Source organism: Trachemys scripta, chromosome 1, assembly GCF_013100865.1.
Source record: "Trachemys scripta elegans isolate TJP31775 chromosome 1, CAS_Tse_1.0, whole genome shotgun sequence".
NCBI lineage: Eukaryota > Metazoa > Chordata > Testudines > Emydidae > Trachemys > Trachemys scripta.
The window spans coordinates 149,642,802-149,756,433 of record NC_048298.1 but is presented as its reverse complement, the minus strand read 5'-3'; the positions used below and the strand labels follow the sequence as shown (position 1 = coordinate 149,756,433).

The following is a 113,632-nucleotide window of genomic DNA, read 5'->3' as shown; positions in this document are numbered from 1 at the left end:
AAGAACAGGAGTACTTGTGGCACCTTAGAGACTAACAAATTTATTAGAGCATTCACGAAAGCTTATGCTCTAATAAATTTGTTAGTCTCTAAGGTGCCACAAGTACTCCTGTTCTTTTTGTGGATACAGACTAACACGGCTGCTACTCTGAAACCTGTCAAAAGAATACATAATGTTGTTTTAGTTAAATAAAACAATTTAAATGTCTGTCTGGCAAGAAAATCCTCCAAATATTAATGATAGTTCACCTCCTAATGACTTCAAAATATCTGCTTCATTTACTTTTGGTAAATGAAATAACCAACCAACCAATCATTCATTTTCTGATATAGCTGTAAAACTAACCTGAAATTTTTTCAAAATAAATCATTTAAATGTATACTGTGTACCTTCTAAAAATGAAACCTACATCTATCTCTGAGTGATGAAGAATATGTATTAAGGTTATAATAACCAACAAGAATGCACTTTTATGTAGAAATCGATGATTAAATTGAGTCTTCTTGACTAGTGATTTAAATCAAATCCACCCTGCTTCAGTCTTCACTAAAAATGTTAATAGTGACCAGGGACTTGACACAATAAATTTAACATGAAGGGGGAAGGAATGCAAGCCAAAACAGGGAAAGAATGGGTTAAAGAATATTTAAATAAGGTAGATGTATTCAAACCATCGAAACCTGATATTCACCCTACAGTGCTTCAGCTTGTTCCTTAAATCTTAGTTGCTAGCAGTTATATCTTGGAGAAATCATGGAGGACGGGTGAGGTCCCAGAGGACTGGAGGAGGGCAAACATAGTATCTATCTTTAAAAAGGGGAACAAAGAGGACCTGGGGAATTATGGAACAGTTGGCCTAACTTCAATACTGGACCATGTTATTAAACAGTCCATTTGTAAGCATCTAGAGGATAATAGGTTTATAAGGGAATAGCCAGCATGGATTTGTCAAGCGCAAATCATGCCAAACCAGCCTAGTTTCCTTTTTTGACAGTATTATTTGCCTAGTGGATTGGGGTGGGGGAGGAGCAGTAGATGTGATGTGTCTTGCTTTTTAGTAAGACTTTTGACACCATTCCACATGATGTTCTCATAAGGAAAAGTGGTCTAGATGAAATTACTAAAGGCGGGTGCACAACTGGTTGAAAGACTGTATTCAAAGGCTAGTTTTCAATAGATTGCAGTTAAACTGGGAGGGCATATCTAGTGGGGTCCCACAGGGGACTAGTCAATATTTTCATTAATGATTTGGACAATGGAGTGCAGAGTGTGTTTAGAAAATTTGCAGATACCAAGTTGGAGGGGTTGCAAGCACTTTTGAGGACAGGATTAGAATTCAAAACTACCTTGACAAATTGGAGAATTGAGCTGAAATCGCAAGATGAAATTCAGTGAAGACAAGTGCAAAGTACTACACCTGCAGAAGAAAAATCAAATGTAGAGCTACACAATGAAGAATAACTGGGTAGGTTGTAGTACTACTGAAAAGGATCTGGAAGTTCTAGTGAATCACAAACTGAATGAGTCGTCAATGTGATGCAGCTGCAAAAAAGCCTAATATCATTCTGAGGTGTATGGGGGGGAGGGATAGTTCAGTGGTTTGAGCATTGGCCTGCTAAACCCAGGGTTATGAGTTCAATCCTTGAGGGGGCCACTTAGGGATCTGGGGCAAAAATCAGTACTTGGTCCTGCTAGTAAAGGCAGGGGTCTGGACTCAATGACCTTTCAAGGTCCCTTCCAGTTCTATGAGATAGGTATATCTCCATATATTAACAGGAGTATCATATGTAAGACAGGAGACAATTGTCCCATTCTACCCTGCACTGGTGAAGCCTCAGCTGGAGTACTGTGTCCAAGACTGAGCACCACACATTAGAAAAAATTTGGACAAATTGGAGAGAATCTGGAGAAGACCAACAAAAGGTTTAGAAAACATGACCTGTGAAGTAAAGTTAAACCTGGGCATGTTTCTTCTTGAGAAAAGAAGACTGAGGGAAACCTGAGAAAAGTCTTCAAATATGTTAAGGGCTGTTTATAGAGAATGATCAACTTTTCTCTACGTCCACTGCTGATAGGACAATAAATGGGCTTACTCTGCAGCAAGGAAAAACTTGCTAACTATAAGAGTAGTTAAACTCTGGAATACGCTTCCAAGGTAGGTTAGGGAATCCCTATCATTTTTTATTTTTTAAGTAAAGATTTGACAAACACCTGTCAAGGATGATCTAGGTTTACTTGGTCCTGCCTTAGCACAGGGGCCTTGACTAAATGACCTCCCAAGGTCTCCTCCAGGCCTATATTTCTATGAGTCTAGTGCTGTGAAGACAACTATTAAGTCAAAATCCAAGGAGTGGGGACTACCCACCTGCATTGTCCACACCAGAGACTGCTGTGAAACCAGACAGCTCAGCCCCAGGAGAGGCAGAGATGGAGACGAAGGAAGGGCCTTGTATTTCTCAACAGCAATGCCTCAAACAGATTAAGAGGCGCCTTTTTTGAGCTTCAAAGGGAGTCCCAGCCAGTAGTAGGTGGCTGACACTGCAATTGTTTGCTCCTGCTTCTGTGGCTGGTGTACAAGGATCAGGCAGGCGAAGGGCCAGGCACAGCGCTAACGTGAGCATTGGAAATCATGGGAGAGTCACAGTGAGGAAACAAGTGTTCCAGGGGAGAGGGTCAGAGATCTCCTAGAGAAGATACTCACCCTGTAGCTCTACAGGAATGTCAGGGGCTGCCTGTGAGGGCCATGGGGCTGACTGGAGCAGCTTTTGCTTCACCTAGATCTAGGCCAAGCAAGCAGAGCACTATGAAACCCAAGCTCCCTCAGTCACGTGAGAGATCTCTGGGATCACTCCGACTCTCCAAATAGGTCTGGGACGGGTACCAGAAATTGACCACAACTTGGGGAGGAGCAAAGAAGTAAGAGGAGGAGATGCTGGACCTGCTGCAACTCCATTTATTTAGCTGGGGATTATAGTAGGGATGAATGTGCCCTTGCATCACACAGGTGTTGCAGAACTATAATATAATCATGTTGTGACAGCTGGGCATTGCTAGCACATCTTCACAAGAATCCCCGATGGCCTGAGCATTTGGTTCCCCTCACTGTCACATAGTAGGCATCCTCCAGCAATGACATTGGGAATAATTACTATGTCAAAAGTGTGCTGCAATTCGCTGTGCTGGTATTATGCCTTTGTTTTCAGTGTGCTGTACTGTGCCATTAAATCTCTAAGGATTCTGCCATGTGCAGATCTTTTGTGTTTGTGACAGTGCAGACATAGGGGAAATGCACAAACCTGTCATGCTCTCTTGCTAAGAGACTTTACCTTTCTTCCCTTTGACTTGTTCTCAATCTACAATAAAGGTCACCCTGATGGGAAATACTTTGCTCTTTGTGAATGGAAAAACATGAAAGGTTGTCACCAATCCCCATGGGTTTTGATGCCTCCAGCACCTGGGCAGTGTATTTATTTAAATATGTCCAAGAATAACTAGGTGTATGTAAGAAAAGAGATACTTCGCTGCCTTTCATCTCCAGAATGCTTTAGAGACATGAGCTAACCAGTCTGTAAATACACACTGTCTACAATGGGTTCAACCTTCTGCCTTCACTGTGAAACCAATGGACTGTCCAGTGAAGCTGACAAAAACCCCATATCTTGTAGAACAGGTCCTTTCTGCCGACTTCTGGCTTCTCCCCAGTTCTTTTCTCTGCTTCAAATGTGTGGTGTCTCTGTCTGTCTCTGCTTCCCTCCCTTGCTGGCCAAGATCAGATTTCACTAAATGAATCACAGTCTAGTGGAAACTCCCTATAAACTTTGCCAAGAATTGCAAAGTTGATGAAAGAGCGATGTTCAGCCAAGGGGAGCTTTGCATGGTTCTTACTGGTTGGGACCAGCAGAGATTCCCGTCAGAGCTGGTGCCTATGGGCCATGAGGGTCATGGTTGGCATCTCAGCTGAGATTTGTGCCCACGTACACACAGTGAGTCTAACCATGGTTTAGAGGGCACAAGTAGTGGTTGTCTAACACAACTGGTGCTATAATATTGTTACTGGAAGCCTCTCCCCATAGCTGCCATCCCTGACAGCCACAGATTATTTCTTTAGGTCTCTCTACCAGGCTTCTCCTGCTTGCAATTGATGGAATTTTAATTCAGACTGTTTCCCATCCCTCCAGATTAGTTAAATAAACAGTTACGTTTATTCTTCACACCACTTTCGAATTTGCATTTAGCCTAAATCTGGCTTTAAACCGTGCTTCCCATGGCAATGACTCTATGGCTGTGTGGACTTCACAGGTGATGGTGCAACAGATGTGGTCCAATAGATAAGGCACCAGACTGGGAGCCCTCCTGAGGCCTATTCCTGGCTGTACCATTCACTCACTGTGTGATCCATGGGCAAGTCACTTCACTGGTCTGTGCTTCCATTTCTTAATGGGGATTATAGTACTGGCCTGTCTTTTGTAAAGTGCTGTGAGATCTACAGATGAGAAACACTTTCCATATGTGCTTATTCTTGTTTATACTTGAACACAAGGCATATTTCACTGCTGGGGAGCATTGCCACCACTTTTAGACCTTACATCTCCACAAGGCCTCTGGCCACCACAGGGGAAGATGGTCATGTAACATCTGGACTAATATCACAGGGATTGGTACAAATTTTCCCCCAACCCCAAGGTTTGGATGCTGAAGCAGAGGATTTATGGAATGTGGTGCTAGAAGTCTTTGGTCTCCTGTACAAGGATGCAGGCTGTTGTTGCTGATCACTTGTAACAATTACTGAGGGGGGAAAGCTCTAGTGACAGTCTTATAAAGGCTATGGAACAGGGTCAATAGGGAGGCACTAGTAGATTGGACATCTGACTCCTTTCACCTGAGGCCCAAGACATCATTCTTGTTCCTGGCCTGAAATGCACCTTTCCCTGTGTTGAGGTTGGGAACTTCCCAGTGTCCTTGCAGTTGTCATCCAGCTGCCTGATAATTGGCCTGTGTCTCAGGTACAGATTGTCATGGTCAGTGCGTGACTCCTGCATTTGGGGATGCTGGGCCTGAGTGCCAGAAGCTCCCTAGAAGTGTTGGGTGGGGGGCACTGGCACTCCCTGCTCCCCCCAACGCCCTGCTCCCCCCAATGCCCGGCCCCATTCAGCCCCCTCCCCAAGGAGCCCCCTGCCCACACATCTCTGCCTCTGAGCGGGTGGAGAAGCACGAGAGGCAGCTGGGGGCGGGGAGGGAGTAGGGTTACCAACTTTCTAATTCCAGAAAACCAAATACCCGTGCCCTACGTGCTGCGCCACTCCTTCCCTGAGGCCCATCCCCGTTCACTCCATTTCCGCTCTCCTCCCACCCTTGCTCACATGCTCATTTTCACTGCAAGGCCCAAACAGTCGTATTTATTGTTTTGACAGATGTATTATGCTAAGTTCAGGTTTTATTTGTTACAGGACACTAGAGCTGGCAGCAAAATAGTCAAAAAGGGTAATTTAAAAAAAAATGAAATTTCACAAAGGTTTTCATGATTTTTTCCCTCCCCTCTTCCCATCTTTCATAACCAGCTCCATGTTTTCTGTTCACCAAATTATTGTAATTTTATGTGTGGAATTAGGACCACACCTTATCACAGCTGCAATGAGTCCATCAAAGGCCCACTCCAAAAGCCCAAATACAAATTCATAGAGCACAACCACAGAAATGCACACCTGTCCAGATACCTATATAATTAAATCTGTAGAAACTACTCCCACACCTACATGCAGATACACACATGTATTCATGTGTACACATGCAGGGCCGGCGCAACCCATTAGGCGACCTAGGCAGTCGCCTAGGGCGCTACAATTTGGGGGGCGGTGACTGCGGCAGTATTTCGGCGGTAGGACCTTCTACCGCCCCTGTGGGGGGCAGCATTTCTGGGCGGGACCTTCCGCCGCCTCGGGCAGCGGAAAAGCTGATGGTGCTCCTGTACACATCTATGCACTAACACATATACTTCCACATTATTTATTATTACACTTGTTTAGTGCTTAGAGACTCCAACTAAGATCAGGGCTCCTTGGTGGTGCTGGATATACACATAAAAAGAGAGAGTCTGCAACTCAGAGTTTATAATGTAGCTAGACAAAGGTGGGGAGAAATGTATGACATATTGGCTCTTCTGCAATTACTAGTCAACATTCACTTTTTAAGGAATAATACATTTCTTTTAGAGTTCCCGTCTTTTTTAAAAACTTGTTATGAAATGAATACACACATTTTATGTCATCAATTTTTTGTGTGCGCAAGCCAGCAAAAGGAATAAAAGTCAAAGAGTTAGGCTGCTAATTATATTCACACAGGTATACATACTAATACATGCACCTCCGTACACAAAGACACACAGTCTCTTACACATATACAATGCATGCATGCATGCACACACTTGCCTACACAGAGACACTTTTTCATACACGTTTCCAGGGGCTGCCTAAATCACCCAGCCAGGAAGGGAGGAAGAGGATGGGCTGGAGGGGAAAAGATTTTGCGGGGGGATGTGGGGTAGGGTAGAGGAGAGAGGATGGGGAGGGAAAGAGGCCAAGGATGAGAGTAGGTTGGGAGTGAGAGGGGGTAATGAAGGAGAGAGGAGGGGGTATGTGGGATGGATGGGGATGCATGGGGAGGCAGAAGGCTACAGGTGCATGAGGATGTGGGGGGCACAGGGGTATATAGGAACATAATGGGAGTGCAGCACTGTATGGAGGTGAATGGGGCACAGGGGTGTGGGGGGTGAGGGACATGGGGGTGGCGACTCCAGGCGGTGGAAAGGATGGATGGGAGAGCGCTGTAAGGGGTACAGGGCTGGGATGGGTAGGTGTGGGAGGCAGGATGGGATGGGATGGGACGGGGAAGGGATGCAGTGAGGGGGATGGGATTGGGAGGGATGCAGGGACAGGGGATTGGGACTGGGAGGGATATAGTGAGAGGGGTGGGGGGGAGGTTGGGATGGGGAGGGATGCAGGGATGGGGAGGGAAGCAGTGATGGGGATGCAGCCCCATTCCCAGCACTCGGAGACGGGGATACACATACCTCCAACTCCTGCGTGCCGGTGATGGGGCAACAGACCGTGGTTCTCCACAGGACACACGCCGCAGCTTGAGCCCAGCCACACGAGGAGAAAAGGGCCGGGCAACAGCAGGAGCGGTGCACGCCATGCAACCCCTCAGCAGCCGCCTGCTGAGCGCTTGAGTGGCGCTAGTTCCTCCCCTGCCCTGACTCAGCCAATGGGAGCTGTGCTGGGGCAGCACATGGACACCGCCCCCTGGTGGCCCCTAAGGCTAGGAGCTACACATGCCAGCTGCTACCCAACCCAGGAGCCACACAGTCCATGGCATGGTGGCTAGCAGGGAGCCTGCCAACCCCACTGTGGCGCTGGGCGAATCGGATGTTCAACGGCTCGGTCAGCGGTGATGACCAGAGCCACGCCACGATCCCTTTTGGACCGAGTGTCCTGGTCCAAAACTGGACACCTGGTCACCCTACAGGGGAAGCAGCAGAGAAGCACGAGAGATGGCTGGGGGTGGGGGGCACCACGCGGGGAGAAGCGGTAGACCGGGGATGGGAAGAGGAGCAGCGTGGGCAGGACCACCAGGCAAGAATGGGATGCGGGAGTGGAGGCTCGGGGCGCAGCATGGGCCGCACTCCAAAGATGGCAGGCCAGCAGCATCCTGTTTGGGGAGGCTTAGCCTACCCTGGCCTATTATACCCGCCAGCCATGTTGACTGGCAAACCTCTATAACATTGGGAGAAGTCCCCACAGGTTTGGAAGTTCTTCTCCTTGGGAGTCCCTGGAGGAGTCTCAGCCCTCCTGGCTCTGGCCTAGTCGGTAGAGTTGTGTGAGGATCTCCCTCATGCCATCTTGCTGGTGCTCTTTGTAGATGAAACTGGGCAGTTCAGAGACAGGGAAAACTAAAGCCCAGTCAAACCAGTAACAGAACCTCTCCAAACAGGGAAAGGTGTGTAAGTCAGCTAGGATGGGACCCAAATGGGCTGTCCTCAAACTACTCTATCAGGTTCCTTCCTACCACCACTCGTTCTTGTGTTTACCTCCTAGTCCTACTCCCCTTTTTCCCCTCTGTGCCTTCGGGCCTCCTCGCCCCATTCCAGTACCTCTCATTATGTTTCTCACTTCTCAGACCCTCTTTCTCTTCCTTCTCCTTCCTGCATCTCCCTCCCTCCCTCTTCACTCCTCACTCCCTCCTTCCTATTTTCTTTCCCTCCGCACCGTTCCCCCACTTCCCTATAGGGTTGCCAACATTCTAATCACACAAAACTGAACCCCCTTGCCCCGCCCATTCTCCAAGGCCCCAACCCTGCTCACTCCATCCCCCCTCCCTCTGTTGCTCGCTCTCCCCCAGCCTCACTCACTCATTTTCACTGGGCTGGGGCAGGAGGTGAGGTACAGGAGGAGGGAGGGCTCTGGCTGGAGGGGTGGGCTCTGGGGTGGGGGCCAGAAATGAAGGATTTGGGGTACAGGAGGGGGCTCTGGCCTTGGGCCGGTGAGTAAGAGTGTGGGAGGGATTCAGGGTGCAGGCTCTGGGCAGTGCTTACCTCGGGGGGGGGGGGCTCCCCAGAAGGGGCAACATGTCCCTTGGCTCCTAGGTGTAGGGGCATCCGGGTGGCTCTATGCAGTGCGCTCTGCCTCCACCCGCAGGTGTCTCCCCCGCAGCTCCCATTGGCCATGGTACCTGGCCAATGGGAGCTGTGGGAGTGGCGCCTGCAGGCAGAGTCAACATGCAGAGCCCCCCTGGCCTCGCCTACACCTAGTTGCCAGACTTCCAGGACCCTGTCAGCCCCATGCCAACTAGTCTTTGAATGGCCCAGTCAGTGGTGCTGAGTGGAGTTGCCAGAGTCCCTTTTCGACTGCGTGTTCCCCAGTCAAAAACAGACACCTGGCAACCCTACTTCCCCATCCCTCCTATTTTCTCTACCCTTCTTCTCTCCCTCCCCTCACCACCACCAGGATTCAGATTTCCCATTGGCCTGTCTGGTTCCTCTTCTCCCGCAGGGTGTTCCTAAAGCATGATGAATGCATCCGATTGATTGGGAAGAAGCGGCTTGGACCGGGGTTCCCAGCTTTCCTCAGCCAGGCCTCTTCAAGCTCCGCTCCAGGAAAACTGGCTCCAGTAGCTCAAGCCAGCAGAGGCCCTGCATGGGAGGAAAGCTCATAAAACCTAGGTGTGTTATAGCTCTGCATTGCTGTCAGCCTTAGAACATAAGCCTCCCTCAGAGCTGTGTGCTCCCTGCCAAGTGATTGGAAAGAAAGTGAAGGGCCAGCCAGGGCAGGTGTCAGGTTTCTGCTCAGAGAAAGGAATGAGGCTGTGCTGTCTGAAATCCCACACATACAATTTCACTGGGGAGTACCACAAGCCTTATCAGGATTCAGGCACTGGCTGCTCAGAAGAGTGATAGTTTTCCATTCTTGGTCTCTCTGCGCTCTCTCTCTCTAACACTCTGCTCTTTCTTTCTCTCATCTGTTTCCATTGACGCTGGTCCCAGGCCCATTGCCAAGTCTCTGATCCATTAGTGAGGTGCCTTGCTGACTGAAGCACAAATCATGATGGATCCGGGTGCAATTAGCAGCTCCTAGCACCTCATCTGGAAGACATTAGCTTGGCTGGGGGGAGGCAGAATTGGGAGGGGAAGAGAGAAATGTGAAGGAATTGATGTAGATGCCAAACAGAATAAATAGCCTACTTCTATAACTTTAAGGAACCACAATCCAGCAGCAGATAGTGATGTGCAAACAGGAGAGACAGGGTGTGTAGTTACCATATCCTAGTCAACATGGCCCCCAGAACTATAACACATTCTGGGGGTGCAGGGTGGTTACTGAGCCCTAGGAGGTACTAAGATATGACCAGACTTGCAGTTACCATGTCCCATACAAAATGCCCCTTGGTTTTCTCACACAGGCCCAGACTGATGATTATGGTGTTCCACAGAGTGTGTCCCTTGGGGTACCATAACATCACCAGATGGGAGGCTACGGTTCTCTGTGCCTCTCAGGTACTAGGACCTCCCAGCGTGTGCTGCTATGGCCTACAGTACCACTCCCAGAGCCATGCCAGGGGTGGGGTTATGATGTCCTGTACGGTATCGTGGAGCACTAAGGTGTCCTAGATTGTATGGCTATAAACAAGCCAGGACTCAGCCTCCTGATTCTCTGTCCCTTGTCATCTTCAGCAGCCCTGTTTGTTTTTTTTTCTTTGAAGGAAATCTTAATAGTCATCTAAACAGACACACAGTGAAACCCTCATGCTCACCAAAGGGACCTGATGCTTCCTGGCCATGACAGCTGTTCACGTATGTTTGGGAGCAGCTCTCTTGGGGACTGAAACTTCACCAGCTATTACGGCAAGTGACTGGAGCAAGTTTCACAGTGTTCTGTATTTCAGTGGGGATTCTGGCAGCACCAAGGAATTGATCCCAGAGATAATGTGTTTAGAAGAATAAGCAAAAGCAAAGTCTCCTCATTCTTCTGCCCAGAAGATTCTTCCCTACAGGGAGACCATGATTACTGTTTCCTTCCCCCCGAACATTCCTCACTCCACACATTGTTTCATACACATGCCAGACCCCTACAGCCGGCTGCCTCCTGCAGCTATAAAGGGCCCAGCTGCAGGAAAGTTGATCCATTGTTTCAGTCCGTTTCTCACCCTCACACAGCACTCTCACTGATGGGCTCTGATGGAAGGAGGGGTGGGAGTGGGGGCTAAAAGGCTGGCAGAGGGTGGGGAAGGGAGGAGAAACTAAAGGCAAATGTATGCATCAGTTTCTCTGTTCAGAATAAGAAGACTAAGTATCTTGATAACCAGGCCAGCACTGCCACAGCATTCACTGGACGTTCTCCTTTGTAGGCACACCTGCTATGGACAGAGTGACTGAGGAAGCTAGGAATTTCTCTCTGGCCAGTGCTCTTCCACTAGTCCTCCAGACAACTGCTGGAGGTGGCTGGAAACTTCTCTAACAATGGCCCTACAATGCCTCCTGTTGGGAGATGCAGGTACAGGAGGAGCTGTGAATTTGAGCATGGCCCATGCTCCTACACCATTTCCTAGTTTAACTCCATCTGGGAGAGGCTGGGTCTGGCGTACCACAAGTAGAAACCAATTTTTGCTAGGTTAGAGTGGGCCAGATTAGCATAGCACTGAAGTAAACTAGAAGATCTCTACAGCTAGTACATGCTCCTATACCGTTGCCTATTGCACCTTCTAATAGGAGAGGCCTGAAATGGAATAAATTGGAAATGCCCCGTAGCTATTCCACTCCTGGAGTACCTCTTCCTGGGAAAAGCTGGCACTATAGTAGCTATGAACTCCCCACACCTGTGTTTCTGCACTATTCGTGCCTTTGGGGAAAAACAATGGAGCTTCACAATCTCAGTACTCTTGCTGGGCACAAGGGGAACTGTCCACACTTTATACACTTTCCCAGGAGCACACTTCTCTGTATGCTGTTGCTCATGTTTCCAAGCATTGGAACGGGGGGATGGGTGTCTACAGTGGTCATCTTGATACTCAGTGGCCATTCTGACACATTCTTCTCCAGTCATTGTGAGCCTCCTCTGAGTCCAAATGAGATTAGACTTGCAGGGGTAGATGGGTTTGGAGGGGGACTGCCATGAGTTGTCATAGTGCAGTGTTAGCAGATGTGTTCTCCATGGACCAAAGGCAGATCAGGAAGCTCTATAAGAGAGCTTGTGGTGGACCTTGTCATCTATACAGAATAGCAGCCTCTGGAGCAAGCATGGGGTTCCATCTGATTCTGAGCAGGTTGGCCTACATATTTCTACACATACATACATACAGATTTCCCATTGGAATGCACGCACATGCTCTGTGAGTGGCTGTTCCCTTGTTTTCCAGGCAGGGAGGATGAAGGAGAAAGGCCTGGTTCTGGTTAAGCCCTGGGTCACATGAGGATGCCTTTCCTATTACTTTTTTGTTTTTCCTTCTAAGTAGCACTTTCAATTAACTCTCCCAACTTGCTCACATATTGTACTCGGCCCTGCATGAGGGGTGGGCTCATGTCAGTTTCAAGTAAGGAATAATGTGGGCTTGTTCAAATCAGGGACTTTTAGTCATGGTCACCACCTGCCCCTTGCCCCCGACCCGACAAAGAGAATTTGGGAACCACATGATACCGAAGGATGACCGTACTGAGGAGAGCTTTAAGAGCATGATCAAAGGCATGTGGATATCATGTGATGTGTGGTAGAAGTGCCAGAGAGTTCGTCATGACATTATCAGGATTAAATTTGGGCCCAAATTTAGGAACTGGGGGGAAGCAGAAGACAAAAAACCCAAGCTTTTACAAAACCAAAGACCACAAGATAATTCAAATGCAAACTTTTTTTTAGCTCTAAAAACATTCCTCTGCAGCATTTGCAACCCAAACATTGCATCATTGTGCTAGGGCATAAGGACCTGCTAATGAAACTGACTGCAAAACAACCACCTATTTTCCATGTCCAAGCTGTGAGAAGTGCAAAAAGTAAACAGGACAAATAGTGCCCTGGGGATAGTGTGACAAATATTTATTTTGAGTAACCTAGAGTAGGATTTCCAAAACTCTCAGTGAGTTAAGTCCCCAAATCTCACTGAATTTCAATTGGCACCTAACTCACTTAGGGTCTTTTGAAAATCATAGCCCTAACATGTGATGGGAAAGGATTTTTGTAAAGAACCTAATAGCATATTTTTAAGATTGTAAGACAACTTCTGTTAAAAGGCTTTTTTTTTAAATTAACCCCTTCTAATTTTCTAAAAAACAATAATTTGGATCTGAAATATCTCATGTATTCCCAGGCCACAGGAGTGGTTTGTGTGGGATTTTGTGTGTGTGTCTGTGGGGGGGGGAGGGCAGGGGGGAATGGGTTGGATAGAGGTGCGTGTGTCGGAGGGAGAAAATTTTCCAAGTCGTTCTGTATCTTACACTTGTAATGTACCTCCTCCATGGGGACTCCGCCCACTTTCCAATAGGCAAGAGACTTTTGAGGAGTGTGGGGCCCAGTCCTCTGGCTTCAAGCAGAAGACATGAATTTATAGGAACCTTGTGGGGCTCTCCAGGAGGCTAAATCTGCTACCCAATTAAAGAACAGGAGGCACCTGAGCCTAGGGTAACAATCTTTGCACCATGAGAGCAGGCTTTGGTACACACTCTGATATAGGGGAATTCATGGCTACCAGGGCCGGCTCTGGCTTTTTTGCCGCCCCAGGTCGGCAGGGGAGGGCGGCCGGAGCCCCGGCGGGAGGTCAGCGAGCCCCGGCCGGGGCTCCGTTCTCCCCGGTGGCCAGAGTGCCGGGGGGAGGGCGGCGAGCCCCGGCCGTGGCCCCGCTCTCCCCGGCGGCCGGAGCCGGAGCACCGTGCCGCCCCCCTCCTGGTGCCACCCCAAGCACAAGCTTGGTGGGCTGGTGCCTGGAGCCGGCCCTGATGGCTACTCCTGTCCCACGCTGTCCCAGCAGGAGGCAATGTAGGCAGCAGTGCAGGAACCCTGGCTGTGGGAGAATTCATAGTTACTCCAACCCCAGCAGGAGACACTATAGAAACAGCCATGAAAAACTACTTAGCAGTAGTTCAATTTCTTGGGGGGGATAAGCTGCCGCTCTTCTGTTGAGATGGAGAAGGGGCAAATGTATTGATCAAGACTGAACTCGATCTGTAAATAGTAATCTCGCTGGTGGGTAGGTCATTTAAACAGACAGAAGCAGCTACTGCTAACTTCATCCTTCATCCAAGAGTCCTTCTCATGACACAGACCTGTGTGCTGCCCGCTAGTCTTTGAGCTCAGTGCCTCTGGCCAGGCTGTTTGCAGCCCTATAAGGTAACTGAATCTTCACAGTTCATTTGATCTCTCTAGAGTCACTAAAACCTTGTTGGTGCATGTTTGGGTCTTGGAAAAATGACTAAGGAGCTGCAGAAGGAATTAATTTATGCAGGGAAACTAAAAGAACTAAAGGCCCCATTCACCTCTCACTTTACACTAGAATTTACATTGGCGGGAATTAAGTGGGGTTTACATGAGGGTAACTGAGAGGAGAACTAGGCCTGAAATAAGCATTGCTTGCTAATTAACAGTTAAGATGAGATCAAAGAAATACCAAAGAGGGCAAGAGTTTGTTTTGGATGGTCCAACCTAGTAAAATCAGAAGTACTAGGATGAAATAAAGCAGAGGAAAATTTAGGCTGAATATCAGGAATCGATGAATCAGGATTTCCATCTTGTATCTGCCAACTGCAGGGTTCTGAAGCATCTAGCCACTGTCAGAGGCCAGATGCTGGATGAAATGGATTTTGGGACTGAGCTAGTGGCTATTCCTATGTTCCTATAAGAAGTGCCTCAGGACTAGCTCCAGGTCAGGGGTAACTTTTTGTTTTGAAAGTTTCCAGGAATTAGGGTGGCTGTTAGATGCTTTGAAATCCTGGTCTGAAGGATGCTGTAGAAATGTGTGTCCAGCCCAATGCAAGGTAAATCTAGGCATGTGTGCACACAGGTACAGCTCTTAGCACGACTCTTTTTTCCTGTTGCACAGTTCAGAGTGGGGATCCCCAGGTTCCAACATTGTGGTGGCCTTTAAAGGGACAAAGTGTTGTTTTGAATGAGTAACTGTGAAAAAAGAGATACTGTAACTAGAGAAGAGGGTATGTGTGTCAAACTACAGCTAAAGAGGAGGGGCTTAATTTTGTAAGTCAGTATTTGCAGGTCTTAATACCAGAAATGGTGAGGAATTGTTTAGGATGATCCTAATAACTGGAAGTAATGGGCTGAAAAGGACAACTTAAAGTGAATAACATAATGTTATGCTGGAAGGTGGTAGTGGCTGCCACTAAGCGGGTCTTTGATCTATAAACAATCACAGACCTGCTTAAAATGGAAGGTGCAATTAAACCCTTCATGTAGTGAGCTTGCTGGCAACAGAAGCCACTGTCCAAGGCAACAGGCTGCGTAGCAAGGCCCAATCAGAAGCTAAGTCATATGGGCTGAGGGGTTCCCTGATTGCAAATGCAGGGGCTAAGGGACTGTTTGGCAAGCTGGGTGTTAGAGGGAGAGCATCAGCAGATAGGAAGAGAAACAGTTGTCAGCGTGGCCCTGAGGGAGCAGAGACACGACTCCTTGGTGTGCAGAACTGACTGGAGAGGCAGACTTGGAAATAGTGACCAAGGAAACTGCCTGTTGTGTGTTCCCACTGGGTTCAGGAGAGCAGGGTTTAGTGGGCACTCATTGTAAATAAACAGGATTGCACCAGACAACATACGTGCCTCCATCATCAATTTCTCCTAATGGAAACAGTCCCGCAATGGCTAACCACTCAGGCCAAAGGGACAACAGTAAGTTTGCTAACGCTGAGAACTAAGGCTGTGGAATTATGTGTGGAAACCCCATCACTTGGGACATTTCAAATTGAATGGGACAAAGTGCTGGAAAATGTACTGTGGGGAAGAACCCTATGTCAGTCAGATGGCTGAGGGGCCTGGCAGGGTTGCCCCATCTCTGATTGCTAGAAGTCAGTAACTATCCGAATCTTTCTCAGGCTCCATCAGCAGAGAGGGCCAGGGGGCTAATCTTATTGTAATACCAGGGGTGAACTTGGCCCAGCAAGTTTGAAGCTGACCACGCAGCCCCTGGAAAGCAGCAGCCACCAGGCAAAGCAGAAGGCAATGGGGATTGTGGTGAAGGCTCTTTTCTGGACTGAGGCAGGAACAGGGCCAGGTCAGCACTGTGGGCTTTTCTCCTAGGTGCCTCCCTGTCTTGGGACCCCAGGTGCTGGAGCTGAGATAGGGATTAGCAGATTTTTTCCATGGTGTTTCTCCAGGGTCCCTGACAGAGCCCATCAGGACAACCTTTTATCATCATTACACGCTTTAGTGAGTCTGTCATGACTCATGCACAATGTGCTCCACGCTGGATTAATCCAGCCTTTACGCTTGGGATGTGGCGAGGGAGAGAAATGGATGCATGGACTAATGGGGGCTGGAGAGATCAGAAACCCAGTCCCTTCACTTGTTGAAGATGGGATGTCAATTTTAGGGTGATCTGAAGGGGCCAAGAAAGAACAAACCTAGGTCAATGGGGATGTGTGCTAAAAGAACAAGTGGGGAGGAGAATACAGCTGTAGATAATTAAGCTTGGAAGGATTAGATTGTTATTGGTAAATGTTGATTTTCACCACATACACAGAGAGAGAGAGAGAGAGAAATTTTTCCATTGATGATGATGGAGATTTACAGATAGGCTGCTTGAGAATTTACTTTGCTTTAAGGCTAAAATGTTGACATATGATATCGACAGTTTGTGTTAACAGTTATAAAACTTTACCTTTTTGAACTACGGGATCTACTCTCATGAAGTGATTAGTGGCTGACACCCTGCTCTGTAACTTCCCACAACTTTGAACATTTAAGTTGAAAAAAAATGCTTTAAAATAAATATTTTGAAGGATATTATCAATTATTTTTAAAAATTGATTTCTGCCATGCCTATAGATACAGTCCTGTTCTTTCAGTCTTATCAGAGAAGAAGTGTGATCCACATGGTGATTAGTGTTAGATTAAATATGCCCTGAACCCTCAAAGACTGGACCGCAAGTTCAGGATCACTTGAATCAGCAAAATTAGCCCAGAAACCCCTTAAACAGCCTTCTAGCATTATTGCTGCTTTCCATGCACTAAGCACCAACTCAGTCTTTGCCTAGATTACTTTTATTTCAGATTAAGAGACTCCACAAAGAAAAAAACTCCTAGGGGTGTAAAGATGCAGTGCCCAGAATACCAAATCATAACAGGACTGGATACAACTCAACCATCTCATCCCATCAGCTTTGATTCCTAGCCAGAATGAGGATGTATAAATAAATACAAGCCACAGGGACCCCTAAATGAAGCCTCTGGAAAAATGAAGTGTTCCGAAAAATCAGAACACAGAATAATCATCACGGATAGTAACCAAGGATCGCAGACAATAGCAAAAGACTATTGCATTGCATTATGGATTCATTTATTTATTTAGACCTTTAAGGGCAAATTTTAGCAAGACAGATCCAAATGGAAAAAAAAAAAAAGAGTGCCATCGTGTTCAGTGTTTATTCACCTTAGAATCTAGTGCTCTGAAGAGTGGTGCTTCGGCTAAACTCTTTCCCCCGCCTCCAGCCGGAGCACCACTTGCAGAGCCCTGCCCTGACTATTGTATATCCAAGTGCAACTATTCTGTGGTGGGCTCATAACATGTATATTTTAAGGATCTGTGCTAAGGATCTTGGAGATCTTATGCACTGCAGATTAGATGAGAACAACATACGTTGCTCTTACGTACTTGAATGTCACCACCGGAGCAGAAGAGGGGCAAGGGAACTGCACAGAGGCAGCAGTTATGTCTGCCTGCCCATGTCTAACGACTGCAGACAAGGCACTGAAGGCTGCAGGTTTCCTAAGGCCAAGATCAGAGCAGATTCCGGGCACCAGGGAGTGTGAGTGGAGGTTAATGAGAAGTAGGAGCCAAATAGACCATCAAGTCTGGGGGAAGCAGAGGGGATCCCTCTGGGCATTGCTTTAGAGCTTCTAAAATCTCTGGTCCCAATCCATCACTACCATGTGGCCCCTTTATGGCAACCAGGGGATGCCCCTGATGTCGGAGGCTTCCCCAGCTATTACAGAACAGGCATAGCCAGTCCGACACTACTCCCTACAGGAGTAGCTGTCTCAGGGGGCATATCTGGGAGTGAAGAGGCTCTGACTATTGGGTTCTGACTATTCCTGGGTGCTATAATTCTCTTGGGGCCGTGCATGGGCAGTTGGGCACAAGTTAGAGTAGTGCTCAGACTGCTCTAACCTGTGCCAGGGGCCTGAGCATCCCCCAGAATGTCCCAAACAACAAAGGCACAAAGCTGGCATAAAATTTTCCCTGAGCGGAGTGAGAGTTTGGGGTGTGCGAAGAATGGAAGATTAAGACCAGAGTTTGCAACTCAAAGTGAAATTGTAACTCCTCAATTTTCTGTGTTCCTGGTGAATGAAATGCAGGACGTCAATCATTAGCAGCAGTGGAGAAAGAAATTTTTCCTGTGCTTAAATTAATAATTTAAGGTGTCATAAAGAGGACAAGTGAGAGGACTTGTCTTCAGAAATTAGAAATGGTAAAATCAGCCCTGGATCTAAGCTTCCCTTAAGCTTGGGTGAATTTAGATCCCAGGAGCCATTTGGGGGCCATCCATTTAAATATGATTCATTATTTTAAAAAAATCTTGTGTTTTAAAATGTGGTCTCACTATTTATGCTGTTTTTACAATTTTTGTATTTTGCTCAGCCTGGACAATTAATTTAGGGCATTTTCACGTAGATTAATTAGTAATAATTATGAATTATAGTTGAATACAGGCACTTGTAACAGGGAGACTTTAGGAGTCACTTATTTCCACTTTCTCACTGAGGTAGAAGCTTTGGTATTTGGTGAATTCATTCATTATGGGCCACTGAGTACAGGAAAAATCCCAAATGCTCCACCTTTCTGTCAGAGGCACGAAAAAGTCATCATTCTAACCATTCATGAAAGTTTTTATATTTTTCCATGAAGTTAATATAATATAGTCTATCCCTGAATATTTTTAAGACAGTGGACCAAATTTAGAGGTGAGTCTACGCAACTGTAACTCACAGCCTAAGGGGCCTATTGACTATTGCCCTGCATTTTGTACAATCCTTTATACCCACCAACTGCTTGTCTACACACGCAAATTGTACCTCATTAGCTATACCAGTGTGTAGCTAAAGCAGCAAAACCATCTGAGGGTGGATGCAGCTCTATAGTATCAAGCACCTTGCTACCAAGCATACCTGTACAGAAAGGGAACGAAGCTATAGCAGCATAAGGCACTGTTACACTGGTATAGCTGTGTCCATACTAGGGGTTGTACAGGTATAACTAGACCAGTAAAAAAAAAAAGTCACACCCTAGCTGAGATACTTATGCTGGTATAAAACCTGCATAGCCTAGGCCAAGGCAAGTTGGGTATAAAATCTATGGCTACACAAGAGGGCCCAGAAAAAAAGGAGTATAGTAAGAAAAACAATCAACAGGAGGAGGGTGTAAGAACTTGGCTCCCACCCTGCTTATACCTTGTTACAGTGTCTTCTGGTTGCTCAGTATGGGAGCCTTCACCATCTTAGATCCCTCTACACAATAATAAGGGGGCTAAATGGCCTCTTGAGTGTAAAAGGTTATGTCTACACTATAACCGCTACAGTGATATAGCTATGGCACTAGAGCTGTGCTGCTGTAGCCGTAGCGTAGACACTTCCTGCAGCGAGGGAAGGTTTTTTCTGTTGATGTAGTTAATCCATCTTTCAGATGTCGTAGGTAGGTTGACGGAAGAATTCTTCCGTCGACCTACCCGTATCTACACTGGGGGTTAGGTTGACCTAACTACATCGCACAGGACACACAATTTTTCACAGCCCTAAGTGATGGATATAGGTCAATCTAATTTCCAAGTGTCGACCAGGACTAAAATAAACTAGTTTAAATGTGACTTAAAACCATTTGAAGTGTGTCTATGTTAAGGGATCGTATTGGTATACAAAATCGACATCAAAGCAATTTAGTTTACACTAATGCCAATTTCCTAAACGAGATAAGCCTAGTTCTTGCATTACCTCTGAAATGTAGTGCACTGTGATTTGCTGATTGGAGCCCTTCCCTCTTTGTTTTCTCTGATTTGTCTAATCTGTTGTTAAAAGATGCTTAGTTTCTGAATCCTGCTCTGACACTTTCTTCTCTAATCTTTTCTCCAGCCAAACAAGGTTTTATTTGTTTGTTTAATTTGACATGCCAAGAGAGAAACGATCCCATTTCCTATGGATTATCGAAGTCACAAACAGCTTTACAACAGAGTAAACAAAGTAAAACTCATGTCTCAAGTCTTTGAACTAGGGGCTTCCTAATCACTTCACTTCTTAATGTGATTCCTTTCCCTCTCTCCCCTGCTGCTGTCAAGATGACTTTCTGGCCACTTCTAATAGAGGCTGCTCCCCTCAGCCCAGCCCTGTCCTCTGGATGGAAATAATCACAGCCTCTTTGTTCTTCCCTTCACCAATATAACCAGCAATCCCTCTTGACAGCTTTGTACCCCTGCAAAAGAGTTTTTCCCCCCTCTGTCTTGTTTTTGGCTCTGTAGCCCAATCCCCTCCCAGCAAACTCCCATTTTCACTAAGATCAAGAACTGAAAGCACTTCCTTACTGAGTTTCTTTCCGTTGACTTTACTGGGAGTTTTGCCTGAATAAGGAATTGGTGTTAGGGCTGAAATACACTCCAATTGTGCAGCCACGGGTGTATATTTTAATGCTGATTCAAGATGGGCCTGAGTCACAGAGTTTATAATCAGGATTCAAATTTCCACAGAAGTCTGAGGCGTTTGGAATTCCTGGTTTTGGATGGGTTCAGTGCAGAGATAGTTGTTAGCCACAAAATTCAGATTACAAACTTCTCCAAAGTTTTGTGGGTGCCTGGATCTGGAATTTTGAGCTCCCCCTCCCCCTGTTCTGTTTATTACTTCTACAGTAATTGGATGGCATGTGTGGATGAATTCAGCCTAGCAGGATGTATGAGAAAACTCGCTTTCTTCACTGGCTGAATGAGCAAATTTAACTGAGCCTGTTACCCACTGAATGTCTTATCGAAACTCCACTGTCCAGTTTCCTTTGAGTTCTCTCTTTCATCTGGAGTCCTCTTATGCTCCCCCGTCTTCCTCAGCACAATATCAAACAGCTGGAGTTTCTGCAGCTCTGAGGAGGTGGGGTTTTAATTTAACTGGGGCAGCAGTGAAACCAGAAAAGGCTGGGCTTTATTCAGACTAGCTGGTAGCCTAGGACAACAAAGACACTGTGGCACATACTGCTGATGAAATGTTGCTAGCTGGGGCTCGAGCCTCATAAATAGTTCATGTTAAGAAGTTTCCTTTGAGGGACTGGATGACTTAGGGGATTGGGCTAAAGAGGCTTTTTCAGCTTTGTTGCTGGTTCAAATCTGGTCCAGGTCAACAGTAACCAAAAGTCATTGCCATCTAATGGCTGTTTGATGGCCAGTGTGACAGAAGTTGGTGCCAGTTGAGTGCCCAGGCGGGCAGATCTCCCTGTTACAAAAACACCACCACTAGTAGCACTCTGGCATTCTCAGGAGAAGTGCCCAGGTCTGAAGGGCCAAAGAAACTGAAAAGCCCTCTTCTATACTAGGAGTAAAGAGGATAAATTACAGGTGGCTGTGGCTGCTACATTCTAGGATGTAAATTCTCATGGTCACTCTCTACTTCCTCAGTTTAGAGGTGGTTGCCCTGGGTTTAGGGATGAGGCACAAAGGAGGACAATGCATGTGGAAAACTTGCACTGCAGCCACATGTACTCTTCCCTGCCTGGGAATAAACAGAGAACTAAAAACTCCAGAGCTGTCCTTCTGGTGCCTTGTATTAACACTAATCTCTCTTTACAAACACTGGGCCAGATGTTGGGGGTAAGGTAGGGTAACTCTAAGGCACCTTTCTCTCTTCTTTCTTCCTTCCCATCCCCAATTCTAAAACTGCTCAAGAGCCACTTCAGCTCCTGTTTACTAATGTAGAGCATCTTCAAATTGCATTAAATGATGCAAGCACTAATGGCCAGACAAGTTATTTCACTTCAGTGGAAACTGCTGGGTGATCAGCACTTTTAAAAACCAGGCCATTTATTTAGATGCCTACATGTGGATTTAGGATCTGAGCATAAGAAAATGAGCAGAAAATCTTTTTTTTTTTTTTTGGTTCATTAAACATGAAAGTTAACTTTCTAGAAGATTCAGTAAACCTGCCCAATATACGTGTAAGATCCAATGATACACACTCTTCAAGATCTCTAGTATATCCTCCAGCACAGACCAGATTTGACATTCCTGGTATGTCTAAATATAATAAAATAGCAGAATTAAAAAAAAAAAAAACTTCCAGGTTGACTTTATACATCATAAAGAAGCACACAACTCCCTGCCCCAAATCATCACCCACATGAATCAATCTGATTCCTCTTAATGGTGATGCTAACTCTGAAACCTAATGACAACGTAAATGTCAACATTAATTGCTGATCACCTCAGCAGAAATGTTCTCTTCCACTGTTGTTGTGGCTGGATGTAGTGGCAGCTATTGGATCAGGGAGTCATGGGAGCAGCTGGTTTGCTGAGATGAAGAGCAAGGATGAATCAGAACTCCATCCTCCAATATTTAAACGTACCCTAATCCAAAAGAGGGAGGGAAGGCGGAGATGAATTCCTTCTTCAATATTAAAAGCCTCAGTTGTCTTCTCATTACCAGAAACCTAAACTGCTTCCCACGTGTGGTTACCGAAAGCTCCAACTGCCCCTTTCTCAGATATCAGAACTTTGAGTGTCCCTGCCGACAACTTCTACAGTGCAGTTAGACATTGCAATTCATAAACAGTGGCACACTACACATTTGGGAGCAAAGTAATACCAATGGAATTGAATATCAAATTATATAAATAATGCATGAAGGTGTACTGATTGGCAGGGCCGGCTCCAGGCACCAGCGCACCAAGCAGGTGCTTGGGGTGGCCAAGGGAAAGGGGCGGCACATCGGCTCTTCGGCGGCAATTCGGCGGCAGGTCCCTCAGTCCCTCTTGGAGGGAAGGACCCGCCGCTGAATTGCCGAAGAATAAAGCGGCGGCAGTTGAGCTGCCGCCAAGTGCTTGGGGCGGCAAAAACGCTGGAGCCGGCCCTGCTGATTGGCCTGGATGTGGGGGCAGTGAGGTGAAGAAGGCATGTGGGAGGAACACATTGCTTCATAATTCTGGAGTCCATCTTGCATAACTTTGGTCTGATGTGCTGCAAAGGCCATGTGCTCTTGCATAAGAGCGCTTGGATGCCTAAGTTAGTGCAGAATGTGGCTGGCTGATTGTTAAGCAGTGCTAACTGTAGAAAGCACATTGCACAGACATTGAGCTCTGCACTGAATGCTGATTTCCAGATGTAGTTTAAAATGGTTTTGACCTCAGTGGCTTTGGGGGGACTATCCTACCTGAGAAGACTGCCCCTCTTCTCTCCCCTGAGGTACTCATGCAGTCCTGGCCTGCAGAAGGGCTCAAGCTAACAAGCCCTGTTGCAAAACAGAGGGATATTCAAAAGTGTGCTCAAGCCTTTTATTTGATCCAACAGAGCCCAAATCTGTTGGACTGTGGGGCACCATGCATGGCTCGATTCTTCTCCTGCACCTCTGCTGAGTGGGGCGATTGAAGGACTTCATAGAGATTTTTAAAGTCCACCATTAGATCATCTAGTCTGACTTCCTGCATAACGCAGGCTGTAGAATTTCACCCTGTCATTCCCCTATCTCAGTGGTTCTCACCCTTTTTTTCATTTGAAGACCCCTACAAATTTCAAATGAAGGTGCAGACCCCTTTGGGAATCTTAGACATAGTTTATGGACCCCCAGGGATCTGCGGACCACAGATTGAAAACCACTGATCTATGGTAACGACAACCTTTTATTGACCCCTTAGACATAGTCGGCGGACCCCCAAGGTTTGCGGAACACGGGTTGAAAACCACTGCCCTATATCAAGCCTGGAAGGAGTCTTCTGGGTATGCTACAGCATATATTTCAGAAATACATCCAGTCTTGATTTAAAGACTTCAAGTGATGGAATCTATCACAACACTAGGTGAGTTGTTCCAATGGTTTTAATTCCCACTGGGTGACTGGATATGTGAATTATTGTATATATACTGCTGTATTTGGGGGGTGAGTATTAATTTCAGCTTGCAGGGGCTGTTTTTTGACTATTTTATTTGGCTGGGTGACTTATGATATTGGGCTAGAGATAAACATCATTTGTCCTGAAAAGTCATGCTGTTTTGATAAACGTCTGCGGTCCCCTTACCCTGCCAAGTCAGGCAAGGTGGGTCTTGGTGAAGACTAGACAACAGCAATGCACCATGGTGGATCTAGAGAAGATCACAATCCCAGGGCTAAGGGGATTCCTTCTGGTCTCCAGTGATGACATCATTTGATGAGGGAGATCTGTCTGCTGCCTCTATCATCAGGGTTTTCTGCCTGTTGAGTGGCAGGGGAAATCTGATTATTTATATCCCAAAGCTTCTTCAGGGGCAAATTCCTCCAAATCCCTGGCCAGCTCCTTGAAGAGGGATCTGCTGGGGGTAGGAAGGCTCAGAAGAAAGGGGGGTGGTTGGAGGTGTAACCCCAGACTCCAATAAAAGGGACTGAACATAGGAATGGAGCCTTGCTGGACCCTGCTGCTGAGGGAAAGAGACTTGGCTAACTGATGGCATTGCCAGCATTCCCCTGCTCCAGCCCCTCGTTCCCTGGCCATGCCATACATTCTGTTCTCTCTGCACAGAGGTCTGCGGTCTTTTCTCTCTTGCCTTGTATTTGCTTGGGCTGCTCTTATTTTCCCTGAATTTTTCACAAGGTTTCATTTCTTTCCCCGTCACTCCTCTTTCTCATTCTTCTTTCTTTTGCTCCCCTTCATCCCATTCCCCTTTTAGTGTACATTTTCTCCTGCCCTCTCTCCTTTGGGATACTTCAATGCATCCGAGGGTAAATCCTCTGTCCACTGCCCAGCCTCATTAATGGTGCTACATCGGTGGAAAGGGGGACCTTCACTTAGAGGAACCACTACCTGGGTAATGCTGGCCAGACAGAATGCTTCAAAGCTCCTTACAGACATTAATTACCCGTGTCAGACAGATAAGGCATCTGCCTCACAGTGGTATTCTTGTTTTACAGCTGGGGAAACTGAGGCACGCAGAGAGGAAGGGAGTGAGCCACATCAGAGCCAGTGAGTGGGATCTAATTTTCCTGAGGGCCCTGAAGGACAGCAGCTAAATGTGCTAATGTTACGTGTAGAAGTGTATTTAATATAAAGGTTTGGCCTGGCTCTTTACTGGTGCAATTTATAGACGGAATAGTGGGAAAGAAGTCACACTAAGATATTGAAGCTGCAGAAAAGGGTGGGCCATGATGTTTTGGATATATTACATATTCCCTTATGGGACAGTCCTATAGATTTTAATAGAAAATGTCAATTTTCCTCTAGAACCTTTGAACCACCCAGAGAGTTTCATAGAGATTTATGTCCCTGCTAGAGGTCCCTTAGCATGGTTAAAAAAACACCTATAGAGAAAAGCAACAGAGGGTCCTGTGGCACCTTTAAGACTAACAGAAGTATTGGGAGCATACGCTTTCGTGGGTAAGAACCTCACTTCTTCACTTGCATCTGAAGAAGTGAGGTTCTTACCCACGAAAGCTTATGCTCCCAATACTTCTGTTAGTCTTAAAGGTGCCACAGGACCCTCTGTTGCTTTTTAAGATTCAGACTAACATGGCTACCTCTCTGATACCTATAGAAAAGACATCCTCTCTATTTAATTCTATAGAAAAAGTAATTTCTACAGACCCCATATAGGTTTCATCCCTATTAAAATCTACTGGATTTTTCCATAAGGATTCTATTCATGTTTATTAGTAGCTCATTTTGTTATTATTTCTCTCTCTCTCCAAGGTCCAGTCATGATAATCACTGGAGTCTGGTTTTATAGGCTGAGGGATATGAAAAATAATCCCAGTAAAATGTTTTAAAAGCTCTCTAAAGTGACTTTTCTGCTAAATCTGTAGCACATGCAGAATTCATGAAGCAGTGATGTAGTATCAAGGTTTTGTCAGCACTTGCTTGCGATGTCCCACGTTCTGTTCTGGCCACGTTGCTCTCAGGGAACGATGGCTCTCTCTGAGCCCAGTAGGTGCTAAGCACCCACAACTCTCCCTGAAATCAATGGGATTTGTGGGTGCTCAGCTCCAAAGGAGACTGCCTTGCTCATTGTACCACCAAGCACTTGGCAGCTACATATCTCTTTCATTATGATGCATTTGGGGGCTGATCCTGCACCTTTCTAAGCAAGGCCGGCTCTAGGCACCAGCAAAACAAGCTGGTGCTTGGGACGGCACATTTTTAGGGGCGGCATGGCTGGCACCAGAATGCCACCCCTAAAAACGTGCCCCGCCGCCCTAGCTCACCTCCGCTGCTGCCGCTCGCGTGCCACGGCGCACGAAACAGCTGATTCGCGCGCCGTTGCTCCCCCTCCCTCCCAGGCTCTCAAACCTGGGAGGGAGGGGGAGATCCCGAGCCACTGCGGTGCGCAAAACAGCTGATTCGCGCGCCGCTGCTCACCCTCCCTCCCAGGTTTGAGAGCCTGGGAGGGAGGGGGAGACTCTGAGTGGCCGCGGCGCATGCGCCGCTTCTCCCCCTCCCTCCTAGGCTTGAGAGCTTGGGGGGAGGAGGCAGGGCTGGGGATTTGGGGAAGGGGCGGAGCTGAGGCAGGGCCGTGTGTGAGGTAAGAAAAAAACGGGGGGAGGAGGGGAGGCGGCCAAAATTGTTTCTGCTTGGGGCGGCAAAAATCCTAGAGCCGGCCCTGTTTCTAAGGGCATGTCTACACTACCATCCAGATCGACTAATCCAGCAGGAGTCGATTTGTCGTGTCTAGTCCAGCGTCGACTCCAGTACTCCATCTCAACCAGACGCACAAGGGGAATTGATGGGAGATGCTTTTCCGTCAACACAGTGCAGTCGCCACCACGATAAGTAGTTCTAAGCACATCGACTTCAGCTACATTATTCACGTCGCTGAAGTTGCGTAACTTAGATCAGTCTCCTCCCGCAATGTAGACCAGCCCTAAGGCAATGGGAATTGTAACGTCAGTGGGAGCAGGATTGGGCCCATGGTGAAAAGAACACCCAGAGGCCTCAATGACAGCAGGAGATCTGTTGTGCTGGCTGCCTGCCCAAACATGGGGGAGATACGGTCAGGTCCAAAGATCTGACAATTTAAAGATTTAAAGCCCAAGCTTGCGAACACTGAAGCACGTGTGTGACAGTCTACACTACCGTGGTAAATCGATCTTACTTACGCAGCTTCAGTTACGTGAATAACATAACTGAAGTAGACATAGTTAGATCCCTTACTGTGGTGGCAACACTGCGTTGAGTTGACGGGAAAGTGTCTCCCATCAATTCCCCTTGCGCTTCTCGTTGAGGTGGGGTACCAGAGTCGACACTAGAGAGATCGGTGGTCGATTTATTGTGTCTATACTAGACATGATAAATCGACCCCCGCTGGCTCGATCGCTGCCCATCGGCCAGTAATGTAGACAAGCCCGGAGGTGGAGTACACAAATCAATGGGCAAGTGCTCTCCCATCGATTTAGCGTGTCTTCACCAGACTTGCTAAATGGACATTCGCTGTATTGATTGCAACAGTAAGTGTAGTTAAACCCTTTTCACCAGCAGTCCTCTGGACTTAGACGGGACTGTACACATGAGTAAAGTTATGCACATGCTTAAGTGTCTGCAAGTGAGGGGCTTACAAAAGTGAGCAAAATCCAAAAGGCTGGGACAGGGGAAGACAATTAAACATCTATCCTTTACAGCTGATAGATCTTAGTTTTGTAATGAGACATACTTTCCCCAACTTCCCTTCAGCCTAGCCATCATACAGTATATGATACAATACTATTGCATGTGCAGTATGGAGCAGTGAATAATAAAGAAAAAATAGGGCCCCTGGCTGGTTACACACACACACAATTTTTCTATCAGCAAGGCTGTAAGTTCCAAGAGAGACCTACTTTCCTGCCTAAAGGTTCAGTGTTGTGTGTAAAGAAAAAGTCACATTGCTGCAGCAGCTCCAGCCTCTAACTGCCCCCCCCATGATGAATAGGGGGTCACTAAGGACCGCCACATACCAAGTCCACAAGACAAGGGGTGGTGGAGGGACCCTCCTTCTTTTGCCAAACTTTTCAGCTCAACTTTCCCAGCTTCCGCTTCTCTGTGGACAGAGGGGGGAGGAGAGCACCAGGACTGCTGCTTTGTGTGTGTGATTCTTTAAACTCACCCCAATTGCTGGGAGATGGGACAGAGAGAATCCATCTGATGCCCATTATTAGTATTTGGGGAGACTATTGTTTGTTACCTTCCTTTGGGGAGTTATTTCCCCCCCCTCACGTCTTGCTCCTCCTCCTTTCCCTCCTCCTACTAAGGGGGAGGGGGGAATGGGAGGCTCCAGAAGCGCCGCAGGACTGGTAGCAAAAGAAGGGAATTGTTTGGGAGTTCAGTCATCCAAAAAACCTTCTTCCATGTGGCTGCCCTGATTCCAATGTCTCTTTCTTCCTCTTGCAACAGCTTCCTTCTCCTCCTCCTCCCCTGAGCCCTGCAGAATCCCTCCGCCCCTAAAATTATCCCTAAAATCAACCAGCACGAAAAGAAAGTAAGTCACAAAATCAAAACCCCCTGACTCTTTTGCTGAGTTCCAGATCCGGCCTGGAACTTCCCAGCCCCTGGACATTAGCCTCTTTGTTGCTTCTCATTTTGTGTATCTTTGTGTTTCTCCTTCCTGCTCCATCAGAGATCTCCGGTGAGTGAAACAGCTGGGGGTGGGGTGGGGAGGTTAAAAAAAGTTTGCTTTGGAGCGAGCGAGTGAGAGAGAGACGTTCTGGTGGGTTGTGGTTTTTTCTTTCCTTAAGCTCCTACGTGTAAGAGCCGCAAATCTTTGTGTTGGAGTTTGGGAAGGTTGTTTGCTGGATGTTTTTAGGGGAAATCTCTGTGGTTTGTGTTTTTTAATGCAATAAAAATAGCAAGAGAAGAACCGTTTCCCCAGCGATTCCCTCGCCCCCCTTCCATGGTAAGTTTTGTTTTTGACCGGGCAGGTGGGATTTGGGGGCTTGTTTATTTCACTCTGTCTGTTTCTCGGCATTAATGGAGGGCCCTGCACGCACTGTGTGGGTACTGCAGCTCCAATGCCCAAAACTTCCCCAAAGATCAACTCGGCTCCCTTCCCCAACCAACAAGATACGGGGGTGGGGTGGGGTGGAAAGACGATTTAAGAAACCGATTTCTTTACTCTCTCCTCCCCATCTTTCGTAAAGAATAGTGGATTTATTTAAAAAAAATGATGGGAGTTTGCAGAAAAGACAAGTAATGCAAAGGCATCTTGGCTTGTGATTATGTGGAGGGGTTCCTGTTGCAGAGAGAAGCGTGGGTGGGTTTTCTGTGAGTAAAATGTTTGTTCACTGCCTGCATTTTCTTGTGCAATTGTATATTTTAGTCCTTATGCGAAGGTGATCTATGAAATAGATTGGGGGGGGGATGTTAAAGGAGAGTTGGGGGAAATAGCTTTCTGCTATGATGTGGGACTTGAGAGGATGTTATGCGTGTGTAGCTTAGTGTTTGTACTGTAACTTTGGCAGGTCCTTGTAACATCGTCTTTAAATAGAAAATGCATCGATTATTTAGGGAAGGGAAGGGTTCAGGATTTACAGCTGCATTCAAATTACTCTTTTAATAAGAGTTTTGAAGAATTTGCTAATAATAAAAAATAATAATAATAGACTAAGCAAGCGCCTTTCTTGTTACCCCCAAAGGGCAAACTGATTTAACACAAATATTTTATTTTTGACTAAAACTTATGCCTGTAGAGGGGCCACAGTTCCCCAAGTATATTTCAGTGAAGTTGTAGAAGAGATATTTCAGGATCTAGTCAAGTTGGTGTTGTTTTGTTTTGTTTTTTAATAAAACTCTATTGCCTCCATGCATATTCTGGTTTATGTGAACAGGAGAGTGTGATTCTATATATACAGACTGGTCTGTGTTCACATACAATTTCTTGCATGTCTTAAATTGTTTGATTTACTTGGTGACCAATTCTCTTAATTTCTGCAAGCTACCAAGCAGCACTGGGCAATGTCGTTTTGATGTGTCCATCTGCAGCCTAACTGTCAAGCTTCATTTCCCATGGTTTAAAAAAACTTCCTTGTGGAAAATGATTAAAGGAATATGAGGGGGTTTTGTGTTGGTGGTGGGTTTTTTTGTTTTTCATTTGTTTGCAAGTAGGGTTTTATTTTGGTTTTCCTATCCTTTTGGGAGTGTGCTTTCTCAGTCTGCCTGCATTTGGAAGAGAGAAAAGTGTTGGCTTTGCACATGCACGCACACACACATATGAACACGCAAGACACCTTTTTGGTGGGTTGGATATTGAGGCTTACGGCTCTGGGAAAGGTTTCAGAAGAAACACTGTGAGGGTTGCAAATGATGGGTGTTTTGTTTTTTAAATGACCTAAATAACTGAATGTAAATAGCTCCCCTTGCTAATAGGAAGCACCATGGACTCTGTTGGGGAAGATATAATTTAGGGAGAGTTATGATTTTCCCATAGAATGGATGGATTTATCTATGGCAAGAAATCAGTGGAGTTTTGCTTCCCTCACAATCAAAAGGTCTAATCCTCCAGGTCTAAAGCAGGCTAAATTCCCAGTGGGTGTTTTCTGTTAGGGCTGAGATCAGACCTAGTGCTCCCCTCCTTGCTGATGAGTTCTACATAGGAAAAATAGGGCATGTTCACATGAAGGAAGCGCAAAAGGCTGATGTACAAAATTGAGGACCAAATTCATTTCACCCTTTCAAAAATAACTCCTCTTTTGAGAGAGATCTCAGTGAAAACTGTAAAGGTGGCAGCATCCACACCTTGCCCTCTCTTCTGCACTAGGGGTAAAGAGGATACATTACAGGTGGCTGTGGCTGCTACATTCTAGGATGTGAATTCTCATGATCACTCTCTACTTCCTTAGGGATTGGAAAGCACCGCTTTTCCTCATCTGTTTGTTACTGTGATGCACTGGGTCATCCATCTGACACAGTACAGCACGTGGACTGTTTGGTTTCACCTTGCTAAATGGGACACTTAAGTATTCACGAGGTCTTTCTAGCCCCTTGGGTGTCAGTCCTTTTCCTTTTGGGGTTTGTTTGGCCAAAGAACAGCTGAATAATTGCCCAACTCCCCTTGCCTCCTGAAATTCCTTGCACACACCCCCCCCCCGCAACCCCTGCAAGCTTCACTATATTGACCATGGAGCTCAGATCCAGGGGTGCAACTCCCATTCACCTGGGTTACTGAGAGTGGCAGAATTCAGCCTTAAGGATCTAACTTAAGTCCCCCAAAACAAGGAAAGCTGCAGCTAAGGTTGTAAACCCATGAAATCCTCTGAGCCCACTGCAGAGAACGGTGCAAAGAAAAAAAGCTCTTTCCCAGCCTAAGAGGGTGTGAGGTCAGTGTGACAGCAGTCAGAAAAACTCCTTGTACTGGATCAAATGTGCTTGGTTTCCAAGTCAACAGATGACTTTACTTTTCTAACTGTCAGTGCCACCTGGGTTCTTTCTGCATCTCACACCCTGAGGAGTGAGGAAGGCTGACAGTTGGATTATGTGCTCACAGAAGAGATTCCCGCTCAGACTGGTGTGGCTGTCTTAGGGCGGAATAGAAACAGGGGCTGAAGGATAATCTTCAGGTTAAAGCGCAGGGCTGGGAGTCAGGAGACTTGGGTTCTATTCCTGGCTGACACAGACTTCCGGTGTGATTTTTGAGGTAAGATCCTTCCTCCCTCTTTGCCTCAATTTCCCCATTATTAAAATTTGGTCTAATACTGACCTAACTCACGAATGGAAAGCACTATAGAATTGCAAATATGATTAATAATATTGACACATCAGGGCCAACAAATATAAACCCTTGTTTCTCTTGGTAAAGCGAGGCTAGACGTTGGATGCATATGGTGATATCCTCACCCCAGTTCTGCCCCCTATATGGTGGGTAAAAGAGCTGAAGCAGCATAAAGGGGATCTAAAAGGATTCCCTTGTCACAGGATCTGAGGAAGACAGCCACAGAGTGCTTTCTGAGGTCCCCTGGCAAGCCTTAAGGTGCATGTGTACCGGGGAACCAAGGCATGTTTTGGGACGGCCATAGGCAGCAAGGATAGGGTGCTGTAACTTAGGCCTTCAGGTTTGTCCAGATTACAGTGGGGGCCGAGGAATGGGAGGTAGCCACCTTAGCCTCCTCTCCACAATGAATGCTGCGCTGCACCGCTAAGAGGTATAGTGCAAAATCTCACCCCAGAGGAGGAGTTGTGTTGAAAAGGGTGAGCTAGTTTCCTGACTACAACCATAAGCAAGGCACATGAATCTCTAGGGTGACTTCAAGGTGACTAATAACAAAACATTCAATTTAACCCTGGGGCCAAAGGAAAAAGGCAAAGCAGCTAAAGCATATGTTTAAAGCCACCCTCCCGTCATTGCACGCTGATGGCCAGATTGTAATGCATAGCTGAGCAGCTGAAGGCAGAGCAATGTCTCTGGATTTAGGCTGGTGTAACAGATAGCCCCAAGACATTGGAACTACCGCAGACAATAAGGGTTCATGGTTGGCCTTGCTCTGCTCTAGGGTGACCAGATGTCCCGATTTTATAGGGACAGTCCCGATTTTTGGGTCTTTTTCTTATATAGGCTCCTATTACCTCCCCCACCCCCGTCCCGATTTTTCACATTTGCTGTCTGGTCACCCTACGCTGCTCCCATGAGAGTCAGTGGGAATTTTGATTTGAGTGAGAGAAGAGTTAGGCAAACTCTGAGTGGTTTTGAAAATATCACCTCAGACATCTAGGGGAGGTTTGCAAGGTAGACTTTGTTGAGGTCATTTGTCAGATCCATGATGTTAAATGCCTGATTTTGCTGGCTTGTAGTTGGTGCGTTATGGTCAGGGGATTGCTGATCTTTTGGCTCAGGTGAACCACCTCCTGGGTGGAGCCTGTTCAGCTTTAAAGCTCCTTCAGAAACATTAGTTGGAAATCCTATTGCATGTGCGTGTTGCAGTAACCAGCCATTGTGCTTTGATGATTATAGTGCTGAGTCAGCCCATTGCTTGTGGAATCGCAGTTCTGAAGATGCAGCAGTTTGGTATGGTAGTAAATAGGCTCAGAAGGATCAGATTTTTATCTGTGAATGTCGATTTCCCCATGCATGCCAAAACTGCCGAAAACACTCTGACGAGGACGATGATTGAAATTTACAGATCAGCAAAGTAACAAAAATGCGGCTTGAGAACTTGTTCGAATTTGATTTAAGGATATTGACTTTGTATTTTGACATGGGGTGTTTTAACAAGTTTAAAGCTTTAACTATGAATCTCAACGTCCGCTATTGTTAAATAATTATCTGACTCTTCCCTCCCCTCCCCCCCCAATTCCCACAACTGAGAACTTTTAAACAGATAAAAATAGAAAAAAATGCATAAAAATAAACATCAATGTCATCTGTCAAAATTGTAAAGAAATAAAATTCAGCTTCTGCCAAGTTTAGTTCTAATGAAGCTCGACTTAAAGGCAACTGTTTCTCTTAGTCAGAACAAACCCCTAAAGACTTTGCAGGTGCTTAACACCTGTTTATTCCTGTCCTAAGGTTTCCAGTTGGGATGTCCTCTTCAGTTACCCTGGTGAGTCTTGTGGCCACAATGATGCAGCAAATGCGTTGCTAGTATTCATCAGAGTGACAGTGCAGCACAGGGGTCAGTGAGGGTTCCCAGCAGCATATGACTGGCAATGCAGGTGTGGAGTTCTGGTGGACACTGGGAAGATGCCAAGCAGAGCTGTCCCTTGGACTGCTCCAGGCCCCATGCTTTGGGGGCCCCCGTGGACCGATGCGATTGGCCAGCGTTGTCGGTCCCGTAAAAGACGAATCCGTCACTTCCACCCCGGGCGCCGCACCTCTAGGGATGGCCCAGGTGCCAAGGCTCATTAGGATGGGGTGAAGCATTCTCCTAATCTCTTTGCCTCTCAACATCCTTAGGCGGGAAGATGATGGTCAGAGCCATGCTGATCACCTGCAAATACCCCCCACACCAATGCTTCTTGACATTGTGAAACTGTTTGATTAGGAATGGTGAGGTGGAGCTGTGTTGAGCACACACAGCTCTTCTGTACTCACAGTGCCTACTGCCACCTCCACAGAGGCAGAGTTTAAGGTGGGTAGGAGTGCAGTGTGGAAGACATTAACTTACCCTTGCATTTCCTAGTTCTCAAGAGATTGACGGTTAGTCGCCCACCATGTTCCGGAAGCAAATGAAATGGCAGTAGGCAGCCTTCATTCTGCATTCACTATGGGGTTTTGGCAGGATACAATGGCAGATGGATATAAAATGACCCAATCCCGGTCCCAGTGAAGTCGATGGCAAGATCGCTGTTGACTTCACTAGGCTCATATAAGGTTTGGATAAACATTCTGAGATTTCGGTGGCTGTTCAGGCCTTCTGGATCTGTAAGAATGGGCTGGGGGACTTTCACTGAGCTATATATAGCAGGATCCATGCAGCGAGTTACTGTGTGGGAATCTGGGGTGCTGTGATATTGTGTGGCAAGCCAGGGTGTGAAACTCGCCATGTAGACAAGCCCAAAGATGAATATTTGTGTTTAAAGGCTTTTCAGTTCTTGCCTACTTCTATAAATGCCACGGGTGTGCAGGGCCCTACAGATAACTAAGAAATGACACACCCCTCTTCAGAGGGTCTTAGATACTAACTCAGGAAGCAAAGAAGTACAAAAATGTAAACCATTTTAACAATGACAAAGGTAGCCAAGTTTATTTTTAAACACCACCCCTCAAAATAAAGTGAGTGTCAGATGGCGTTTTGGAGAACGGGTTGGATCATGTTTGGTTGATTTCTTAATTTTATTTTTATTCAGATCATTGACAGTGCAAATAGTTATTTTTCCCGTAAAAGAGGTGGTGTCCATATGCAGTTTAAAGGTTCAGTTGTGCTTGACAATCACATTTGTAAGCTCTTTGGGGGACGAACTGTCTGTCCTGAGTTTGTACCACACCTAGAACAGTGGGGTCCTGGCTTGTGTCTGGCGCTCCTAGGTACTACTATAATAGCCTATAAGAGTCCTGAGTAAGAGGTGGTGCAGAGCTGCTTGCCCACAGCGGGAACTAAGGGATCTTGTTTCAGATTGTGGGAGCTACATAAATACTGCACCCCGTTATTACGCAGAGTGCCAGTGCCAAGAAGGAGCCAGACCTGGACCCTGCTCTCTCCTCAACTGGTTCAGAGCAGCTTTCAGCTGGTGGGATGTGGGGGGAGAGCAGTCCCTGAGCTCCTCTCAGACGTGAGGATTGTGATTGTGCCTGGTCGTTGTGTAGCGACCACAGGCTTCTTGGGCCTAATCCAAACCTCACAGAAGTCAGGCACTAGGAGGATACAGCGGAGTCAAGGCAATATGGGCTGCAGTGGGTATACGCAGACTGTTGTAAAAGTTCAGTCAGGGATTGAAAGTAAATCAATTTCATCCCACTTAGTCCGTCCCCCCTCCAGGAGTTCAGCTATTTGCCTATAACAGCCAGTAAGTCTGTCAACCAAACCTCACTGGTGGAAATTCCATTTTGGCAACCAAAGGTCCCATCCAGCAAAGGGATCAGTAGAGTCAGGGTCTTGGTGTGTGTGTGTATCCTTTTGCCGGGCACTGAAATATATTTATTGGATTCTAAACTGATTTTAGGCACGGGCCTGTGTGTCAGGACAGTCCCCTGTCGCTATAATGATACAAATGTTGGGGAGTGAGAGGGCTATTCCTTTAAGAACTCTAGCATTAACTTTCTAACATCAGACCAGAAGCCTTTAGGTTATTTTTATTTTCTCCAAACCACTTCAAATTGCCTGAAATTAGAGGCTTTCCGCAATGGAGGGTTGGTGCCATCTGAAAGCTGGCAGGCCAAGCTGGCAGGTTAGATAGAGCCCTCTGAGCCATTGCGTAATGGTAAACAAGGCCCCGTCTACATTAAGTAAATTTATGCAGGTGTAACTCCAGCAATGTAGTCACACTGGTATGACCCCCTGACCTAGATGCGTTGCACTGGCCCGAAGCGGGGCTTACCCCGATACAGCTTAATCCAGTGAGGCACTAAAATAAACTGCACCAGCATAGCCCCTGCTTTTCGCTGCTCCAGTGTGTCTAATTATGGGTCCACACTGATGTAGCTACCTTGATGCTTATTTCCTTAATGGAGACAGGGTCTAAAGCTGATTCAAAACAACATAGATACTGCCCACCTGCCCTGCACTGAGGAGCGCTGAGATGAAGGATGGCCCGGGGGAGACCCACGTTTAATCCCCTGTTCTACCAGACATTCGGTGTGCCTTGGGCAAGTCAGTTAGCCTCTCTGTGCCTCAGTTCCCCATCTGTAAGAATGCACTTGCTCACCTCACAGGGGCATGGTGAGGATAAATTCAGTAAAGATTGTGAGGTGCTGTGATTCTGGAGGCAATAGATAGGAACCGGGATTGGTTTAGGATGGAAATGTAGCATGCCTCTTCAAGCATGGCAGTGTGGTGAAAGGCTTGTACTGGATGGATGGGAAGCTTTCTGGGGGCTCTGTGCAGTGCTTTGAGATTTGGAGAACAAGCTGGTGACCTGCTATAGAAGACCTGTTAGCTGAGTGTGACCATCAGTAGCAGCACTGCGACAGATTTATGGCTCCAGCCAGTGGTGGTGCAGAGAGACCACTGCCATCTTATGTTCCAGGCAGCGTGCATCTCCACAAGCAAAATGACTCACGCCTTTTCCCACCTCTCCATTCTCCATCCCTCCACTTCTTGTTTTATGAAGACCCGCCCTGCCCCAAATTGAAAATTTGGCCTTATCTTCAAAGAAACCCTTTGATGCCACACTTTGAAAGTGGAGAAAGAGGAGGCAAGAGAGAGATCATCACATCCACTAGGAGTCCAGTTGCCAGAGAAAATGTCTGAGAACAGTCTGAGCTGTTCCTGTTTAAAATCTAAAGCCTAGATTAAGTCCATTTAGAGGCCTTCTCCCCAGAGAGCACACTGGCAATACTCCATGCAGCAAGGGTTTTCTCTCGCAAACAAATGGACAGTTATTTGGAAGCCAGTAGTATTTTGAATGATGACTAATATTTTTACATTAATCTGGGGCCTTTCATCCCGGAGAGCTCCAAACTATAGATAATGCATAGAGGTTTCTCTTCACTCCACCCCTTCCAATCAAAGGCACTCAGCTCTGGGGTGGGAGGATGGCACTCAATCAGTGCATGGCATGGCTGCATGGCTGTGGGTGGTATGGGCACATTTTGGCCTGCCGTCGCCAGCAAGCACTTCCTTTGGGCCCCAGGGCCCCAGACAACTGGCTCAGGAGTTAAAGGAAAGCTGTTAGGTCAACAAGTCTGAGCTGTGTCAGGCCAAGAGGGTGGGACTGAGATCCAAAGCTGAAGCATTCTCTTGGAAATTGCTCTGGGTGGGATTTTCCGAAGCACCGAAGTGATTTAAGGCAAGGCCTGTTGAAAGTCAGTGGGCCATGTGCTCCTAAGTCACTAAGGTGCTTTTCAAAATCCAACCAACTCCCCTTCCTTTTAAAATCAGGATCTTGTTTTCTTGAGTGCCCTCACTGATCCTGTGTGGTGGCGTCACCCGGGGAGCAGGGTGGTCTCTCTGGTAGCTGGGTTTCCACCCTGTTAAGGTTCTAACCGTCTAGCTCCAAACCACCACCTTAAGCCCTACTTGGAAATGGACTATGAACCATCAATGTGATGTGATCTCTGTTCGAGGCCTGGCTTACTGGTTTGCCAATCTGCGTGATCCCATGGTGTCGTTCCAAGTAGAGAGTGTCGCATTAGTCTAATCTCGAGAGGGCAAAGGCCTGGATTTCTGTGGTAAAGACCTCTGAGAAGAAAGGTTGCACCCTTCTCAACAAGCCCAGATGAAAGAAAGCAATCTTGGCCATCTGTGTGTACTTATGTAGCCCACATCACCCTAATAACTAAGTTCCTCACAAACATTGAGCTATGATGTCTTGCATTTCTAAGGATCTCTCCATCTAAGGATCATACTGTGCTTTACTAACTAATGAATTTAGCCTCACAACATCCCTTTTCCCTTTCTACCTTATCTTGTAGTACTGGGGACTACTCATGTCCATGCCAAACAGAGGCCAGAAGACCTCTATAGACAATAAATTGCACTTAAACAACATACTACAGATTGTGTTGGCTCTGACTTCCACTTAAATTAATGTCAAAATTCCCAGTTATTTCATTAGGAGCAGGTACAAGCCTTAAGTATACAACAGAGAGTAGTAATGAAAACGTGCTGGCCTCACCTAAATTGGCAGTTGAGCTGCATTTAAGGAAGGCTATGCTGCTTGCTGGAAGGGTAGGGGATGGCTGGAGAGGAAACAGAATGGCATTTATACACATACCATATTTGAGATTGCAGAACCAAGTGGTAAGTCATATTTATTATGCACCTTTGGCCACCTCACCTGCACTCTGCCCACCAATTCATTTAGGCTGGGACTGCTTTCAATATCCCAAACCCCAGAGCTATTTCAGAGAGCCACTGTTTAAAAAATACTAACCAAACAAGCACATCCACATTTTACCAGACCAAAAAAATGTGAGCATAACCTGTTGGCTAGTAGAAGGGTTAAGGTAAGAGGAGGTTTGTTAATGTGACTCTCCAGGTGAGAGCCTGAGAAGAGCCTCTTGCTCCCCTTTTACTTTAAATCCCAAATTATTATTTGTATTACTGTAGCACCTAGAGGAATCAGCCACGTTCTGGGCCCCATTGTGCTAGGTGCTGTACATACACATAGTGAGAGAAAGTCCTGCTTCAAAGAGCTTGCATTCTAAATGAAGAAGACAGGCAAAGGATGAGAGGGAAAACCAAGTGAAGTGACTGGTTCAAAGTCACCCAGCAGGTCAGTGTCAAAATGCAGAGTAGAACCCACATCTCCTGACTCTCAGCCCAATGCTCTAGCCATTGGCCCACACTAACTTTCTGAGGTGGATGTCGCAGCTGAACACTTGGCTTTTATTTTAGCTAGCGAGGTAAAGAGGAAAAAGGGGTGTTGTGAGGCTAAATTCAGAAGGTGCAGGCATACCTACACTAGCTTGGACTGAGCTAGCTCACTAAACATGGCAGTGTAGCCATGGTGGGATAGACTAACTACCGCGTATGTATCTTTGGAGCCAGACGGGATTCTACTTGGGCAGCCCACAGCTACACTGCTATTTTTAGCCAGCTAGTTTGATTGAAGCTAGCTTGGGTACGTCTATATGAGCTGCACCCGCACCGCCTGATTGCTATGTAGACGCTTCTGTAAAGTTGTCTATGGGGCCTACCACTGCAGTGTCAAAGTGCCTGTCAGCCTGAAGAAAGTTGAAGGGAGCTCAGCTGTGATCCTGGGGAAAGGGCAGGTGAAAGGAAAAGTGCAAGTCCGGCCTAGTGGAAGGGAAAGAACCAGTTCCATATACAGGAACCAGCTAACAGGAGAGAATATCTGAGGTATGGTGACTTGCAAGCTGGAGAGTAGTTGCCAGAGAGTAAGGGAACTAGTGTGACTAATTTGTGTGCTGCGGATAAGGCACAGTTGTTATATAAATATCACTCCCATTCTCTCTTGGGGTAGGGGGGCTGGGACTAGGCTTCTGATCCTTCTGCTCCAAAACCACAAGCCTCTACTACATGAGCCAAAGGCAAACGGTTATCGCTGCTGCCAGTCGTGGGCCCCTTAGCTATGCTGTGGACTCAGTCAGTAGAGGGCAGCATCACTTGCATGTATCCATATAGTCAGTACAGGAATATTCTGTGTTGCAGGGAAGTGAGGGAGGGGTCAGGAAGATGGTGGTTTGAGGTGCATCATGGGAGGAGTGGAGTGATAAAGGGCTACTCATCATTCTAAGTGCTCTAAGGGATAATTAGACCTATGGTGGGAGGGAAAGAGTTATGAAGGGACCTCACAAAACTGAGTGAGTGGGCAACAGAATGGCAGATGAAATTCAATGTTGATAAATGCAAAGTAATGCACACTGAAAAACATAATCCCAACTATATATATAAAATGATGGGGTCTAAATTAGCGGTTACTGCTCAAGCAAAGGATCTTGGAGTCATTGTGGATAGTTCTCTGAAAACATCCACTCAATGTGCAGCGGCAGTCAAAAAAGCGAACAGACTGTTAGGAACCATTAAGAAAGGGATAGATAATAAGACAGAAAATATTATAAAGCTGCCATATAAATCCATGATAAGTCTATACCTTGAATACTGCATGCAGTTCTGGTTGCTCTATTGCCAAAAAAAGATATATTAGAGTTGGAAAAAGTACAGAGAAGGGCAACAAAAATTATGAGGGTTATGGAACAGCTTCCATATGAGGAGAGATTTTAAAAAGACTGCAACTGATCAGCTTAGAAAAGAGACAACTAAGGGGAGATATGAAAGACATCAATAAAATCATGAATGGTCAAGAGAAAGTGAATAGGGAGGTGTTCTTTACCTCTTCACATAACACAAGAACCAGGGGTCACCCAATGAAATTAATAGGCAGTAGGTTTAAAACAAACGTAAGTAAGTAAGTGCTTCTTCACCCAAAGCAGTCAGCCTATGGACTTGTTGCCAGGGAATGCTGTGAAGGCCAAAAGTATAACTGGGATAAAAAAAGAAGTAGATAAGTTCAAGGAGGATAGGCCCATCAATGGCTATTAGCGAGGAGGGCCAGGGATGCAACCTCATGATCTGTAAAAAGCAACAGAGGGTCCTGTGGCACCTTTGAGACTAACAGAAGTACTGGGAGCATAAGCTTTCGTGGGTAAGAACCTCACTTCTTCAGATGCAAGTAATGGAAATCTCCAGAGGCAGGTATATATCAGTGTGGAGATAACGAGGTTAGTTCAATCAGGGAGGGTGAGGTGCTCTGCTAGCAGTTGAGGTGTGAACACCAAGGGAGGAGAAACTGTTTCTGTAGTTGGATAGCCATTCACAGTCTTTGTTTAATCCTGATCTGATGGTGTCAAATTTGCAAATGAACTGGAGCTCAGCAGTTTCTCTTTGGAGTCTGGTCCTGAAGTTTTTTTTGCTTTAAGATGGCTACCTTTACATCTGCTATTGTGTGGCCAGGGAGGTTGAAGTGTTCTACAGGTTTTTGTATATTGCCATTCCTGATATCTGACTTGTGTCCATTTATCCTCTTGCGTAGTGACTGTCCAGTTTGGCCAATGTACATAGCAGAGGGGCATTGCTGGCCTATGATGGCATATATAACATTGGTGGACGTGCAGGTGAATGAGCCGGTGATGTTGTAGCTGATCTGGTTAGGTCCAGTGATGGTGTTGCTGGTGTAGATATGTGGGCAGAGTTGGCATCGAGGTTTGTTGCATGGGTTGGTTCCTGAGTTACAGGACCCTCTGTTGCTTTTTACAGATTCAGACTAACACGGCTACCCCTCTGATACTTAACCTCATGATCTGGTTGTCCCTAATCCTCTGACTGCCAGAAACTGGGACTGGATGATGGGATGGATCACTTGATGATTGTCTGTTCTGTTCATGCCCTCTGAAGCATCTGGCAACAGCCATTGTTAGAGACAGGATACTGGGGTAGATGGGCCATTGGTCTGACCCAGTATGGCCATTCTTAGTTACCTTAACACCATTCTGTATGCCCTTCTACTTTTCCACTTTCCAAACCCAGGTTGCATTCAGTGTACCAAACAGATTGCTGAAACACCAACCTAGCTGGACCAAAACAAAGTGGAAATGTTGACTCAGTTGCTGGGGTGGGATGTAAGGCGAGGTCATATAAGGAGATGTTTGGAAAATTGGGTCCCCCTTATGCATCGAGAAAATAACTTACCTCTCTCCCAACACAGGTGTGTGCGCATGCGTGCACACACGGATTCCCCTACTCCTCTCAATTTACCAGTAAAACTTGTCTCAGGATCTGTGATGAAAAAGATTGTGGAGCGGGGAGAACTGGATTAGAGACAGATCACGGTTAAGATGTTATACTCAAGGAGTGTGTGTGTGCTTTCTCTCCGAGGGCTGAGGGATTGTGATCAGAAACCGTTGGGTTTTCTCACTGCCCAATTTTTTTATCTGAACTCCCCATGTTAGGGCTCCATGCCCTAATTACTGTCGCCAGAGCTGAGAGAGACTCATTGTGGCTCGTTCCTTCTGCTCCTGTTAACAGTGCTCGTGAATAGTCTGAAGGAGTCAGTCAAGAACAACCCAAGGTGTTTCCTGCCAGGTCTAAACATGCTCCCTCAACAGTGCTCCCAGTCATGCTTGACCTGGGGACAAGAGACCAATCCCGACGTGCAAAGGCTAGTTCCATTGTACAGTAGATGATGGGGGATTGCCTTTATTCCCTGGAATTGAAAGCAGAGGGTAATTCTGGTGAATGGTTATTCTTAGGAGATTTTGGCCCCATCCAGACATGAAGATAAGACCCTTCCAGATTTGATTCAAAGGTGTGTGGAGGGGGTGTCAATTTGAATCTTGGGATTTGAATCCAAGCCTTTGGTTATGGTTTTTGACCCATCTCTAAAATTAAACATAAGCAGGGAAATGACTCACCAGCAGGGCCGGCTCCAGGCACCAGCTTGCCAAGCAGGTGCTTGGGGTGGCCCCTCCGGAGAGGGGCGGCACGTCCAGCTATTTGGCGGCAATTCGGCGGACGGTCCCTCACTCCGCCTCGGAGCAAAGGACCTCCTGCCGAATTGCCGCCGCAGATAGCGATTGCGGCTGCTTTTTTTCTTTTTTCTTTTTTTTTTTTTTGCACCGCTTGGAGCGGCAAAAACCCTGGAGCCGACCCTGCTCACCAGGAGGCAAATTCACATGTGGCATAAGCAAATGCAGCTCCGCTGAAGTCAGTGTGTGCTCATGGTCTGGGTTTGGCCCAAGGAGTTTATCTGTCAGTCTGATCAGTTGTCTGCTACATGTCGATGCTGCCATTGCTTTACTGAAGAAGTTGGTGTAATCGCACCGGAAGGGGCGAGGGGATCCTAGGTAACATGACAAGGACTGTATCAGTCAGAGATGGGAAAAGGGACTGTGGCCACAGCATGGTAAGTCTACTGAAACTCTTGGATCAGCCGTCTAGCTTTTGGAGGCTCCCATGAAAAATAAGTGATAGTGAGAAGCAGGGAAGGGAAGATGACTAAGTATGTGTGGAAGCATTATGCTCTGGACACTATAGAAAAAAGAGACAGACTTCACCTGGGCAGGAGGCGGGGAGGGAGGGAAATTATTACGGTTTCATTATTGGATTTGTTGCAGAAATGTTGTAAGCTGTGTTTTGCACCTCTGTCATGCCTTATATTTGTATAGCTTGTCTTTTTCATTATTGGGCACTAAAGCACTTCAAAAATCATAACATATAGGAAGAGTTCACTGCAGCTGTTTAACTATCCAGAGCAATACCATAATGCCATTTCCTCCCATTTTAATATTGCATTTACTTACCCTGTAAGCTCTTTCGGGCAGGGACTGTCAGTTTGTTCTGGCATAATGGGGTCTTGGTCCATGACTGGGGCTCCTAGGTGCTATGGTAATACAAATAATGCATAATAATTTTGTTGCAAAGATCTCTAGCACTTTAGAAACTATTAGATAGGCGAGAGCTTCTCCATAGTTAAGAGTGAGACTGGATTTGCTTCCCTTCCTGCTTAAAATCCTCAAAATACTCCTTTCCTTTCTGCTTCAAATTTTGCAGGGATAGTCTGTGATAAGTGGACACTGTCTGGTGACCTGAAACCTGACTGGAAGGGGGTCTGAGATAGTGGCAGCCACTGAGTAGGTGGAGTGGGGGCAAGTTTTGGGTTAGCTGGCATAGAAATAAGAGGGTAGAACTGGATGGGAGTTTGCATAGATAGTTTCTTCTTCTAGTGGTAATTGGGGCTACTGAATATGTGACAGATGTCCCTCCCCCAAGAAGTTATTGACATCCTCTATAAGTATTTAAATTGTAAGCTCCTTGGAGCAGAGACTCTTTTATTGTATGTTGGTCCAGCACCTAACGCTATGAGGCCTTGGCCCTCGTTGGGGTCTCTGTACTACTCTAGTAGTAGTAGTAGTAATATAATAGGAGTACCAGATGCTCTTGACCCTCCTCCATTATCCAGATAGAGTAAGAAGAGCTCTGTGTAAGCTTGAAAGCTTGTCTCTTTTACTGACAGAAGTTGGTACAATAAAAGATATTGCCTCACTTACCTTGTACCTCAGAGAGTGTAAGGATCAGTCAGATAGGTGGGGATTTCCTGTAGTGTTCCTCATATGTGAGTGAGATAATATCTGAGGGATCCTATTTTCTCAGGCCTCTGCTTGGCAAGTGGTTCTAGAGGTACCATCCTGGATGGGGATGCACTTATCCATCAAGTAGGCCTGATGGTATCATGCAGTATGAGGTGCTCTGTGGCATCACAGGAAAGCATTCTATGTTGAGAAAAGAATGCATGACCCTAAAGGGTTCACGCTTCTTCTATGGTGTGGGATAAGTAGAATCTCTGTGCATATTCTATGGCCAGGGCATAGGCTTGTAAGAATTTCTTGTGTCAGAGAATATGTGTCTCTTCCTAGCTAGACACTGGTATTTTATTCTTTCCTGCTTCACTGTTGCAGATCATCCAAGAACCAGTGGTCAATGATTGATAGTATGCCACTAAGGGCTTGTCTTCACATACAGCGCTACAATGGTGCAGCTTAAATGAAGATGCTACTACACCAATAGGAGAGCTTCTCCTGTCAGCATAGATAATCCACCTCCCCAAGAGGCGGTAGCTATGTCGATGGGAGAAGCTCTCCCACTGACATAGTGTTATCTACACGTGGGGATAAGTCAGTATAAATACGTCACTCGGGATGTGGATTTTTCACACCCCTGAGTAACATAGTTATACTGATCTAGGTCTGTAGTAAAGACCTCGTCTGAGTCTTCTGTTCCTTGGCCTCTTGGTTGGGGAGAGTTTTCTTTAAGGATTTCTTACTATTTAATTGTTCAATGACTTTCCACCCAGGCACTAGAGCTGGACATTTCTTGTATTTGCATTTGTCCAAAATGGCAAAACAATCACCTCCCAGTATCCTGAAAACGAACTCCTGTGAATGAATTTACATGACAATGGGGGCATGCTTCCTGAGAATTGGGGGCCAGCTGATGAATTTGGGGATAGGTGAGATTACTCTTATCTGAAGTAACTTTGTCATGAGTTTTGTTCCCTATTTGGTTAATTTGTGAAGGATGGATGAGCATGAGGGAGAGGGAAGCCCAAAGTTATTAGTGATGGCCTCTTAAGGGTGAGTGAGGTAAAAAGGGGCCCCATCCTGGTAAAATGAGAAGGCCTTACGGAAGCAGGCACTGACTGTTGCTCTATGGTTTTGCAGTGGGGCCCTGTTCTCAACAGACCCTGAGGCATTACTGTAATATAAGTTATAAAAAAGCTAGGTAGCAGCACCTTGCTGAATGGATTTCCTTCTTATCCACCACTGGGCAAAAAGCAGGCCAGATGAGCTGTGAAACCGCCTTCCATATTAGACCCTGACATGAGGCAGATGGTGTCCTTGCAGCATCGACATCTGAAATATTACATTAAAAAAAGTGGAGGGTGTGGTTGATGGGAGGCAGTGAGTTGTAAACCCTTTCCTGCTACCCTGGAAACTAGTCATTAAAATCTATAGGGGACCTTGTGGTGGGTGAGGGGCTGCCTATGGGGAGAAGGGGAAGATCATGGGATGAGGAAGGGGAGAGGTGTTTTAGAGATGGGATAGGTTTTGGGGTAGGGAAGGAAGGCCTGGGTCAGCTTTGGATCATGGAGGAAGGTATAGTCTGTATTGGAGAGGGAGAAGGGAAGGTCTTTGGATGGAGACCAGGATGGCTCTGGAACTGTCATAAGGATCTGGGGACAGACGGAGCTGTTGACCATGTCTGAGGCTGCCCAAGCAGCACTGGCTCTAGATTCTCTTCCTTGTTCAGCTGGCCCCATTCTTCTGGAAGAAAGAGAATTCGGTGCCTATATACTGGAGAGATGTGATGGGTGTCTTTATACATACCTCAGATAGAGAGAGTGACAGAATGCGGGATGGTCTTCCCTCTCTCCAAGTACACCAGAGTGAGGGGAATGCTGGTGTATGAGGAGAAAAATCAAGTTCCTGTCATGGAGGGAACAAAAGAACACCATTCCTGCTCCCCTGCTCAGATTTCTCTGGATTCAGCATTGACAGGCATTCTTAATTAGACTGTTTTTATTCTTTGAGAGTTTTCTGTGTCTCCTCTGGGAGATAGAAGAGCCAGTCTGTATACTGACTGGCACGTGCAGCTTCTCCACAAGCTGTGTATATTCCTCCTGTCTCAGGGTGTATCTGCACCGGAACTCTTTGCACCATTGCTCTAGCACTGGTGCAGTTCCTCCATTGGTAGCAATGGCAGAAGCACTAGTGTAGGCAGGGCACTTTGTGTTTTTATCAGTATGTCATCCAAGCCTGTTTAGACAAGGACTTGGAGAGCAGCCATTGGTTTGGTGCCACAGCAGTGAGAGGGACTGTAGTATCCCAGGATATTGAGCTTGTGGCATCCTAGGACACTGGGATTAAATGAGAGGATCTGGCATAAGGGCTAAACTGAGGGGAGGGAGGTCCATCATTAGGACACACACAGATGGGGGCTGCACACCTCCATATCACAGATTCCTAAAGCCTTATAAGACGATGAGACAGACTCCAAATTGAGTGTGGTAGAAAGGAATCTGGAAAATGGTTGCTCCAGCTGGCTGGCCAAGAGTTAGCCATGCTGTGAACTGCATGCTTTGCCAGTGCATCACTGCAATGCCACAAATTGTTTTTGCTAGTGGTAACAGAAAGGGCTAGGGGAGGGAAGCACAGGGAGAGTTGGCTTCTTCTGAATACTCTTGACTCGTCCTTGGTCTGTGTGGAAACTAAACCATCTTATTTTCAGCCTCAGGAATGATAAGCAGAGACAGTGGTCTGTGTTCCTAGGAATGGGGGCAGGGGGAAGTCAGCACAGCGAGGGTGCTGATGTGGTCATCCTCCTGCACTTATAGAATCTAGAAATGTCATGTAAACACAGAGAGAGATGGAACTCAAAGCAATAAGATGTCGCTGTTGTTGGTGGGGTGACCCAGCACGGACCTGGGAGTGAAAGCAGCTGGGTTCCGGCTGTGGGAAGAGGAGGATCGTCTGGATAATGTACAGTCTCTTGTGGCCCATTTGATCCAGGCTTCAAGATAACATGAGATACTCAGAAAATCTCCTCTCCCCACCATTTCCTCCCACGGCTAGTAGGTAATCAAGACACAGTTTTAATACCCTTCTTCTCTCCCTGCCCCACACATACATGTTCTTTTTGTGTGTATTGTCTTGACAGGAGTTAAAAAACACAAGAGGCGTTTGGACCAAGATGAAACCAGTGGAGGAATATGTTGGGCAGCAAGAGGCTTTGTTCTAAGCCCTGAAAAGAATGCGGGAGGGTGCATGTCACTTCCCTGATGGGGACCTTGCCAAAGTTGTTCTTGGTTGGAAAGGCAATGTATAGTTTTGAGGTTGTCTCGGAGTTAACACTTGGTCATCCAAAGTAAGAGTCACTTCCTTTGGGACTGGGAGACTCAAAGCATGGCCCTCAGAGTCCTAAATGTGGCTGCCTTGTGTGTCATGCTATATTGGTACAGAAATGTGGCCAACGTATTGGTACAGGTCAGAGGCAAAGCCGGCTATTCCCCTTGGATAACAACTGTGCAATGTTTTAGAGTCTTCCTTAACCAACAAACATTCTAGGTTTGCCTGTCAATGAAGATACAAGTATGATGATTGCCATTAAAAAGTCAACATTTACCTAGTGGGAGTCAGGACTTCTGGGTTCCATTCCCAACTCTGCCACAAACTACTTGTCTCATCAAGTCACTTCACCTCTATGTGCCTCAGCTTCTCCATCTCTACAAATGGCAATAATGCTACTTCCCTACAGTTTTATAAAATGCCTGTTTAAAAAAAAAAACCCTTCTATACCCCCTGTCATCCAAGCATCTCAAAATAATAATATTTAGAATAACTAGACAGAGCCACTGCACAGTCCCCAGCTGATTAGGACAGCAGTTCCCATACTGTGGTCAGCAGAGCACTTCCTGGTGGCTGGGGAGAGCTGGCTGGTCACATGGTGCTGACGACTCCTCCCTATTTTCAGCTGCTGCTATGAGCACCCAAGCTCTTCATTGCAACCTTCTGTCAAAACAAAGGCAAAACGCTTAGGGAAGTTTGGATATATTGTTAACTGTCTCAAGTCAGATGTACCACCTGCCACATAAGTCACTGCTGTAGCTGCCACAGGGATGTTGCACAATCACAGGCTTTAGGGGGGAGTGGTCCATGAGGCGCTCTCTCTATTAAGATGTGTTCCACGCCATGAAGAGTTGGAGTATCCTCCCTGCATTAGGAAGTCATAGCAGCTCATTCACTTCCTAATTAAAAAAGAGTGAGTGAGCTCTGGTGTTGGGCTATTTGTTTATATGGGGAACCCCCTCCTTGATCTGGATGGGATTCTTCCTAGGAAAACCACCCCATCTCCCTTAGATCTTTGGGGGATCCATGTTGCATAAATGAAACGCGTTAAAGTCCTTTTGTGTTAACTCAGGCAGAGTCTCCATTCACTGTGACAAACTTGGGAACCCCCCTTACACAGACCAGCAGCTTCTCAGACTGCAGAGCCTGCCAGCTCTCAAAACTCCCACAATCCCTTTGTTCCCTTACAGGGAAAACAGCTTTCTTAATCCCCCTTACGGACATCCAGAACATAAACACAACCCCCAGCCCCAAAGAAGGTGTCACTGACCTCAAGCTGGAGACTGTAAACTCCTTCCCCTCCCCTCTGATTTCTATTGCAGCGTGTGAAATTTAACCTCTTGTGCTGAAGGAAACCTGCCTCACACAAGTCAAGGCAATGAGCTGTGGCTGCTGCAGCGTGATGGACATATGGATTGGCCAGTGACTAATATAGGAATATCTCCATGAACACTGGCATTGACATGCACCTTGTGTTTTGAATGCTTCTTTCTAATCAGCTGGAGGTAGGATGTACTAAACTTGGGTCCAGGTGGATCAAAAATGCAGTGCTCCAAAACTCATTCTTTGGGGAAGGTAGATGCATGTTCCAGTGGGCAAGGCACTGAAGTGGGAGTCAGATCTGGGCTTCTTCTCCTGCCTCTGCCGCTCGCCTGCTGTGTGACCTTGGGCAAATCACTTCATCTGTTAGTTTCTGATTCCTCTCCTGTCCTTTGCTGCTTACTTAGATTGAAAGCTCATTGGAGCAGGGACTGTCTCTCACTGTGTTTGTATAATGCTAGTACAATGGGGCCCTGATCTCATTTGGGGCCTTTGGGCACTACTGGACTACAACTAATTAATAGCTAACACCCACAGTTAAAGGCGGTGTGTTGCAAAAGCTATTTATTGTGGAGGAGTCCCAGCGGAGCATTTCAAGCATGAAGCCTAGATCGGATTATTCATTCCACCTCCCTAGGGAGGTCGTTTTAGAGCACACTGGCTGTGGGAAATTCCCACTGCACCCACAGGTGGACGGAGACCCCCTTTCCTGTCTGAGCTGTTTATATGTTTGGTTGTAGAGATTCTATACTTGCTGAAAAGACCTTACAGGCACAGGCACTGGGCAGCTAGTTATGGTTGGGTCACCCATTCCTCAGTATGTAAGCACAGATGTGATATGACTGGATGGGGGAGCTGATCACGTGACATTTGCAAGAGGTACCATGTTGCCGTTTACAGCTCCACTGTTTGCTTCACTCTTGGCAGCTGGATGTCTCTCTGTTTGTTTGACAAACACTTTCTCTGGAGTCTGTGATTACAAGCGGTTTAGTCTGACAAACCCTTGTTAAATTGTCTCGTCCTTTGTTGTCTATAATTCTCCCCCCCCCCCCGTCTGTCTCCGTTAACCAAAATATTTTGTGTGCTCTGAAAAATGATTTCTCTCCATTGTAATCAGCCTGCCCCTCCTCGCTTGATTCATTCAGTGGGGCTGCAACCCCAGAATGCTGACAGTTGGGATTCTTCAGATTTACTAATCCTGAGGCTTCAGGGAAGCAGTAAATACAATAAGGCTGAGAATCTCAAAGCGCTTGACTGATGTTCAGTCTCGCAGAACCCATTAGGTTGTTCTGTATTATTGTCCCCATTTTACAGAAGTGGAAGCTGAGGCAGAGGGAGGAAAAGTAACTTGCATAAAATCACACAAGAAATCTGAGAGAACCAGGAATAAAATCTAGCCATCCTGACTCCCAGTCCCCTGCTCTGACCACTAAGAAACTTTCCCTCCATGTCTTGAGAGAGAAAGAAAATACCTTAGAAAGAAGGGGTGCCAGATGCAGTTCTTAAAATGCCACCTCATTAGTAATTTTAATGGCATTTTGGCAATACTGTAAACTCAGTCCTGAAAACTGGGGTTGTGGCATTACTCCAAGGTCGCTGCATTCCCCAGTCATGATCCAGTGTTCATAACATGATTCACAGGAAAGATGATCGTTAAGTGACCTCTTGTTTTCAGCCCCGCAGTATTTTGGAGCAGTGCTGCAGGAGAAGAGCCCGAGAGGAAAAAGCACATGGGTATTAACTAGCAAGGAACAAAATTCTCTCCTGGGGCCCGGATAGACTCTGGCATTCTACTCCCCCTCTACGAGGGTGGTGGGAACATTTTGTACCAAGACCAAATAGAACATCTCTGGCTTTGCTACCATCCCCAAACACAGCTGAGAACCTTTTGAGGTATCTTGGGGCCGAGTTATGGTTTGGGGTGGAAACCACATGGAATTTAGCCATTTCACGTGGTTTCTACTCCAAACTAGGCAAACTACAAGGGTTTCAGTTCAGTTTCACTGCAAGATTATTTGCGGGGAGAGGGGGAGATATAGAAGAGAGACCATGCAAATCCTTTGTGGAGCCAAAGCTGATGCAAAGTGACTTGAAACTGCCACAGCTCTGCTCTCTGAACATGCTCACAGTTCCTTAATGCAGATGGGCACATGTAGGGACACCAGAATATCAGAGCTGAAATCCACAGTGAGCTTAGGTTGCTACTATCTACAGTTCAGGATACAAGGAGCGAGAGGTCCTGCAGCTGTTACAAACGGGACAGTAAAAAAGTGGGGGTTGGGCGAGGACATGTCCCCCAGCATCTCCCCTCCACCGGTGGTTCTCCCTACAACAGTGGGGATCTGCAAGAGGGGAATTTTGTCTTACAGCTGGGGCATGAACCACAAAGTTGAGGATTACTCTGAACTGGGAGTGTGGAGGGGAGCATAGGCTAGAACAGGGGTTCTCAAATTTCCTTGCATCTTGACCCTCTTCTGACAACAAAAATTACTACACGACCCCAGGAGAGGGGACCGAAGCCTAAGCCCCCCTGAGCCCCGCCACCCGTGTGTGTGTGGGGGGGGGGGGAGAGAAGCCAAAGCCCGAGCCCCACCACCCCAGGCGGGGGGAAGGGGCGGGGCCAAAGCCCCAGGGCTTCAGCCCCAGGTGGGGTCCTGTAACCTGAGTCCCGCCACCCAGGCCTGAAGCCATCAGGTTTTGGCCCCGGGTGGTGGAGCTTGGGCTTTGGCCCTGCACCCCAGCCAGGCATGGGGACCCACAGTGTGAGAACCGCTAGGCTAAGATTACCACCTTTGAAATGCAAAAAAACCGGCAGCCAACCCCCAACCACAAAGCAACTCCGCAACCCACTCCTCCTTGAACAGCCACTAGAGAGAGAGCACACATAGATAACGTTGATAACATCACATATCTCCTCACTCTGCGTGCCTCAAACCGTCTCTCACACAGATGCATGGTGCGCTTGAGTGTTGGTGGACAGACAGCTGCAGCATTTTCAAGAGTTTTGATCTGCTATCATTTAAACTGAGGAAGTGGGAACACTGCAGCGTCTTTAGCGGGACATGGAAACTTTTAACATTGGATGTCCATGTGTATTGTGATGATAATGCAAATCTTTAGACCCACGTAAAAAACCCCTGGCAGATTAAATTATTTTTCTGTCAACTGGCAAATCCATAAAAAAACCAGCCAGGTTGGTCAAATATAGGGTTGCCAGGCGTCTGGTTTTTGACTGGAACGCCCGGTCGAAAAGGGACCCTGGCGGCTCCGGTCAGCACTGCTGACCAGTCTGTTAAAAGTCCAATCAGTGGCGCAGCAGGGCTAAGGCTAGGTTCAGACTAGGTGGCGCCTAGATTCAGGTGCGATCAGGGAGGCTCCGTGCTCTGGCTCCGCAGCTCCCCTTGGCTGGGAACCCTGGCCAATGGGAGCTGCAGGGATGACGCCTGCAGGCGCAGGCAGTGTGCACCACGGAGAGCCACCTCGCCGCCTCTGCGCCTAGGAGGCGGAAATGCTGGCTGCTTCCAGGAGCCAGGGTAGGCAGGGAGCTTGCCTTAGCCCTGCTATGCCGCCAACTGGGAGCTGCCTGAGGTAAGCACTACCCATCTGGAGCCTGAATCCCCACCCCGGCCCCAGGTCGGAACCCCCTCCCGCACCCTAACTGCCTCCCAGAGCCCACACCCCAACCCCCTACCCCAGCCCTGAGCCCCCTTCTGCACCCAAACTCTCTCCTGGAGCCTGCAGCCCGACCCCGTTCCCGAGCCCTGAGCCCGCTCCCACACTCCAAACCCCTCATCCCCAGCCCAGAGCCCGCACCTCCAGATACAGCCTGTCCCCCCTCCTGCACCCCAAGCCCCTTCCCGCACCCTGAACCCCTCATTTCTGGCTCCACCCCAGAGCCTACACTCCTAGCTGGAGCCCTCACCCTTCCCACATCCCAACCCCCTAGCCCAGTGAAAATGAGTGAGGGTGGGGAAGAGCGAGCAATGGAAGGAGGGAGGATGGAGTGAGTGGGAGACGGGGCCTCGGGGAAGGGGCGGGGCAAGTGTGTTCGGTTTTGTGCAATTAGAAAGTTGGCAGCCCCTAGTCAAATACTGGCCAAATTGTAACCCTAGCATAAGCCCATCTCTGCTGGAGGCATAGATCTAGCCATTTGTGTCCATATGTACATGTCCCTGCGTGCGCTGGGGATCTAGAATGCAGTAAAATCCTTCCAAGCCCCCCCCTTTCTCTTCTCCTCTCCCGCTTGCTTCGTTCCTTTTGTAAATAGCTCTGCCAAGCCACGTGTTTGTTTTCTGTGCACGTGCTGTTCTTGCCAGCTCCATTGCACTGGGGAGGGGGAGAAATTGAGAGCAGGCTGCTGCTTTCCAAACTCTTATTTGTTTAAAGCTTAAGATTGTTTGAGAGAGCTTTTGGAGCGAGGGGGAAGTGGCAGGGGCGGCAGGGAATGAAGAAAGTAAACTGGCTGTCAAGGAAAGCAAACTTTCCAGCTGGAACTGTTGCCTGATGCTTATTGTGTGAAGAGCAGGGGGGCAAAGCAGCGCATTTACAGTCTCGCTCCTTGGGTCTGTCCAGACAGCACACAAGCGTAAAGAGAGAGGAGGGGGAAAGCCAGGAGCCAGGGACTGAGTCATGTGGGACATCCTGTTACAGTCAGTCTCTGCAAGCTGTTTGAAGCAGGATCTCTCTGGGTGGGTGGGGCTGGCTGGCCCTTGGCATCCTGATGCTGGTCCGAAACCCTGGATGCTACAATAATGGTGAATATTAAAGAATAGTATTGTCCAGGGGTGCTTTTTATGACCAATAATGTTTAGTAGCTGTGCTTGCTAAGACAAGGGTAAATCTCACGTTCTGGGGTTCACACAGCAAGTCAATGGCAGAACAGGGAGTAGGTTTCCTGACTTCTATTTTGGTGTCCCAATCCTGGCCCGGACCATCTCCCAGAAGTTATGAAGGTATTTGTCACGTGGGTGCAGCACTACAGAATTGGTTAGCATTATTTGTGGGAGGGAATATTTAACTTCAGCTATCGTAATATTTACTGGAGGAATCAGCAACTGGCAACGAAACACTGAACTTGGTTTGAATGTATATGGCAGGAAAGGATGTTGGATTTGACTGTCTGTAAGATACTTACATGGCCCCCATAACCTTAGTACCTCCCAGTCTTTAATGTGTCTATCCTCACAACACCACTGGGATGAAGGCAATGTTGCTATTTCCATTTTACAGATCAGGAACTGAGACACAGAGAGACTAAGTGGCTTGGACAAGGTCACACAGGGAGTTTATGGCAGAGCAGGGAATTGAATCCAGGTCTCTGGAGCTCCAGGCTAGCACTCTAACGACTGGATCATACTTCTTCTCAGATGAGCGGTTGGATCCAGTATGTCAAATCCTACAGTATGTTTCTCAAAGTTACCATCCCTTCAGGCCTATATCTGAACAGGTAAAGATGGAAAGGCCTGCGAACTATAGCTATTTACAGATGTCCCCTTGACTGAATCAGTAAAGGCAAACTGTGTCAGGAGAAGACATGTGGGTGTGGCCCACATTGGACTCCAGAACTCCATAAAGCAGCCCAGGGGTCATCAATAGAAGGAAGCGTCACAGGTTGTGCCATGGGTACTGCAGGTTGCCATAAAATGTGTGGTCACCTGTTTCTTTTCTCCCTGACATGGCTGTGGGTCAGTGGAAACAGTTGGCAGGAGATTGGGCTAAGGTAAGCACAAGCAAAGAGGACGGTGTGGCCAGCCGCATCACCATCTTCTGCAGTTGGAAGATGCCACCACTTGCTATCGTCCACCCTCCCTCACAGAAGAGGAGGTTGCTGCTTGTGGCCCAATGGCACACACACACACACCCAGCAGCTTCAGACCCAAGTCTTGTGGAAGGATACAGCCCAAAGTCAGGGAGCAGCCTTGCTAGTGTTTGTGAACATTGATGTGGTGTTTGTGAGCAGATGTGGTGACAATGCTCCCCATGAAACTGGACAGCTGCTCTCCTAGTCAGTCTGTTGACCTGCCCTTCCAGTGTGACCATCACTAAGGTTCTCACCCTGCCCTTGTTTCAGCTGCTATCCTGAGTGGGTGATTGTTTTCAGGGGAGCCTGAGCTGAGCTATGAATGGCTCTGCGACTAAGGAAAAGGCTGCCTGCATTTGTGTCGTGAAAGAATCAAGAGTCAGTCTCCACCTGATCGTTGGTGAGAGGGAAATCTATCACCCTTGTGTCAGGTTGGATCACAGAAACCCCCTTGGGAGCTGCCACCCAATGTACCAAGACTACCTCTGTTCCTGTTTTCCCTGCCGGCTTAGGACTCCAGCACCCTGTCTTGCTGAGCCAGACACTCCCGTCTGCTCCAACACAGCCCCAGGGTCTGAATCACTTGCCCAAAGCTGCAAGTTTACCTGAAAACAGCTCACAGAAGTTTGCTTGTCTTTAGCACTCAGATGCCCAACTCCCAATGGGGTCTAAACCCAAATAAATCCGTTTTACCCTGCATAAAGCTTATGCAGGGCAAACTCATAAATTGTTCGCCCTCTATAACATTGATCGAGAGAGATGCACAGTTGTTTGCTCCCCCAGGTATTAATACATACTCTGAGTAAATTACTAAATAAAAAGTGATTTTATTAAATACAGAAAGTAGGATTTAAGTGGTTCCAAGTAGTAACAGACAAAACAAAGTAAGTCACCAAGCAAAATAAAATAAAATGCGCAAATCTATGTCTAATCAAACTGAATACAGATAATCTCACCCTCTGAGATGCTTCAGTAAGTTTTTTTTCTCAGGCTGGACACCTTCCAGGCCTGGGCACAATTCTTTCCCCTGGTACGGCTCTTGTTCCAGCTCCGGTGATAGCTAGGGGATTCTTCATGATGGCTCCTCTCCCTCTCTGTTCTCTTCCACCCCTTTATATATCTTTTGCATAAGGCGGGAACCCTTTGTCCCTCTGGGTTTCCACCCCCACTCACTGGAAAAGCACCCAGGTTAAAGATGGATTCCAGGTCAGGTGACATGATCACATGTCACTGCAAGACTTCATTACCCACTTGCCAGCACACACATATACAGGAAGACTCACAGGTAAACACAGCCATCTGCAGACAATGGTCCTGGTTAATGGGAGTCATCAAGACTCCAAACCACTATTAATGGCCCACACTTTGCATAATTACAAAAGGCCCTCAGTTATATTTCATATTTCTAGTTTCAGATACAAGAGTGATACATTTATACAAATAGGATGATCACACTCAATAGATTATAAGCTTTGTAATGATACCTTACAAGAGACCTTTTGCATGAAGCATATTCCAGTTACATAATATTCACTTATATTTTTATAAAACTATTCCAGTTACATTATATTCACTTATTATGTTTTTATAAAACCATATAGACTGCACAACGTCACAACCCTCTTCTGAGAACTCGCTGTCACCTCCAGCCCCTGGAGCTTCACCACAGAGCCCTTGAGGAGCAGGATGCCATGGCAGGCCATGAAGTCATAGATTTTTAAGGCCAGAAGTGTCTATTATACCACCAGGAGTGACCTCCTGCATAAGACAGGCTATAGAACTTTCTCCAGTTACTCCCGTATTAAGCCTAGTAGTCTATGGATTAGCTTGGTCCGAGCCCATTCAGGAGTTAGAGCACAGGGATAGCACCCTGTAGGTAAGCCAGAATTGGATCAGGAGCCAGCAAAGAGGCCAAAGCACTGTCCTCAGGCAATAATTTTTCTCTTCTCGATTGGTCTCTGGCACTGACAGAGCTACATCCCATAGGGCTCTTTCCTTTAAATGTTACTGACGTACCATTTCAGTGGGAAACTGAGCATAGAGAGTCAGACGAGCTCAGTTTCTGCCCACAATTTTTTCAGGTTTTCTCAATTTAAAAAAAAAAAAAGATTTCGTGCTGGTCAAAAGCATTTGCCTGACAGCCTTTGGAGACCGAAATCCTCTATTTATTCCCAAACAAAAACCATCACTAAAAGTGATCTGCAAAGGAAAACATTTCTGGGTTATGCTCTTTTTTGCTTCTTTATGATATATACAGAAGGGTTCATTTTTCTCCCCACGAAAAGTTGTGCTTCATATTCAAAATTCTTGCCTTACCTTAGTTTTTCCCTGGAAGACCCAATACACGAGTAGGTTTATGATGAGAGCTGTGTGATGAATCAATTTTTTTTTCAGTTTGGTGGCTAAACCAAAAAACTAAAATATTTCAGTTTGGCTCAGCCGAAAATTAAACATGTTCATTTTTTGGTGGGGGGCAAAATGAAATGGTGAAAATATTTCATTTCAATTTCAAAGGTTTTTTAAAAAATGTTTTTAAATAAAATTAGTCAAATTCCAAAACAAAAAAACCTTTTGAAAACAAAAAATCAAAATGTTTAGATATTTCCAAATGTTTTTCTAACAGAAACAGTTTGCCAAAATTGACCTGAATTTGCAAATTGCAGATTTGTGTAGACCAAAACATTTTTTGGTGAAAAAGGTTTTGCACAGGTCTGTTTATGACATCACAAATACTAAGAAAATGAAAGCTAAGCAACTAAACAGGGAGGGATTTTTAGTCAGAATGTTCATATTTTGACAATATCTAACTAACTCAAATGCCTGATAAACTGCTGTGAGGAAAAATCTCATTGTTAAAGATTCAATATTGTTGCACCTTCCAGTAAGGGCAGAGAAAGCTCCCAGTCCACATCTCTGGTCCCCCAGGAGAAAACAGGGAAGACTAGAAATATCAAAAATTTCAAATCTCATATTTTTTAAAAAACAAAACAAACAAAAACCCATCACCCAAACCAAACTGCATGTGTGTCTCTGTAAGAGCATGTACATGCATGCTTGCATGCGCACACAGAGTTTATTTGGAACAAACCTTCCAGGTTTCCTCTAATACATCATAAAGAAGCAAAAAAGACACTTTTTTCCCCTTTGCCTTTCACCTTTAAAACTCGGCAGCAGACCACTGTTGGGACTGACCTCACACTGCACTGGTTAAATAAAATAGCATCTGAGCTACATGTCAATTTTGAAGAGAGTGCAAACTCACTGGCAGTTTTCCCTGTACAGTGTGTGATGGGGGATGCCTCCAAAGCCAGTCAGCTGGAAATTAAACTTTGAATTGATTGTACTAGCAAGTCATTTGTCCTGTCTGCCCTGTACACCCTTTTGGATTTGATGTTAACTGGGTTAAACTAGCCTCAGACTCGTTGACTGGAATTCTGGGCCTGCTTCCACTGAAGGCAAGGCAAAGGTCATTTTGACTTCAGTGGCAGCAGGATCAAACCCTTTTTATGATCTAGAAATGTTACTGCAGGAAAACTCTGGTGGGCCATTGGATTACAAAAGTTTGGTCAATTCTCTCTAGAGCAAATGACTAACCCTAGAAGGGATTCCTATGCTGACTGTGTGACATACTTGGCAAGCATGTGTATATTTTTTAAAAAGCTGAATGTTTAAAAACATGTGTCCAAGTTTTCTTTCTGCTTTGTGGGACAACCCATTTCCTCACTGAGACAAGAAAGACACTGGTTTATCACTTGCAAATTCTTTGTGTTTTGCCTGAAGCTATTTACTGGTGTGACCTTTGTTTTCATTATATTCTTGCTGCCAAATCTATGCTGTCTCAGAACTACAATTAAAAATATTACCACCAAGACTGTCAAAAATAGGACCCTAAAGTTAGGCTCCTTAATCCATATTTTGGCATCTGAATAAGTTGCCTGATTTTCAAAAGTATGAATAACTGTCATCTCTGAATCTGAGCGCACTGCGCAATAAACTATTTGGAGAACAAGTTCTGTAATCAGAGTCAGTGATGGTAGTTATTGACAGCTGTCCAGTACCCCGAGCTCCATGTTTGACATTTCTAAAGTATTTCTGTGTGTTTATTAACTGGCTATATTAGTTCGTGGCAGTGGAGTTTTTGGTTTTGTGGTTAATAAGTTTTATTTGCATCTATATTTTTGTGTGTTTTTCAAAGAGAGAAAAATGTATCAGTAGCTATTGGAGTGAGTGGATACTGTGAAATATATTGTCAATGGTACTGTAACCCTGACCCATATCATGTGACTGAGACGTGGAAGAAAAGATCAATCTCTTCCCAGCTTTTCTTTGTCATATCCTTATTACACTATGCAGTCCTCCTCCTTTGGAAGACTATAAAGCAGTCAGCAGCCCATTCCATGACTATTCAATCCAGACCAGGTTTTAGTGAAGCCTGGTGCAGTGACACTAGATATCTGTCAGTCTGGGACAGCTTCAAAAAAGAATTACCTTTTCAGTCAGCACAATGGGGTCCTGCCTCTTTATTGCCTCACACCCTAGTGACTGGTGTGAGCAGGGCTGGCGCAACCCATTAGGCGACCTAGGCGGTCGCCTAGGGCACTACAATTTGGGGGGTGGCGACCGCGGCGGTATTTCGGCAGTGGGACCTTCCGCCGCCTCTGTGGGGGGCAGCATTTCGGGGCAGGACCTTCCCCTGCGTAGGGCGGCAGAAAAGCTGGCGGCGCTCCTGGGTGTGAGGCCTTGCTGGGCAGGAGGGTTTTCTTGGGGCTCTTTTGGAGATATGCATCAGTTGGGGAAGGCAATGAGAAAACAGGACTGTCTGATTATTGCTGATTTAATCTCTCTAGCAGTCAGGGCAAAACACAGCATAGTGGGACCTGCCAAACACCAGCTCCAACATTCAGCCATCTCCCTTTCCCTCCTCAAACCCCTCTTCTCTATTTTTCTCCCTTTCTGCCTCCCTTGCTCCCACCGCCTCTGACACCCTTGGTCTTTTGCCCAGCATTGTTTCCTTCGCATCTGCCTAGCCTGTCTCCTTTCAGACCTTCCTCCTGCCCAACAGGCAATTACAGCCCCTGCCCCAGACTTCAAGTGTTGTTTTGTTGGGAAAGGATGAGAATGAAAAACAAACTCAGCGCCCGGAGTAACGTATCCAAGCCACAGGCACATCTGTATCTCTGGGACAGCGACTCCCGGCAGAGGAGTATCAGTTCTCCCTCTGCTCCTCTCTCTGGCTGATACTCTGTCCGTTGTATTTGGCTCAGTAAGGAAACCCTGGGGTTCAGGGCTGGGTTAAACCTAATTGGGGCCTAGACTCAAACAGGCCAAAGCTCCTTCCACCCCCTCCTTCTGACCAATCGTGGAACTGTTGGCTCCTAGCTTGCCAACGCTACGGACTCTTTCCCAGTCCTCCTGATGAATTCCAACATGCTGCCAGTACCCCTCTGTGCCGTGTATCTTTGATTCAACTTGTGTGGATCCATAGGTCCCCCTTCCAGGCCAGGGCCCAGATCCTGCCATATTCCACACTGCTTGTCTGGGATACAATTCTTTTTGCCTTCTTTTTTTAAACCAGTTGAGGGTTGTTGCTTTTTTGTGTATGGTTTGGTTACTTGTTGGGGTTTTTTTTTTTTTTTTTTTTTTTTTTTAGTTCTTCCTACTACAGTAGAAGGCTGTGATTGTGTGCTACTGCTCCAGGAAATGCCATACACCCAGCCACAGCCCAGGGGGATAGGGGACAAAAGTGGCTTTAAAATTACCTTTGCCCTCTTCTGATTCTGGGCTGGTTGGGGACCAAAATGGCCACTGGCATAACTTTGATAGCCCAGGAAGCTTCTCTGAATTACAGCAGCCCTGCTTACGCTGTTTGTGGGTAGCTGTGCCACCCAGTCTCTGTGCTACAGGTTCTGGGCCTGCCCCGGTATATCCCCTCCCTCAGCATGCTTGAGGCGGTGAGCAGCCTGTGCAGGCCGGCCTTGGACTGACCATGCGGTGCCTACACTGAGGAAGTCCTCCTTTAGCTGACTAGGAGGCCAGAGCAGGAGGAAAAATCCCTCCTGAAATTGTTTACCACTGTTGCAGTCTGTCACTCTCCTTTGCAACCCCTCTCTCCAAGTGTGTCTGCCTCACCTGCCCATGCTCCCCCTCCCATCCCTCTCTCTCTCTCTCCCTTTGACTACCATATCCCTCTGTGAAGACAGAGCAGGAGAACTGAATAGTTGAGAGAGAATGAGAGACGTGGAATATAGTGAATTGAGGGGGTTTAAGTTAAATAAAAACAAAGACACATGTCACTGATTAGTTGTGGCCTGTCATCTAGGAGTCGGGTGCCACTTGTTTGCCTGCAGGTCAAAATACTGCAGCTGGATTTGAAAGGAGGAGGTGGATGGGTAACTTCATGAGTCCAATAATGTAACACATCCTAAAGTGAGAATAATCCCTGTAAATTACACTATAAACACTTTGGGGGCAGGGATCGTCTTTTACTATGTGTTTGTACAGCACCTGGCACAACCGGGCCTCGAGCCTGACTGTGGCCTCTGAGTAATACTATAATGCAAATAGCAGATAACTAGTATTCTGGGGTGGCAGAAGATAGGATGCTGGACTAGATGGGCAAATGGTCTGATCTAATACAGTAAATCCCTTGCTTCTAAAATCAATGTGGTATTAACCCATGGTATTCTGACATTGTGTTTTTTGCAACTCCACATCACACTGTTGTCTATGTGCGACCCTGTCCCCTGCATTTCTCACATCTCAATACTCTGTGCAGATGCAATGTTTTGTTGCAGAGCCCAAAATAAGTTGAACCATGTAACTGTTCAGTGAGCTGAGGTTGCAGCATCCATGGGACAAACTCAAAAAAACAGAGGCTGAGGGGAAGAGGATATCCGGTGGTCTGCCAGATAGGTACTGCAAACCTCCATGAGGAGAGCAGTGACATTGCTGTTGGTTTTACAGGCTGATCCTTCCCTGTTCTCCAAAAGCTTGTTTAGGGTGCAGGGCAGGTTGAGTTGCAAAGCTGTGGACTGCTGCTTGGAATCTCACAGGATGATACTACACCTCAACCCCGATATAACGTGACCCGATATAACATGAATTTGGATATAACATGGTAAAGCAGTGCTCCGGGGGGGAGGGGCTGCTCTCTCCGTCGGATCAAAGCAAGTTCGATATAACGCGGTTTCACCTATAACGCGGCAAGATTTTTTGGCTCCTGAGGACAGCGTTATATCTGGGTAGAGGTGTATTAAGAGGAATGAAAGGTTCATTGACTCATTGAGATTTTCCCTTATGCAAATCCTGGAGATGTCCTGTCTCTCTGGGGACTGTCAGATATTAAAGTGACACTAGAGGGGCTGTTAGCCAAAAGGCTGGAATTTCTGCAGCTAGATCAAGGAGGAAAGGGGTAGAGAAGATGGTAAGAGAAGTCATCTAAAGCCTGTTGGCAGCTTTCCCCGGTGGGAGTTGAATTTAGGGGGGTTGTTTGGTTAGGTGTTTCCACCCCTGCCTATGTTGCTCAGAGAAGGAGTAGGAAGAGGGCAGCAGGTCTGAGCTTGACCATGGCACAGCTTCTGCTTTCTTGGAGCATTTTATTTCTGAAGAGGTTTCATAGCACAGTCTGCCTGGGCCTTTTCAGCAATCAGGGCTGCGCTCAACAGACAAGGGCCAAGCCACCTGGGGAAAGATGACTCCACCAGAAGGACCCAAAGCCACCTCCATGTCAACTTGGGCTGGACGTTTGCCCGAAGAGCAGGCTTGGGAATATCTTGACAGCTGGCCCACTGCATGCTTATTCGTTGCTTCCTTCTCCTTCGTCTTCAACTATCTCTCTTCTCCCCCGCCCCAACCCAGAACTCCAGCCCTTCTCCGAGCCCCCAGCCTCTCCAGATTAGAGCTCTCCAGGGACTTCGGCCTTTTGAAAGGAAGAAAGAAAGAAAAAAGGGAGGGGGGGAGGAAGAAAGAGGGGGAACAGAAGAATGAAAACCGACCCAAGGGGCAATAGTCCCTCGAGCCATCTCACTGCATTACAATGAATGTGGACTCTATTAAGCTCCGTTCTGCCTGTTAGTGTTTCCCAGGGCAACACAGCTCCCATATGGCAAGCATGCAGCAGATTAGGGTAGGCCTCTAGGCCTCATTGAAGGCCTGAGGCTTGACTGGCAGTTGAACCCCCTCCTCGCTTCTCCTCACACTTGACACTGCCTGTGTTTATCTAAAGCAAAAGGGGTGGTGGGGGTAGTGGGGGGGGGGGAGGGGCATTTGGAAGGTTATTGTCCTGGGCAATGAGAGATAGGAGAGGAGAAGGGCTGAGGCAGGCAGGGATGGAGAAAGGGATGTGGGGGTGGGGAGGAAGGAGTTGAGGTGCAGTAGAAGGGGGTTAGGAAAGCGAGAAGGTGAGGGGGGGAGAAGGAAGGCCTCATAAATATTCAGGAGGGGTGTTGAATGGGGAGAGGAGAAATAAAGCAGATGGAATTCGTGTTAAAGAACAGCCACAATCGCCCTCCAAAAACAAGAAAAGAAAAGCGCACGGCCTTAAAGGAGCGTAGGGAGCGGCGTTTATCCAATTAGCAGGGTTGTCAAATTGAATTTATACAGAATGGAAGGGGGAGTTGGGGGGGAAATTAAGTGTGTGGGATGTGGGGAGGGGGGCGAGATATCGAAGAAAAGATACGAGTTTTCTTTTTTCTTTACACTTTAGCAAGGAGGTTTTATCCTTTAAAGAGCTGAAGCCATTGTCTGGGTGGGCAGAGGGTAGAGAAACTTGGATGATTACTGTTTGGTGCAAGACTCCTTTTTGGGGAAGGGCGATAGAATAAGGAAGGTTACAGAACGAGGCACAAGTCTGGGATGTGACAGGAAAATGCGGACATCCCTTTTGCTGGCCTTGTATATTTGTAATGAATTTAGGACTGGTTAAAGGTGTTGGGTTTTGGCAGCACAGGGAACTGAAGTCCTCTATGCACAGGCCAGGTACACCACAGGGCAAGCTTCCCTCACATAGTGCCCCCTATCCATCCATCCCAACTCAGAAGGACCACTTCTCAGTTGAGATGGGAGTCCAGATTCCATAGCCAATTCAGCCTTTGCTGTGCTGCTGAAACTGCCTAGGAGGGGGCTAACTGGCATTGCTGACAGCTGCTCACTAGAAAATGATACTCATTTCACATAGGCCACCAAAGAGCTGTCAGATACGACTGATATTCTCTCACTAATGACCTGAGCCAAACTAGCAATGGAATGCTCTCTATCCCATTCCTATTCTTGAACCATCCAATCTCTCTATAGTGGTACCATGCGCTCTAGTAGAATAGAGTTTTGAGGAGCAATAGCCTCATATTAGAGGAAGATGAAATGGCTTATAACAGTGGTTATGTATTTGGTTTGGTTCTGTTTGCATGAACAGTTCTGCTCCAAGTGTGTGGGTTATTTTCCATTGTGGGCCTACTTAATTCTTTCTGGTGGGTACTTCTGCCTCTATACTCAAAGCCATTTTAAGCAAATTTCTGATCGCTCCCTGCAAAGTCCTCTGATACACCCCCTCCCAAGTATGATCCACAACTTACAAGGCAAACTTGCTGCTTTGCAAAACAGTGATGCTGTGCTCACCCCAAGTTATGTTCAGGATGCTTTAACCATCTCAACACTGAGGATGAGTTTAGTCTGATATTTCTGACAGGTTTCAGAGTAGCAGCGTGTTAGTCTGTATCTGCAAAAAGAACAGGAGTACTTGTGGCACCTTAGAGACTAACAAATTTATTTGAGCATAAGCTTTTGTGGGCTACAGCCCACTTCATCAGATGCATAGAATGGAACATATAGTAAGAAATATATATACATACAGAGAACATGAAAAGGTGGAAGTAGCCATACCAACTGTAAGAGGCTAATTAATTAAGATGAGGTATTATCAGCAGGAGAAAAAAAACGTTTGTAGTGATAATCATGATGGCCCATTTTAGACAGTTGACAAGAAGGTGCGAGGATAGTTAACCTGGGGAAATAGATTCAATATGTGTAATGCCACTCCCAGTCTCTATTCAAACCCAAGTTAATGGTATCTAGTTTGCATATTAATTCAAGCTCAGCAGTTTCTCGTTGGAGTCTGTTTTTGAAGCTTTTCTGTTGCAAAATTGCCACCTTTAAATCTGTTACTGAATGGCCAGAGAGGTTGAAGTGTTCTCCTACTGGTTTTTGAATGTTATGATTCCTGATGTCAGATTTGTGTCCATTTATTCTTTTGCGTGGAGACTGTTCGGTTTGGCCAATGTACATGGCAGAGGGGCATTGCTGCTGGGCCAGAGTCTGATCTCAGGAACAGCCAGCAAGAACCATAACGTTTGAGAGGCTGAGTGTCTCTCTTTTCATTTTTTCCTTCCTGTCCTCCCTCCAAAAAAATCATTTAACATTTTTGAGGAGAAAGAAAAAACAAAACAAAACTTGGATATTCAGTACAAAAAATGGCATTAATTGAAAGTCACGGAGTTAAGCATTCCAAAGTCAAAAAATGTGCTTTCGTCTTAACTTTGGCAATCTTAATTCTTTCTCTATATGCATATGCATTATGATTCCGTATTTGAGAATTAGTAAGGACTGTAATACAAATATCACAAATATTTGCCTACAACTTTAGATACACCAGTCAGTTTTCCCTCCTGACCCAAGTTCTCCCTAAATAGAGTCCACGGAGTGTGCAGCTACTGTTAAATCTTTTCTCACCGCTACAGCTATCCCACGCTTTAAACTGCTCCAGAAGAGTGAATATAACTAACGTGACTTCCCCAACAATGTCAAGCTCTAAAATTAACCCTGTTTAGACTCTCTGCTGTGGGGGCGAGTGGTAACTTACCTCCTAATGCTACTTAATATTTCAGTTTCAAACTAGCATGGCCTAGTATAGAGTGGTTTGAGATCTACAGAAGAAAAGTACTATATAAGTGCTACATGTTTGTTTATTACATGTGTAATAGTAGTGACTAGTGGGTCCCAACTGTGCTAGGCACAGTACAACGTAAGAGACAATCCCTGCCCGATAGAGCTTACATTCTAAATAGACAAAACAGACAAAAGATGAGAGAGAAAATATTATCCCTATTTTATAGATGGGGAACAGAGGCAGAGAGAGATTCAGTGACTTGCCCGAGGCCCAGAAGGTTTCTGTGGGAGTGCCTGGAATTGAACCAGATCTCTGGAGGTGCCCAGTTCAGTGCCTTAACCACAAAACAATCCTTCTCTTCCAGATATACTTCTCCCCCCCCCCACCCCCCGCATCCAAGAAGGAACCCCCTGTCTAGCAGCCTGGAACAACCAAAAATTTAGTCCTTAGCACAGCAGCTGTGCCGCTGTCGCATTTTAAGTGTAGGCAAGCCCTAAGCTTGTATCTGGATCTAGAGCCAAAAGTCCCCGCTGTTTGAAGCCTGGGTATTTGATAGGGATGGTCTCTCAGAAATCCAGTGTGCACAGACTGGTGCATCTGACCTGATGCTGACAATGCAAACTGGCCTCCTGCCTCAACTTCCTTGTAAATGTCACCAAATAACAGAAGAAATGGATGGTTTACTCTCTCGGACTGTGAGTGTCGTTAACTCCTCTGGCTTTTCTCAGCCAGTGGTGGTCCCTACTATCTGGGACAAGAGCACATGGCTAATTTATGGGTGCGTCCCTACTAAAGTGTGGTTTGGGGCACAGCTGTTCTGAGGTGGTGGATACGAGGATACTGAGGCAGGAGTCCTGGTTTTCATATTCAGCTTCAGCTCTGATGTGCTGGGCAGTCAGTGCAGCTAGGATTTTTAAAGGCAGCTCGGCTCAGCAGCTTGTCACCAAGGGGAGACAACTGGGACCTTCAAAACACACACACACACACACACACACACACATACTAATTTTATTTTATTTTTATTTTTTTAGATGATTCAATCTGACTACCAATCACAGTGGGACATCCATGTTTTCTTATTTGACAGCTGCCCTGAGATCCAGATTGTCCTTAGAGAAGGCCCCTTACTACTCTTTCCTTGGCCTGCCCATACCTCCCTCAGCTTTAGTATATCTGGTGCCCATACTACTGTAGGCCAGTGGGAGATGGCTTAGCATTGTGCTAGCCTTGTTCTCAGCTCAGGTTGTGCTGGGGGATATAGGGAGAGCAGGAAATAATTAAAAAAAATAACAGTAATACTTGGCACTGCTGTTGCGCCTTTTCTCAGAACTAAAAGCACTTTAAGAAGGTGGTGGTATCCCTATTTTACAGATGTGGAAACTGAGGCACAGACAGGCACAGTCCCTTGACTAAGGTCACCGAATGAGGCAATGGCAGGGGAACAGAACCAAAGCATCTTCACTCAGAGTCCTATGCTCTAGTCACTGAATCACAAGGCCAGCCCATGCTAATCCAGTCCGTAGCCCAAGAGATGTGGGGGAAAGAGGGTTGTCCAGAGACAGGGTACACTCTCCTGGGCTTCAGCATTCTTTCTCATGGTCTGTTCTGGCTTTTCATTTTTCCTTCCTCACAGGCCATTCCCACTCTCCTGGAGCTGTAAAGGGCATGTTGATGCCCAAGGGTAGAAAGGGGCTGTTTTCCATTTGGGACCCTCATAAATTACAGGCAGTGTGGTAGTAACAGGAATTGTTTGGCTGGCCCTCATTAAGCAGGAGGGGGCCTAGGTCTGTGGGCAGCATTTCCTCAGTAAAACCTTCAGCTTCTAATCAGCCAACACTTCTGTTGCTGCCTGTGTTTAATGCAAAGCGTGCTTGCTCTCGCTCCATCTCCTCCTCACATCTCTCTTCTGTCTCCTACTCTCTTCCCTCCCCTCCCGACCTCATTCTCTCTTGCCCCCCTGCCCCCATCCACTCCACCCCCTAGTGCAGTGTGTGTGGCAGGGAACTAGGCTGACAGCTTTTTCACCCCACACATCTGATGCAGCCCTTGTTAATCTCACTATGCTAATGGCCCAGTTCTTTGATTTACTGGGCTGTCTGAAAGGGACTTGGTACCTTCACTGCACTGACAGGAAATTGTTATTTTAACCTGACAGGAAATAATTAAAAAAAGAAAGAAAATGGTCTCTCTCTCTTTTTTTTTTTTTTTTTGGCTGTCAAAGCCCCCCCCCCCCCCAACCATGACTTTAACCCTTTCTTTCCCAGAACCGTGGTGAGTGTGAGGTTTTGATAGTGTAGGGCTCACATCTTGATGCAAGGAAAAGGGGTGTTTCTCAGTGTAGCTCCCTTCAGGAGAGGAGAAGAGGAAGTTAGCGACATTTTGAGTAAGGTCTCACTACACATTTGGGTAGAAAGATGGAAATCGTTCCCGTGGGACTGCAGTCCTACCAGCGCCTAATGCCAGGGGAAGCACGTACTGGGCATGCAATCGGAATCTAGCTGGGAGACGGGGACATTTCACAAATCGGGGATTGAGCCAGGTTGGTTACAGGAACACTATTGAGATAGAAATCAGTCTACTTACTTGCCTGTGTTACTGCCACCACGTTAGGACCAGAATTTTCATTTGATATGTTGGGAGCTGAGCGCTTTCGACAATCTGGTTCTGATTGTGCGTGCGACTGAGCATATGAAAATCAGTTTCTGGATATTAACTGTTCTTTCCATTTTAATTATTTCTTTCATTTTTCCCCATTTATGCTAGCTGTTTACTTTTTGCACTTGGCTCCTAGCTATGAAAGGAAAGGTCATTATTTAATGCCGGGACTCCGGCTGGGGGCTTGGGGAAGAACCACACCCTTACTGTGTTAAATGTCCTGTTCTTCTCATTCCACCTACAGCACCATTTAATTGATCAAGTGCCAAATGAATGGATCAGTCTCCATTTTCTGCCACCTGTTGCCCTTCACCTTTCTGCCAGTGTTGGCAATCAGTTTTGTAATTTGTGTGCGCATGGATGGTCCTAGCTGGGAAGGGTGCATTGCACGTATGTGCTTGTTGCCTCAGTGCAAAGCCTTTGGCAAGGGGTTTATGGAGGCCTGCAGGGAGGTCCTTCCCCCAAGCACATACTCCAAGAAGCACCCCTTTTTTCCTTCCAGTATTCATTCCTCTCTCTGCCAAAGCTGTCCACATGGACAGTGAACTGAGCTAGTCTGTTTCACTCGCTGTAGGCTTCCAGCACTGCAGGGGGAAACTTAAATCCGACCCCCCAAAATTGTATTGATTGTTTTGTTTTAATTTCCTGAAAACATTTCTGTTCTTGTTAGATCTTATAAAACAACAACCCGCATTTTAGGCCTAAGCTACCTGACGATCTTGTCTATACTAGTATAATTAGTACCTGTACTTTAGCAACTGCCAGCAATAGCACAGCTGCATCATTGGTGACAGAGGCATAAGCACTTGCCTAGAAGGGGCTCAGGCATTTTTATTGCCGTGCTCTGAGCAGGGTTGGAGATAGCACCTCCTTAGTCCTGTCTACACTAGGGGTTTGGCGTCAGTACAGCAGCAATGTTGTTTGCATTTATTGACATAAGGATATTAATTTTGCTAGTGTAGACACACCTTAAGGCACTAATTACAGGTTTACAGTGCAACAGTTGCGTGGGTGAGTAGGTGATACTCTTGGCAGGAGGAGTCACTGGACAAGTTGTTACTCCTTGGCTGTGGGGGCATGGGAGGATAAGGAGGATGGGAAATAGTCAATATCATTTTCTAACTAGTATCCTATGGAGCTTCCCATGTGTAATGGTATTAGGTCTTATATCCTCTGTCTGATGCAGTCACTAAAGAGTGACTTTACCTCATCTCTCTGTGGTATCTGCAAAGCACCCATCACTGCGGTATCATATTGTACATATCAATTTATTATGCAGGTCTTAATTAGATTCTTTCGGTGTCTCTCCCCAATCTGAGGCTGGCATTTGCTTTTTCCCTACCTTCTCTCATTCCTCTTCCCTCTTGCCATTTTCATGTGCCTCAATGACTTATTCTGTGTAGGTTCTTATATGGCCCTCACTGCTGTAGTAGCTGAACATCTCCACAGTCTGTATTGCGTTTATCTTCACAACCTCCCTCTGAGGTAGGGAGAGCCATTACCTCCATTGTATAGATGGTGAAATGGGGCTGAGAAAAACTAGGTGACTTGCCAAGGAAATCTGTGACAGAACAGGGAATTGAACCTGTGAGCTACTAGCTACTGGATGCCCTTGCTACTGTATCATCCTTCCTTTCTCAGCTTCATTGTATGCTGATGATCATGGTATAGAAATGGGATTTACATCTTGGTGTAAATTCTGGCCAGCTTGTCTCTGTCTGCACTCCTCTAGGAGGGGGCTGCACAGCTGGCATGGAGAATCCATAGGCCATAGAGAATCCCAACACTGCTAGGGACTGAACCTGGCCTCTTCTGCTGCATTATCACGTGGAGCTGAGAGTCTTTGAGAGTCACAGCTATAGTGAGGTAGTCCCTGAGGCAGGCCTTAGCTCATGTATGTCTTGGTAGATTAGGACCAAGGCTTTCAGTTCAACCTGGAAGTGAAGAGAGTGCCAGCAGAGCGAGTGGAGCGCTGAAGTGAAGTGCTCACAATGACCGTGCTAAATGGGTGGTAGCTTCTGTGTGACGCTCATGCTCACACCCGGGTAAAGAAAGATGTAATTGTCTTTCCTGGAGGTAACAAAGGCCTGGATCACAGCGGTATGGTCCTTGTTGGACAGAGAAGGGCACAATCTCCTGACCAGCCTGGCATATCCTTCCCACCACTGCAATCTGCGGGTGATCACACGTGTTCAATAGATCTCAGAACTGTAGCTGGCAATTTCCTGAGGTTTCAGATAATGAAGTCCTTTGATAAAATAAAAGTGAGTGGGAATTTGTGTAATAGTTGAAGAGCTTAAATCTGCCATGAGCAACTTGAGGGCAATGTGAACACACCCACTTGGGCTGGTCTGGCAGTGTGTCCTGTGTAGACCAGAGCTTCTCAACCTTTTTGATACCAGGGACTGGTTTGCTGCCTTCCTAAAGTGTGTCCGAGAGATCTGAGGGACTGGCGCTGGACCACAGACAGGTCGTTGAGAAACACTGCTGTAGAGGACATTGTGGGACAGACAAAGTGAGCATGTTATTATATAGATACTGATAAGTAAGGGGGCTGATTCTAATTTATGCTAAGCCTTCTTCACACAAATCTGGTAGTGTAAACAAGCCTGAAAGTGGGTGTAAATTATTTGCAATAGAAATGTATTATAGTTACATCTACTTTGAGGACTCTTTATATTGCGGGAGTGACAAAAAGGCAAAATGAGAATCTGGCCTGATATATTTATACACCAAATTAATTAAGAGTGATCCCATAGCACGCTACACTCTATCACTACACCCACTTCGGAAAAGCAGCCACTCTGAGGTGGAATGTGGCAGCTGTTTAACAACACACCTCAACACTGCACAATAGTTTAAGATAGGAATTGAAAAAGAATGTCATCTACCCATGGAACTCATCCAGTTGGAAGGCATCCATATATTCCATTTGCTATGTATTTATTTATGATGTGTGAACTGGAGGGAGGAAGCTTGGATTGGCTTGTAGAGGTTGAATTCATCAATGGCAAGATCTGCAGAAAAGCCCTTTCTTTTGAATTGCCTGAAGGATACCTTCTATCTCAGCCCTTACCCACTTCGCAACCCCATCCCACCAAGCATGGCATACACAAATACACACCCGGCATTTCTTGGCCTGTAAGCACCCTGGAGCGTGACATCTCCAGTCCTAGCTCAGGAACCCCCTCTGTTAGAGATCTGATGTTGCCAGGCCTCATGCCTGAAGCATTCATGGTATAATTTTCTTTTCTTTTCCCTTTAATTGAAATGGACATGCCGCATGTGTGTGCTAAGCTCAGCATAGGCTGCGGGAGTGATGACTGTGGTGTAAAAGCCTAGGGAGATAGCACTGCTTTGCAGAATCCAGACACCAGGAGGATGCCAGTAGCAATTCGACAGCTGATAATGCGGCTCTTCCGATGGCAAAAAAAATTTAGATTTCTTTTAGTACTAATAGTCTCCCTTGTTGGCCTCCATGGTCTAGTCTGTCTTTGGCTTCTCCTCTGACACTACAAACAAGGGGACCAGCCAGCCAGCTGGTGCCAGTAATTAACACTTCTAAGCAGCACGGTCCAGCTGGCGATTTCCTGTGCTAAGAAGTGCTACAATTAGTACTCAAACCCCTTGCACATATCCCCACATCATACAGGAGGAATGTCTCCTTTCTTTAAATCCTTTGCCTTTGATTGCAGGTGATCTTGGTTTGACATGCAAGGTTTCCCTGAGCAGAGCTGGGTGGAATGCTGTTGGCAACAAAACCCTGGAGCCACCCTACACTGCTTATTTATTGGGGGTTCATTCCAAATTCAGATTAGGTTCATCACAAGGGTGTCTGAAATTTGTGACTCTTGCAAGCAGTGCTGTGATGTTCTGAATCCAAATCGCGTGAAGTTTGCTGGGATGCAAACCTAGCCAGCACTCCGAGCTGTTTGGCCCAACTTTTCTCCTTTCAGTGTTGGATTCCTTCAAACCTGAAATGTGCATCAAATGGGGAAATCTCTATGAATTGGAACTGGAGACATAGATCCAGGGATGACATAACAATTTCTCCATGTGATAAATGTCGTTTCCAAAGAGCATGTGTGGGCCCCTTCGCTGCTTTTCCCAGCATGTAAACCAAAATGCTGTCTTATATCCACAGCCATGGAGGGAGGCAACAGCATTTGGCAAACTAACTTCTTAAGCGGCACTTAGCTGGCAATGTTTGCTTTGCTCCTGAAAGAGGTATCTTGTACACTGATAGCCTAGCACAGTGTTCAGTGGGTGTAATTTGACCTGGGGTGTGTGTAGACTTCTACAGGGAGCTGAGGATGTGTCCTCCCTTGGGAGATTTTGTATATACCTGAGACTTGATGCAATGGCTGACCAGCTGTGTGACTTTGGACCGGTCACTTAGGGCCAGGCTTACGGAAGTGCTGAACATACACTATTGCAGTTGAAGTCGATGGGAGCTGCTGATCAGTATACCCCTGAAAATTATATCCTTAAACTCCCTGTGCCAGAGTTTCTCTCTCTCTCTCTAGGAAACGAGGGTGATAATACCCAGGGCTTTTGTGAAGCTTCATTAAAGTTTGTATAGCGCTTTGAGTGACTCTTCTGGTGGAAAGTGCTAGAGAAGTGTGGTTATTCGTATGACCCTTATGCTACTACTGCTCCCCTAAGGAGGTTAGGTGGTACTGGAGCAGCGCAGGGCATTGGCTTGCATCCTTCGTCCTGTAAAGAGTCCCTGTAGGGAGGCAATGAAACCAGAGGTGCCTACGGTATCCTCCACTTCCCAGGGTGGGGAGTTGGAGAAGGAGGCACTACACATATACCTACCTCTGTCCACCCTCTCGGGCCTTCAGTCTCAGCCATCACTGGGGCTTGTGGGCTCCTCTCTATAGAGACTGGGGAGGGCTGGTTGAGGAAAAAGCATCTGAGAATCATGTTTGATCATCTCCCTCCTGTCATCCGCAGGAAGCCACAGGCCCTGAGGCGGCTTATGGGAGCCCCGCCTAGGTCCTTCTGCCCCAGGCTGCGCTGCATGGGATGACAATGACCCCGGGAAGGAAGAGACCAATGGCTGCCGTCGCCTGCCTGATCCTAGCAGCTGCTGGCTGCTTTGCTAATTTGGGTGAGTTTTACTCCTTACCCATTTTTATACTCTGCCTTGAAATAACCGCAGGCCCTTAAGGTCTCCAAGGAATGGACCCTGCTTCCATCTCAAAGGGATCAGCCCCACCCCGTCCTAATGGGACGTTCTCCCCCCGTCCCACCCCACACACAGGCTGCAGGAGGCGTTATTGACCCCACTGCTTCATTAACCTAACGGACAGTGCCCACCGCTGAAGGGGATCCCCCTTCTGCTCACCTGGTCGAACAATCCATTCCCATTTTGGGATGATTATAGTATCCACAGTCCAGATAGCCACTCCCATACAACCTGCTCCTTCTTGCCATTCCTTGATGATCGGTGGCAGTGGAGAAACATGTCACAGGGGCTGGGGAGGGTCTCCAGCACTCAAGAAGTTGTGTGACAAGTGAGAGCTCCAGGCTGCCTTTCCTTCTGGAAACCTGCCCCAGTGCAGGGGAGGGTTCAGAAAGGGCCCTTGAGATCAGTGGGCTCCAGTTCTGCACTTGCCGAATGCGCAGTACACAGCAGATTCCTGCTGCCTGACCACTTATGGCCAGCATAGGATCCAGCAAAAAGGAGATAAACCATGCGGTTCAGTGTACTGCCCACAGCTCAAACCACATCAAAATGAGCCCAGGAGAGGAGGGATCAGGAGTTGCATGTCTGTAGCTCAGCCAGGGTGAGTGGCTGTCCACAGGGGACAGCATGTTTCGTGAGCAGGCAAAATTTTGGTGGCTCTGGCCCCAGTGTAGTCTTTAATCTACCTTTGCTCCAATGCCTGGACAAGCCTAGCCTGCCTCCTGCACGCTTTGAATACCCAGTTCCTCTGTGTCCTTCTCCTGGAAGCTAAGCAGCTCTCTAGGAGCTCAGGTTTTTCAAGTAGTCTGTTTTCCCTAAGCAGAAGAGCTTCTCCGTCTCATTCTTAGCCACTGCAGCAGCCTCAGTAGAGATGGGGGTCTGAACCAGAACTCTGAATTACCCAGAGGCTTTGAGAGCAGAATTATGGCCCCAGCTTTATGATGGACCAAACCAAATCCCTGGATCCAAACACACACTTAAGCTTTGGGGTGTTCAAAATCCAGAGCTGGACTTTCCAGCTTGGACCTCTCTCTACTTGAGACCTAGTCATTGTACAGTTCCAAGACTTGCTCTGCATGAGGAGAGTGGCACAGGGTGTGTAGTGTGACAGTGGAGGAGATCTCCCTCTGCTCTTCTCTGTGCTGATGCTCATGTGGATATCTTGTCCTCGCCCCCACCATGCAGGTGAATCTCTTCAGGTCACCGTCCAACCTGCTTCCACCGTCCAAAAGTATGGTGGCTTGGTGAGCCTGGGGTGTGTGGTAGAGCCCCCGAAAGTCAACGTTACCTGGAGGCTGAATGGGAAGGAGCTGGTGGGGTCGGATGAGGCGCTGGGGATCCACATTGAGCTGGGGAAGCTCATCATCATGGCTCTCAACAACCACACTGTGGGCCGGTACCAGTGCATCGCCCGCATGCCGGAGGGAGTTGTTGCCAGCGTCCCAGCCACAGTGACTTTAGCCAGTGAGTAGTTTTTTTTTTTTTGTCTTCTCCTATCCCCTACTCTGCATTTGATCCTTCTCATTGGTTGGACCTCCATTTGAGGGATTGGCAGCCTCTGAGACACAGTGGGACAGGCTGATCCCATGGTGCCACCAGGCACCCCTGCTCATGCTGGGATCCCCAGTGTGATCCGAAGCTTCTGGAGTAGTTCCTTGGCCTGGGGTGTTTTGTAGCATCTTTGACACACAGGCCTGCCGTGTTCTACCTTGGCAATAGGCAAAGCGATCCTTGTACATGATAGACTGCAAGCTCATATCATGATACCTTCTAAGGGTAACTACATAAACCAACGAATAACGTAATATTTACCTGTACCTATGTCTGCACTTGAGATAGATTAAGTGATTTATATTTCTCCATCTGCCTGGTTCTCTTCCTGTGTCTCACGGTATCACTCTTAGGCTTTTCTAAGGCACCTAGGTATCCTCATGGCATCTGACTTCTTGGTTGAGACTATATCAACAAAAAAACTCCTGGAATCTCTCTCTCCACCCTGCAGTCGCAGGGTGAGTATAGCTGTGGGCTATGTTATAGGACACTGCAAGCCACATCACCTCTTGGACTGTGTAACTTACTGATCTGTGTGTGTTACCTGTCACCACCTGTACCCGATCCACAGAGGAGGAGTCTGTTAAAGTTCTCACCTAAGGAGCTGTGCTCTTAGCTCAAGTTACGGTAGCCCTGCATTTTCAACAGGAGGTCCCCGGTTCAATTCCTAGCGTGTTGGCCGTCACAGCTGCACCATGGATCAGTGCTTTGGTTGGTCACATGGAAGGTTTCTCTTAAGCCCCACTATTATGAAGCTCTCAAAAGCTGTCCCTTCTGGTGTCCTATGGAAGAGTTAAGATCACCCACAGAAGGAGGGGTAAAGGAGGAGAGAAAGGAAGGGGTGAGGTAAATAACCAATACAACCCCAACAAATGCTCAGGAGAACGGAAGAGAGGCCTTGGGATTGTCTCCTTCAGATTAAAAGGAAACTCTGCTATTCCAGGCCGGAGAGAGGAAGGGCTCAGAGGGGTGCTATTGTATTGTTTGAGAGGCGGTGCTTGCGTACAGCCAACAGGGGTGGGGGTCCGGGCTCTTCTTTGAGCTCCTCTCATGTTGTGGGAGAAGTAGATTCATTTATTGGGGGCGTGGGGGGCATGATCATACTCGGATGCATTTTGTATCAAGGCTTGTCTCTCTAAGGGAGGCTTCGAGGTGCCCTTGTTCACACCCGAGTGTCTAATATTATGTTGGGGTGTGCTTTCCTTTCCAAGGGGCATTTCTGACTCACGTTGCTGCGTTGTTTGTATTGAGGGTCGGGTCTTGTATCGGGGCTGGTTGGGTTGGGGAGACCTGAGATCACGGAGCCACGTTAATTTTGGTCCATGTGTCACGCTGTGGGGCTGTGCTAGTACCTCAGGGTATATCTCCTCTCCGGGGGCTACCCTCATATTTGAGTTTGTCTTGTAGGAAAAAGATTCACAGACTCCAAGGCCAGAAAGGACCATTGTGACCATTTAGTCCGACCTCCTGCATAACACAGGCCAGAGAACTTCTCCCACATAATTCCCACAGCGGATCTTTTAAAATAACTTTGAAGCTTGATTTAAAAATTGGTCAGCGATGGAAATGCCCCAAAACGAACCCTGGTAAATGTGATGGGGGACACATCTCCGACGGGCGTTCTTGTTTCAGGCTGGGATCTACGCTCAGGTCAAAGAGTGTGTTGAGTTAGGGGTGCGTCTCGACTGGGGCAGCACACTCAGTTTGGGGTACACCCTGCGCAGGGGAGGCACTCATGTTGGTATCTTGAAGCCACCCCATCCCCGAATGCACCTTGTATTGAGGTTAGGGTTGCCAGGTGTCCGGTTTTCCACCGGAACGCCCAGTCAAAAAGGGACCCTGGTGGTTCTGGTCAGCACCGCCGACCGGGCCGTTAAAAGTCCAGTTGGTGGCACTGCAGGGCTAAGGCAGGCTAGTTCCTACCTGTCCTGGCACCGCGCTGTGCCCTGGAAGCAGCCAGCAGGTTCGGCTCCTAGGCGGGGAGGCCATGTGGCTCAGTGTGCTGCCCCTGCCCCGAGTACCAGCTCTGCAGTCCTATTGGCTGGGAACTGCAGCCAATGGGAGATGGGGGGGCCGTGGCTGTGGGCAAGAGAGGCACATGGAGCCCCCTGCCCTCCCCCCCCCCAACATAAGAGCCGGACCTGCTGGCTGTTTCCAGGGCTCAGCGCGGTGCCAGGACAGGTAGGGAGCCTGTCTTAGCCCCCGCTGCGCTGCTGACCGGGAGCTGCCCAAGGTAAGCCTGTGCCCCCAACCTGGAGCCCCCTCCTGCATCTTAAACCCCTCATCCACGGCCCCAGCCCAGAGCCCGCACCCCCAGCCCAGAGCCCGTACCCCCTCCTGAACCCCAACCACTTGCCTCAACCCGCAGCCCCTTCTTGCACGCCGAATCCCTCAGCCCCAGCCTGGAGCCCCCTCCTGCATCCAAACCCTTCATCCCCTCCTCCAGAGCCCGAACCCCCAGCCCAGAGCCCGTACCCCATCTTGAACCCCAACTCTGTGCCTCAACCCGCAGCCCCCTCCCACACTGCAAATTCCTCAGCTCCATCCCCCAGTTTGGAGCCCTTTTCTGTACCCCAACCCTCTCATCCCTGGCCCCACCCCAGAGCCCTCACCCGCTCCCACACCGCAACCCCCTGCCTCAACCTGCAGCCTCCTCCCACACTCTAAATCCCTCGACCCCACCCCCTAGCCTGGAGCCTCCTCCTGCACCCCAATCCCCTGCCCCAGCCCAGTGAAAGTGAGTGAGGATGGGGAGAGCAAGCCACTGAGGGAGGAGGAATGTAGTGAGTGGGGGGCGGGGCCTTGTGGAAGGGGCGGGGCTAGGGTGTTCAGTTTTGTGCAATTAGAAAGTTGGTAACCCTAACTGAGGCGGGGACATGGTCTTCTTGAGATGCTGACGCTGGGGGGAGGGGCGTTCAGAGGTAACACTTGTGACAGAGCGTGTCTATGAGGAGATTGCCATTATCCGTAATACCCAATGGACAGAGCTCCTTCGTAAACTCCCTCAGTTGGTCCTGAGAGGAGGCAGGGAGGTTGCTGGGGAAGGGGATATGTCTAAGAAATTGAAGGAGAGAAGATGTTTGTGCAAAACGGGGGCCGGCTTTGTGTTAAAGCCAAGAACTATTGGCTTGTCATCAAGACATTAATCAGAAGTGAAATGTTTAGGCCGGGCTGGGTAGGAGGAGAAGGAGCGGGAGAGTGGAGTGGAACAGCAGTTCTTGCTCTTGGAGGCTGGGTGGGAGGGGGCCATCATTGGGTTGAAGCCATCGGGGGATTTGGCCTGGGCTTTGCACTTAGATGAAGTTTTGGAGAACACATTCCAGAGCAGAATGGGGGCTGTGTTTTGCCGGTGGACTGGCCCAGGAGGGGAGCGGAGAGGTGGATGGAATTACCGAGGGCATGGTTTGTATTTAGGAGAACAGTGCACGCACGCTCCTTAGTACGGTTGTTTGCTTTCAGGCCTCTCTTAAATGTCGTTGCTTGGACAAAGCCATCGTCGTTCAGTTTACCTGGGTGCTGCCTTCCCCCTCCGGCTCTGGTGACTGAGGGGGAGACAGGCATCCTTTGCCGAGGCTGTGATCGAGCTGCTAATGTGCAGGAAGTCCCCACCATCCTCCCTGGAACAGACTCCAGCTATAACCACGTCCAGTGCTGTAGTGGGCCCCAGAAGTTGGCCTGGTGTTGATTCAGGCCCAGGTATACTCCATCCCTGCCCTCACCCCCACCAAGCCAGAGAGAACTTGGGGTGAATTGTTATGCCTGGGGCTTCCAGTTAGCACAGGCCTGCCAGTGTGACTGAATATTAATAACAGCAGTTACCAGGCCTGACACGAGGTGTAGAGATCAGGTAGATAAATGGTACTTGGCCTGAGCCACTGAGCTGGAATCAGGGAAGGGGGAGGATGAGTGAGACCTCCCCATCGCCACAAGTATCTTGCCACTGAGCGGAGCTAGGAGGATCAGATGAGTTGCAGAAGGAGGGTGAGGGCTTAGTGGGCTTTGTTCCCACCAATAGGGGGATGGTTATTAATGCCATTGAAGGGTCTTGTGAACTGATGGAGAAGGTGGGTTAAATAAGTGAGAGACAGTAACCCATTGTGGAGCCCTCTGTGCTTCATGGCTTGTCCCCTGAGAACTCATGTCTTCTTCCCACACCATCGAGTTTCAGCGCCGTGCAGGGAAGCTGCTGGGCCTGCTGGATCACTCTCTGGGGCACCTGGCATTGGCCACTGTCGGAAGACAGGATACTGGGCTACATGAACCTTTGGTCTGGCCCAGTATGGCCATTCTTATGGTCTTATCATCTTGGCACATGGCTAAGTGGGCAGCTCCCACCATGATCCCTGCTGTCTTTGGGCAGAGGAAGCCATGAGAATGGACAGAGTGAAACCCACTGGGGGGCAGAGAAGTGGGGAGCCCTGGAACAGACCCACCTTGGGAAGAGCCCCGGATGGAAGGGGGAGAAGATGGAACTGAGGGTGGGACATGAAAGAGACAAGCAAGGAGCAGCACTTTTCGGGGTACATGGCTGATTGGCACACCTGAGCTGATCTCTGATCAGGCTAACTCAGAGGACTGATTGAGACTAGCAGTTAATTCCAGCAGTAGAGGTAAAGCTGGCTATAGTTTTATAGCCCCCAGGAAGGGAGAGATTTGTGAAGGGGATGGAGGTGGAGTTCTTAAAGCAACAGAACAAGGATCACTTCGCCAGTGTTCAGTTCAAGTCTTCAGACACGGTGCAGATGCTTTCTGGGTGTATGCGGCTGGGGTACTAGAAGGATAACTTATTGGAACTGGAGTGACGCCTCCTTCTCTTCCTCCCTACCCCCCCGGAAACACCAGCTCAGTGCATAGAACAGATGGTAATGACCTTGATCACTACCAGCCTAAGCTGCATTGGAATAGGACATCTAGAGAGGCTCCATATCCGATTCCCAGTCCCTTGGGCTGTTCCAGGTCCTAGCCCTTATGTTGAGAGTGATTGGAATCCAGGGCATTCTAAAAGGGGCGGTGCATGGCCACAGGGGCTGAAGGATGGAATGAGACTCTGTAAAGGCTGCCTGACTTTAAAATATATAGCACAGCGCTGGGTGTAGGAATATAGTCTGTTTCTTCTCTTTGCCATCACACCCAGCCCCCCTTCCAAGCCCCTTTTTCTTGTAGTCTCCTAAGAATGAAGTGCACTCTGCACTAAGTGGGTGTGACTCCCATGGAATGCTTTGGGAGGGACGACAACAGTGGTAAAAGTTACATGTTGCTGAAGATTAGTCATCAACAGAAGACTTTAAGCACATGTTGAACTTTAAGCATGCAAGTAGCCCTGTGGAAGCCAATGGGATTGCTTGCACGCTTGAACTGAAACGTGCTTTGCTGGATGAGAGTGAGTGGATGGAAATGGCAAAGCAATGGACCGTGCACTATTCAGCAGGCACACAAAATGAGCGTAACTTACACAAAAAGACTGATGAGCGGGATGTAGCAGGAAAAGCCACTAACACAAAGGTCAAAGACAGTACTGGTGTAAGCTGGAGCAGCTCGTGGGGACTTCAACTGGAGTTGCACCTATTCATGCCAGGGCTGAATTTGATCCTACTGAATACCAAATGGAGGCAAGTGGCAATTACATGCCTGTTGAATGCCCAATCAGTGCATGCTGAGCTACTTTGCTACTTACATCCCTTTTCTTATCATCTTAGGAACTCTTGCCCCCCCTCCCCGCCCTCTTCAGATAAGCACTTGTGGGAGGCGAGGAATATACTAAACTGGGTTTTCTCTTTGTCAAATCACCTGGTTGCAATGGAAGAGGAGACAGAGGAGTGCTTTTTTTGGGGCAGGGAGGCGGCTGGACATACATATTGGAAACATTCTAGGACCAGAGAGGGTCATTCCTTCATGCCCTTTCAGCTTCTAGAAACGAAAGTAGCAGAGCAGCCCTCAGCGTTGGCTAAGCACATGGGAGCAAGCCTGGTGTTGTTGCAAAGTGCCAGTGGGCTGTGACCCCTGTTCTGGGGCATGTTTGGAGTCCCTTAGGAATTTGCAGCTGTCTTCTAAAGAAAAACCAATACATTTTCCTTCTGGCTGGACCTCTCAGCTGATGACTCCCCTGACGCAATGGAGGGGGAACTTCATCTCCATCTTGAAAAAGCATTTGCTCACTTGCCTTGCCTCTGGCTACAAGGCCTGGGGTGGCGTGAGGGGGGGGGGAATGAAAACACAGGTGGCGCTTCCTGAGTCAGTCACCAGCAGGGAGGGGCGTCTGCCACGGAGACATGGCACGTTGGTTGTGATGTAGCACGGAACCAAGCTTGGAATGTGGTCTGGGGGTTTGGGGGGGTGGGGGGGACGTGATGGGATGCTAGCATACAATGAGGGGTGTGCACGTGAGGAGCTGTTTGAAGGGGATCTGACCACTGCTGCTGGGGGCAGGGGGTGACTCTGAGAGGACAGGAATGCATGAAGGAGGTGGGGAGAATGGGATTGTGCACGTCTCGCCGTGGCACTCGGAGAGGGCTGCGTCCGTTACTCCTCACAGGGAGGAGGCCGACAACTGGAACATGGCTTAGTGCAGGAGGAGAGCTCTAACCCCATGGGGCTCTGGCAGCCAAAATGGGGATTAGTGAGGAATAACTAACCCCCCTCCCCACTTTGTACTGGAGGAGCCTCAGTCCTTGCCATTTCCTGTTCTCAGAGGCCCTACTTCCCTCAGTGACCCTTCTCCACTTCTGGCGTGAAGGCAGTAGGGAAGGCTCAAGCCCTTGGGGCCTGTACTTTTTAGTTCCACATGGATCTCCCACTTGTGTCTGATCCGATTTGATCTGTCTAGTCCATGTACTTACCTGCCCCCCTTGCTGTAGTACCCAAGGGCCTTAGTTCCTCCAAACGAGGGCTCTCCTACTAGTCCTAGGATGATTCTTCGCCCTGCCCATTGCCGTGCTGGCAGGGGCATGAGCGCACACGCACAGACAGAGGCTGGCTTTCTCTCTCTGTCCACAGCCCATCCTAAAGAGAACAAGAGCTGCCCCCATTTTTCTTAAAACAGTGGCTTCAGCACAGTTGGAGCTCAGCCATCCCCAGTGCCCTCCATCTGATGGTCTCAAAGCACTTCATGGACAGTGATGAATTGGGCTATCGCAGCTCCCCAGTGAATTTTAATGGGCAACGACAGTGAGTAGGGGAATAGAGCAGTGGTAGGGTCTAGCATGGGATTTGGGGATAGGAAAGCTGGTGAGGCAGGTAGGAGCTGGCTGGATGTGGGGAGCAGAGCCAAATACAGACGGTCAGTGAGTGTTGGGGAGAAGCTGTCACCCGCAGCTTCTGCTGGTCTCAAAATTCCCCATCTCACCTGCCTGCAGAAAGGAGTCCTTGGGGTCCCTCCGGCTCATGTGACACCCGGCCAGGCTGGGTAGGTGCGGTAGTACTGGCACTATCTTTGCAGCAGCACCTCAGCCCAGATACGACCACACTGCCCCTCTGTTTGCCAGACCTGTTTGTATGTAGGTTGTGAGTGCGCACGGGCAAACGTACCCCAGGGGAGGCAGGTTTGAACTCCAGAGGCCTGGGTAGAAGCCATTTACAAATACAACTAAACATTATTTGTGGGGGGTGGACATTTACGGGAACAATCTGGCATTAAACTTTTGAATAACCAATTAGTCAAAATAATATATTCTGTGTCCTGTGCTTTAAGTTCCTTATCGTTCCCTTCTCTTCCTCTCTTGGTGCCTCTCTCCTTTCTCTGCTTGCCATGGCTCCCCACTGCCTCCCCATCACTGCTCTTGGCTCTCTCCACTCTCACCCACTTCCTCACCCTCAGCTCCCCCGGAGACCAGGCTGTTGGGCTGAGAGATGAAGGGAGGAAGGGGCGGTGGTCCCCCTCTTCCCTGGACTGGCAGAGTAGCTGTTGTGATATCAAAGGGTGGTACTCCTGGAGGTCTGGGGGTGGAAGGCCCCACTGACACTTGCCCGTCTCACCGGCCTTTGGCTCTGCACTCTCCCGTGCGGCAGGGAGATATTATCCCCGCTTTACAGATGAGGGCAAATGAAGCACAGAAAAGCAAAGCGACTCATTGAAGGCTGCACACCAAGTGGGTGGCACAAGAAACCATAAACCCCAGGAATACCCGACTCTGAGACCTGTGTGTTAACCTCAAGACCATCCTGTGACAGGTTCCCCCCTGGGGTGCCACCTGGAACTGGGGTACCACTGAGCCCTCTGACCCACCAGCCTGGGCCCCCTCTCTCACTGTGCTGCTGTGACAAGCTGCAGACTCGCTCCCGGTCCTACGCTTCCTCCAGCATTCACCCAGGTAGGGACACACCCAGCTGCAGTTACATACAGGCTTTCTGACCAGCTACAGCATGAATCAATAATAGAAGGGCTACAGCCAAGGTAACTCTCAGCTCCCCAGGCATGCACCTCCCCTGGAGTATAAACCCAGAATTATACTGTCTGGCACTGCACAGGGATTTGTACAGTGTAAACTCATAGAGTTTGCGCCACCCTCTCCCCCCACCCCCCAATGTGGAGAGGAAAAGGCAACAGCCTTTGCCCCTTGAGCTACGATTTCCCATGCATTTCACTCACTGGTTTAGATAAAGCAAAAGCAAGTTTATTAACTACAAAAGATAGATTTTAAGTGATAGCAAACAGATCAAAGCAAATAAACAAAAATGCACACTAAGCTTAACATACTAGGTAGACTGCATATGAATTAGTAGTTTCTCACTATGAGAGATGTTACCAGCAGGCTTCCAGATTCTTAAGGGATAGGCTGTACTTGGTTTATAGCTTGGAACCCCAGGTCTTTCATACACAGGCTAGAAAATCCCTTTCGCCTGGATCCAGCACTTCCACCAGTCCAGTCTTTGTTTCTCAGGTGTTTTCAGGAGTCCTCTTTTGTGGGGAGTGCAGAACCACAGATGATGTCATTCCCTGTCTTATATAGCTTTAGCATAAGGCGGGAACCTTTTTGTCCCAAATCAGTTTGTGGAAAAACACTGACATCCCAAGATGGAGTCCAGAGACAAGTGGCCTGGTCACATGCCCTTGCATACCTTGCTGAGTCATAGCAGCTGTTACTTACAGGCTGTGTGGAGTGTTCTCAGGACGGTTAAGTTCTTCCAGGGTCCATTGTCTTTGCTGATGGGCCATCAGCACTGTTTGGCTTCTTCATTGTTGCACTAGAAAGGCTAGTTGTGGGTGTCACCCAGAGTAAGCACGATTGAAATACAGATACATAGTCAATATTCCTAACTTTAGATACAAAAAATGATACATGCATACAAACAGGATAATCATATTCAGCAACTCCTAACTTTTCCAATGATACCTCACATGACCTGTCTTGTACAAAATGCATCATCATTATGCCATAATCATATCCTAATAATATCACTGCAGAATATGGGGTGCAGTGTCCTACTTGCCAGTCTCACCGGCCTTTAGCTCTGCACCCTCCCGTGTGGAAGGGAGATGATATCCCTGCTTTAAAGATGAGGGCAAATGAAGCACAGAAAAGCAAAGCGACTCATTGAAGGCCACACACCGAGTGGGTGGCACAAGCAACCATAAACCCCAGGAGCCCCGACTCTGAGATCTGTGTGTTAACCTCAGGACGATCCTTCCCCTCTATACTAGTGGCGTACTCAGGTGGAAGGAACATTGGAAACGATCACAAAAAAAGGCACCACCCGCTGCGGCACTTTTACTCACTCAGCAGCGCTTTTACTGACGGGGCGGCACTCCGGGTCTTTGGCGGCACTTCGGCGGTGGGTCCTTCAGTGCCGCCGAACACACCCGGAGAGAGCGAAGGACCCGCCGTAGAAGTGCTGGAGCGCCGTCCCATCAGTAAAAGCGCCGCCGGGTGAGTAAAAATTAAAAAGGCACCAAGAAATTGAAAAGGTGCCACTTGTGCTCAGTGGGAGAGCAATCGAGGCCCCGCTCCCCCCTAGCTACGCTACTGCTCTACACACCCAGCTCAGTATCTGAAACACTGTCTCAAATTGCAGAAATCTCGTCGTTATTTTCCATGTCCTAAAGAACTATGTTCACTGGTGAGGTGCTCTCATCTGAGGTGTTGGTCTGTTCTTTCTCCAAGCTCACTGGCTCCTAGGCCTCTCTCCTCTTCTGGGTCTATAAACCCCTGCCAGCACTGCTGGAGCCTGGGCCTTGGCTCTGAGATTGTAATTTGGCCGTGATTAATTCAGACCACCAGGGTGCACATTAATTTTCCTGATGCTCGTTTATATTTTGATGATCAGAGAAGTATGTGTGATATGGGCAGGCAGACTTCTGCTTCTCTCCTTTTCTCCACCCCCTTCTGTTTGTGTCTCTTCCTGTTTAATCCCTGGATCAAATGTCAGAGGAGAAAACACCCAGCACCCTTCCCCTCCCCAAGGGTAACATTTATTATCAGAGGAACAGAATGTGCTGCATGTTAAGAGTTAACCTTCATCTGGCTTTAATACTCAGTGGAAACATGGCTCCCCTTCTCTGCTTGTCTTAAAGGATTAATCACATTTCTGAAGTTCACTCTTATTCCTGCTTTTTATTGTTATTATTTTTAATTGAATGATGCCAGGAAATTCTTGAAGTCTTGAGCATGTTCGCTGCAAATCATTTTTATGACATTGCTAAACCTCTCCTTCTCTTTTCAACCTTCTCCCTCCTTTCTCCCTCCTCACCCCCCCGCTTCTCGAATCTGGGCACTAGAACCGTCTCCAAACAACGTGCCTGACAACTAATACGTTTTACATTTGGGAAGGTTTTTCAGCACATTGCCAAGGGAGCTGGTTTTTATTTAAAATTAAAAAGAATCTTGCTTTAATCAGAAAGTCTGTTTTGAGACATTTCATGTCACTTTTCCAGGACTGTGGGTGGGAGAACCTTGGAGCCAGAGTTGTCTTTGCTGTTGGAGAGCTGGTATAAATCCCAGAGAATGAAAACACATTTTTCCACTCTCCCGGTCTGCCAAGGGAAGGTCATGTGTAGTCTGCGATCCACGAGCTCTTCTGATCCCTGCTCTCTGAGCTGCCTGAGGCTGTGCGGGCCTTGCTTTGTATTGGTTCCAAGGAACAAAATAGTTGTGTTTGTGATAGTGGCACGCTTCTGCGCAAAGTTGTGGTGGTGTAGGTCATACTGTGTTGCTGTTACATTATGCTTTGAAGAGGCAATGTGGTCTCATTTCAATGCAGGGTCATGCCACTCTGAAGAAGTGTATCAATGCTAGGTCATGCTAAGGAAGATGCAACTTTGAGTATTGTTGCAATGTCACAGCATATTGCAGCAAGGTGCTGAAGATGCAGGATCCTCAAAACACAATGCCATTACCTGCTTGACCTAGTGTGCCAATGCAAAGACATAGCATCACCCCAAAGCAGCTGCTGAGACCAAATTCCTGAAATAAATGTTCATCTCTTTAACATTCCTGTGAGCTGGGTTTGCAGGACTCAGGAAACACTTGCAAACATTTGCTAGAAGAGCCATGTTCTAGTTTACTTGCGGTTGGTCGGAGCATGCTTTCTAAACATGGGTTGATTTCATCCACACTGGCTAGTCAAACTGTTACCAGGAACCAGGTTAGCTAGAACTTTGTTTAAAGCACTTTCAAACAGGTTGGTTCCCGAACTTGGTGTAAGGGCTATAGTAGATGCATTTCCCTGCCCTATAAGTGAGTTGAGATGCACTGGCTCCCAATGCTACTATGTTATAATGCACATATAGGCTACAGGAGCATCTGCACCAGGAATGGGTTTGGAAATAGGTCTCCTGGGTTTATTTTGGTTTATCTTCTGGTCTTTGATATTGTGGGTCTGGCAATTCTGCCACTACCAGTCTGGGATTGGAATTGTCTTAAACCCAGCTTCATTGCTGCTCTCAGCTTCTGAGTGGCTAGCGGAGACTTGAAGAGCTACCTGACTCAGGCCATTTCACCTTGGTATCTGCTCCGACTCTTCTGAGTAGTATTAAAAAATAGAGAGAGACTTTCCTGTTCTCCATCCCCACCCCTAATGGGAGCAAAGTGTAGAGGGTTCATACTGAGTTCATCTGAGTCCTCAAGTCTCCTTACAGAGACATGTCCATGGCGAGGCAATGGTCCAGCTGGTGTGTCTCTGAGGTCACTGAACTTTTGCAGGAAGGGTCAGCTGTGCAGGGTGGTGGAGGAGCAGGTTCTGATGAGAAGGGGTCAGTCAGCTCATAAAGACTAGCAGAGAGTCCTTGCAGTGTTTCCATTATGGCCTCTAACTCTTTGCCTCATGTGGAGTTGGTTGAGAAGTGCAGCTGGAAGAATGTAGACAGCAGGGGAGAAGGAAGGTGGAGGACTGGGCTGGCGGGTGGGGGTGGGGGCGGTGAACAGCTCTGTCAAAACATTCTCTCCTAATGGATTTCTCAAATGTACCAGCAGGCAGGTGTCACGTCAAATGCCTTCCCTTCTGAAACCTGATCTGTTCCTCTTTGTCTGGTACTCTCATTCTCTCTCTGTTGGGTTTTTTTTAGCCCCCCAGGAACGTGGTGTGTGTTCAGGGCATGGTGTAGGTAACTGGGTCAGCAGACAAAGGAACTTGGCCAAAGTTCGGTTCGTAGCCAGTCGTTAGAGCCTTTCTCCTTCTCCGGTATCTTTTAAACTCATTTTAATTTTTATAGAGACCAATAATTCCCTTCTATTTTTTTCTGTGACCTCCCTCCCACCATCCCCTCCAACAGCTCCCCAAACAAACTGGGGGTGGGGGAACCTTAGGACACAATAATAATCTAGTGGTAAACCAGCTTGTGACTGTCGAGTGTTTGACTCGAGCAAGAATTCCCTATGTGGAGATGCTTAGTATTCAGGCAGTGGAAGAGTTTGAAGTGGTGGCTGTGGTCACAAAAGTGGACTCTGAAAATGACTTTTTACTTCCTGTTCCATATTAATTCTTCTCCATTTGCTTCCAGAGCAAATCTTTCAAGTCTGTGAGTTGAAATACTATGATCTTTTTTTCCCCCCTCTACTCCCAAAGTTTGCCTTCTAAATCTCTTGAATCTATCTATCTATTCCTATACTCTCATCTGTCTAAACCAGTGGTTCTCAATCAGGTCGTCCAGTGGGTACTCATCCAGATATTTGCCTAGTTTTATGATAAGCTACATAAAAAGCACTAGCAAAGTCAGTATAAACTCAAATTTCATACAGACAATGACTTGTTTATACTGTTCTATATACTAGACACTGAAATGTGAGAACAGTATTTATATTCCAATTGATTTATAACTATATGGTAAAAGTGAGAACATAAGCAATTTCTCAGTAACAGTGTGCTGTGACGCTTTTGTATTTTTATGTCTCATTTTCTAAGCAAGTAGTTTTTAAGTGAGGTGAAACTTGGGGGTACGCAAGCCAAATCAGACTCCTGAAAGGGGCACAGTAGTCTGGAAAAGTTGAGAGCCACTGGTCTAATACATCTGTTTGGGATGTATAGCATGGGAGGATGCATAGCATTCATCACCATATTATCCAGGGGCTGAACAGTTAGTTTAGATCCAGAAAGCATTGTCCATAGTAACCGTCACACTTGATCCTGCTCTTTGTCTTTCCCTGGTATCAGCTAAGCAAGCTTTGCCCCACTCCCACCCCCGATTTGGTGTACACCAGCTGTCCGGAGATGGAAATGGCACTGAGGACATGTGAGGTGAGAGAGAACCCAGAACCCAGTTTGAGTTTTTCACAGTTGTACAATTCTTCCCCCAGATGCACCCCAGCAAGTTCCTAGTGAAGTCAGTAGGAGCAGTGAATGCATAATTAGGGGTAGAACTGAATCCAGAGGAGGAAGATCTGGGCAGCAAATATTTTTACCCATTTCCAGCACCTTCCATCCGAGGATCTGAGAACACCTCACAGACATTAATGAATTAATACTCACAGCCCCCACATTTTCTAGTTCAAGACCGTCCTCCCCACTTATCAGAAGGGGATATCATTTTCTAACCATATTTCAGGTGTTCAGGCGAAGTCAAAGGGTCATGATGTAATCCTCTCTTCTGTATTACCCAGCCTTTGAACCCTGTCTGCACGGACTCAGCTCACAATGTTTGTGGTAGCTTCTGGGTAGCATGGCTACAGTTATGTTTGAAATGGCACTTACCTTTTGAATCTCAATTTTCAGTTGCTCAGTAAGTTACCTTTTAGGGCTGGGATTTCTCATGTTCATACACATCCCAGGAGCAGTTTATTCACAAAGTTTCTTGATGAGCCCTTTTTGGAGCTATTAGGTGATAGAAAGGAGCAGCGTTCTGACACCAGCCCAGTCCCACTCATCGCCGAGGGCACCCCTTCAGTACCATCCATTGCCAAGATGCACTAAACTGGGTCCTGACTCCAAACCTGAGGTGGTAAAGGTCAGACATCAGGAAGAGGATACTCTTCGCGCCAAACCCAAGATCCAGAGCGTGACTAGCTTTGTGCACTAAGCCAGCCTAATCTGTATGGACATGGAAGACCTGCTCCATGGGGGTGTCAGGAAGCCAAATCCAATATTTGTAAAGCTCTTTGAAGTCCTAGGACAGAAGGGCCTAGTGTTAGCTATATGCATTGTCTTGTTCCCCATTGTGTGCTTTAGTCCAGCTTTGGAATCTAGCTGAATTACAAGTTTATGTACTGAATGTACCTCAGGTTGTTAGGGTGTTTTTTTTTTTTTACTCCTTTCCATTAACTCCTGAATTTCCCACCCCAGTGCTAAGACTTACTGTTACTGTCCTCTTAACAGAGATCAAAGACTTCAAATTTGATGGCCAGCATGTGATTGAAGTGGATGAAGGGAACACAGCTGTGATTGCATGTGACCTGCCTGAAAGCCACCCCAAAGCCCAAGTGCGCTATAGTGTGAAACAGGAGTGGCTGGAGGCCTCCAGAGGTGAGCTGCATTCAGGGACAGGAGGGTCCCTCTACTCTCTTTGCTACCCCATGCTTCTGTCCCAGTGAGCTCTGTCACGTCTCCATATCCGCTGGCTCTGCCTTTACCCTTCCCTCTAGCTCTCCAGTCTTGCAGAGAATAAGCCCTCTCTGCCCACTGCCTAATGTATGTCTCCCCCACAGCTGCTCCTTTCTGAGCCACTGCCTGGCCTCTGTGATGTCCCCAGGCAGCCGTGCCTGAGGGAGCCAGGCTCAACAACAATTTGCAAACAGAAAAAGGAGAGGGCCTGAGTTGAATAAATCCTAAGTTTAATTTTGTTAAAATGAATTATTCGCCCCCGTGAGATGGGTCAGAACCAAAGCCCCATCTCTGAACCCCTAAAAACTTCCCAAGGGTTCAGAAATCTAGGTCTGAACGTTACCACTTGAGCCCATCTGTACTTGTGACACTTCAGCTTCACCAGAAGGTCTGTTCATTTCCCTTCTCCCCAAATAAGTTCTCTCCTTATCCCGATTCTGAGACTGAATCAGTTTATTTCCAGGAGAACCATGCTTGTGATGTTGATTATCCAGCTCTCTTTCCCTCCTCTTTGCCCACCGTCTCCCTTCCCTTTGCCCAGGCATGTTTGAAACCTACTGCTGAGATGTTATCTGGCTAATAGAATAGCTCCTCACAGAGAAAGGTCCTCTCTTCTTTTCCCTTACAGACAACTACCTGATCATGCCGTCTGGGAACCTTCAGATAGTCAATGCCAGCCAGGAGGATGAAGGAACGTACAAATGTGCTGCCTACAACCCCGTGACCCAGGAAGTGAAAACCTCCGTCTCCAGTGACAGACTCCGCGTGCGACGTAAGATGCCTCCCTATAAACATTTTGGGTTCCTGGCCTCCAACCCATCCCTCTTTGTGTGTGCGATGTTATCTTTGGCACCTCTTGACTGTTGAGTGTTTACTTTTGCAGCCTCTGTGTTCTATTATTGTAGCTTTATGTATGGACTGCCAGGATTCGCTCCTGGAAAACTTCCTTTGCAGCAGATGGTGGAGGGCTGTAGTTTTCACAGTAGAAGGTCGAGAGGTCTGTTCTCTGTGCTGCATGTGCATGCGTCTACCCCGTGGAATTGTTATACCCTCTGAGGAGCATTTAGACTTGGGAGCAAGGGTTTGAACGCCACTGCTTGACTGGGTCCTCTGCACATTGGTCACATAAGAACTACCAAGTTTCTCAGCCTGCCTGGTGCGTCCGTCTGTCCTATTGTCCGGAGGAAACGAGTCTTCTTGGGGTGCCGCTGCCCCAGGTCAGTGCTCTGTACAAGGCACTGTTCCCATTCGTAGGAGCTGTGGTGTCTTATTCTTTTTCTTCTCCCACCTCACCAGGCTCCACAGCAGAGGCGGCACGGATAATCTATCCCCCGGAGGCTCAGACCATCATCGTCATCAAAGGTCAAAGCCTCATCCTGGAATGTGTGGCTAGCGGGATCCCGCCTCCCCGGGTCACCTGGGCCAAGAACGGCTCCAGTATTTCTGGCTACAACAAGACCCGCTTCCTGCTCAGCAACCTGCTGATCGACGCCACCAGCGAGGAAGACTCCGGCACCTACAGCTGCATGGCTGACAATGGGGTGGGCGAGGCTGGAGCCGTGTTCATATTCTATAACGTTCAGGTGTTTGGTGAGTAGTACTGCAGCTTTCCTCCCGTCTCCCCAGATAAAGCCCGGGCTTTCTCCTAGCGCCTGTTTCAGGGAGAAATATCCACCCCACCTCCATTATAATGTGAAGTGAACCCACCCTCCTTGCTGGCATCTTTAGCGTCCGTTTTAGTGTGAGGTGATGGATTTGCCCCTGAGGACCCCATCACCTGCCCCTTTCACCCACAGGTTCCACTGTGAGTCTAAGGTGGGGAATCCCATCTCCCATTATTTATATTTCTGCTTTTGGGTACTCTATAGCACCCATTAGTGTAGTATCTAGCGCTTTCCAGGTACATTGAAATCTGCATGCGAAGGAACCCTAGCGGACTTCAGAGTCTCTGGATAAGGAGGCTCCATTTGAGGGAAGAACGTTTAGGAAGATAAGTCCCAGATAATTCCGCAAAGCATTTCCCCCTTCCGACAGGCATTAGCTGGGACTTGAATGGATTTGGTTTGAGCCAGCTGTATTTCATCCAGGCGCTGGTCTCCTGTAGGCATCAGGACACCCTTGTAGTGGCACTGGGGGAAAATGGGATACACAGCTGTGTATCATTGACACACTGTTGACACTGGACGTGTGGCATCTCACCACCTCGCTGAGCGATCTCCTGTGGAGACTGGAGAGGAGCGGCGACAGGGTGGATCCCTGGGGGACCCCATCAAGGAGGAGGACTTTTCTTGGTTGAGGCTCGGTTTTCCAACCCCTCTCTCCGCTAGAAGCGAATGACCAATCATGGTAGTGCTGTGCTCTCTGCTAGAGCTAAAGCAAGTTGTTGTTTCATGGTTTTTACCCTACAGAACCTCCTGAGGTCACCATGGAGCTGTCCCAGCAGATCATCCCCTGGGGTCAGAGTGCAAAGTTCACCTGCGAGGTGCGAGGGAACCCCCTGCCCTCGGTCATGTGGCTGCGCAATGCCGTGCCTCTCTCCTCCAACCACCGGTTCCGGCTGTCCCGTAAGGCCCTGCGGGTGATGAGTGTGGGGCCTGAGGATGACGGGATATATCAGTGCGTGGCAGAGAATGAAGTTGGCAGTGCACAAGCCATGGTGCACCTTAGGACCGCCCAGCCTGGTGAGTCTTCAGTAGAGTTCACAAGTTACCTTTCCGCAGACATCGGTGCTTTAATTCAAGGGGCTAATGTACAAATAAATGACTGGAGTATGAAAGGGCTGATACCTCCTTTCTGTCCTGCTTGCGTTTCAGCTGTCCTGCTCGTCTAGCAGCTTACCTCCAAATTGCTAGGACACCCCCAGCTGGCTTCTCACTAGAAGACATGGAGATCCTAGTGTAGGAGCTGGCTATGTTACAAGTGCCCCTTGTCTCCTTTGAGTTTTATCATGACAGGAAGGGGTGGGCCCCATTGGGCCTGTCTGTGGTAAGAGGTGCTACAAAGTGCTAGGAAGCTGCCCTCTCTGCAATCAGCCCCCAGTGTCCATGTGCCCCATTGTTATTGCGGGAGAGATGGAGGGGTGTGTTATAGTTATATGTCGTTCAGACAAAGTGAAATGGATGCAGCAGCCTAACACCTCGTGAGAAGCTTGGATATGGTTCCTCTAAGGTTCATGGCACCAGGGCTAGCAGGAGAATTTAGGTAGCTTCCTACTATCTCTGCATTTACTGGTGATTTAAAATGGCATTTGTTCTGTCTGCCCCCTCTCCCTCCACCCCCAACTCGTATTTCAGGATCAACTATGAAGCCATGGCAAGACTCCAGGTTGGGCTCAGCTCAGTCCCCCACGCCACCGTCCAGCGACAAGGCTCTGAAGGAGAAAGCCATGCTGCAAAGGCCTAAGCCTACTGCGCTGGAAGCATCTCTCCAGTGCATGACTAACAGAGTGCATGTGTCTCCGGCCGAGGCGCCCATCATCCTCAGTTCTCCCAGGACGTCCAAGACGGACTGCTACGAGCTGGTGTGGAGACCACGACATGATGGCAGGGCCCCCATCCTTTACTACACTGTGAAGCATCGCAAGGTACCACCATGCTGCTTCCATGTTTCCATCACTGATGTTCTGTAGGTGAATTTGTGACTGGGCTGTGCAGTTAAATAACAGTGCATTCCAAGTGCAGCCACTCACCTCATGGGGGCAGTCACTCACCCTTGCAATCAGATGCGCCTTACCTGTGACATTTGGTTTCTTTCTGCTTTTGTTGCTGGGATGTCCTAAGTTTCTGAAACTAAGTCTCTAGGGAAGAGTGCACATTGACTTGCTCTGTAACGTCCTGTGCCTGAGCCAAATCACCCAGTGACAACTGACTGCAAAGCCAGAGAGCACTCATCTGCAGCTCCTGGGTGCTATGGTAATATAAAACATTAAATAATAATTTAAAGGTACAGAATGCAGGCAACAAAATTACAGTTCCTTTTCATTTGCAAAACCCAACAACGTTAAATGCATCCACCCCAATCCCCCACTAACTAAATGGTGCTGTCTAACAAATAGCAAGGCTGGGATATGATGTGCAGGATTGCTATGCTGACAGGTATGGTAGCTGTCCTAATAATCCTAAATCTTCAGGGAATGTCCCAAACTACCTGTTTTTCTAGGATTTCTCCTGGAAGCCAATACGTGACAAGGTGGTGAGCACACAAACTACCTGGTGGTGTGGGGTGAAGTGTTATTGCTCTGGTAACTATCCTTGCCTTGTTTCAGGGATTAACCCCTTGTAACATCACAAAATGTCTTTGACCAACCTAATCACTCATGATGCTGCTCCTCCTGGTGTGAATCATTGCTGGGACTTTCAGACTGATAGGCCAGAGAAAAATTTCCACCACTTGCACCCTGGAATGTTATTTTAACACACCAGGTTATAAGTGTTAATTAATATTCAGAATGATGAACCTCAAATTTTCATCCTGAAACACAACTCCTGTTCGAAATGCAAATATACATGTTCCTTATGTTTGTGCAAGTTCAACTCTGGGCCATAAATTTTGATAGGGCCCGTTGGGCTAAGGTGCTTCATTTTTGGGGGGAGGTGTCAAAAACTACAGAGTCCAAAATCCGACAGCCACTTGAAAATGTTGGGACACTGTCAAGACAAGATAAAAATTCTACTTTTTTTTTTTTTTTTTTTTTTTTAATTAAAAAATTCCTTCTTAGTTTTAATAAGTTAGAATGTTGGGGGTATTTTTTTGTAATTTACTGCTGCTATTCATTTACTTGTTGCATTTCCTTCATCACGGACAGAAAACTGATACAGATTTCCGGTTCTAACACACTCCAATTCTGTTGTATTTGGAGGATTTCAAATTTCAATTACATATATCGGGGTAGGCAACCTATGGCATGCGTGCCGAAGGTGGCACACGAGCCGATTTTCAGTGGCACTCACACTGCCCAGGTCCTGGCCACCAGTCCGGGGGGCTCTGCATTTTAATTTAATTTTAAATTAAGTTTCTTAAACGTTTTAAAAATCTTATTTACTTTACATACAACAATAGTTTAGTTATATATTATAAACTTATAGAAAGAGACCTTCTAAAAACATTAAAATGTATTACCGGCACACGAAACCTTAAATTAGAGTGAATAAATGAAGACTCGGCACACCACTTCTGAAAGGTTGCCGATCCCTGACATATATATTAAAAAAGTGTCTATTTCCCCAGAAATGGTTAATTTCATGAAACCATTTCTAGTATAAGACTTTATAACCCCTGAGAACATCCTTGCTTTTTTCCTAAACAAAACTGAAATCTGGGGCGTAAACTAACCATGTCTCTTTAAACAGCCATTTAAAATAAAGATGTGAGATATCAACACAAGATCTAATAGAGAGAGGGGATAAAACCTTTGGATCATTGAGTCTTTCCATCTGCAAGGACAAGATGTAGCTCCCAAATAGCATTGGAATGAAATCAATTCTGCGCGTGATCTTAGCTTATGGGCTGCAGTTTGTTCTTGTTTTGTTTGTTTTTTCAGTGTTTCACCTGGAAGGTCATTAGGGCAGAAAAGGTTGCCAAGGGTCACTGCAGTCTGCACTAACACATTTTCAGTGTAGTCCAAATTCTCAGTTGGAGACTCTTCCTTGTGCCTCTTAGGTCCCTACATATGGGGTTTAGCCCCATTAACCCTTAATTTGCTGTCATTTCTGTGACTGCCAACCCAAGGGATGGTTTTATAAAGATCCAGATTTAATTAAAACTAATATGAATAGAAATATGTGTGTGTATGGGGGGGAGGAGTTATTTCAATTTTAAAAATATATGTGTATATGAGAGAGAGAGAGAGCACACGAGATCTAGTATGTTGGAAACCCATATATGTCAGAGCGGTGCTAACGTAGGATCTGATTCTCAGCCATGCTGAATACCTGCAGTTCCTATTGACTTCAACTGGAATTGTGTGTGCTGAGTGCCTTTGAAATCAGCCCCTTAGGCTATGAGAGTGAAACTGACCAGTCAGTGGAAGGAAATGCAAAAAAAGTAAATAAACAGCACAAATAGTGAAAAGCAAATAAGATTGTAAAGATTCTTTCTGTTGTGCTAACTTCAGCTGCTATTAATGATATATAGACTTTTACAACCAGTATGTGATTTATATCCACCCACATTTACTCACTCTATAGACACAGGAGAAACTACTCTACTGTTCTACAGCCTAAGGGAAGTCCGTTCCTATCCAGTCATTATCTCTGTTTTTAATATTCTTCTTTACACACACCCCAGCTCCTGCTTTCTTGAATGTAACAGTCCTGAGGGACCTCTCTCTGGCCTCGCAATCCCACAGACTCTGTAATACAAATAAAACTGGGTAGACGTTAATCCATCAGTGTCAAACGCTTAGAGAAGATAAATTACATTGCAGAGGCTTGGCATCTCCATGTCATCATGTTGCCTGCACTGCCATTGCTCCCCTCCATACAGGGTCACTGAGGTGTCCCACCTGCTTGCCTGCACAATATTATCCTTGCAGTTGCAGGTTCCCCTCTTTTGGTTGGGACGGGAGGAAGGAAAAGAGAAAGGCCTCATACTCTCTGGTACGCAGCATCTAGACCTGGCTGTTCAATTACACTGAAAGATGAAGCTGTGTTAAAAAACCCTTTGGAGACCATGGCCGTATGCTGCATATTCCAGAAGAAAGCTATGTTGAATGAACACTAAGGTTGCACGGTGAAGTCCTCAAAAGTCAGGAAATACCAGAGATCAGGTCACAAGCTTAACTCCGCCCCCTTATTCCTATATGTGTCTGTTCAGTGTTAAACTAGAGGGTCACATAAACTCCTATAATGCAATATAGCTTTAAATAGCACTGACTGTCTTTGCCCCGTTCTAGGCAGCATGAGAATGTCTCTCCTTAGCCATTGGCTGGGTGTTTCCAAGAAGCCTAAGGGAGTTAGGCACCCAATTCCCATTGAATTTCATTTGACAAAGCCCAGCCTTAAAATCCCCTTGTGCAGACAGTTTTGTTTTGTATCACTAGAGCTGACCCAGCTCTCTGATGGTCTCTTCCTTGGTGCATCAGTGAGGCCCTCAGCTAGAGTGTATGCAGCACTGGGAGGTGGATTTAAAATCCCACTTCCCCTGCTGGGGGTATTGCATTGAATAACACTGAGTCCTTGTTAATGGGCACTCCCTTCCTGCACTAGCAGGACAGGTGATTTTAAGGGTCCAAGGACTGTAATTGTTACTCGTTATGTATCGAGTCAGCAGGGGGTGCTCAGCATTTCACACACTGTAAGGGGAAATTATTGCATGGTATTTGATTTCCCCTGAATTTCCTGATGACTGAATAACAGATGTAAAGAGCTACACCCTGATATTTGGTATCTGAAGGCTGATGGCCATGGGGTAATGGCTTGTTGACACTAAACAGAATGGATTGTGACCTGCAAGCCGGTAGCTATGCACTCTAGCATGCAGGGGCTGATCAGCTTAAAAAAAAAAATCTAGGCAACTCGCACAACAGGAAACAGATGATTGTAGGTAAAATCCTATTTTGAAAAGTGATGTAGGCACTTAAGAGCCTAAATCTCACAGAAAGTAAATGGGACCTAGGCTCCGAAGTCACTTAGGCACTTTTGGAAATTGTACCCTTTGTGTTTTGGTGGGAGCCTTTCCACAGCAAATATAAATGGCACTGGTTGTGTTTGTCCAGACACACAGAGCAGCCAGACACTTTAGGTCAGAATGACTGTTGTTTTATCTTAAGTGAAACGTCAAAAGGAGAAAGAACAAAAGTGAAGTCACCATGAGAGAGCACACTGTGTGTGTGTGTGTGTGTGTGCACACAGGCGCAGTCTGCTGAATTGAACGCAAAATGGTAGACAGAAGAGCCCTTGGAGATTTAAATATGCATAACCATTACACAGCTAAATACCCTGCAGTATCTATTAAGGTGGGGTGAGACTAGAGCAGTGGCTCTCAACCAGAGGGACGGGTACACCTGGGCGTATGCAGAGGTCTTCCAGGTGTACATCAACTCATCTAGATATTTCCCTAGTTTTACAACGGGCTACCTAAAAAGCACTAGTGAAGTCAGTAAAAACTAACATTTCACACAGACAAAATGAGGAAGTAAGCAATTTCTCAGTAACAGTGTTGTGACACCTTTATATTTTTAAGCAAGTAGTTTTTGAGTGAGTTGAAACTTGGGGGTACGCAAGACAAATTAGACTCCTGAAAGGGGCACAGTCATCTGGAAAGGTTGAGATCCACTGGACTAGAGGGTGGATAAGCTATACTAAGGTCAGAAGAGCATCCCAATGCTTGGAGGCTTATCCTAGACATATCTGACCGCTGAGCTTTGCAAAATTGGGCTGGAAAATCACACTCCTTTGCAGAAAGCCAACAGGGCTGGGAGAGACAAGTGAGAAAAACTTTTTCAAACTTTCCAGGCTTCATTTCAAGTTTTCGGCAAAAGTTCAAGTTCAGCCTAAAAGTAAAGCAAAGCCAGCCCCCCTTTCCCCTGGCCAGGCCAGTGATCCCTGTGCTCGTGACTTGTTCTTCAGCAGATTATGAACTCTTCAGCCAACTGGACGGTCAGGGACATCCCTGCGACTCAACACCGCCTGACCCTGAGCAGACTGGATCCTGGGAGCTTGTATGAGGTGGAGATGGCAGCTTATAACTGTGCAGGGGAGGGACAGACGGCCATGGTGACCTTCAGGACTGGTAAAGGTCAAATCTTTCCCTAGATGTTTTGGTTCAACTTTCTGAGGTCCCATCTCCCAGCCCTTGATAGCAGGCACCGTTCTGGAGTTAGCCTCTCTACCTTGTACCCTGCAGATGACTTTTAGCCACATGCTGTGTTTTGGTTCAGTGCCTGTCAGGTGGAAAGGCAGCTGCCCCCACGTTGAGAGTCGCCGCCCATTATAGAAGAAAATGAGCAGGGTGGTAGGCAGTGTGCTGACAGCACTGGATGGAGGGAATTAAGATTCCTGGGTTCCATTCCTGCTGCTGCCAATCACTGGCTGGGTGACCTTAGCCAAGTCAGTTTCCCCTCTCTGTGGCCCAAGTAGAGGTCTCTCTACCAATGGTTATCAACTTCTCAGGTTCAGCTAGTGGGGGAAATGGTGCTGGATTTTTCTGGGAAGAATTTAGAAATGTTTATAAATGTTCAGCTACATTTTTTGCCATTTAAAAAGAGTCACTTGATCTTCACAACACATCTGAGCCTAGAGCTTGTTCATCATTGCTGAAGGCCCTACTTCATTTGCGATATTGCGGGTCCCACAATATTAGGCTTCCACTGCAATTTTGATTGTAATTAGCTTACTTTGCCCAGTCCACAATTTTGCATACATTTTGAGCTTTGCAACACACACTTGTTTCCCTGTTAGTACAGTAGAATCCCATTTATTCGAGCTGATAGCGGCTGGAGCTCGGGCTCTCAGCCATACACATTAATGTCTGTAATATAGTTGCAGTAAAATGTCTAGTTATTTAAAAAAAAAAATTAGCAGGCATAACATAATACTTGAGTGTTTATATTGTTCCAGCAAATTTATCTTAAACGAATAGGTCTTTTCTAGCTTTTCCAAGTTACCGCAATTAATAAAGGTCCATTGCCGCGGTTTTTCCATGCCTTGCCTGTAACTCAGCCGCAATTATCTGACAATCATTCTGCAATGCAAGTTGGGCCTTATCAATGCTGTGAAATCCTCGGGTTCTGTAAGTGCAAAGTGCTACTATTCCCATGTAGTGGCTGCGAATTTCCAATGGGAAATAAACACCAGTAGATAACTGTCCATCGCGCCTCATCTTCTGTGACATCATTTCTCCCTTGGCCAGGCCGACGACCAAAACCCGACATTGTCGCCAGTAAAGAGCAGCAGATCCAAAGGGACGACCCAGGCACTAGCACTCAGAGCAGCAGTCATCTGGACAACAGCCGCCTCTCCCGTAAGGCCCTGCCTGAGTGGGGAGGGGCGGAATGCCGTGTGCGTTGTGGGGATCCAAGGCCAGGCTGTGTCGGGATCAGTCAGTCCCTGAGTAACATTAAGCTTAGTTTATGGGGGCTTTTTTGTTCATGACGAGTCGAGCACAGAGCATTTGTGTCACCTGCAGAACAACACACTTGCTCCCTTTCCCCATCCCCAAGGAGACCATCAGACATCTACCCTGCTCTTTAACTGAATTTCATGCTGGTGAAGGGTGCAGTATTCCCAGCCAGGGAGACTGCAAGCCACAGAACCATTGCAACATGGCGAAGGGACCATATACATTTCCCACACCCCATGCTGCTCTGGAGGGACCCCTTCCAAGGACAAGCGGGGAGTCCTGGCTTTGTAGCCCGTGAAGTTCTTGGCCTCTCAACTGAACCTGCTAGCAGGGGGATGTTTAGTGTTAACTCTAGGGATGGTTTTGTGCAGGGCCGGGCCTTGGCATTTCGTTGCAGATGGGGAACGTCAGTATGAACCCAGACCAGCTTGTCCTGTTCGTCATGTCCCACCCCATGTTTGACGTGGGTATTGTTTACTGGGGCCATTACCCTTCCTATGAAGTTCTCTCTTAATTGTCTGTTTCCCCTTTGTATTCATTCTTCCTTCTCATTCCCCTTCCTTCACTCCTGTTCTCTTTCCATGTCCTGCATATCTTTTCCTTCCACTATTTTGATGGTTTTCCCTCAAACTTTTTTCCCCATCATGTATAATTTTTCCATGTTTCTCTGTTGTCTCATTTCTCTCTCTCCTCCTCTCTCTCTCTCAGCTGCGGTATCAGTCTCTACCATCTTTCTTATCATTCACTGCCTCTGCATACCCCATCAAACAAACTCTCTTCTCTACCTCGATCCTGCCACATGCAGACACCCTTCTCCCTGACACACAGCCCTTTTCCCTCTCCAGACACACGCGTGTACAAGACCCCTACCCCGTCTGGCCTGCACACATTTGCTTGAGGCTGAGATGGTCCTTCTTCTGGGTGGGAGCCATTGACTGAAAGGTGCTCTTTCCTGACATGAAAGAGGGGAGTCCCCAGGTTGAGCGTGCTCAGAGCCAGCTGGGCCCCTCTCAGCAGGGGTTTTGCTGGAAGTGGTGGAGTGGGACATGAGGAAGTTGCAAAAAGAAGGTAGAAGGAACTCACTGAGTTTTCAGGGAGCAGCAGGGGCAGTAAAGAGGAGTGGGAGGGATTGTGTGGGAGGTACAAGGATGAGGGAGAGCGAGGGGGTCAATCAAACTGGTACCTCTGATCCACCCTAAATTTGCTTTAGAGAAGGAGAGGCAGAGAGAGAGGTGTTTCATGTTCTACCCTGCTCCTCACAGCTCCCGAGGCACCAGACCGCCCTACCATCTCCACAGCATCGGAGACATCTGTCTATGTGACCTGGATCCCCCGCGGGAATGGAGGGTTCCCCATCCAGTCTTTCCGAGTGGAGTACAAGAAACTGAAGAAGTTAGGAGACTGGGTGCTGGCCACCAGCGACATCCCCCCCCTCTCGGCTCTCAGTGGAAATCACAGGCCTGGAGAAAGGTAGGAGATGTGCTCCTCCCCGCTGTCTTTCTGGGGGACGTGACAAATAGTCCTGCTTCTATGTGGTGGTTCCCTTCTATTATGCCATGCTCAATGCTGTGGCGTTTGAGCATCTTCAGTGAGCTGGAGGAGGGGTGGTCTTCTCCCAGCTGTTTCCTGTCAGGGTGGTGGAATTTCACAGCTGTAGCCTGTGGACCATCCAGACAGCCTCCCACGGAGAAAAAGTGGCCTTGGTCTGGGACACAATTGAACTCGGGCCATTAGTTTCTTTGATGTCAAGGGCTGGGAGCCCCTTCTTTGCAACATCTCTCTGTGCCATCCAGTAGGGTGGGGTGGGACTGAGCTAACAGAGAGAGAGACACACACACACACAGCTTTCCTCTTTTAGGTGCCATGCTGGCTATTGGGCTTGCAGGAGGCACCAATCCTCTCTTAATGCCGTTGTTTCCAACCCATTCCTTCCACCTAGGCACTTCCTATAAGTTCCGTGTCCGGGCGCTGAACATACTGGGGGAGAGCGACCCCAGCGCCGCATCTAAGCCGTACGTTGTGTCGGGATACAGTAACCGAGTATACGAGCGCCCCGTCACCGGGCCTTACATAACCTTCACCGATGCCATCAATGAGACCACCATCATGCTGAAATGGATGGTGAGGGAGGGAATCCGTGTCTGCAGGAGGGAGGGATGGGCACTGGTTGAGTGGCTTAGAAGATAGCCACCAGAGATGTTATCAGATCTCACCAGCTATAGCAGGCTAGGCTTCCTCAGTACTTTGGGTGGGGAAACTCCAATCATCTAGGAAGTGCTGCTGGTGATGCATTGGAGTACTCTCCTTCCTCAGTGTCAGTACTGACTCAGTGACCCGCATGGTGCTGCGGGATGTGCTGCTGGACATGCAGTCTTCTGGGGGATGTGATGCTGGGGCTGTGACCTGACCATTTTGCTGAACATAGATTCACGAAAGTGGGGTTGGTAAGCTTGCTGCCCTAGCCTAATTCCTGTTTGATTAATTAGTGACTCCTTAAATTTCCCTGCAGTTTCAATGGGATACACTGTTCATCTTCACTTCCTGTGCTCATCTGTTGGGTGGTGTTTCTGGGTGCTGCTAAACAGCCTCTACAATTTTGGGTGGGATCCTTCAGGCTCATGGGTGCTGTTGAAAGGGCCGTTATTTGTTAATCGATACACATGAATTAACAAGGGCCGAGGATGGCATCCTCCTTTCCTACCTGCACAAATCTAAGGGCTTCCACTAGACCAGGGTGAGCCAGAGATGTTTTACCCGCTTCCCAGCCCGCATCTTCTGGCCACAAATCCCCATGGGGGCTTCATGGCAGAGTTTCCACTGTTGGCTGCTTTTCCTTTAAACACGGAGATGATATCTGAAGGGGGCTGGGGGAGGGCAAGGAAGGTGAGGTCTCACCTGAAATATCTTGGGGGAAGCCAGAAGCAGCTGATGGCTAGTGGCTGTGCTGTCAGCCAGTGGGGTGAGGGGAAGAGGTTAGTCTGTCTGTCTTTCTCTCCAGTATGTGGCATGTGACAACTGGATCATTACACGATGCAGCTTGTACAGGACACCTGAGCCTTAGTAGGGTAAAAACAAAGGTCATCAGATCTCATGCATGGCCAGGCGCATCACTGTTGGGACCAGGGGGGTGGGCCTGCTGTTCATGGCAAATCTGATGGCATCCCAGCTGTTACCCGGGTCCCCACGGAAGGGCAGGAGGTTGGGAAATGATAGTGAGCTCCCTTAGGTCTCCTAAAGAAGCCCCTATCCAAGGGCAGCATGGGGAGAGGGGAACATCCCTGAGGCTCCTCCCTGGGGAGAGGCGGTTTGATCAGCATGGACACCTCTAAACGTTGCCTTCCCCCTCATCTCTGCAGTACATCCCAGCCAGTAACAACAACACCCCCATCCATGGCTTTTACATCTACTACCGCCCCACCGACAGCGACAACGACAGTGACTACAAGAAGGACGTGGTGGAAGGTAAGAGGCGCAGTGCGACTGGCTCCAGCTGCCGCATGCTGGGTGGTTTCTCCATTGAGAACATCTGTTGGAAAGAAGGAGTGGCTGTGGGGGGGCACCTGGCTATGGCGATGCCTAGGGGCCACATTTGCCCAGGCACAGCCCTGCTGAGGCTCTTCCAACATGACAAGGCGAGGTGGCAATGGGAAGCCTGTCTCCGGCACACCTCTTGCCCTTGCTGGGGTGCAGAGACAGGATTAGTGAGTCTGCATTTGCCAGTGGCCTTTGGGCAAAGGCAGTGAGGCTTGGCCTGAGTGCCGGGGCAGGGAGCTAAAGGAGCCATGTGTTCGTTCCCCCACCCCTCAGGGGACCGGTACTGGCACTCCATCAGCCACCTGCAGCCAGAGACCTCCTACGACATCAAGATGCAGTGCTTCAACGAGGGCGGCGAGAGCGAGTTCAGCAATGTGATGATCTGTGAAACCAAAGGTATCCGGCTCCTCTGGGCGGGTCGGCAGCCACCCCTTTCTCCTTTCCAAACGCAGGGGAGTGATTCGGGGCCTGGCCCAGAGGAGCCAACAGTCTGGATTAGAGATGAGGGAGGTGAGGAAAGGCAGTGTTTGCAGTGATGCCGTCGCACTGGTATTAGGTCTGTGCACAGCTTGGTGGGGTACAGCCCCATTGGGCTGGGCTCTGTACACACATGCTGGGAAGAGACAGTCCCCACCCCTAGTCTGGGTTAAAGATGAGATGTAAGAGGTGAATGAAACAAACAAGCAGGGGTGTTGGGGGGCTAGGAAGCGGTCAGGAGAATAACAGCACGGCTTCTGGTCAGAGCAAACTAACTCGCTTGGAATGGGCCCTGTGGAGGATGCCTGCAGCTTTCAGGACGATTTTCACTGAGGGGAGGGTAGAGGCTCAAGAGAGCAGAGTAGCGAGAGGGGCAGTATGCACAGAAACCCTTTTGAGAAAGCTGATCAGTCAGGCAGCCAGGCTGGTGTCAATGGTGGGGCTGGCACACGGTGAGAGGAAATCTGGCCAAACAGAGGAGTTGTGTAGGGTGTGCAACGTGAGGACAAGCGGGTTGCACCCGGGTGCAGTGGAGAAGGCAGGGCTAATGGAGACAGTCCAAGAGGTGACTCTTGTGTACAGTGTCTGAGGAAACAATTTAGTGGGCTCGTTTTGGAGGGGATGGGGAAGGGCAATGTGGGTGCCAGGGAGGAGGCTGCAGTGATGAAGCCAGGAGATGATCAAGGCCTGGAAGAGATTTTGCTGTCAGGTTAGAGGAAAGGGGCTGGCCTTTTGAACGGTTGGTGTGCAGAAAATGGCAGGATTTGAACACAACTTGGATGTGAGAGGGGAGGAGCCAAAGATAACGCCCCGATTGTGGAGCCGAGTGCAGGGAGGCTGGTGATGTTGTGAGTGACACAGAACATGGGGAGTGGAGAGGGTTCAGGGGGAAAGTCCAGCTTAACTGTTGGCTATGTTAGCTTTGAGTTGCTGGTGAGACATCCAGGAGGAATTGTCAAAAGAGGCAGGATTGGATGGAGGGAAGCAGCTCTGGAGTGGAAAGGTAGATATGTGACTCACCTGCACACTTTGCAGTTGAAGCAGTGTAAGCGGATGATGTTGCTGAGGGAAAGAGTGTAGTGGGAGAAGAGAAGGAGACCAAGGACCAAGCCCCGTAGGACCCCTCTGTAGAGCAGGAGAGTGATAATTATCTCTGCCTCCCTTAAAATTCCCCTGCAGCTCTTACTGGACACAGAAATCCGCTTCGCTTCCTGTCCTGAGCTGCTGGGTAGTGTTTTGGGGTGATAGGAAATGACTGCCCTGTTCTATCCCAGCGGTGGCTACATTTCCATGAAATATGATTATTATAACGATCAGTAAGGAAGGGCTCTACCCACCAAGCCACATGGACCTAGAGAGCCGGTGGTTCTGTGAACCATACACCGTGTATGCAGCCCCCTTTAACTGCCTGTTGTCTTGAGTGACATGTCCGCTTCTAACTCCCTGTCTTCCTGTTGCAGCTCGGAAGTCTCTTGGGCTGCCTGGGCGCCTTCCACCCTCAACAGTGCCCCCACAGCAGCATCCACCGCTCAGTGGTGGGCACAGCGGGCTGGGGACTGGTGCCATGGTGGCCCGCTCCAGTGATCTGCCCTACCTGATTGTAGGGGTAGTGCTGGGCTCTATCGTCCTCATCATTGTGGCCTTCATCCCCTTCTGTCTGTGGAGAGCCTGGTCCAAGCAGAGTAAGTGGCTTCACTCTGAAGAGGGGGGAGGGTGCTTGTTAGGGGCTGGTGTCCCAGTTAGAATAGTTGGGTGGGAAGATCCTGGCTATATTGGGGAGCAAAGTCCCAGTGAAAGCTTATGCAGACAGAGGCCCAAGCTTTCTCCCTTGTCCAGTTTGTCAAGCCAATAAAGAGTCTTGAATTTTGGAAAGGAAGAAAGAAGGGACCTTTTCCCCTCTCCTATCTCCATCAGGCAGAGTCCCCCCTTCAGTGGGGGCGTTGGATCATTGTTCCACCTGGCAGGCATGTTAGCATGTGGTACAGCCCAGTTTGCCCGTAGGATCCTTGCAAACAACCAGTGGTGTTTCGTCTTCTCTCTAAGCTGCCTCCTTCTTCTCCCTCTTCAGAACAGACCATAGACCTGGGCTTCTCTGGAACGGGGCTGCTGGTGTCCTCCTGCCAGTACACCATGGTGCCCCTGCGAGGGGTCCCCACTCCTCGAGCCAACGGGCAGCCCTATGCCAACGGGCAGCCCTATGCCAATGGTGTGCTGAACGGCGGCTGCCCCTCAGGTGGGACAGGCTACCCAAGCACAAAGTCCCGAGACTACAGTCCGGATGAAGTTCACCAGGTACCTTCTCCCCCTTTGTTAACAACCAGCATGTTGGGGGCTGAATGACGGGGGTGTTTCAGTCAAGCCCGGTCTGACCCATTGGCTACTTGGGTTAGAACTCGCTCTGAGATTTCGGTCTCCAGTCACTCCCTCTCCAGAGCTGGAGTCAGGTGGAGGGAGCAGCTTGCCAGGCACAGTGCCCAGTTAAAGGAGGCAACATGGGCAGGTTGGGAAGGGAAGTCCAGTTCTAGTTAACTTTGGATGGAAACACTAGGCCCCTGTGCCCATGGATCCTGAGTCATGGGCAGAAGGGGTATAGGGAAGATCTTCTTAGCTCCAGTGATTAGACAGAGGGGCCCCTTGAGAGGCTGGCTGGAGAAGTTAGCAAGAGATCCTGACTTCCTATCAATAAGAGCTCCTGGTTCAAACCTTGGCAGGGCATGCTGGGATTGTACAGGGGCTAAGACATAGGAGAACCCAGCCCACCAGTTCTCTTACGGAAATGTCGTTATCATCTGATGGTTCCATGGCCAGTGTGAAATGAGTTTGTTGGTGCTCAGTCCAGTTCGCAGCAACAATTCTGCCCTCTCCTGTGGGGAGGCATGTTCATCACTGGCTGCCTCCACTGCGCTGGTTCTGGAGTCCAGAACCTCTTAAATCTTGCTTGGATTCTTGCTCTTCTAAAATGCTTTTTTTCCTCTTTCTCCTTTCAACCACAGGATGAGACCAACACCTTACTGCAGGGGAGGGTGCTGCAAAATGGGACTGTCCAAGAACACTATCCAACCTCCCGGTAAGCTCAGGGTCATGGGACTCTGATGAGGGTTGTGCAGAGAGGATACGCAGACATGGAACTTAGCAATGGAAAAGAGCTAGTTAGGTCAACTTCTCTGACATGCAGGATCATTGCTACAGCCTATTCTCCAGTCTAGTTTTAAAGTCCCACCCTTCTCCCCCAACCCTTCCCTTGGGAGACTAGTCCACACCCTAAAACATCTCACTGCCTAGGATTTTTTCCAGGCTACATTTTTTCTCTCTCTGAATTCTATCTCATCCCTCCTAGAATGTCAGGGTGGAGTTGGCTGGGCCTCATTTTAGAGATGGCCAAGATCCATTTCTCCCCCTTTTTTGTGTCCCGAATGGGGATGGAGACTCAGACAGGTTAACAGGATTAATGCTCACATCCACCGTGTTGATGAAATCCCTCAAAAGATGCCTTCGGTCCAGTTCTAGGCTTGCTGTAGCAATGCGGTTCACTGCTCAGATTTCAGATCATGGTTTCTATCATCCGTGACACTCCCTGTTCCTGCCATCTCCTCTCTATACCCTTGTTGACCAGGCGGTGACCAGAGCAGCTTTGAAGACTCCAGGTTTTACATTAAAGCTAGAGCTGGTTGAGAATGACTTTCTGATGGAAAATTCCATGTCTGCAAAAATCAAAAATTTCCCCGTTTCTGGAAAATGTCAATTTTGCATTAGAATTATTTTTTGTCTCAATTTGTGATTAAATATTTTTCAAAACTTTGAATTTTTTTGTGGGAGGGAAATTCAGTTTTTCCATCCAGCTCTAATTAAACCCATCCCCCCCACAAACACGCCCTGAAGTAGAAGGACAGGCTGCACTTAACGTATCTGAAACCAGCCGTGGAGCCTGCCAGCCCTTGAGCTCACTCTGTTTTGTGTTGTGTCTTTAGCCAGATGTTGGTTTATCAGATAAGGGTTTGTATCTATGCCTAGTCTTCCTGATGTTCCATCAGCATCTCCATTCCCGCTCCCCAACACACACACACATTTTCCCCCCATTTGGGAGTACTCACTTTGTTATTGCATGAAGCTGATATTGTATTGGAACGCAGCACCATGGAAGGTGATATCCAATACAGGTCCATTGTTCACCCAAAGGGAATCCTCTCGTAGCTCCTTCAGTTGGTTGGAATACAACAATCACCATGTCCCTCTAGCAGACTTCTGGGAAGGAGTATTTAGAGATGGGTACAGACAGTACCAACCTTATCTGTCTTTCTATCAGGCTCTCTGATGCTAGACCAGAAGACAGTTCCTTCCTCTATAGCCTCCCAGATGACTCCACCAACCAGCTGCTCCAGCCACATGATGACTGCTGTCATCTTCAGGAACAACTTGTTGGCCTACATCACCCAGTGACAGGATGCAAGATGGGAGGCCCCAGCCTGGAAGCCCTGCGAGATCTCACGTTCCACAGAGGTCAGTGAACATGAGAGCTCAGTGCTTGCTGCTGCTATACGTGTTTAGGTTGATCTTGAAAGGAAAGTATCAGTCTGGGAAGACTTTTCCAAGGCTCTTGGAGGGCAGGGCTGAAGGCAAGCTGTCATTTTTAATGTTCAGCACTGTTGTGCTAGAGCAGTATTTGAATATCACAAAGGGCATAAGAACGGCCATAGTGAGTCAAGTCAGTGGTCCATCTAGCTCAGTACCATGCCTTATGACAATGGCCAATGCCAGGTGCTTCGGAGGGAAGGAACAGAACAGGGCAATTATCGAGTCATCCATCCTGTCATCCACTCCCAGCTTCTGGCAGCCAGAAGCTTAGGGACACCCACTGATGGACATAACCTTCACAAACTTATCTAATTCTTTTTTTAACCCATTTATGGTTTTGGCCTTCTCAATATCCCCTGGCAACAAGTTCCACAGGTTGACTGTGCATTGTGTGAAGAAGTACCCCCTTTTGTTTGTTTTTCTTAACTTGATGCCTATTATTTTCATTGGGTGACCCAATTTTGTGAGATCCCTTTGCAACTCTTTGCAAGTCTACTTTGGACGTAACTATCTTGAATAATTTTGTATCATCTGCAAATTTTGCCACCTCACTGGTTACCCCTTTTTCCAGATAATTTATGAATATGTTGAACAGCACTAGTCCCAGTACAGACTCCTGGGAGGCATCACTATTTACCGCTCACCATTCTAAAAACTGACCATTTATTCCTACCCTTTGTTTCCTATCTTTTAACTGGTCCATGAGAGGACCTTTCCTCTTATCCCATGGCAACTTACTTTGCTTAAAAGCCTTTCGTGAGGGACCCTGTCAAAGACTTCCTGAAAATCTAAGTACACTGTAACAACTGGATCACCCTCGTCCACATGTTTGTTGACCCTCTCAGAGAATTCTAGTAGATTGGTGAGGCAAATTGGTGAGTCATGTTGACTCTTTCCCCAACAAATTGTGTTCATCTATGTGTCTGATAACTCTGTTCTTTACTATAGTTTCAACCAATTTGCCTAGTACTGAAGTTAGGATTACTGGCCTGTAATTTCCAGGATCACACAGCAATGTGAGGGGGCCAGAATAGCAGGTGGAAACCACAAAACTGGCCCAGTATATTGGAGGATGGGGCATTTATTTGGCTGAAGAGTGGTTCCTAGCACCCTCTGATTCTCATTGCTCTGAGGCCTTACACCCAGGGAACTAACTGGTCTGCACCATGGCAGGTACCTAACCTGGCTGGAGATGTACCTGAGACATGTACTCAGCCGCTGCAGTACCTTAACCCTTCCAGTGCTTGCGCTTTCCAGGCTGTCAGTGAAACAAGTGCATGGGAAGCCACACTTACTTTCACAGTTCATGAAAGGTTAGAATGATCCATTCCGCAGGGGCCTGATCCACCAAAACAATTCTTCCTGGTGGGGGAAAACAGGTCAGTCAGTGTCCTAGGACACTGTTACTTTGGTACCTGCTGCCATGTCTCTGTAGGACACAGCTACCCGCATAGCAGCCATGTTGAGAACCAAGCACCACATCACTTTCTCTTTGCCAACAGGATCCGTTGTTAGAAGGTGGTTTGGAGGTAGCAGTTCTACCTGGCACGTTCATGCACTAGTCAAAGCTTTGTTTCCTTTGGTTATAATTGGTTCTTGTTCCCCTCCCTTCTCAGGTACCCCTTGCTGCCTTGGCCTGGTGCCAGTTGAAGAAGTAGAGAGGCTAGATTGCTGCCAGCTCAGAGGAGAACGGTGTCCCCAGAACCCAGCCATCACCTGTTTGGGGCAGGACCCAACGAGGCATCTGAGCAGCAGCCCTCCACGGCACATGCCCTTTGAGACTCCTCCTCCTACCAGTTAGGGACAAAGCTGCCTTTGCAAAAGACTATTATTCTAAAGAGAGAGAGAGAGAGACTGGGTATTTATTTTTGTATAACATCCCTATTTATATATTTATGCACTTGTAAATAGATGTACATGTGCCTTTTATAATGCTATTGAGACAGAGGGGGGCCTGTGCAAGGTGACAGGAGGAGACAAGAAACTGGGGCATCTGCCAGTGATGGCATCAGGCTGTTTATCAGAACACAGCCCGGGAATGACAGCCTTCTGCTCGGCACAAGCACAAGAGACATCGTAGGACATTGGGCCAAGCACAGCTGCGAAGAGGAGACTGGTCTAAAATATTTGTTTGCAGCAGGGACCACATGAAAGATGAGAGTGTGGAAAGGAGGGTCCCTTTTCCTCTCCCAGCTAGAAGGGATCTCCTGGCGACATGCCCCTCAGCATGGATTGAAATCATGTACAATACATATTGGCATTAACAACCCTTCACATACATACACGCCGTCTGTAGTAGCGTATCTGCAAAGACAAACCCCTGCTTGAACAGCTAAAATAAAGGCTTTTGTCTTCTCTGTGGTCTGCTGTACGCTGAATACTCCTATGCTGAGCCCAGTCTCCTTCCCTGGCAGGAGCAGGGGTGGGGGGATGTTTTCCATGAGTTACTGCTTTACACAGGGCCCCCAGCTGGTTCCTCTAACTCCAGGAGTCAACAGACGAGGTGAGGCCCAGTCCGGCTCCAGGTGAAGTCCAGACAGAATGCCCATGGGGGTACAAAGTCAGACCTTTGAACTAGCTGGCGAGGGGCCAGAAAAGAAGAAAAAGAAACATTTTTTCTGTGCAGACTCTCCTGGTTTTCTTTTTCATTTCCCTTATTCCAAAAGCCTTTAGCAACTGTAGGTAAAGGTGCCCCTTCGAATGGTAGCTGAAGGTGCTTATAGGCCACAAGCAGACAGTACAAGAAACACTAGCTGTATTATGATGGGTGCAACTGCATTGCATCTGCTCAGTTGGGATCTCTGCTGTTCTTCATTTCCGCTCGCTGGCTCCAACTGCTTTACGTTATTTAGGACTGAATCTTCCCTGGATGCAGGAAGCGTCCCACGCTCTGTTCTGTCCTGCTGTTGCTTTGCTTCCCCTCCAACCTGAGAGTGGTTCACACATTTGAGCCTGGTTCAATTTACACAAAACACCTCACAAAGAACAATCTGGAACAACCTGAAAAGGGACAGAGAGCCTGGGAGGATTGGTTGGTTTAGTTGGTTCAAAAACTGGTTGGTTTAGTTGGTTCAAAACCAATCCTGGGAGGATTGGTTGGTTTCTGGACCATTAACATCTAGGACACTAGAATGAAATCTCACCACTTGATGACTGAGGCAGTGAGACAGCAGGAGTGCTGTGGACCATAGTTAAAGAACCACCAGATTCCAGGAGAAGGGAAAGGAAGAAGAAAACACGAAAACAATGATATATCCAGCCTAATTCTCTTCTAACAAGTTGGACCAAGTCCATAGTTACCCCAATGTCAAACCAGCGTAAGAACAAACACACCAGGCGCACTTTTCAATAACACTGACTTCAGTACCCCAATTCATTACAGTGTCTTATTTCTACTGAGCTGAGACAAGCAGCAAAGTCTGTGATTTAGTCATGGCCTTCCCTTCTTTGGGCAAAGCGTAACCCTTCAGACCCTGAAGAAGTTCATCCACAGTATACAGTATACTTGTCTTGGGCTCCTCCAAAACTTGTTCCTCCCTCTCATTCCCCCTTTCAGAATGTGTCCTTCCCGCTTTCCCCCCCCAGTGGAGTGGGCAGAGAGCATCTGTGGTACTGGGCTAGCCTGCTCTTCAGCAGACAGCTGGTGGAACATGCTTCTCTCGGAATACATGCCCAGTTGCTCTTTGTCAGGACATGCTACATCACAAGATGCAACCTTAAGAAACCCATTGACTACACTTTAGGCACCTAAGTACCAAAGATAGAGCTGAGGAGTGCAATTTCCAGTGGGTAGATCTCACACATCAAAAATTGCTTCCTCTTGAACAAGGGCAAAGAGTACATCCAGCATTTGCTCAATGCAAATCACTGTAGCACATCACTAACACTGTTCTATGATGGTCTCTGAAGCACTACCTAGCCTCTTTTATTGTCTAGCCAAGACTATGATAAAGGTTTAAAACAAGACGAGTGAATGTGAGTTGGGACACCATTTTTATCCCTCTTTCTTACTCACTCTTTTTCTTTATTACCTGTATGTACTACTATTTAAAATTTGGACCCAACCACGAGTGTTCTGACTGTCCAAGATCACCAGCCTCCAGTGCATTCTTAATGTATTTCTTTCTTTGCAGGTTTACGAGGGTTACCCTTTGTAATTAGTCCTAGCTGTCAGAGCACACACAATCAAAACAAAACTTTAAGGAAATCATTTTAGCCTTGCTTTGCAAGCCATGATACTAATATAGGATAGTCTACCACCCTAAGGCATAACAAGATCCAATGGCTGACAGCTGAAGTCAGGAGAATTCTCCATCACTTTAACTCCAGATTGGATGACTTTCTAAATGCTATGTGCCAGCTCAACCATAAGTGCTTGAGTCTGATGCAAGGATCAGCGGCTGACATTTTATGGCCTGTGTTATGCAGGAGGTCAGACTAACAGTAACAATTTCAAAAACCACCGTAGTGACTTAAGCACTTAGACACCTAAGTCACTTTTGAACATTTTACCCGACATAATCCTAATGATCCCTTTTGGCCTTAAAAAATCAAAGTGTATACTAGCCTCAAAACACTCCAACCTGCTTACAAACTTTTACTATCTACAGTATGATGCCAGCTTCAAAACTGACTTTACATATTTAAAATCCATGCAACCTCTTCCCATTCTTTATGCATATTATCCCGTAAGGGTGTGTTGGCTAATGAATACAGTTAAGAATTACCCATGACACTCAGCAGAAGACACAAAATGGATCATGTTTCAAGAGGCATTGAAGGGAAGATCTACCCTGCTGGCTGGAAGACAAGGAAGTGAATAGGTGACAGACAGCTACCGGGCTCTGGACTAGTCTGGGGCAAATGAGCTGTGCACAAGTGTATCCCAAGGCAGGTCTGACTGCCATGAAGAATAGCTTGTAAAAGCCATGGGAGCATAGGATGAGCCCTTATTGCAGGAGTGCAGACTTTGCTTAAAGGGTCCATAAAGACTGCACCTAATCGGCAGTAAACTAGGGTTACCATATTTCAGCGAGCAAAAAAGAGGACGGGAGAAGCCCCGCCCTAGCCCCGCCCCTGCCCCTCCCACTTCCTGCCCCCCCTGACCTCCCAACCCTCCCCCCGTTCCTTGTCCCCTGACTACCCCCTCCTGGGACCCCTGCCCCTAACTGCCCCCCAGGACTATCTAAGCCTCCCTGCCTCTTGTCCCCTGACTGCCCCCACCTTTATCCACACCCCCACCCCCAGACAGACCCCTGGGACTCCCACGCCCCATCCAACCACTCCCCACCCCCTGACAGCCCCCCCCCCC

General features: G+C 47.5%; 1 protein-coding gene across 1 annotated transcript; it reads left to right on the top strand.

Annotated features, from left to right (window-relative positions):
- The first annotated feature begins 28,132 nt into the window (after nt 1-28,132).
- On the top strand, nt 28,133-110,682 carry BOC (BOC cell adhesion associated, oncogene regulated). The gene is given in 20 exon segments (XM_034789358.1): nt 28,133-28,494; nt 72,930-73,086; nt 74,350-74,628; nt 89,455-89,601; nt 90,308-90,451; nt 90,976-91,269; nt 92,088-92,360; nt 92,973-93,262; nt 98,250-98,409; nt 99,529-99,639; nt 101,001-101,164; nt 101,166-101,208; nt 101,678-101,859; nt 103,095-103,200; nt 103,546-103,668; nt 105,210-105,431; nt 105,818-106,041; nt 106,743-106,816; nt 108,053-108,246; nt 109,938-110,682. Coding segments are annotated over 19 exon segments (3,300 nt in total). The 5' UTR covers nt 28,133-28,494; nt 72,930-73,001; the 3' UTR covers nt 110,123-110,682.
- The last annotated feature ends 2,950 nt before the right edge of the window (nt 110,683-113,632 follow it).